A 144,179-nucleotide genomic window follows, 5' to 3' on the forward strand; every position below is an offset into this window, starting at 1 on the left:
CACACCCAGGGACTGAACCCGTGTCACTTGTGTCTCTTGTATTGGCAGGCAGATTCTTAACCACTGGCGCCGCCTGGGAAGTCCTAGGGAGGCATAGAGAAGGAGTTTCTATCTGCTAATAACCAGTTACTTCTTGAAAAATGAGAGCCATGTGTCCCTCCCCCCACACCCCACCTTATCCCCAGGCTAAGCAGAGAGCCTTACACTAGCTGGTACTACAATATTTATTATGAAATTATATTATTGAGTCCTCAAGGAATTTCTTCCTTTAGAACTTGAAAAATCAGGATGGATACTCTTATTCTGGGCTTGCTCAGACATGGTTCAGTTCCTAAGCAGGGGGATACTCACACAAGGTGACCTCTCAACGTCACCTCCCTGAGACTTATTTTGTCCTGTAAGCAGACCTGGAATCCTGAGAGTGTGTTAGCAGGCGCTCAAGTAATTACAAAACTGTCACTTTCTAGGAGTCCTCTGCTTCTGATCACAATATTATTTATCATGCACGGTATTTTAATTAATATTTTGTGTGCGTGCCAGCATTTGAACTGGACCTCCTTGTGACTGTTTGGGGCGCCGCGTTGTTTGTTGAGTGGAACTGCCTTCAGGATGCAGCTGGTTTCCCTCCCCAGCAGCCAGGAGGGCCAAGAGACCAAGCGGCAGGCATTTGCAAAAGCCTCTGTTAGCCTAGCCCGCTCGAGCTCCGTCCTAGATGCTTATCAGCTCATCAGCGAGGAGGAGCCCTTTCTTCATCCAGAGGGGAGGGATGGAGAGTCCCCCGGGAGGGCCCTGGATCCTGAATGAGGTACCACCAGGAGAGGGATGCAGAGATCAGCGGTGCTTGCGTGCTGCACGGCTGCCTCTGGAACCAGGGGTGTTCATGCGCCTTTGGAGAGTGAACTGGCACCTTTTCTGTTGTCTGTTGTCTCGTAATTGTGCAAACAGCGTGAAATCTAGGCTAGCGCAATGCTGCTGGTGCTGAGCTCCAGCTGGCCGTTCAGCTCGGCTCGCACGATAACCGAAGACGCCCCTGCTCCCCAAAACGTCCACCCGCAGGAGGTGTGGGCAGGTGGCTCTTCTTCCCGGCAGAGTTGCCCCTGAGGTTAGCACATAGCACTTTCCAGGAGGTGTCTGCTGTTCTGAAAAGAGAACTTCCCTGCTTGACCTGAGACCGTGCCAATCCTTTCCCCACCTCCGTGGGGACCCCTCCCCCGCCCAGTACTTCCTGAGTACCTCCCTCCCTTACAGGTTCACAGGTGCAGAAGGACATCCTCACCTACCAGAAGGGACAGACGGTATGGATGGTACAAGTGGACTCCTCCATTTTTCTAGAACATTTTCCCCTTTCCAGAACCTGATTTTAGAAAGAGGCTACCCACCAACATGAAGCTTCATATCTGGGTCTTGCTAGTGAGAATTAAAACCCTAAAATCGGGAGTTTCCTGGTGGTTCAGTGGTTAAGACTCCTCCTTCCAGTGCAGGGGTGGGAGGAGTTCAATTCCTGGTCAGGGAGCTAAGATCCTACATGCCTCTCTGCCAAAAAACCAAAAATATAAAAAAGAAAACCAGAAGCAAATTGTAACAAACTCAATAAAGACTTAAAAAAAAAAAAAACCCTAAAATTGGCTTGAGCCCCTTTCCCTCACTGTTATAGATTCCTAAGATCTAGTTCTATTGCTCTCACATTTTCTTATGTTTCAAATAATACTATCTAACTTTTCTTTGAGGTCAAAGTGATACCTACCAATGCGCTAAGCTCTTTATCAGCATCTTTAGTCTCACAGCAGCTCTGTCAGGTAGGTGCTGCTTTTATTTCCTTCTTGTAAATGAGGAAATGGTAGCTTTTGAAGTCCAATAACTCACCCCACCTCACAGCTAGTAAGTAGCAAAGCTGCTATTGGAATCAAGGTCCTCTTTTCAAAATCCCTCCTCTTCACCGTCCACTGCCTCGGAAATGAATCCACGAATGAGATATATTTTGTCCTTGTCCTTCCACCTTCCTTCCCAGCACAGAGCTGCCGAGAATACACAAGTGGTTCATCTGTGCCCAACTCCACAATCTTCCCCAAATCTGATTTCGCAGCCTGAAAAGCTATTTTACAGAATGAAGATTTTGGACCAACTAACAATGTTAGGAAACTTTTTTATTCTCTTACAAAGTAAACTGGCACTTGCATCTATATTGGCCCAAGGATTCTGTTACAGGAAGAAATCTCTTGAAAGGATTTGACTCTCAGACCCTTAGAAGTCTTGAACGCAGGCCCTGAAAGCCAGCCCAGTTCCTGCACGTGCCCGGTGGCTGTGGTGCTTGGTGAGGTGGACCCTGCTTCTGAGTTGACTGGCCTGTGCCAGCCGTGGGCACTGGACCAGCCTGCCCATCTCCACTACCTGCCTGGAGAGTTCTTTCTTGAGTTCCCTCTCTTTGATCTCACTTTCTCTCTCCCTCTGTTTTTTTTTTTTTCTCTTCTTATTTTTGTCTCTGAATCGACTTTGTCAACTCCCACCCCCATTTCTGTGCCAGCCCCTCACTCTCTGTCATTTTGACGGTGCCTTTGGCCCTGTTCTCCACTGTTCAAGTGGCCTTTGCCTACTTCCTAATTCTCTGCTGAAAACAAAGAATAACAGAAAATCCCAGAAGAGGAAATATTTACCAGTTCTGAAATGGCTTGAATTAATGAAATAATGTTTGAGGGCATTGAGATTGAACCAGTGTAATTGTAGGTTGCAAAGTATAATAGTTGCTCATGCAGGGTTATCATTTTGTGCTACTTTACTTTCAGGTTTTTGTTAATCCAGTGGGTTTGTTGGAATTAGAGGGTTGCTGTGGAAAAAAAAAAAAAGAAGAAGAAGAAGGCTAAGCAACCTGCTGTTGGGAGAACAGCTTTGTCAAGCTAGCAGGTAGCTGCACGCTTAGCCTTTATCCGGCACACAATGAGGACAATCTCTGGGCCTCGAGAAAGAGTATTGAACTGTCGACGCAGGACGTTTTTGTTGAAAGTCATCCTTTTGATTTCATCTTCCCAGACTAATGTAACAAAAACAGCCATTATAGGACACATTCATCTCAGTTTGATGGGGAGCGTGGAGAAGCCCCAGCGATGCCTTCGGTCATGAAGGTTATCCAGCTGCCGGAAGTGACTGAGAAGATGACTGTGGATCCTGAGGTTGTCAGCATCTCACCGGATCCAGGCGGGTGGCTGTCACTGGAGCAGGCCCACCGGACACACGGTAGAAACACATTCTGCTATTAGGAGGATATTTAACTTCTCAAACATTGCAAATTTCAGCCACAAAGCCCCTTTTCTCTAACGAGCAAAACTTTGAGGGGTTATCTCTAAGGAAGAAGAAAGGAAAACAAAGTGGAAGAAACTTGAACTTATTTTTCCTGAGCCGATGGCTGTGTTCATGGAAACAGAAGTGGAGGTAGGAACCAGCCCTGGTCAGAAGCGACCAGGTCAGCTTTGCCCACTCCCCATGTTCTCGAATTCCATACTCTGACTCTTCCAATTTCTGACCTTGATGCGGACCAACTGCAAAGAAAAAGAGCTTCATGTAACTTGAGAATTTAAGAGTTTTCTCACAAACAATAATGAAGCTCAAGGAAGTTAGGCTGTTCTGGCATTTGGGACATCCAAACTTACTAAACCTTCTGATTTCTTTAACTGGTTGTAGCTTTCCAAGTTTGCTGTGACACGGTAAACACGACTGCCAATATTTATGTGTGTGGTTGCTACGGTGCTCTTTTCCAGTCCCTTGCTGAAGTAAAAGGACCGCTCTGTTGTTGTTTAGTGGCTAAGTTGTGTCTGACTCTGCAACCTCATGGCCTGTAGCCCGCCAGGCTTCTCTGTCCATGGAATTTCCCAGGCAAGAATACTGCCGTGGGTTGCTGTGACCTTCTCCAGGGGGTCTTCCTGACCCAGGGACTGAAACTGCATCTCTTGTGTCTCTTGCATTGGCAGGCAGATTCTTTACTGCTGAGCCACGTGGGAAGCCCCGAAAGGAGCTTACTCTCCATTGATTACACTCTGCCATGAGTTTTGTGTGTGCGTGCTAAGTTGCTTCAGTCGTGTCCGACTCTTTGTGACCCCATAGGTAGCATTTTCTGGGTGTTAGAATGAGACAGGTGAGTAATTGCAGATTGAATTTGAAACACATATAAACATAATTCCTCAGACTGTACAAAGCATGACCTGAAATTTCTTTGAGACTGAAAAGGCTCATGTCTCATTCTTTTAATAATTACTGTTGAATTCATTGTATGTTATACTTTTTGTTTGATGCTGTATTCATCGAGTAAGCTGTCACTGAGCACTCACTGCAAACCAGGATTCATGTGTTGAATTCTGGGAGTTCACACACACAGGGCAGTCCCTGCCCTCAGGCCAGTTACACTCTAAGGTGTAACTAAGGTGCTTCTAAGACCAGAGGAATGGTTGCATTGTAGTATGATAAGGTGACCAGGGGACAGGAGGAGCCAGGAGGGGAGCTGTAGGTCCAGTCATGTGTGTATGTGTGTATGCATGCTCATAGCTTTTAGAAATGCATTGTTTAGAAGTAGGCTTCCTGGTGATGATGTGTAAAATAAATCTGAAAGGATAACTGGACTTGAGATAATAAAAGGGAAAAGGATTTCATTCTAGATAAGAAAGAGCAAGTGGCATTCAAGAGCTACAAATTACTTTGTTAATGAGAGCTACCCTTACTTGGGGTTATGGTGATGGATGGGAATGACTAAGTTGGCAGTGCTCTTTTGTTTCATTCCAAGGGGTTTATTTTTGGAAGGAAGGAAGAGGAGAGAAATGGGGGATGGAGGAAGGGAGGGGAAAAGGAAGGAGGAAATGGCAATAGAAGTATTAAAGAATAAGAAAGGACCTAAGGCTTATTTTCTGCTTATGCTTGGTGATTTTTTGTTAAGTCCATTATGTCTTTTGATGTTTAATCTGAAGTCGGTTTCTTCATTTATGACAAAGATCGATCCCTCGCTCACCAATGGTCCCATGAGATGCAGGTATGGGTACTGAGCACACTCCAGGCACAGCGTTGATGTTCTGTTAACAGTGGTCATTATGATGATGAGAGTGGAGGATGGGTTGCAGGGGGCGGGATCTGGAGCAGTAAAGAGGCTGGGGAAAATGATGGCAGCCTGACATGGGCTGGAGAGGCAGCCGGTGATGTGAAAGATACTTGGGGAGGCAGAATCCGGTGGGGGAGGGGGTGGCACAACTGGTGACCAAGGGTGTCCTGGGGGGAGAGAGGAGAGTCAGAAATGCTTCTAGGCTGCTTCTGGTTGAGTGCATGGGGGTCTTTCTACTGAGACGGGCACAGCGGGAGCATCAGGCCACATCCACAAAGCGAAAGACCACAAACACCCAAACCCAGACACGTCCTCGGTCTGTAGAGCTTGTCTTCAAAACTCGACTCAAATCAGGAGCATGTGAGGCAGTGTGTGGGCTGGTGGGTGGGATGCAGAGACATCTGAGTGGGGTGGGGATGCTCAGCAGTTCCTCCCAGGTGACCCCCCCTCAAGGCCGTGCAAACACCTGCACCTCCTCCTCTTGGGCCTGCATCTCTCCAGCTCCCTGGCCACCTGAAAGAATCAAGCCTTTCTCTCTCCCAGCTCCCATCAGCCCAGGTTTATCACCTGGTCATGTAACCTGTGATGCTGGTGAGCTCTGATCCTCCCTACACACCGCCCCAGCATCATTGCATATAAACCTGTTGCTGGGGGGCAAAAAAAAAAAAAGTTAGGAATCCTGCTTCTTTGTATTCTAGCCAAAGCAATAAAATATATTCCCAATACTAATACCGCAATTTAAATTTATTATCTTTGTGCTTTACAGTATCCATAGCAGTAAAATCTATGCCCAAGAGTACCATTACAATTTCCAGCTACTTAAGGAATTATTTTTGTTTACGTTTTAAAGCCACAGCAGTAAAATTTAACACCAACAATAATAATACAACTTTGTCTGCCCCTAAAATATGCCATAAATGATCATTGGGAGGAGACTGTCAGAAAACATGTAAATGTTTCCAGGAGAAGCAGACTTTTCCATGGTGAGGCCCAGATTCTTAACAGTGTAGAAAAGCACAGTCCTTTCCAATTAGCCAACAGTCTGGTTGAGCCTGGGCTTCCCTGGTGGCACTAGGGGTAGAGAATTCGCCTGCCAATTCAGGAGGCATAAGAGATGCAGGTCCAGTCCCTGGGTGGGGAAGATCCCCTGAAGGAAGACACTCCAGTATTCTTGTCTGGAGAATTCCATGGACAGAGCAGCCTGGCAGGTTGCAGTCCATGGGGTCGCAAAGAGTCGGACATAACGGAGTGACTGAGCGCAGCACACTGGTTGAATCTACCTCCTAAGTGTTTCTTGCTGCTGCTGCTGCTAAGTTGCTTCAGTCCTGTCCGACTCTGTGTGACCCCCTAGACGGCAGCCCGCCAGGCTCCCCCGTCCCTGGGATTCTCCAGGCAAGAACACTGGAGTGAGTTGCCATTTCCTTCTCCAATGCATGAAAGTGAAAAGTGAAAGTGAAGTCACGCAGTCGTGTCCGACTCTTTGCAACCCCATGGGCTGCATCCTACCAGGCTCCTCTGTCAATGGGATTTTCCAGGTGAGAGTACTGGAGTGAGGTGCCATCGCCTTCTCTGACCATCTCTGATCAGCCCATTTCTTTCTTCTCACCGCCCCTGGAGCTACGGGCAACACGGTCACGTAGGGAACCCTCTAGACTGCCTGGGGGAAACGTGAGTCTCACTGTCCATCCTCCCCGTCTCCAATCGGTTATCTGGACAACAGCTTGGATGACGTTTTCAAAGCACAAGTCTTGCCAGTTTCTAAGAAAACACGTGGGCAGAAGACAAGTTCTGTGATTCTGCAAAGATGCAATCAGTCAAATGCAAAATGTGGGTGTCTGAACGGGGCAAGGGACCTGGTTTTCCTAACAGGTCAATGGCCTGAAAGAGAGAGAGAGGATGACGAGAGGGGATTGGGATGGAAGCAAAGAGGTGTCAGAATGATCAGTACAGGACTTCCTTGGAGGTCCATGGGGTGGGATTCCGTGCTCCCAACGCAGGGGGCCCAGGTTCAAACCTTGGTCAGGGAACTAGAGCCCACATGCCACAGCTAAGAGTTCACATCCTACAACTAAAGATCCCCTGTGCCACATTTAAGACCTGATGCAGGCAGTAAAAAAAGAATGATCAACACATGACCCAGCATTATCTATGGGAGGAGTGTGACTCCTGATTCCAACAAGCCTCCTGTACGAAGACCTTCTGGAGAAAATCAGGGGTGTCAGACCACAGCACAGGTATTAAGTGAAACTAAAGAACTGTGTTCATTTTGCTGGCATGTCCTTTTGTTCCTAATGCAGAGCCTCCATTGGTTAGAGCTCCGTCCTAGGGTATTTATAGAGGAAGTGACATGATGTCTTGTGTTTGTTTTAAAATACCACAGCCGTCTCCTTCCCCAAAGTGGACGGGTGGTGTGGGTAGATGAGAATCAAAGTAATTCTTGATGCTGGGGAAAGGTGATGTGGGGTTCATTATATATTCCATCTCCCAGGTGGTGCTAGTGGTAAAGAACCTGCCTGCCAGTGCAGGAAACATAATGAGATTCGGGTTCAGTCACTGGCTTGGGAAGATCCCTTGGAGAAGGGAATGGCAACCCACTCCAGTATTCTTGCCTGGAGAAGTCCATGGACAGAGGAGCCTGGTGGGCTATAGTCCATGAGGTCACAAAGAGTCGGACACTACTGAAGCGACTTAGCATACAGCGTACACTGCCTTTGTGTTAGGGACATAGCATAAACAAAAACAAAAATTCAAGTGAAGAGGCCAGATGAAGCACTGGTTGTTTTCAAGAGTACCTGATTTATTCAACAAAGATGTTTTTCCATCACCTACTTACTTCAGTTCAACAGATTTTTTTTTTTAAACAAACACCTACTTCATACAGAATTGAATACGACACAGCTTCTGCCCCTCAGAAGCTTACCATCTGGTTGAGGAGGAGAGACTTAAATTTGCAAAAAGAAACTAATACTAATACTAATAGTCATACTCATACTAACACCAAGAGCTAAATTGACAATATGCAAAACAGTCAAAAACTATCACAAACAAAGTCAAGGTGCAGAACTCTGTGTCTGGTATGCTACTTTTTGAATATATAAAGAGAAAAATAAGAACTGCTAGTTTTATTTGCTTATGTGTAGGTATAGAAAAAGTCAGGAAGGACATATAAGCAACTATAAAAAATCAATACCTATTTAGGAGAAGACAGGGAAAAGGTTTTGCTCATGTGTGCGTGCGTGCTACATCACTTTAGTCAGGTCCGACTCTTTGCACCCCGATGGGCTGTAGCCCAACTAGGTTCCTCTGTCCATGGAGATTCTTCAGGCAAGAACACTGAAGTAAGTCGCCATACCAGGGGATCTTACTGACCCAGGAATCAGACCCGAGTCTCTTATGTCTCCTGCATTGACAGGTGGGTTCCTTACCACTAGCACCACCTGGGAAGCCCACATCGTCTCATACTTTCTGGTTTTTGAAGACATGTGAATGTATTGCATATACAAAGTTTAAAATAAAAAGTAAAAGAAGCTCTCAGCTCCTCCTCCACATCAGACCATGTCTTTCCTCCATTAAAAACACTTTGGGAATTCCATGGTGGTCCAGATAGGATTCAGCGCTTTCATTGCTGTGGCCCGCATTGGATCCCTGGTCGGGGAACCAAGATCCTGCTATCTGTGCAGAGTGGCAACAAAACAAAACAAAACAAAAAGCTGTCAGATCCTGTAGTCCTTGGTGTATGCTACGCAGTCCTTTCGGTGGCTTTTCAGATGCCCATGGTCTGGCTTCTACATCTCGTGCCTGTCACACAGATGCTGCAGGCTCCCAGCTCAGCCCAGCACGCTTGGATGTGCAAAACCAAAAAACTCTTTTCTCCGCCTGGTTCATCTTCACTTCTGTCTGGCCTGACCAAGGCCCGATCATTCAGGTTTCCCTGAGATGCTGTATTCTCAAAGCAGCTCATTCAGCAACTTGCTTTAGATCCCATACATCTCTATTCTGCTAAGAAAATGTGTGGTGTTTGGAAATAATTGTCTCCTTTCATCTTTTATGTTACATGTGAGCTCATTCGTGTCTGACTCTCTGTGATCCCATGGACTGTATCCCGCCAGGATCTCCTGTCCATATAATTTTCTGGGTAAAAATACTGGAGTGGGTTGCCATTTCCTACTCTAGGGGATCTTCCCAACCCAGGGATTGAACCCATGTCGCTTGTGTCTCCTGCATTGGCAGGTGGATTCTTTACCATTAGCTCTACCTGGAAAGTCCCATTGGTGAATAATTGACCCCTTTCATCTTTTATATTCTGTAAGCTAGTCTCATGATCTCCTGTGTTCCATCACATATTTCCAAGCCTCCTGTTTTTTTTTGTTTTGTTTGTTTTTATCTACTTATTATTTGGCTGTGTTGAGTTTTGTGTTGATTCTAGCTGTGGTGCACAGGTCCAGTTGGCCCATGGCATGTGGAATCCCAGTTCCTGGATCAGGGATCAAATCCATGCTGCCTGCATTAGAAGGTGGGCTCTCAATCACAGGACCACCAGTGAAGTCCCTCCAAGCCTCCTGTTTAGTTGGATATAGAATGTTTCAGAGAAGGGGCCACAGTTATAGAAAATAAAGACACGGCCAGCTAGCATGTTTGTATAGAAAAAGATAGAGTTTCCATGAGGAGGAAGGTGGAAACTGTTCGAATGAGCAGAGAGGAAGGGGCATAAAACACAAAGCAAGAGGCAGCTAAAGGACACTTTCTGCAGCAGAGGTCTTCCTTGAATCAAGGTAATGGAAGGCCAAGAGAGGAAACACCCAAGAGAGGAAAGTTGTTGGGGGGAAAATGCATGCAGAGAAAAGTCTTATAGTTTATTAGACAAGGAGCAGGGACCATCCAGGGCAGGGGGTGTTGATGCACGGTTTTGGAGGTCTGCGAACTTCTAGCAACTGCACAGAAACTTCCATAGAGATCTTTATGGTGCATTTTGTTGTTGTTGTTGAGTGAACTTCATAGCTTTTTTTAAAAATTTTCTGAAAACCTAGAGATTTAGTGAAGTGAAAGTCGCTCAGTCATGTCTGACTCTGTGACCCCATGGATTGTAGCCTGAAAGTGTCCTCTGTCCATGGGATTCTCCAGGCAGGAATACTGGAGTGGGTAGCCTATCCCTCCTCCAGGGGAATCTTCCCAACCCAGGGATTGAACTGAAGTCTCACGAATTGCAGGCAGATTCCTTACCATCTGAGCCACCAGGGAAGCAGAGATTTAAGATGGATTAAAAGGACATCTCCGGTGGTCCAGTGGTTAAGAATCTGCCTGCCAATTCACAGGACATGGGTTCAATCCCTAACGCTGGAAGATTCCACATGCAGAGCCTGTTCTCTAAAGCCCACAGGCCACTACTGATCCCTTGTGCTCTAGAGCTGGTGCTCTGCAACAAGAGAACCCATTGCAATAAGGCCAAGCACCATAACTAGAGAGTAGCCCCTGTTCGCCTCGACTAGAGAAAACCTGCACAAAGCAACGAAGACCCAGCACAGCAAAAAATAAATTAAAACAAAAAGAAGGACTAAAGATCTTTTTAGCCTTAGAGGAACCAGCTGAACTGAGAAGAGAAAATCATGGCACCATGAATGCAGGCTGGCCATCTGGGAGAACCAGGAGGCAGATGTGGGGAGAGGTTCACAGAAAAAGGTGCAGCCAATGGGAGGAGGGCCATGTGGTCAGTGAAGGTCATGGAAGGAGGAGCCCTATTGCCGCTGGGATTGTGAGCACATTGCTTGCCTCACTGAGCCCACTTCCACCGCTGGAAAGGTGGGTGAGTATTACTAAAACACCTTCTCGTCTCCCTCACAAGGGAGTCATGAGGGGCTAAGAAACATTCCTAACATCTGGAAAGCTGTGGGCTTTTTTCTTTATTTGTTTTTTATGCAATTTCCCTTATATTTAATGTAAAAATAACTGCATGCTAAGTCACTTCAGTCATGTCCGACTCTTTGTGACCTCATGGGCTGTAGCCCACCAAGCTCTTCTGTCTGTGGGATCCTCCAGGCAAAAATACTGGAGTGGGTTGCCATGCCCTCCTCCAGGGGATCTTCCTGACTCAGGGATCGAACCCGTGTCTCTTACGTCTTTACCAGTGCCACCTGGAACAACAGCTCCACTGAATGGTGGGGAGGGGGAGGTCCTTAGCCTCTCATGGACCTTCTGGGACTAGGAAGAAGGATTTACAGTGTCTCCCCAGACTACAGTCTTTTCCCATTTAGTTAATATATGGTCAGTTTGGAATGGCCTTTGGTTTTTTCCTGTAAAGTTCTGGGTATGGACATCAACCCGGGGGCTCCACATTCCAGAGCAGTTTTGTACAGCCTGGGCTATTGTCCTGTCTGCCTCCCACTGGCTGGGCCCTGGACCTTACTTCACCCTGCACCCTGGGCCTCTCAGCTATGAAAGGGCAGTGACAGCTGTCCTGAGCTCATGGGACGAGGTGAGGATCAGCTGGTGGGACAGACGTGGAGCCCTGGGCAAGGACCCGTCGGTGAAGCTGCTCTGAGCTAGGCTCGTCTGAGTGGCAGGAGGCGGACAAGCCTCGTCTCAGCCCCTCGTGAGGCTCTGCCTCAGCGACTTCTCTAGAGTTGCCCAGTGTGGGGGTCTCCGGGGATGCCTGCTCAGCCACGGAGGGGGGCATCTTTGTCTATTGCTTCTCCCATATTTAGCAGCTGGACACTCCACTGCCTGTTCAAGGCTCCTGAGTTCAAGCCAGAAGATGCCCTTTCAAGCCTACTCTGCCTCCCCACAACTTTGATTATGAACAAGGTACTTTCCGTCACTGAGCCTTTATGACCTCACTTCTATTCTGAGTGTTCAGGCTGTTGAGAAGGTGCAATCGTCTCCTTGGGGTGCAAAGTACCACAGACCAGTGTGTGCTAAGTTGCTTCAGTCATGTCTGACTCTGTGTGACCCTATGGTGGACCCTCTATGTGACCGCCAGGCTCCTCTGTCCCTGGGATTCTCTAGGCAAGAATACTGGAGTGGGTTGCCATGCCGTCCCTTCAGGGGATCTTCCCGACCCAGGGCTCGAACCTCAGTCTCTTGCATCTCCTGCATTGGCAGGTGGGTTCTCTACCACTAGCACCACCTGGGAGGGGCGTAAACAGCACGGAAATATTCTCTCACAGTTCTGGAGTCCGGACGCCCGAGATCAAAGTGTCTGCAGGCTTGTTTTCTCCTGAGGCCTCTTCCCCAGGCTTGTGGGGCCATCTTCTCCCTGTGTCTTCACATGGCCTTCCCTTGACCCGTGTCCTGATCTCTTCTGATAAGGATGCCAGTCAGACTGGATTAGGATCCACCCCCTACAACCTTATTTTAACTACCTCTTTAAAAACTGTGTCTCTAAATACAGTCATATTTTGAGGTACTGAGAGCTAGGACTTCAATATAGGAATTTTAGAGGGTGTGGGGGCACTCTTCGGCTCATAAGTTAAGGGAGAAACTGTGTATTGAAACTTGGCATAAAGCAGCCACTTGATTAGTGCTAGTTTGGTATGTTGATGTGTTTTCAGAGTCACTATCACCAAAAAGAACACAAATAACAAATGTTGGTGAGGACGTGGAGTAAAGGGAGAGCTTGGGCACTGCTGGTGGGAATGTAAATTGGTGCAGCCACTGAGGAAAACAGCATGGATGTTTTTCAAAAAATTAAAAATAGAACCACCTATAATAGAAAAAACAAAAACACCAATTCAAAAAGATACATGCACCCCAACATCTGTAGCAGTGTTGTTTACAATAGGCAAGATATGGAAGCAACTGAAGTGTCCATCAACAGATGAATGGATAAAGATGTGGTGTATATATATATTTATATATATATGTATGTGGTTCATGCATATATATATATTTATAATGGAATACTACTCAGCCATAAAAAGAATGAGATTTTGCCATTTGCAGCAACAAATGGATGGACTTGGAGGGTATTATGCTAAGTGAAATAAGACATAGAAAGGCAAATACTGTGTGATATCACTTATATGTAGAATCTAAAAATACAGCAAACTAGTGAATGTAACAAAAAAGAAGCAGATTCATAGATACAGAGAGCAAACTAGTGGCTACCAGTGGGGAGAGGGAAGGGCAATACAGGAGTCAGGAACTAAGAGATACAAACTATTGGGTATAAAATGAGCTACAGGGGTGTATTGTAAAATATGAAGAATATAGTCAATATTTTATAATAACTATGAAAGTGAAAGTCGCTCAGTCATGTCCGACTCTTTGCGACCCCGTGGACTATACAGTCCATGGAATTCTCCAGGCCAGTACACTGGAGTGGGTAGCCTTTCCCTTCTCCAGGGAATCTTCCCAATCCAGGGATCGAACCCAGGTCTCCTGCATTGCAGGCAGATTCTTTACCAGCTGAGCCACAAGGGAAACCCATGAAAGGGAAGCTTATAATAACTATAAATGGAGTATAGTATTTTAAAATTGTGAATCACTATATTGTATACCTGTAACATATAGTATTGTACAGCAGCTATGTGGCGCAGTGGTAAAGAACCTGCCTGCCAATGCAGGAGACAGACGTTCTATCCCTGGGTAGGGAAGATCCCCTGGAGGAGAAAATAAGAAGCTGGCGGATTACAGTCCATGAGGTTGCAAAGAGTTGGACCCAACTGAGCACACAGGCACACATACTTCAATATAAAAAGGAAAAAGAGGTTGATGTGTGTGTCTGCGCTCTATTTTGTTGAGGTGACTTACGGTTCATGAACAGGTATGACGGCGGCTCTAAGCTGAACCGGCCTTGGGCTTCATTTCCGTCTAGCTCATGCCCAGCCTGGCTGCCTGCTGCGCCACCTCTGGAGAGAGGCACCAGAGGGCAGAACTGAGAATTTTTTTTTTGGCTGTGATGCTGCTGAATCAAAAATGAACTTGGTAAGTGTCCTCAGGCCACGTAGCATTAGGGGCTTCAGGACATCGTCCATCTGCCGTCGTACTGGTCGCAAGCCCTATGTCACTGGGGCACAGGTTCACAACGGTCACGTTAAGAATGAAGAAAGGACTTCTCTGGTGGTCTGGTGGCTAAGACTCCATGCTCCCAATGCAGGGAGCCTGGATTCAATCCCTGGTCAGGGAACTGGATTCCACATGCCATAACTAAAGATCCTGGGTGCTGCCACTAAAACCTGGTGCAGCCAAAAAAACAAAAAGAATGAAGGAAAATCCATCCTGAGCCATTGAGGTTACTGGTGACATCTTTACAAAATAGCCTTTCAGTGTTTGTTCAGGTAACACAAAAACAAACAAAGACCAGTGGTAACAACAATCACAAAAATGATGAAAGAGGGAGAGGGAGCTGCCTGGTCCCAAAGACGAGAAAAGCAGAAGTCTCTGGGAAATTTCTGTCCATCCCTGCTTCTGTCCCAGGACAGGGCAGCAGCAGCTCTGGCTTTGGGCTTTACCTCTCTCTTTTCTCAAATTTCCTGTTCCTAGTTTCCCACATCCCATAAATGTCATCACCCTCCATGGATTCCTCCGTGGCTCTCTGTCACTCAGAGATGTCCTGCTGGCCAGGGTTCATGGCTCTGGGTAAGACCTGCCAGTTGGAAACCAGTCAGTCCTAAGGGATATCAACCCTGAATATTCAATTCATTGGAAAGACTGACGCTCGAGCTGAAGCTCCAATACTTTGGCCACCTGATGTGAAGAGCCAACTCATTGGAAAAGGCCCTGATGCTGGGAAAGATTGAAGGTAAAAGGGGAGTGGGGTGACAGATGGATAGATAGCATCACCAATGCAATGGACATGAGTCTGAGCAAACTCTAGGGAGGCAGTGAAGGATATAGGGAAGCCTGGTGTGCTGCAATCCGTGGGATCACAGAGATGAACATGACTTAGTGTTCTAAACAACAAGAATGCTTCCTTCCAGAGAGAAGCAGGCAGAGGCTTTCAAGCCCATGAGCCGTTTGCCTGCAACCTTTGATCCCCTCTGTGCTCTCTTGGTTAATGGCAAATATCATTGTTCAAGAGACACACCACAGAGGTGAGTGTCCTCAGCTAAATGGGCTAAATGATGAAATGGAGGTGCAGATGTTTTTCTTGTACACAGCTCTGTCTATTCTAACAGCATAAATGATGAATTTGAGCCCCCCTCAAAATGAGCCCTGAAACCTCAATGGAGGTGAGAAAGAAAGAAAATTTTAATTCTAGATTTTGGGAAAACAAAAATTTCTGGTTGTAATTTTGGATCCCCTTGATGGATGGATTTGCTTCAGGTGGGGGATGTCAAAGGCTCAGGTGTGAGTGGCAGGGGGGAGGGCGGCCACAGCTGCAGTGCAGAGAGGCCAGATGGCTTGCCAGGAAGGAGAGAAAACTCGGGGAATTCTAATGATGAGCAGCCCTCAAAGAGCTTTCAGAGAGCGGCCAGACGTGCTGGGGAGCCTGGGAGCCATTGCAATTAACATCTAGAAACAATTGTGGGACATGCTTGCCTAAAATATAGACCTGGGCACACGCAGTGTTTGGAGCATGCACTCAGGGCAAACAATCAAAGTGGTCCGTGGATGTATGCAAATATGTACACATTACACACACACACACACACACACACACACACATATACACACATATATAGTACATGTTTGTTAAATGTATGTTGATTAGAAAAAAATCAAACGGGGAGGAGACTGGCAGATACCAGGTTTTCCAAGTCTTCATATTCGGTCCACTTCCCCACATTGCCACTGGGAACACGCCCCTGGCTGCCAATCTGGGTACGGACCAACTTCTTGCTGCACCCAGCCCAGCCCAGGTGTTCTCTCTACCTTTTGTGTGAGCTGTGCCACCGAGGAAAGGTGAGGCTGTCACTTTCTCAAGCTGCTGCTAGGCTCTCTCTTCCTGAGCTGAAAAGAGCCTAAGGTTTTTTGTTTTTGTTTTCCTATTAAATAGTATAAGACCACTTTAAATAGCCAGGTGAAGTGAAAATGTTAGTCACTCAGTCACGTCCGACTCTTTGCAACCCTGTGAACTGAAGCCCTCCAGGTTCTCTGTCCATGGGATTTCCCAAACAAGATACTGGAGTGGGTTGCCATTCCCTTCTCCAGGGGATCTTCCCAAAGCAAGGATCAAACATGGGTCTCCTACCTTGCAGGCAGATTCTTTACTGTCTGAGTTACCAGGGAAACCCAAGTAGCCAAGCGGTCATGGTCAGATGTTTTAGTATTTATGCAGACTTCATGGAAAGGAGCTCACAGTAGTCTCAGGAGTCTTACTAACCCTCAGGTTAGTGAGTGTGAGTGTGTGTGTGTGTGTGTGTGTAGGATGACAGGAAGTTGGGGAATAGGTTGGAAGGACAGCAGCATCTCATTTTAAAAAAACTGAGTGGAAATTCCCCAAAGGTCCAGTGGTTAGGACCTCTGTGCTTTCACTTCTCGGGGTGTAAGTTTGATCCTGGTCAGGGAACCAATGTTCCACAGGCCACAAGGTGCAGCCAAAAAAACCCCCCAAAAAACAAACAAACAAAAAAACAAGACAAGACTCTGAGCATCTGTGCTTTTGCATGGTTTCCAGTAAGAAAGTATCTGTATAGTGGACTTCCAGTTGAGTGCTCTCCTGAGGAGACAGACCACATGAGGAGGAAGGCGGCCAGTTCCCCTCTTTTGCTGGCCATGCTGAGGCTGTTCGTTGACAAGGATTTGAGAGGACAGGTAGAGAGGTGCTCGTCGCCCTGGGAGGATCTGCCTGCCAGCCCCAACCCACCCCCTACCTGCTTTTCACCTGTGCTGGTGTCATCTTCAAGCTGGACCACCCTCATCCTTGTCTAGTGAACTTATTTGACTCTGATCCCATAGCTGCAGGGCAGTGCCAGGATCCCCAGCCAAAGCCCACGTGACGAGAGCTGGGCTGCCCCGGGGGTGCTGGCCCCTGAGTGCAGGATGGGGCTGGGGCTTCTTCTCCGAGGCTTTTCAGGGCTGCCTGGCCTGGCTGCTGTCACACTTGGTAGCGCAGGAGATGGATGAGGGGACAAAAAGAATTCCTGCCAGGCTTGGGGTGTTACCGGAATTCTATTGACTGTCCCCGCATTTGGGTCTGTTCCTGGTCCTAGAGGAGAATCAGTAAACATAACCCCCCAAAGTCTCAGTGTGAAAAGGAAAAAACCCACAACATAGCAAGCTTTTCTTGGCAGCCTTTCACTTCACCCGTAGTACAGGTTTGCTGACTGTCTCATGTGGCTGCAGTTAAGTTGGTGCAGGTAGTCACTCCCTGGTGTGGCTGGAGAATCTGCCTGCTGTTTTCTTTTTCTGTCACCCCTGCCCCTCTCCCAGAGCTATTTGCTCCCAGGGAATCCTACAACACGCAATGAGGATAAGAAAAGAACACAGCCCACGGTGGTTTGGGAACACAGGGGACAGTCTAGTTGTTAAGCAGCCATGATCCTGGGCTTTGATAGGTGTGTCAATGACAAATGGGCGCTTGGCATGGGTGCTTGCCATCTACCTCTGCAAGGATTAAAACATGAGCTGCTGCAGCTGCTGAACTTCAACACCCCCCTGAATGGAGTTCAGGGTAGAGAGCAGAAATGAGGAACTCTGCTCAGGGAAAAAGTGGCAGGACAGGTTTTCAGATGGTCAGGTATATTCAGGAGCCAATTTTATGAGCCCAATTCTTGTATCTCCTCATATCTAGATAGCACTGTAATCCTTCATGTTGAGGACTGTTCCTCACGACTGGCAAAGCTTCACAAAACCAGTAGAAACCTTTTGGAGAAATATGTGCTTGATGCCATATACTCCCCCATCACCAAAATCTCATATAGATCTCCCCACCCACTGCCTCTTTGGAGCAGCTTCTCAGAGGTATCTGAAGTATCATCTCCCAGGCTGCAGTCCTCATTTTGTCCCAAATAAAACTAAATTCTCAACTCTCAAATTGTGCATTAAAAGTCCACAGGTGTGTGAGAATGGAGGTGACAAAATAGCAGAGATGGTGGAGAGCAGGTGGGGGACAACCGATGGCAGCATTTAAGAGCAAAATCCCCCGCTAAGGAGCTTGTAGGCAGACCAGGGTGTGGGCTCTGGGACGCATAGGACTCTGGCTGGTCTGTCCCTCTTGGCTCAGTGTGCCAGGCTGTCGGCCAGCGGTTACTGGGCGAGAGGAGCCTGGGCAGAGGATGAAGAGGAGAGGAAGCCATGTGGGCGAAGCTGAGCCAAGCAGAGAACGGGTGAGGGGTGAGAGAGGCCAGAAATCAGAAATGAGAGTGCAGGAGGGCGAATATGAGGAAGTGAAACCGTGGGGTTTGCAGAGAGGCATTGTGATTTTGGGGCAGGAGACCTGGGTCTCACCTCTGCCCTTTATGAGCTGGGGAGCTTTGCAAAAGGGACTTACCCTCTCTGAGCCTCCATTTTGCTACCTTGAAAATGGAGCCAATGATCATTTGCACCCCCTCTCCTTCAGAAGGCTTGTGTAAGAATTAAACGAAGACATGCAGGCTCTGTAAGACAAAACTCACGCTAACACACTCCTCAGCCAAACAGTTGGTTGGGTCAACAAATTGGGTTGAAGGAAGAACTAAATAGAAGCGTAGAAAACAGAACATAGAGAAAAGATGATTAATCCAAGTAAGCGGGAGGGAGCCAGGTGGACAATTAAGAAAGAACCAAATGGTGCTGATGCTGGTGGAGACACCAGATTCACTCGAAAATGCAGGAGTGACAGGGTCTATTGGTTGAACAGTGGCACCCATGTTTAAGAGACTAGTGTTGGCTACTGTGCAAGTGAGTGGAGGCAGCGACAGGAGGAGGCGAGCAACAGAGAAACCCCAGGGTGGAAGTGGTGAGAGAAAGTCAAGCAAGAGTTTGCCTGAGGGAGGCTGAAGGCAGAGGCAGGAGGTCGCGCACTGATGAACAGGTAGACAGCAGAGCCATTGTGGGTGGGGTACCGTGGACAGGCAGTTTGAGGCAGGGTACCTTAGTTGAAATTTGGGCTAGATGAAATCTTTATATCCAAAATGGCAATCTAAGGAATGGATGGGATCGTTTTGTTTCAGGAAAGAAAGTCTTCATTGATTTGTTCTGAATCCAATTATTTGGTTCAAACTGGAAGCTGAGTCATGTGTAAGGGAGAGTCCCATGTCTAATTCGAGAGAAAGGTCAAGCTTCTGTGATCCAATGCCATCAGAAGCAAAGGAAGAACCTCGGCAAGGAGGTGACAGCATTGTTCAGCCTTTCAGGAGGGGAGCCAGCGAAAATGGGGTGATTGTAGTTGAGTTAAGGGGTAAAAGTTGAGAGGCGGAGGACAACCAAGGTTGAAAGGGCTTCTCTGAGAGGCCCTTTTGTTCCTGGGCAAGACGTTGCTACTGCTGGGTTCAAGGGGAGAGGGAAGGATGATGGATTGCCAATGAACCTATGAAGAATGAGGCAAAGCAGCATGAAACCATTTGTTTGGGCTTTATAGATTTTCTAATAAAAACGTCAAGGTTTTTTCACACCATTTTGAAAATGTCATCAAATGCAAAACAGTCCTCCTTGTGCCAGTGACAAAGGCTGCATTTCCAATGGTAAATTCCATCCTGAGATGCAAGCACAAAGTTTCTCAGGTTTGCCTCCAAGTCAACCCAGGGGTCAGGTTTGGTCCAGGACCCTCCAGGGTGACCCTTCACAGTAACTGACCCCTCCCCATAGAGCCCAGAACTTTCCTGACCATGAAGTATTGGGGGAGGGAGTAAGGCTTAATGTTTGGGAACATCCCTGTGAACAGGTCCACTTCTGAGCTATATTTGGGGACTGAAGTGTGTATCTCTGAGTTATTTCTGACTCAGATTATTTCTGGTGTTGTCATTAAAAAAAAAAAAAATCTTTCAACGGACTTTCTTGTCTCTAGACTCCCCTCCTTGCCTCATACTCTTCCTAGAAATTATTATTTGCATTAATTATTATTATTTTAATGCATCTTTAATCAGGTGACATCCCAGCTCAAAGACTTTCAATGGTTCCCCTTTGCCTATTTTTGGTTTTCATTTTCATAACATTTTAAGGTTAACCTAAGAAATCCAAAGATATTATCATTATGAAGTTTAATCCACATTAGAATGATGAATGAGATATTTTATATCCTTTCTTTGTATTGAGCTTCAAACCCAGTGTGTGTTGTCCCATTATAGCCCAATCTCAGGGGGCACTAGTGGTAAAGAACCCTCCTGACAATGCAGGAGATATAAGAGACCCGGGTTCTATCCCTGGGTCAGGAAGATCCCTGGAGAAGGAAATAGCAACCCACTTCAGTATTCTTGTGTGGAGAATCCCATGGACTGAGAAGCCTGGTGGGCTACAGTCCGTACGGTTGCACAAAGTCAGACACAACTGAAGCAATGTAGCACACAGCACACACGCAATTTTAAAATTCAATTTTATCAGGTATATTTCATCTGTGTTTAGATTTCCTAGGCTGGACAGTTGTAAGAGAAGATCCACAAACCCAGTTGTCTAAACATGCCTCAAACATTTCCAATAACTGAATCAAACATCCAGTTTTAGAGATGAATTTACATTAGTTAAGTTTGAATCAAAGAACAGAAATCTCACCCTTTTTGCAGAGTAGCATCCCACGGTAAGGCTGCACTCACTCCTCTTTGCCTTTTATATCAGTTGCAAACTCCTGTGACCGGCTTTCTGTCCCTAACTCCTCTGTAGCCTTATCTCCTGCAGTTGCTGGGCATGGACCTCATACTCCAGCCAAGTTCGCCCGGCCTCTGTCCCACTCCTCCACATTCTCTACTCTCCACTGCAGGGCCTCTGCCGCCCCCTTCATCCAGGGCATTTTCCCTTCACACCATCTTTCCTATTAAACTCCTGCGGTTCCTTCCAGATTTATCTCAGAAGCCACTTCTTCCATGAAATCTGTCCTGATTTTCTGAACTGTGAGTCTGTCAACTGTGATTTCTCCTTCTTTTTTTATACTTCAAAGCACACTGGAGCCAGGACTTCCCTGGCATTCCAGTGATTAAGACAGTGCTTTCCACTGCAGGGGGTCATGGGTTCAATTCCTGGTTAGGGAACTAAGATCCCACACACATACTGTGATACATGGCCAAAAGTAAAAAAAAAAAAAAAAAAAAAAAAAATCTTTTAAAAAAGAACACTGGTGCCTCTAATTAATCCACGTTCTAATCCGAGACGCTCATCTCCTCAGCCCCACACATTTTCCAGCCCCTATACCCCATCACCTGCACTAAAGCCTCCTTGAGTTGCCTCCTCCTCATGGGCCACAAGGATTAGGGAAGAGCAAAAGCTTTCCATTTAGAGTCAGCCTCCTTTTGGGGTTCATCTCTGTTAAGTTGACTTGGTAAAAGGGCCATAGATGGAAAAAAGAAAAGAAGAAAGTGGGGAGAGCAGTTGGGTTTTGACCTGGGTCTGCTCTAGCTCATCAGATGGGCCAAACCACATCTAACTTTGGGGGGTGTCTCTTTCCTGGGCCCACAGGCAGAGGCCAGGAAGGGAGCTGCAGATAGACGGTCTTCCTTCCCTGGCAGGTCCTCTGCAGCTCCGAGGGAAAAACTTAAAAGACAAAAAGGAGAGGGGGTTTCTGAAGGGACTCTGTCTCACATGTGGGGCTTCTAGTGGGGCTCATTCTAGGAGGGTCATGGTTCAAGCACTTCCTCTCAGATCCTCTGAGTGGGAGGGATGCTAAACATAGGAAGGGCTTACTTCCGTGATCCAGGCAAACACAGGAATTACACTCCTTGACTTAAAAAAAAAAAAAAAAGTGTATGGATCTGGGGCAAAGCCAGCGGAAGGCAGTCAGGGTCACCCATGTTCTGTGGGGATGCTGTGGTCAACTCAGCAGGCCTACCAGCTTCCGATCCCAGCAGCCGCCAAGGGTCTGTGGTTAGATTATCAAGTCTGGGCAAGAGCTTTCCAGGGTGCAAAATACTTGGAGAATAATAATAAGAAGAAAGCAGCTCCCGGATGGGATTCTCATGGGGGCAGGAAGTCGCTGCTAGGATAACAGGCCATACCTTAGTCTGTTAGCCCAGAATTTGATGGTTTAGTCCTAGATGGACCAGTGGTTCATGGTAGAAACCTGAATGCGTCCACCTCATGCCCAAGTTTTCCACATGTAGATGGGATTGCAGCCTGTCATTTCTGGCAACCTGGCCAAAAATGACTGATTTAGCTTCAGGCTGGAAAGAAATACAGCTCCCTTCCTTCCTCCCCTCTCCTTCTCTCCCTCCCTTCTTCCTTCCTTCCTTCAACAGACATTTACTAAATGCCTGCAATAACCAAGAGGATATAGCAGTGAGCGAAACAAACTCCCTGACCTTATACACATGCTAGCAATAGCTAGACAAGCAAAAACATTTTAATTATAAAAACAAAAAAATTTACTTAGTAACATAATAAAAATATCATATATTTGTATATAATATATAATATGTATTATATGTAAATATAAAATAACAGATGAAATTATTTTATGTAGTACTTTATATATATATATATATATACACACACTCACACACACATACACATATATGAATGCATGCTCAGTCGCTCAGTTGTGTCCAACTCTTTTGTGACCCCATGGACTGTAGCCCACCAGGCTCCTCTGTCCATGGGAATCTCCAGGCAAGAATACTGGAGTGGATTGCTATTTCCTTCTCCAGGGGATGTTCCCAATCCAGGGATCAAACCTGTGTCTCCTGCATTGGCAGGCAGGTTCATTACCACTGAGCCACCTAGGAAGCCATATATATAAAGTACTACATAAAATAATTTCATCTATTATTTTATATATATATCTATATATTTGTAACAGAGCCATCGATTTGAAGAAGCATCACCTGAGTGGGTAGCACTGCGACAGAGTCCTGGATGAGACAAGAGTGTTGTTGGGGGAAGTGTCACCTGCAGAGGAAGCTTTGAGTCAGTCCCTGTGGCAGCTGCATGACCCGGGGGCAAGGCGATAACTTCTGGGAAGCTTGTTTCCATGATTTAAAATAAAGCTTAAAGCTAAGCCCTACTGAGGGTGGTGGGGGAAGCTTCCCAGGTGGCTCAGTGGTGGGGAAAAAAAAAAAAAAAGGCCCCCTGCCAGTGCAGGAGCTTCAGGAGCTGCAGGTTTAATCCCTGGGTCCGGAAGGCCCCCTGCAAGAAGAAATACAGTATTCTTGCCTGGAGAACCCCATGGCCCCAGGAGCCGGGTGGGTTACAGTCCATGGGGTCTCAAAGAGTCGGACTCTACTGAGCGACTGGGCATGCATGCAATGACACCTACGGGAGATTAAATGGAAGAAGGCCTGGGGAGGCCTGGCCCCCTGTACAATCTGGACCAGGTGGGTGCTATCTGGCTGAGGGCTCATCGCCCCACTCTTCCTCAGGACCAGGGCACCCCTCAATCTCTCTGGGGCTCTTTGTTAATCCATACAAGGGGAAACAACCCTGCGCCCCTCCTCAAAAGAATGCAAAAGGGCAGGGGAGGCAGCAAGTGCCAAAATGCTTTGACCCAGCTCTAGGATAAAGGTCTGCACAGAATTCGAGCACAGGGGAGAGGACGGCCTCCCCCCGGGGGCGTGGGGGCGACGCCTCCAGCACCTGGAAGGGTTGAGACCCAGATGGAGGGAGCCGGATTTGCCGGCCCGGGAAAAGGCTGGGACGAGAGCCAGTCCCGGGGCGGAGGCACAGCAGAAGGGCGGCTCCGGTGACCGCCAGGAAGCAGCAAAGCGGCAACACAAACAGGAAGCAGGACCGCGGATGAGGGGATGGGGCCCTGTGAGCGCCGGGAAGAGCCAGGCGAGGTGGTGAGGGCGGCCGCCCCGCCCCCCATGCTGGGGAGCAGGAACGGGGATGGTGTGTGGGGCGGCTGTCAGCCCAGGGATCCGAGTGAGACGACATCCTTATCTAAGTACCGAGTAATGCGCCTTCTTACACTTCAAAAAAAAAAAAACAAACCGAAAAACAGAGAGCTGCTGTGTTGCAGTTCTCTTCCCCCTAACTCTGTCGGGAAAGGGTTTTTCTACTTTCTTCTTACCCACTTGGGCTCCCCCGCTGGCTCAGCGGTAAAGAACCAGCTTGCCAATTCAGGAGACTGAGGGTTCGATCCCTGGGTAGGGAAGATGTCCTGGAGAAGGAAAGGGCAACCCACTCCGGTATTCTTGCCTGGGAAATCTCACGGACAGGTGAGGCTGGCGGGCTACAGTCCATGGAGTCCACAAAGAGTGGGATACGACTTAGTGACCCAACTTACCCGCTTAGGCATCTGTCTTTCATGAGTGAAATAGCGTTGCATCCCTGCCCGCCATCACCCTCTGCTGATCCCAGAGGCGGGGCACGGGGCCTGCCTGGTTGTCAGGAACCTGCCTAGAGGGGCGTCTAGCAGATGACCAACTCCCAGTGAGAACAGGATCTGCATGGAAAAGAACAAGAGTGGGTTGCAGACTGATTCGTGGGACTGAGCACGGAGCGGCCCAAACTCCATCCTTTCTTCCGAGTTCCATCTCCGGGCTCCTGTCAGTCTCAAAATTGATAGAGCAGCCTGAAGCCATTGAACAGAGTTATGTGGGCAATCATCTTTCTAATTCTTGCACAGAGGTGCCAATATGTCAGGAGGACCCGGGCAAGGGGACAATGGGGTGGCTTTATTTCGCATGATGACAAGCAAACACTTGAATAGCAAAGAGCTCATGAGCTTTGCAGCAGCAGGGAAAAAAGAGAAGGCCCCCGCATGGCTGGCTGGCTCCACTCCAGTAGCCCTGCACAGTGCAAAAAGGGGACTGCTAACAAAACGGTCATTCAGTGGCTCTCCGATCAGCCTCAAAGGTAATAAGTATGGATGGAGCTTCCCTGGTGGCTCAGATAGCAAAGAATCTGCCTGCAATGTGGGAGACCCAGGTTTGATCCCTGGGTGAGGAAGATTCCCCTGGAGAAGGGCATGGCAACCTACTCCAGTATTCTTGCCTGGAGAATCCTATGGACAGTGAAGCCCGGTGGGCTACAGTCCGTGGGGTCTCAAAGAGTCAGACATGATTGAGTGACTAGCACATGCACACACACACACGGATGGAACAGATGTCAGAAGATGGAGCACTATTTTGGAAAACTGCCGAGATATTTAGAAACAGCACTTTCTTATGAACCTGAGCATGATGCTGAAGGCCCTTTAAAATCAAACATCCCAGGTGCCACCTGTATCTAACATGGTGATAGGATGAGTGCCCGCGTGCCCACTGATACTGGAAGTGCTCTTAAGAAACAGCGTGGATTGATTGTTCTGGCACAAACAAATCACAGACTAATTTACGTATTCCTGCAGCTGCACCCCAGCCCAGGCGAGGAGTTGGCCAATTCACAGTTGACTAGTGCTGCCTCGTTCTTTGCAGATTTTGGCATTTAACTGTAATTAAGATTTATTGTTCACTAGCTCACAGGTCAGGGCAAGCATGACAATATGGGTAACTTTTCTGTTTACTAGTAAAATGTCTGGCAGGGAGGGGAAGCCTCAAACCTTCCAAGCAGAACTTGACAGAAATAAATAGCACCTCTCCACTCCAGGACGGGCGCATGACCGATTTTAATCAGACACGAGGGTTCTCTTTAAGGGAGGGCAGGGAGAAATCGGCAAGAGCTAGTGAAGTGTGCCGTTGCTTTTGCACCAGAAGGGGATGGGCTGGAAGCCAAATCAATTATTGCTGATCTTCTGGATTTGGGGAAGGGACTGTCTGCCCAGTGTGGGAGGCTGGGATGGATGGAGACCTTGATGCCAACAAAGGTGCTGTAGAGAATGAGATCTGCCAGCCTTCACAGCCCCTCCTTGCTACCAAGAGGAGCATCCTTGCTCATCTCTCTCTGCTCTCAAGGATGCCCTTGGACCAAATCAGGTGGCTGCTGGAGGAGAGAGGCAGAGTTCAGCAGTCAGTGACTGTTCACCTGCTTCTGCAGTCTGTCTGCTGAGGTCCTGTGTGGGTGACCCGCGACACAGTGGGTGTGAATGAACCAACGGTCTGTAAGCAGACGGATGAAGAAGGGCATCACATCCCTCCTGGTTGATTAGAAGGCAGAAATGCTGACTCTAATGTCCTTCAGTTTCCTCGCATCTATAATTTATTGTCTATTATTGTTTGTCCTCCATGGGGTCTCTTTGTCAGTGCCTATGTGAAATAAGAAAACATTACTCACATGAACCAGAGATTTAGACCCTGAGCTTGCTCTGTTTCTCTTGCTTCCTGACAGAGGATGGAAAAGAAAGACAAACCCTTTGCTCTATAGTAACACCATTGACTCCAGAATATGATTTGATATGATTTTGTAAACATATCTTTGTATATCATTCTAAACTGTACACCATTCAGATGGTGGCTTATGAAAATACATACAACATTTTAGAAAAAATTAAAAGTAAATGAAGGAAAAATTGAATGATTCTTGGGATCCTCCTGTTTCATGTTGTCTATTAATATTCCAGATACCAATTCATGGAAGTTAAAGACAGTTAATTCTGGTCTCAGCTATCCAGGACTTCCCCCGTCACTTTAATTAGATGACGTTTGTTTTCCTTTTTACCAGAAAAGGATCTTGAGATTCTAAGAAGTATAAGAGAGGTTTTGTTTTGATGTTATGAGGGGGCTGTAAAAACAAGTATCTTCCCCAAAGGTAAAAGGAGGGGAGAATGGGTGTGAAATTCATGTTAATGGTGGATAGAGACAAAATCTGAAGAAAGATTTAAAAGAAAACTTTACAAATATTTTACCAACCGAAGGTGTTTTCTAGTCCTAGACACCAGATTTCTAGTCTTGTGGAATTCAGTTCAATGACAGTGATGCTAAATCACAGAAGAGGAAAATATAATTCTAAGAGGGTAGCTCCTAATATTTAGATCCGATTGTTAGTGGCGTTTTAACCACTTAAAGGAAAGTAAGACCTACCTTTCACTAAAGTCACTATCACTTGTTTGATTTTCAAATCTTGCCAGCATTTCTCTAGCCCAGGGACACTGAGAAAGGCACAGGGAGGCTCAAGGGAGTCTCAATTTGACCGTAAATGTGAGCCTAGTGTACGGAGCCAGGGGACTCTGGTCCTTGGTGATGCTCTGCAAGGTGATCTCGGGGAACACAGACATCACTCCAGAGCTTCCCGAGTTGCTGATCTAAGCAAAGCACGTTGTTAAACCTCGGCCTGGACTGCCCTGGATGCAGATGCACATAGAAAATGATGTGGAGGATGCTACAGCCATTTAACAGACAGGACATTGTGGAGCCCACTGCTCTTGGGTCCAAACAATGGGAGGAGGAGAGAGGGAGCTGCAGTGGCTCGAAACAGGGGGCCAGCTGGAGGAGGCTCACTCTACTCTCTTCCAGGGGCTTTGTGGAGGAAGTGGGGTCTCAGGAGCTAGTCGAATGATTGCAGGAGACAGCTTGATGAAATGGGATGGGGCAGGATTCCAGGCTCAGGGACTCATGCCCAGAACGAAGGGAACTTGAAGGAGGGAAGATGCTTAGCTGAAGGGGCAGTGGGAAGAACTCCAGGGAAGGAAGTGGAGGAATGGGCTGTAATGTAGCTGAGTTGCTTAGGTTCTTGATGCGTACTTAGTCACTCAGTCATGTCAGACTCTTTGTACCCCATGAACTGTAACCCACCAGGGTTGTCTGTCCATGGGATTATCCCAGCAAGAATACTAGAGCGGGTTGCCATTTCCTTCTCCAGGGGATCCTCCCAAACCAGGGATGGAACCTGCATCTCTTGTGTCTCCTGCATTGGCAGGCAGATTCTTTCCCACAGGGCCAGAAGACCCTCTTGATGCGTATAGGAGACCCTTACCCTCTCAACACAATCGCAGCTTCTCCATCTGCGCTGAAAATGTAACTACTTGTTATATACTTGTTTATAACAATGTATACTAGGTTATAACAATGTATCTTTGTTATAACCTCTGCATTTACGCTTTGTTTCTTAAGAATAATATTAGTCATCACATTCTTAATGCAATAGTCAAGAATGAGAGAGGATTCATCAAAGAATGCCCAGATTAGGGAGAAAATGGATCAGAACCCAGGGAAAATAACTCTATTGTTTGAAAATTTTAAAAATGTGTTTAAAGAAGAGGAGCATGGAGTAATTATTATTTTCTGAGACACTAACCATTGGGAATTTCCTTTTACAAGGAGAAAGGTAAACAGTAGTTTTCTATCTCCAAGGAAGAAGCACAGAACTGTCAGAGATTTGGGGGGTGCTTTAAGCAGATACTGTGGCAGTGGCGGTGGTTTGGGCTCTTCTGGTGGCTCAGTTGGTAAAGAATCCACCTACAATGCAGTTGACCTGGGTTCAATCCCTTGATGGGGAAGATCCCCTGGAGAAGGAAAGGGCAACCCACTCCAGTATTCTTGCCTGGGAAATCCCATGGACAGAGGGGCCTGGCAGGCTACCCCCTCCCTGCCAACGGGGGTCACCAGAGTCAGAATTAGCCCTTAAAAATACCGTAGGAATGTCAACGCCCATTGATAGTGTGTGAGAGACTGGCTGCTATCTTCCAGTGCCCTTCCCAGGAATAGAAGTTATCAGTACTTATGACATCACAGGCGGAGAGCTGGTGTCCTGTTTTTATTCTGGTCTTCTCCGCCTGTGAGGATAAGCCCTACCCAAAATCAAAATCAAAATTGAACTCTCTAATCTATTTGACCACTGGCAACTCTTCTGTGAATTGCCTGTTCAACCCTCTTGCCCATTTTTCTACTAGGTGCTGTATCATTTATTATTTTGCAGAAGTCCTTTGTGTATTAGGGACACACAGTTCATGCAAAAGAGCTCTCAGGCCGTTATACCCTGGCCTGCATTCAGTAGAACTGATTTTCTTTTTCTTTCTCTAATTTTATTTTATATTGGGGTGCAGTTGATTAGCAATGTTGTGTCAGCTTCAGATGTACAGCAAAGTGATTCAGTTATAATATATCCATATATCTATTCTTTTTCAAAATCTTTTCCCACTTAGGTTATTACAGAATATTGAGCATATTTCCCTGTGCTATACAGTAGGCCCTTGTTGGTTATCTGTTATCTTCATAGGAGTGTCTCCGTGTCAACCCCAAACTCTCAATCTATCCCTTCCCCTCAGCCCTTCTCCTTGGTAACTATAAGTTTTGTCTCTAAGTCTGTGAGTCTAGAACAGCTTTACTTAATTTGCCAATGTTACAGTTTAAAAAGGCCATTTCAGAGTTTTTGTTTATATTTGTCTGCTTATTAATGAGATTGAACATTTAATTAGGAATTTATATTTCTTTTGCAAATATCCCTTTCCGCATTCTGGTGGGGAGATGCTGACAGTGTTTTTCTTACTGGTTTGTAGGATATGAGCCCAGGGTCTAGGATTTGTGGTAAATAATTTGTTGCTCAAATTTTAGGTACTCAGGTATCTGTGAGCTTTTTTGCTCTGCTTGCAGGGGGACTTCTAGCTTTGTGGACAGAGTGGGGAGAAGGTATATGTTTCCACACTGACTTGTTTTCTCCTTAAATTTAGAAATCACACAGAACTCTGCTAATGGGCCTTTCTGCCAGCTCTCGCCCCTGACTCTGCCTGCTGGCACCCCATCCTTGCTAGCACAGTGCCCTGACATCTGCTGTCACTGTTCATTCTCCCCATCTCTGGTCCCCACGAGATGAGATAAGCCACATGAAGTGCAGGGTCTGCGTGGGGGAGGGGCTTTCTGAGCGCATCCTGACATTTCATTAAGGTGCCAGCTCACACCTGGTTGGAATGAGTTCAGCCCGAGGCCCCTGAATCTGTGACATCAGTTTCCAGCCACACCTGTCCCGGGATGTCAGTCTTACAGGAGACCCAGGACTACTCTCTGGAGGCTGCATCTCAGCCCCGACAGCCGGCTCACGAGGTCGCATGTGTGCTTGCCCCTTCCACTTCTCCGACAGCCTGTGGAAATGCAGGCTTAGATTTGGCACCTCCCATCCCAGCCAGGTCACCACCAAGCTTCATGCATATGCAAGGCTCAGCCCTGGGTGTGGGTGCCCAGTGTGTCAAAGCAACCCCACTGGCAAGGATAGACTGTGTCAGGACCCCTGGAGACAGGCATGAGCCCTTACTGTATACTCGGCACTTTGCGTATTTTTCATTTCCACGACCCAGCAGAGTAGCCATTTGTGTTTAAAAGTGAAGCCATGAGACTTCCCTGGTGGTCCAGTGGTTGAGAATACACCTCCAGTGCAGGGGGTTTGGGTTTGATCCCTGCTCTGGGAACTAAGGGACCGTGTGCCTCAGGGCAACTAAGTCTGAGTGCCACAACTTCTGAGAAGTCCACAAGCTGCAACTGAGACTCTAGGCAGCCAAAAATAAACAAATAAAATATTTTTAAAAATTAAAGTGAAGCCATTAGGAAATGAGCAACATTAAGAAAATCCAGCGAGGGTGCCAGCGATGGGTTTTGAACTCAGGTCTTCCGGCTGCAAAGTGTGCACATGGAAGTGCCCTGTGGTACCAGCCCTCTGCTGCTGACGGGCTATCAGCCTGCAGGGCAGGTTCGGGGGCAGGTGGGGAGGGCAGAGATTCGGAATCGGTGTCCTGGGGGGCACTCCATGACCACAGTTGGAACTGCCCACCCCCATGCTGCCTGCTCCCCACATCAGCACCTGTCTTCACTCTGTCCTTTGTTTATCATTCATTACACTGTCTGTTCACTGCCGTGTCCCCAACATCCAGGAAGGCATCTTGACTTTGCAAACGAAACATGTCCTGCTTGCCCTGGAAGACGGTCATCTGGAGAGATTTCCTGCAGACAGCTGTGCTCATCACTGCTCGGGGTTCTTAAAAACTGCAGTCACAGAGGGTGGCACTTCCTGCCGGGGAGGAACCTCGGCCTCTCCCTGACCTCTCTCATTTTCCCTTGCTGTCCACCTTGGAATTCCTCTCTCATTTGCATTGAGGGCCTCGTTTTTGCCTACCTCAGTACACCCGCCCACCCTCTCCTCTTGTCCTGGGCAGGGAAAAGACAGCATGGTTTGGAGGAGGAGGCAGGGGACAGATAGACAGTAGAAGGCGGGCTCCACCTCCCAGTCCTCACTGGGCCCTTTGGCTGCCCTCAGGCTGATCCTCCCCAGAACCACTCAGGGCCTCAGGCTGGCAACATTCCTCAGCTCCACTGGTCAATTACATCATCGAATAAATACAGGTGGAAGAAGCAGGGGTTCCTTCCTGGCCCCTTCCTAGAACCTTCCTTGAACGACATGATTCCCGTCTGCAGCTGCAGCTGACTGTGCGTGTGTGTGAGGGCGCCACTTGAGACCACAGCCCCTCCTTCCCCAGCTCCAGGCTGCATTTTGCCTCTCCCTCTCCCTCTCTTTCTCTCTCTGAGGCCCTCAGTCATCTCCTGACCAGGTTTTTAAAAGGGGGAAGGATTGGGAAGCAAACCCAAACTCTGGTTTTTGAGTGGGGCGAAGCCTTTCACATGACGAAATAAAAGAACGTGCATCAATAGCTCAGAAAACAATGGTAATACTTAATTAACCTTTTGGAATGGCTTCTCTGCAAATGTGCACGTGCCAGCTCATCCTCAGAACACAGGGACTGTGTGTGCCGCTGCTGAGATCAACAGGCTGGTCTGTGCCTTTCTTCCGTGGGGACCTCACGGGGGTGGTGTGGGTGGGGTGGGGGGGAGTAAGGCCCACTCCCCTCCCCCGCCCCCAAATCCCTTGTTTTACTTCAAAAATGCATGCAATCCAGCTGTCAGGGCTGGATGTGGCCTGTGGGGCTACACAATTGAGGAGCCCAAGTTGCAGCCTGCTCCCCTCCCCTGTCATTGCAACAGACAGGCCGTGGGCTCCGGGGTGGGGAAGTTAGGTCTGCTGCCAGCAGAGATCAGCCCACCCTTGGAGCTCTCCCCAGGCCATGCATATCCACAGGACAAAGGGATTTGGCTCCTCCGCAAGTGTCCACTCTCTGGCTTTCCTAGTGATCTTTTTTCTTTAAAAGGAGGAGTGGCTCTCTTGTGGTGTGACAGGAGGCATCCTGTCATGCAGAGAGCACTGGGGTTGGCTCATTAAAACATCACCTGGTTGAGGTAAATCAGTGTTGATGGGGTTATTTAAGGTATTCCGATCGTGGAGCTGGTGTGTCAGGCTGAGCAACTTGTTACTTCCATCATGGGCCAGATGGAAACCCCTCCTTTTTTTGCTCTGCACCCCACACCTGCTTTAATGAGCAAGTCTCACAAAGTGATCAGAAGCCTGAGTTGATAGGTGGTGACCGATAGTTTTCATTTTCTTTTATCAATAGCAGTAGCAGAATGAGTTGGGGAGGGTGGTATTTTGCTCTTTGGGACTTTCAGAAAATAGAGTTCTAACATCAAGAAAATGGATACGGAACACTTGATTTGTACTTTTAAACTGTATGTATCCATCAGTCTAGCACAAAGATGCGTCTTGAAATCTTTAAAAAATTTCTCTAACTTGTAAAAAAAGACTTGTTTCCTTTATGTCCTTTGAAACATCGAGGAAAAAAAGTTTGGGGATTTTTAAGAAACGTGGCCAATCTGTTCAGCTTTGGGGAGAAATATTAAGGCTTATGAAGGCCTGGCTTCCCAGGTGGCTCAGTGGTAAAGAATCTGCCTGCCAATGCAGGAGGCACAAGAGACACGGGTTCAATCCCTGGGTCAGGAAGATCCCCTGGAGAAAGGGATGGCAACCCCCTCCAGTATTCTTGCCTGGAAAATCCCATGGACAGAAGAGCCTGGTGGACTACAGTCTATAGGGTCACAAAGAGTCGGACACTACTGAAGTGACAGAGTACGTGCATGCGTGCACACACACACGATACTATGGGTCAATGGGCTACAAACACAAAGAGGCTTCATTCATCTCTTAAGAGGTTGATTTGGGGCCAGGGAGTAGCCTCTTCACCAAAGCCATCTTCATGATGCTGAAAACCAGAGGCCAACAAAAGGCACTGAATAGCAAAGTCATCAGTGACTGATGATGGTGGAATCACCGCCACGTGAAGGGACTTCTCTGCTGTCCTGGTATTCCAGCCCATCTAATTCCCTCAGCTGCTGAACTATCACATTCAGCGATTAGTACTCTCCGAAAATCTAAGCTGACTCCCAGGAGGTGGAAGAAGAAAACTGTGTATGTGCATACAGAAGACTGGAGCCTCTGTGTGTGTGTGTGTGTGTGTGTGTGTGTGTGCATGCACACATTTGTGCCTGCAAGTGCTGAGGGTCTGAGCAGTTTTCTGAGATTCCCCAGAATACAGAAGGCGTGCGGTGCATATGGCAGAGCTGACAAGTACACCAGAAGGTGAGGAAGTGGCTGGAAGCAACGCTAATGCCACTCCATCTGGAAAGAGGGGGACTGTTGAGTACGTCTGGAAAGCATTATTTCTGCAAATAGCTCAACCTCTATCAACTTTCAGGCAGGGATCCCAATCCGCTGCCAAAATGAGATCTCCCTGACGGCTCTGCGGTGGAAAGAGGCCGAGCGAGCAAACGAGCGGCAGAAAGCAGGAAATCTGCGGGGATGGCAGCCGGCGAAGGTACCACACCGCAAGCACCTGCCACGCTCCAAAAAGACAGCCGGGGTTTCACATCGCATTAGGCCGGGGCTGTGCTCGGGGAGGGCTGAACCTGGTGGGCTCTCGGCCTCGGCAGCCATTTCTGACAATTTCTCACCCTTTTTGGGCTCAGAAAAGCCCCCGATATAGTTAGCCAAATGGCTTTCCTGCATCGATTTTTATCCCCTTGGGTATTTTGGAGGAAATTAAATCCATGTGTTTCTGATTCCGTTGCCATTAGCACGTGAAAATGCTGTTTTGTGAGAGTTATGGGATGCCGTGGGTGCCTTCTCGCGGTGCCGCTAAATGCCATAAAACCGTCGAGCCAGACACGAAGGTGCGAGAAGCCGGGTGCGTTCTGCCGCCGCCATTTCTCTGCCTCTCCCAGAAGGCGATGTGTTTTTGTCATTTGCATCCTTTCTGAATGTAGCACAACACGTCTTCTCGTGCCTGCTAATCATCCATCATTTCCAGTTTGAATGAAGCCTTATTCGTGTGGATGATGAAAAACTGCCCTTAGCCATGAAGAGCTGGACAGGATTCCTACTGAAGCAGCCACCAAGACTGGGTTTGGTCTCCAAGTCTATGGGCTTTGAAAAACGCCAGCTGAAATGCATCCCCAGAAAGGCCCTCGCAGGCTCTGGTCTGCAACGCCGAGGAGCAGTAAGCGTGTCGGTGGGAAGAGTGGGAGAGTCCTGGGCTATGAGCACAGGGAGGGGCTTATCTAAACCCTGCTACCTCTTTCTGTGGTCTCTGAACTTCCACCAGAGTAGTCATCTGGTCAAATGCCATTGGTCTAGGGCCATCTCTACGCCTGACATTCTATGATTAAAAACTGGCCCTGGACACTTCCCTGGTGGTCCAGTGGTTAAGAATCTGCCCTGCAATGCAGGGGACAGGGGTTCGATCCCTGGTCAGGGAACTAAGATGCCACAAGCCTCCGAGGGACTTAATGCTCCCTGTAACTGCTGAGTCCCTGTGCTCTAGAGCCTGAATCACAATTAGAGAATCCATGTTCCACAATGAAGATCCTGCCTGACACAAGGGAGAGCCCGTGGGCCACGACTAAGACTCAACGCAACCAAATAAATAAATGAATATTTTATAAAAGCCCCCCAAACTGCTCCCTGTTTGCCCTTAGTTATCACATTCATGGTACGATTCCATGTATTCAGTCCTTAGTGTGTTCAGTGTTGAGGAGACAATGATGAAAAGCATGTTTCTGTCTGGAGGGAGGAGACTAATTTATGGACCACTGGCTGTGAGTCAGACCCAGGACTGGGGGCTTTATTTGCCAATCTCTTGTCATCTTCACAAGAATACTCTAGGCATTATCACCCCCGCCCCATTTTATAGGTAGAATTGCAAGATCAGGAAGAGTAGACAATTCATTCAAAGACACAGTTTGTAAACGGAGGAGCTGGGATATACGGTCTCTTATCTCTGACACCAAAGCTTTGGTTGTTTTCTCTCCTCCTTACTGTTTCTTGCAGTTTAATGTGATCAATGTTAAGTGTCTGATCAGATGTATAAAATGTAATATTTTATGCCTGGAATCACAGAGGAGGGAGTCCTTAATTCTGTTGGGGAAGTAAAGGAGATTTCATGTGAGAAGATATTTGTGTTGGATTTTGTAGGGTGAGCAGGGTTGGCCAAACGGAGATGGAAGATGGGTTGGGAAATGACAGAAGGAATGGTGTGTGCAAAGTTTATAGGGTGAAAATGAGAGCGAGGTGTTTCGGGAACTGAAAGTACATCACTCACCTTATTTCTGCAGAACTGATTAATGTTTAAACTGCTGAAACTGTTCTGGTCACATCTCTCCTGTGGATACATTTAAATCTCGAGTGTGCATTTTCTTATCAGAATGATAAGACCTCCAGTCTTCTTTGACCTCCAGTCCAGGCTCATTACTGCACCTGTTGGGCCAGGCAGGATGACTTCTCTGGAAGGGCTGGGGTGGATTTTGACTTTGACCTTGGTCAACCTTGATGAGCTCTTGGTGGAGAAAGAGTTCCCTAAATTTTTCTCCACTCATGTTATCTTCAAAGATGCTTCGTAATTCACTTGCAGTGGAGAAAGTTGAAAGCACAGCTGGTGGCAATTTTGCTTTGAATTTGGAGGTTGTGGAGCAAACAGGAAATTTCATGCTGCAACCGTGGGGGAGGCCTACCGAGCTTTAGTAACTTACACGGTGTGTCCACAACCTGCTTCCCATGAAATTGCCTATAAGCGCAGACAACTGGGGGGTGGCCAGTGAGCGGCATGTCTAGAAGTCTCTCTGGATTTTATAATGAGGCCAGTTTCAGCACTTCATAAAACTGCATTGTCCTGTGCTTGGACAAGTCAACCTTGCCCTCTACCTGCTCCCTACAGTCACTTTGCTTTCTGAAGCTGTGTAATCGGCAGTCCACGAAGAGCTGTCTGATCCCATCATAAGGACTTCAGGAGGGCCTAGCTGAACAAACTTTCTGACCTTGGTCTAGAATTTAACCTGTGGCTGGAGTGCCTTTGGTGACATGTCTATGCTTCTAATAATGTCTAAACTGATCCTTTGGGAGCTGGTATCAGCCCATGGTGAGAATCTAGCACTCCATTTAGACCTAGGGGAACTACTTCTGGTCCAGAATCTTCCCCTAAAAAATAAACTTCATCATCCGTCAAGTGAAGAGGTCAGACCAGATAGTTGTAAGGACCTGCCTGCCTGCTCAGTCGCTCAGTCATGTCTGACTCTTTGCGACATCGTGGACTATAGCCCTCCAGGACCCTCTGTCCATGGGAGTCTCCAGGCAAGAATATTGGAGTGGGTTGCCATTTCCTTCTCCAGGAGATCTTTCAAGACCCAGGGATTGAACCCACACCTCCTGCATTGGCAGGTGGATTCTTTACCACTGAGCCACCTGAGAAGCCCTGCTAGGGACCTATCCAGCTCTAAAATGTTCCAGTTTCTCTTGTTCCAGTTGTTCGATACGTTGAGAACCATTGTTTACTCTCAAAGACAAGCTTACTTACCCAGGATCATTCTGAAGACCGTTACAGGTCCCACACCCATTCCAGCTTTCCGTCTTTGCTCCATTAAAGCAAATTCCAATGTCCTTGGCCATGTCTCAGGACAGTTTTCCCAGACATATCTTCAGCCACATGGACATGAATCGCAGTAGGAGCCTCGCCACCGTCCTCACATATCACTCCAGTTGTACCTCCCAAAGAGAATGCCAGTATGGTCTGGACTGCACTGGGGCTGTGTGACTGGGTGTGGACATGGTCAGGTTCTGCCCTTCCAACCTTCCTTCTATGAGAGTTGAGCCATTTTGGGGAGCTTGCAGCCCACTCTCTTCTCCAGTTGGCATCTTTGGGAGTGTAGGCAGCGGTAAATATGTCACGTACGTGGCGGCCAATGGTGAGTGTCCTGGATCCCTTTCCCCTCCTGGCTTGGGCAGAGAGAGACCTGTCAGGTGGCATGGAAACGTTGCTGGCAGGAACCATCGCTCCCTCTATTTGGGAATGAAGGACCATAAATGGTGGCTGCCTTCCAAACTGCCAATAAATAAATATAGGGAGTGTTGACATTGGTCTTCCTGCCAAAAGCCGGGCCGCTTCTGTCCTCCTCTGCGGGGTTATTGAATAGGCTGTTGAGAGGTAGCCTCTGATCTGTTTAGAAGCTCTCCTCCTCTTGGAGACTTTTCAGTCGGCTTTCTGGTCCTTCTTGGAGAGTGAGACATTCTGTCCAGCATGAGCTTATTCATAATAATGGTCAGTAGTGGGTTGAAATGGAGCCATTTCTAAGGATGGACTCTTGTCAATGGATGTGTGCACACGATCAGTTGCTTTACTCATGTCTGACTCTTTGCGACTCAGTGGATCCTCTGCCCATTGGCTTCTCCAGGCAAGAATACTGAAGTGGGTTGCCATGCCCTCCTCCGGGGGATCTTCCCCACCCAAGAATCAAATCTATGTCTCCTGCACTGTAGGTGAATTCTTTACTCACTGAGCCACCAGGGAATCCCGTTGTCAACAGATACTTAAGCTTTAGTTTGGAATGACCGCTGAACTCCTGAGAGGGTGTCCTTTCAACATTCAGTGATCAGGAGAGATGGACTTAATTTCTTCTTGACCCGCAGACTAGGAAGGATTTGGGTTTTCACCTCTGTCTCCTGCGTTAGAGGATTTTGTACTTTGACAGAGTCTGAGGTCAGACAAGATGGTGGCCATGTTCTCCGTAAGAAAGTCACTGAGAGGGAGTAGCTTGCTCACTTTCGCTTGCCTAGGGTTTAATGGGTGCCTGTCACATCATGCCCATTTTCTCAATCCATCAGTCATGTCTGACTCTCTGCAATCCAGTGGTCTATAGCCCCACCAGGCTCCTCTGTTCATGGGATTTTCTAGGCAAGAATACCGGAGTGGGTTACTGGGTGTGGCCTTCTCCAGGGGATCTTCCTGACCCAGGGATTGAACCCACATCTCCTGCATTGTAGGCAGATGCTTTACCGCTGAACCATGGGGGAAAGCTGGCTGTCACATCAGGGGCACTTCATAAACCTGTGTGAAATGAATGAATTAACTTCGAGTTTCCTCTCTGCCGTGATCTACCCTCTCAGGCTGTTCCTGATTCTGAGTTACTCCAGAACTGTTCTCCCAGCATGTCTTAGAGCTTAAGAGTGGGTTCTTTCAGAGGCTTCTCTTGCCACCTACTCACATCTGCCTTCCTTCTCCTCTGGACTCTCACCACCAGCATCCTGCAGGGTTCGAGCCTACCCCATACTCATCCTTGGCCTCTTCTGAAGCAAGGAAGGTCTCAAAAATTTTCAAGGAAAAGGGAGAAAGCAGTGAAACATTTTAGACGAAGGGAGACAGTGCGTGCCTACAAATCCCGGGTACTTTCTCCTCCTTTTCTTTTTTTACATTGGCGCCACTGCTGTATTGTTCCTCTTTCCCTTCTCCTTGAAAAATCTCAAGACTCTCCAACTACAAACAACTCACAAAATCTGAGAAACTGAGGAAAGAGAAGGCAAAGGATTAATAGAGAGATGAATAGCACAATGGCTTCATAGCTTTTCTTTGCTCAAGACCCAGTGGGGTTTTCTCTCTTGCTGGCTGGTGTCCTGGGCACAGCCTCTGGCTTTAAAGGGCCGTGCACACTTCAATTTTCCACCATTGTTTTGACAGCTGATGAGCAAAGGAATTAACCCTTTGTTCGTTTGTTTACTAGTTTCCTTCAATGTATGATTTATCATCTACCTATTTAGGTATGATGGAAGGACATATCCATGTACACACACACACACTGTTACTGGATTTTTAACTAGTTTAGAAATTACTGCCTTCTTTACATAATCTTGTGGCAGCTGAATGACCCAAAAGTTCCTGTTAATGGTTTTGAGGCAAGACTTTTAGGTAATTAGGGAGATTCTAGTTTCCAAGAAAGGCTCATCTTTTCAGAATCCTGGTTCCAAAGAACTGTGGATTGTTGGTACGAAAGGTTCAAAGGACAGCATTCAATTTGGGGACTGATATAGTTTACTTTATCAGTTTACTGATAAAGCAGATTATGCCTCACCATAACAGTAAAGTTACATAAATGTGCCCCTTATATGTTTTCACACATTTTAAAGAATATAATAAGCATGTTTGTGTCTATAAACAGACATAGACCACATGACTGTTGGCTTTTTTTCCCTTTAGCTCAGTTCAGTTCAGTTTTTTTCCTTAGGATACTTAATATACTTTCGTTATTTATATTTTCTAATGGTGTGAAAGTACCCAGAGGGTGAATGGCAAAGGAAGAGAGCTGTAAAAATGGAATAAATAAATACACTTAATTTTAAAAAAAATCTGAGTTCATGATGTCTGACTTCTATTCATGTTATCGCTACTCTTGTTGCTTTTTGGTTTTTGTTTTGCTTCTTGACTGTTGTTGTTTTCCACCAAAGCTGTCATTTATCGTGAGAACAAGAGCAGCCATGTGTTGATTTTTCTGGATTCTTCTTGGACACTGTCCCAGTGCTAATGAAGGCCCTTCCACAGTGCTAAAGAGCTGGTGCCAAAATCAGTTATGCTGAAAACAATAGAGGAGAGGGGTACACAGACAGTGTGTGCATCCCTGCACAGACGTGTACACACCCGAAGAGCTCTGAACCAATACGTGTGCCTGTGCACGCAGACACACACTCACATCTGTGCAAACACAGAACGTGTGCGCTGGAGCTACACGGAGGGGAAGGTGGGGGCTGCGTTTTTATAAAAGGACTTTTTGCATCTGCTTGTAGACAATTTTTGTGGATCAGAAGATGAACAGAATTTCTAAGTTTTGCAGTGTCTTCATTTGTATTAGAGACGTATGTTCACCACCTTGGGCTTCCCTGGTGGCGCTAGTGGTAAAGAACTCGCCTGCTAATGCAGGAGACATAAGGGACTTGGGTTCGATCCCTTCGTCAGGAAGATCCTCCTAGAGGAGGGCATGGCAACCCACTCCAATATTCTTGCCTGGAGAATCCTATGGATAGAGGAGCCTGGCGGGCTACAGTTCATAGGGTCGCAGAGTTAGACATGACTTAGCACACACACATTCACCAACTTAAAAAATTTAGATGTGAAAGCAGCAGAGGCTAAGCTAAGTGCTTTCCAGGTACTTCTCGAAGTAGAATCCTTATCTCTTAATAAAACAAATAAGATCTTTAATAAAGATGATTAGAGATTATTCAAGATTTTTAGAGATCTTATTTGTTTTTTTAAGAGATAAGGATTCTACTTCAAGAAGCAGCTGGAAAACACTTCGCTTAGGCTCCGCTGCTGTGCTTATATTAAGAAGGTCCTTAGCACTGAACTTCCAGTACTTTTGAGGTGGTGCGTTGCCCCTAAACGGGAAATTTTGTAACTGGGCTCCCTCTCCCCCGCCCCGCACACCCGTCTGCCTTTCACCCAACGTGCAATTATTCTCTCAATTTGTTTACAGGGTTTGGAGATAGGGACAGAGTTCTCTGGCGATCAAGCAAGCGAGCAATCGCCCTAAAGAGGAGCATTTAGAAGCCATAAAGCCTAAATGCCCTGCCATGCGTCATTACACTACAGTTATTCAAATTTAGTAAATTAAATTAAATAATCTCAAATAACTGGAGTTCGGGGCTTTAAAAATTCATCTCCATGGTGCCCAGTAGTCAATTTCCTTTATTATTATTGTTCATCATGTAGAATTTATGTTTTTGAGGAATCAAAATCCTTGCCTGCCTCACCAGCCCAAGCGGCTCGGCCGGCTGAGGCGGAGGCCTGGTGCGCCATCTACCGGCCGATTCGGGCACAGCCGCGGGTTCCGGCGTTGAAAGCCGCGTGGCCGCGTCGCGCTTGTCACTGTAAACATCACAGGCAGGACTGAGCTCTCAGCTCCTGTGCTAACTGCTCCCTGGGGCTTTGCCGATGTGGGTCAACTTGAAGTCGCGGGGACAACCCAGGGAGATTTGCTGTGGAGGTTGGAGGAGGGTTTTCTGTTTTGGTCTGGTCCCTGATCCGCTGCTCCCATTCTTCTTTATTAAAGGCCAGATGATCTAATCAAACTGCTGTTTACCAGGCAGATCTGGAAAGCCATTCCTTCATTACCAAACACCAGTCTCTGCCCTCGCATAGTATTGCTTTGAGAGGATACGGAAGCACAAACGCTCTGCTGATGTCATGAACATGATTTCCCAGATAAAGACAATGCCCAGTCATGACATGGGTTAAGTTTTAAAAAGTATTTTATTTCCAGATAATTTTTTTTTTCCCTTTTAACATCTCTGAAACAGAGTTGAATTCTGGCATGGTCAGGGCAACTGCAAACCAGCCCTTGGTTTAGAGGCAGGTTTAAACTACGTTCAATGCAGTGATCTTGTTTAGCAAGTCAAAAACCATCAAGGGATGATTGTGTGTTTTAGAAGGGAAATCCCTTCAAAGCAGCATCAAAATATTCCTCACTTCAGAAGTCAGACAGAGAAGGAGAAATATCACGTGACACTCCTTATATATATGTATATATATAAATGGAATCTAAAAAATGTTACAAATGAACTTACGCGACAGAAAGAGACTCACAGACTGAGAAAATAAACTAGTGGTTGCCAGGGCTGGGAGGGTGGGGGAATATGGGAGGAAGGGATAGTTAGGCAGTTTGAGATGGTCATGGACACATTGCTATATTTAAAATGAATAACCAACAAGGACCTTACTGTAGAGCACAAGGAACTCTGCTCAGGGTTATATGGCAGCCTGGATGGGAGGGGAGTTTGGGGGAGAATGGATACATGTATACGTATGGCTGAGTCCCTTCCCTGTTCACCTGAAACTATGACAACATTGTTAATGCGCTATACTCCAATATTCAATTAAAAAATGAAAAGAAAAATATTCCTTACTTCAAACTTCTTTGACACCTTTGCTTAATCTCAGTTGCTTCTCCAAAGCTACATAAATGTGTCACGTACATGCTTTCACACTTTTTTTTAAAGAACATAGTAATCTGAGCATCCCAGCAAGGGTCCCAGGCAGAGGACACAGAGTGGATATTTATGTGCGGACTTCTATTTGTCAGCCACCTCCTCTCCCAGTCAAAAGGTTCATTGCAGCAACAGATGGTGTTTGGGGTTTTTTGCTGAGTTTGAGATGGCCTATTTTTGTGTTTTCCTGGGAAGATTTTCACTATTATTAATAAATTCAAATGGTGGCTCATTGGCAAAGAATCTGCCTGCCAATGCAGGAGACAAAGGTTTGATCCCCGAGTCAGGAAGATCCCCTAGAGAAGGAAATGGCAACCCACTCCAGCATTTCTGCCTGGAGTGTCCACGGACAGAAGAGCCTGGCAAGCTATATTCCATGGGGTCGCAAAGAGTTGGATACAATTTAGCAACTAAACAGCAACAACAGTAAATTCAGATGAGACGCCAAAACCACCTCTTAAAAGTTAAGCTCACTTCACCAAGCCCCATGGTTCAGAGTGTTTTTCTCATAAAGTGTTTCTTCCTCCCTCTCCTTAAAAGGAAGCCTCTCTCCCTACAGCACTGTTACCCACAGTTTCTGAGTACTTTCTTCAGATGTTTGTACAGGAAAAAAGTGTGAGGAAGAAGTTGCCAGGTTGGGAACAAAAGCACATAATTTATAGTCCTTCTGCACGTGTGAGGTTACAAATCTCTGGAGACCGTGAGACCACTTCATCTTGCAAGCAAGAGTCAAAACTAAATAACAGCTTTCATTTGGTTCAAGAAAGGCAGACAGAATGGTGCTACAAGGGTTTGTTACTGAGCTTGCGTTTAGTGCTGAAAATCTAGTTTTAAAGAACCCAGGGCCAGAGAGCCTTCCTTCTTGCTACTCAGAGGAAAAACTCAGACTGTTTGGTCAGGTCATTAACCTTCAAAGTGGAATCATCTTTGCTTCATCTGCTGACTGAAGGAAAACTCTTCTATCAGTAAATATCCTGACTATGCATTTCATGTGATGTTGATAATCTTGCCAGTAGGATCGATTTTGTCGAAGTTGGGTCACTGCGGCAACGGTCCTGTTTTCGGGCGAGTTCCCCAGGGCTTTACCAACCAACCAGCACAGTGTGTGGGTGCGTGGCCTGGAGTCACCTTCTTGTATGTTGGTCTCTCCCCCTTAGCACTGTGGCTTTATTGCTGTTGGTTGGTTTCTAAGTCATGCCGACTCTGCAACCCCGTGGGCTGCAGCACACCAGACTCCTCTGCCCATGGAATTTGCCAGGCCAGAATACTGGAGTGGGTTGCTATGCCCTCCTCCAAGGGATCTTCCCGACCAGAGACTGAACTCGCATCTTCTGCATTGGCAGGCGGTTTCTTTACCACTGAGCCACCGGGGAAGCCCGTGGCTTTCTGGTTCCTATCTAATACCATCATTTGTTTCCTGGGTTTTTTCCTCTACTGAATTTAAAGGAGGTGGCAAAGAAACACCGGAGTGAACTAGCTCCTTCAAACTCAGTCTTTCATCTGCCTGGCTTATTCTTTTATGGAGAAAACCAGAAGCAAAGTGTCTAAAGGTTGTACCGCATGCAAGTGTGCTAAGCCGCTTCGGTCGTGTCCAGCTCTTTGTGGCCCCATGGACTGTAGCCCACCAGGCTCCTCCGTCCGTGGAGTTCTCCAGGCAAGAATGCTGGAGTGGTTGCCATTTCCTTCTCCAGGGGATCTTCCTGACCCAAGGATCAGACCCAGGGATCAAACCCAGGTCTCCTGCCTTGCAGGTGGATTCTGTACCCAGTGAGTCACCTAGCAAACTGTCTTCTATTTCTACTTCACGTATCTGGACACCAAAAAAAAAAACTTTCATGCTGACAAATCAAACACTTCAAAACACAGTGCTTTATACATCTTTTCTGCAGACTCTTAAAATAATTTTGAACAGAGTTAAGCTCTACTGGGGCTTTCCAGGTGGCGCTAGTGGTAAAGAACCCACCTGCCAATGCGGGAGACATAAGAGACGTGGTTCAATCCCTGGGTCAGGAAGAGTCCCTGGAGGAGGGCATGGCAGCCCGCTCCAGTATTCTTTCCTGGAGAATCTCATGGACAGAGGAGCCTGGTGTGCTGCAGTCCAGAAGATCAAAAAGAGCTGAACATGACTGAAGAGACTCAGCGTGCACACATAAGCTCTGTGGACCTGCAAACTGCGTCCTTAGGTACTGCGGTCCCTCAGTGTCTGAGGGGGATTGATTCCAGGACCCCTCATGGATGCCAGAATCCGAGGATGCTCAAGCTCCCTTATTATAAAATAACATGGTATTCAAATATAACCTATGCATACGGACAGAAGGAACCTTGTGGGCTACAGTCCATGAGGGTTGCAAAGGAGTCAGACATGACTTAGTGACTGAAAAAGCAAAAACAATCACAACCCTCCTGTACACGTTAAATCAACAATACTTAATACAATGTAAATGCTATGTAAATAGTTGACCCCACTGCAAATTCAAGTTGGGTTTTGGAACTTTCTGGAATTTTCTTTTGACTACTTTGCACCTGTGGTTCATTGACTCTACAGATGGGGAATAGGTAGATATGGAGGGCTGACTATCCTGGTGTACCTGTGTATACCTCCAGATAGAAGGCTCAGGTAAGAGATTTTGCTAGTACTCTACAAGGTGAGGCCTCATCAACAAATGTTCTATAAAGACTTGCCTAGTTCATCTTCTCATTTTCCCCCTGATACAGCTGTTTTTCCCAGAGGGCACTTGGTCAGATGCTTAATTCCTTGCTGGACACCATGGGCATGGGGTTTCTCCCATCTGGGGTTTGCAGTGATCTTGCAGAAGCTAAACTGGCTTGGTATCAGCAGAACACAATGAGAATAGCCACCACTCCAGTACTCTGGTTGGATCTGGGTTAGTGGACATGAGGAAATGTCTACAACTTTTGGCTGGACTTGGTTTTTCTTTTCTTGTTAGTAGATAAATGTTTCAAAACCATGTCAGGTTATGAGAATTCCATTTCACTCAAGAGTGTTGTATGTATGTAAAAGTGTATACAACTCAAAGTGATTCTTAAAAGGGATGGGAAGGCAGGGGAGAAGTGGAGCAAATAAACACCTTTTATGTGGGCTTGTACTCAGTATACTGAGTTTTGACAAAGTCAGGTACTATTACTAGTGTCCCTTTAAGAACCTGTGAGGTTACTAATGGATATAGGTCATGGTGACGGCCTTAAATAAACCTCCAGTAATAAACAAATCATGCTGAGTTTTCATCAGATTACCATCATCTCATGCCTGTTCCAATAGGGCAAGGAACACAGCAAGGAAATGAGCATGATGGATCATATCCATCACGCTGTCATGACCGAGAGTGGGACAAACACTGTCTCAAGGAGACTCACAGCAGCTCCTGATAGAAGCCAGCAAGGATGTGAGTTACATGGACCTTGTACTTTACAGTAAACTACTGACTCACCTGCATCACGCTGTGCTTTTCACACACACACACACACACACACACACACAACTATGGAATAAAAAACAATTCAGTAGACACTAGGCATTTGCTCTAGGGGTTTGGAATTAAGTACTAAGAGGGCTAATCAAATGTCAGAAGTTGGAGTGGAATTAATAAAATGAGTCAAATGAGTTGTCTAACTCAAAATTATATATGTACATCACCTCTGCTCTGGGTCCGTATTTGCAAGACCCCACATAAATTAAATTTATAGTTTGACCCCTTAAAAACAACTCTCTTTTGCTGTTAAGATCTTTAAGGTCAAGGTCATGAAGTGTCAGCACCATGATGATTTAATGTTTTGTGTTTCTTTGCTGAATATTTTCTCTACCGTTGATGTCTGTTTCTGCTCATTCCCATTTGCACCAGAGCGAATGGATGGGCTGTGTATTTAGAACATTCAGTGTCTGGTTAGAATATGACAACATCCACATGGTTTTTCATTTTTCAGTTGGCATCAGCATGTTTGAGGTGATATACTAAATATGTTCATATGAAGTCATCTGAGTTACAATAACACTCCCCTTGAAGTAATCTGATTCTAATGTTCACATTCTAAAATATGGTCTTGTTTTGTGGTGAATTGACCCCTCTGTGATAAGGAATGGTAGGCAATCAAGAGAACATTTTCATGGCATAATAGAAAAGATCCTGATGTCTTTCCTAGCTGGATGGTCCTTGAGATGAATGTGGTGTAAAAATATGATTCATTTCACAGCTATAGAAGCTGCTCAGAAATCTTTACATGTATTGATGGACTAACAGCTGCAAACACAAGGTGACATCTTTAAAGACAATGACATGGAGGTATTGATTGGACAAATCTGTTTGGTAAGGCAGCAGTGATGTATAGATAGGGGAGTGGGGTGCTGGGAGAAATCTCTGAATGCATACATTTGAAAATACCATGCGCAATTCACAAATAATAATAGTTACAACAAAGGCTCTGCCAGTGGCTTAAGGACCCAAGAAGTATGACTTGATGGTTAACATTTCACTTCATTTTATTTTGTAATTTTGCTTACTTATTTTTGGCTGTGCTTGGTCTTTGTTATTGTGCGGGCTTCTCTCTAGTTGTAGTTCGAGGGCTTCTCAATGTGGTGACTTCTCTTGTTGCAGAGCACTGACTGGCTCTAGGGTACTCAGGGCTTTGTTGCAGCTCCTGGGATCTAGAGCCCAGGCTCAATAGTTGTGGTTCAAGGGCTTCGTTGGTCCATGGCAGGTGGGATCTTCCTGGACCAGGGATTGAACTCATGTCCCCTGCATTGGCAGGCTTCTTCTTTACCACTGAACCACCAGGGAAGCCCAGCACTTTACATTAAAGAGAGATTAATTAATGCGGATCATACAGTAATTCTTATGAAAGTCCTATATATATGACATTAAGATATATACCAAATGAATTTATTCCCAATGGGATAACCGTGAATAACAGTCAGTAAGTTAATAACAACAAGACATTTAGGATCCCAGGCATTAAAGTAGTGAAGGTAGCAAATTCCTGGCCACTCTGAGGTGTCAGCTGGTGTCAAGATCAATTCTGGAAGTTCCCTAGCCTTTTTTACAAATTTCTTTCTTTTTAATTGGAGGATAATTGCTTTACAATATTGTGTTGGTTTCTGCCTCCCTGACCTTCCAATGTGAGTTACCCAGGTTCCAGACTTCTCTGCTGGCCACTTTGCCTCAGTTGGGCCAAAAACGCTGAGAGTGCCGTCTTGGTTCTTTAGCTCTTCTAAGAGTGCTGGCTGCTAAGGAATCTCCTAAATATCACTTAGGAGATCAGCATCAAAGAAATGCTGATGAACTGAAGCCAATCACTGTGTCCTAGTTAACAAACAATTGGTGAAGTTTCGGGAACCCAGAGTTCTGTTCTTTGGTTGGTCTTTCTAACCCTTGCTGTCTGCTGCGCAAGCTGATTGCATCCTGGAGCTTGCCCTGGTCTTCAGCGGTGTCTAGTAGCAACCTCTCCCCCTGCTCGGGCTCACGATGAGGCTCAGAGACCTTAAATTCCCAGCCCAGGTTCTTCTTTCTGGCCTCCGGCAGGGCACCTTGACCAACAGTGAACCGGTGTCAAATGGGGAAAATGAGAAAGTGTCTATTATACCAGAGGCCCCATTTGAGAAACCATGAGATCAGATAGTAGCCAAGAAATCAGAGATTTCACGGAAGGCATTAATTTTCTGCCCCAGAAGAAGGGCTCTTGATTAGAGCTCTGGATTTTCGAGGTCTGCAAATAATTCAGAATCATTCCTGCTTTGCAAAAAGCAAAGACCTGAGGCTGCTTGCAGCTGGTTCTTTATAAATTCACTTGATAATGCACGAGTTCATGAGAAGAACAAAAATGAAATCTAAATATCAAATATTAATAGGTTCACCTTTCCTGTGGCATCTAAGCAGGACACTTTCTGAGAAGCCAAGAGAGTTTAAATTTCTTTGCATGAGAAAGGACCAGGAAGGGAGAAAACCTCCCCAGACAGGCAGGGGAGAAGGAAAAGAATTCGGAGCAGCTGCAATGGTGGCCCTAGTAGTAAAGAACCCTCCTTCCAATGTAGGAGGCATGAGAGACCCGAGTTCAGTCTCTGCGTTAAGATCCCCTGAGAAGGGAATGGCAACCCACTCCAGTATTCTTGCCTGGAGAAATCAGGCAGAGAAGCCTGGCAGGCTACAGTCCACGGGGTTGCAAACAGTCGGCCACGACTGAAGTGACTGAGCATGCACGCACTGTGCTAGCATCTAGTGTAGGGATAAAAAAATGACTAAGACCCCCGGACTTCCATAATTAACTTTTAAATTAATGCCAGTTCCTCCCAGCAGACTGTAGTTTTATGGAGGCAGGGCCCAAATCTGTTCTGTTTAATACTCAGAGGGTAATAGTTGTTGTTTAGTTGCTGAGTCGTGTCTGACTCTTTCCAACCCCATGGATTGTATGTGGCCCCCCAGGCTCCTCTGTCCATGGGATTCTCCAGGCAAGTATACTGGAGTGGGTTGCCATTTCCTTCTCCAGGGGATCTTCCCAGCCCAAGGATCAAACCTACATCTCCTGCACTGCAGGTGGATTCCTTACTGCAGAGCCACCAGGGAAGCCCAATCCGTGCTCAATAATATTTGTCAAATGCAGGAGGGTTGTACTAGTAACAAGGGCTGCTGTAACAAACCCCCACAAACTAGGTGGTTTAAAACAACAGCTCTGGAGGCTGTGTCTGTGGGCTTGTTCCTGCTGGGGGGCTGGAGGGAGAATCTCCTAATCGCTCCACCCCTAGTGGATGGCTGTGTCCATCAGTGTTTTGCAGCCTGAGGTTGCAGGGTAACACTGTAATCTCTGCGGCTGTGGTCACATGACTGTCCTCCTTCATCTTTCCTCGGCATTTCCCGCTCTGTGGGTGCCTGTCCCTATGTCTCTTCCTATAAGAACATCAGTCACATTGGATTAAGGGCCCGCCTGACTCCAGTGTGACCTCAACTTACATGTGGAAGGATGCGATTTTCTGTGAAGGTCACCTTTAAATGTGCCAGGGGTTAGGATGTCAACATATCCATTTTGGGGAGTGGGTCACGGTTTAACCTGCAACATTTGGGGAATAGCAGCAGTTTTCTGAGATGAGCGCTTGGGAGAATCATGACCCAGAACCCGGTGTGGACAAGGACAGTTTCCAAGACCGGCTGTCCGTCCTCTGAGAAGTGGACGTGGGTCGGGCTGGGGGATGTCTAGGGCCTGTGTTAACACTCTCAGGTCCTCCCTGCTTCCTCAGCTCCTTGATCGGGCCCCCGCCAGCCTCCACCTGCTGCCTATGGCTCTCACTCCCTCCACTCACCGCCTCCCTGACCAGTTATCCCCTACCTCCTCCCCTGCTGTGCCCTTCCTTTCCTGTGTCTGTTTCTGCTTCAACTCTTCCTGCAGCTGCGTGGACCCTGAGGAGGCTGAAGAAGGGACAAGGTGCCCACCTCTCTCTCCAACTCTTTTTTTTTTTCAAATTTATTTATCTATTTTTGTCTGCGATGGGTCTTCACTGCTGTGTGTGGGCTTTCTCTAGTTGTGGCAAGCGGGGGCTTCTCTCCAGTTGCAGTGTGTGAGCCTCTCACTGCTACGGCTTCTCTTGTTGAGGAGCACAGGCTCTAAGTGTGCGGGCGTCGGTAGATGTGGCACATGAGCTTAGCTGCTCCACGGCACGTGGGATCTTCCTGGGCCAGGGATCGAACCCGTGTCCCCCGCATTGGCAGGTGGATTCTTAACCACTGGGCCACCAGGGAAGCTCCTGCTCCTGATTCTAATGCGTGCCACGCAAAGGGCTCCAGTGGCCGTGAGCAAATGTCACCGGCTCTGGGGACTTCATTTTGGCCTCTGCAGTTTGACTAGGAGACCATAGCCAACATAGTGGCTCACACTTAAGCACTTGACATGACCCAGAGGGAGTGCTGAATGCTTATGTGTATCCAGAGTCCCAAGCTAAGTAACTGGCTCCAGCTTAACTTGTATGTGAGAGGGGAGTTGGGATTTAACCCGGGTTTATCTGTCACCATCGGTTGACTCCTCAACCCAGACTTTCTGACTTTGAGGCTCCACCTGGCTCTGGTGAGGGTGTGGTCTCCCTGTGAGTGTCTGCCTCCCTGCAAGGCCCCTGCAGCCGCCCCAGGAAACTGGGTCAGTGGTGGGGAGAGGATGGAGGGGAGGGAGGTGGGGCCGGGAGAGCAGCCACTGGAACGTGAGTGGAAGTGAAACTTGTCACTTCTGGGCTGAGGTTTTTAAGAATCAGTGATGACTTTACCGCTGTCATTCCCCCGTCCGTCAGGAGACAGTAGCATCTTGAGATGAACCAGTCCAACCTACAGGGAGCCTTTGTGTTGGACTCTTACTGGGTGAGAAATACATTTTGATCATGTTAAGTCACAAAAATGCTGGTACTTATGTTTTTCCTTAACTAACATAGGCTGTAAAGCAGGGCAGAAGGTCAAGGTGGTTTCAGTTCCCACACGGCTCAGTCTGACTGTCCAGCTCCTAAAAGTCATGCCAGGGTCTGTGACAGAGGGCCCTCTGACACCTCTCCCCTGTGTTGGAAAATATGTTTGCATCTAAGATCTCCTTAGTAATCACAGAAACCCTTGGAAAGCTCAGTGAATCTCTGACTCAGCCTGGTCTCTGGGGGCCCCATGGACTGCCAATTTGATGACAGGTGAACCCTGCCTTGGGCAGCCCTCGGCCAACCACATAAGACGCACGCATCTGCCTCCACCTGGGACTAGCTACCATGGTCTCTAAACCCTTCATTCAGAAATAAAATGTTGGTCTTAGAGAAGAAACGCTCTCCTCCTCGAAACTTAGATTGTCTTGAGGAAGCAGGAGATGAGAAGGCATGAGGAACAAAGGATGAACTGACCAAGTATTTACCTAAAATGGGCTGAAAAAAATCTCAAATTGACTAAATTATCATCAATTAGCAAGGGTAAGTTTTCCAACATCAGTGGAATGGGGTAGCTCCAGAGATAGCAGGTTTGGTTTTAGAGAAATGAAGCTACTATATCTTTGCACAGATAAGGGCTCTTTATTGTTTTTAAAAAAGATATTTTTATTTATTTGGCCATGCCAGGTCTTTGTTGTGACATGTAGGATTTTTAGTAGCTGCACTTGGGATCTAGTTCCCTGACCAGGAATTGAACCCACGCTCACTGCACTGGGAGCAAGGGGTCTTAGTCACTGGACTTCCAGGGAAGTCCTGATAGGGGATCTTCACACACTTCATACTCATCTTCTCACAGATGTAGCCGCTGGGAATGCTGGGCCAAGGTCTGCTCTCCTCCCAGGCTCTCAGAATACCCTGACAAAGCAACCCTGGGGGAGGATTCTGCCCAGAGATAGAGAAGGTGGCTGCCAATAAGACACTCCCTTGTGGGTCCAGTAATCACTGAACACAAACTCTGTGCTGGGCTGCAGTTTCTCCAACGTGCTGGGGAAGTCTCTGCCTGGTAGGGTGGCTCCTTTTCTCTCTAAAGTCCCCACATCCCTGAGCTGCACTGGCCTGGAGACTTGGCTGCCATGAAGGCAGGGTGATGAACAGTAGAAAGATGTCAAGTTGGGGGCCAGGCTTCTGGGTCCAGACCTCAGCTGGGTTTGTAACTTTGGGCAAGCTAAGAACCCTTAGGGTTTCTGTCTCTTTCCCTGTAAAAGGAAGATGCTAATAATGCCTACTTCATTGCAGGGCCTCTCTGAGGATTAAGTGAGATCATTTCTGTAAGCTCCAGTATATGTTTGCTCCAAGTCTGCCAAGTTCTGAGCAACCCAGTAAACTGTAGCTATTTGGGTGGATAGAAAGGACAGAAAAGTTTTTCCAGAAGAGCAGAGCTGGATGGAATGGCAGCTCTCTGGGGGTGGGTGGGGGGACAGAGAACTGGGGTGGGTGGGTTGTGGGCAGGAGGGTTACAGGAAGGGAAAGAAGGTGCACGTTTGCTTTGGCTCTCCAGACCTGCTGCCCGGTGGCCACTGGGACAAACATTGGTGTTTGCTTGGCTCTTAGCCATGGCTTCTGTGACCATCTTCCCAGGGATGAACTCTTCCTCACCAGGTGCAACCCACCTCCTGCATCCCCCCTCCTCCTCCATCCATCTCCACGCTAGGTTCAACTGGAGCCAAATGCTAAAAGGGCAACATCTGTGGTTCTTTCGGAGCAAAAGGCACTAAAATAATTGCGTCCCAGTTATTCTAGAAATGTTCCCATTTCTCTCTGTGCCTTTTAAGAAAAGTCATCATTTTCTGCCTTTGGGTTTCACATTGTTACTCCCTCGTTAGTCTGCGTTTGGGGTACTAAATGAGCACAGAAATGCGCAGCAGACGAAATACACCAAACAAATCGCAAAGTTCACGGCTATTGTCTGCTTCCTGCTAAGTCGCTTCATTCGTATCCGACTCTTTGTGACCCTGTGGACTGTAGCCCACCAGGCTCCCCTGTCCATGGAATTCTACAGGCAAGAATACTGGAGTGCGTTGCCGTTTCCTTCTCCGGGGCTCTGCCCGACCCGGGGCTAGAACTTGTGTCTCTGGCATCTCCTGCACTGACAGGCAGTTTCTTTACAATTAGCACCATCTGGGCAGCGTTCCTCACGGCTCTTGAGGAACTTGAAATCTCGCAGTGTGAGTGGCATCAATAATTCAATGCAGAACGGGGACAAGGTGCTGACTTTTCTTGATGTAGGACAGGTAGGGTTTCAGGAGGAGCTGAAGCAGGAAAACATGAATTGGCGTCTGTTCTAAATTAAACAAGAAAATGAAGGGAAAGATACAAAATTAAGATTTTATGACCCAGAAGAAGACTGAAGCTCTTCTGGACTTGCGTGGAAGGGTTCAAGGAAACCAAATAAGATAAAATCAGGGGGCAGTGCAGTGGGTTAATTTCAGACAAGGATACCTGATCTTCACAGATATTCAGAGGCATTGTGTGTTCAGATTAGGGTGAGGGCAGCAGGTGTGCAACTAGCCAGCAAGAGGCGGCCTGGAAGGAAGGAAGGAAGGAAGTCTGGACCTAGGGAGTGTGTGCAGCGTTGAGGATGACAAAACTGTGCTGTGGGTAAGACCTGCTTCCATGCTGAGAGACGAGACTATGACCTGGGGGTGGGAAGGATGTCACGGGGCTGAGTCGTGTGTTGAAACATACCTGCCTCGTGTTCTTCATCATTTGAGCCCCCACTGGTGCTCTGTTTTCTTAGACCAAGTGGAAGCCAGGATTCGGTAACGGGCTGCCGCTTCTCCAGGGTTCGGTTATCTTGCCTTCACCACCTCCGCGTGTCAGGGTCTCTTTTTGAACCAGCTTTCTGTCACCCTCTGTGAGTAACGCCTGTGATGCAAGCCTGGCCATAAATGGTGGCTGGCCAAGGCTCTGAAAACCATCAACCGGAGATGTCAGTGACCAGTTAGCTCTTGAGGGGTCCAGCCCCCTCCCCCAAGATCGCAGGCCTTTCAGTTGTAAAAAAAAAAAAAAAAAAAACCAGGACACTGAATGAAGGAGTCAGGGAATTGCTCCCCATGGCAGAAGCACTTTCTCCACTGGCGGGCCTGGGCGTGTGAGACTTGGGGAAGGGGCCCACAGGAAAGGCTGAGAATAGGGAAAAGCTACATTTCCTTCTTCCCCGGGCTTTCTGGCTCTAAGGGCTCTTCTGTCCTTAAGCAGAAGAGTTGCAGTGCAGAAGTCAATGCTGACCCCGGTGGGGAAAACTAACAGAGTGTATTCACAGCCATGTAGCTGTGGCTTCAAAATATTGAGTTGGCCAAAAAGTTTGCTTGGGTTTTCCCTCTCTTACAGGAAAATCCAAATGAACTTTTTGGCCAACCCAATATTATGGAACAAAATTTCCCCCAACTCAGTGCTGAAAGCCACAGGCTTTCTTTAGCTCTTCCAAATCCGAGGGCTGGGGCTCCAGTTGGAGAGGGCTCTGACCGTGGGGTCTTCACCAGGTCCTCCGCTGGGCCAGCTCCCCCAAACCTCTTGGTCATCCCCAAGTTCAAGGGCAGCGGTCAAAGCCAGGATTGCATCAGGCTTTATACCCTAGGCCCGCAGCTCAAGGGTCAGAAACCAACAGTTCTTGACTCAGAGCTGAGGAACCAGGAATGACCCTCCCACATGTGGGACACCCAGGAGTCATTGATTAAGAAGTTTTACCAATTTTATGACCAGTGCTCTCTGTTTTGCCATTTTGGGAGCTTCTTTGTCCAGGCTATTGCCAGTCAGATATGAAAGTGAAAGTGTTAGTTGCTTAGTTGTGTCCAAATTTTTGCCACCCCATGGACTGTAGCTTGCCAGGCTCCTCTGTCCATGGAATTCTCCAGGCAAAGAATACTGGAGTGGGTTGCCATTTCCTACTCCAGGGAATCTTCCAGACCCAGGGGTCAGACTCAGGTCTCCCGATTGCAGGCAGATTCTTCATCATCTGAGCCACTCAGATGTACAACTGAGTTACATATTCAGGTATAACTTTGAGTAAAACTTTTTCAGTGCAACTGAATTTTTTTACCTACAATTGTTCTCTGGGGAAGTTGTGTTTAGTGGTTCCTGAAATAACTCAATCCAGTGGTTGCAAAAAAGCAGCAGAGGTCTTAGAAAAGGAGAGCTAAACATAGGAGGCCCCCAAACTCAAGATATATCCAATAAATGTATAATAAATACACAATTTGTCTTGAATTTCCAGATGTTTTAGGTAATAGAGTCTACTTTTTTCAGGCTAATAATGGGACCTAATGCTTTAAATTTAAAGCTACTTTATCAGAAAAGGAGTCTGGAAGCTGAAAATAATATTGAGCATATTATTTGAAAATGTATCTATGTATTTTTTTCATTTAAATGATATTTATTTTCCTTTTTCATTAAAGTATAATTGACACACAGCATTATATATGTTTCAGGTATACTACATAATGTTTAGTCTAGTTAACATCTGTTACAGTACATAGTTATAGGGTATTTTTTTCTTGTGATGGAACTTTTAAGGTCTTCTCTCTTAACAACTTTCAAATGTACAATACAATATTATTAACTATGACCAGAGGCTGTATGTTATATCCCCATGCCTTACTTATTTTACAACTGGAAGTTTGTACTTTTTGGCTGCTTTTACCCATTTCAACCAGCCCCCATCACCCGCCTCTGACAACCACTATCTATTCTCTGTATCTACGAGCTCGTGTGTTTGTCTGTTTGTTTGACAATTAGTGGGATCGGATAGCATTTGTTTTTCTCTGTCTGACTTATTCTACTTAGCATAATGCCCACAAGGTTCATCCATGTTGTCCAAAATGGCCAGATTTCATTTTTTTTAATGGCTGAATCATATTCAATTGTGTAAATATAGCACATCCCCTCTATCCATTCATCTATGGGTGAATACTGAAGTTGCTTCTATATCTTGGCTATTGTAAATAATGGTACAATGAACATGGGGATACATGTAGATTTTTATGAAAATGTATATTTAAAAAAAATTAGTTTCTGATTTTTTTTGAATACCCAGAAATTTATTTTTAAGGTTAAAATCTTAAGGATGCAAATTGCATCAAGAAAAAAAAAACCCTGAAACTCTTGGTCTTTAGCCTTTTCTTTTGAGGAGAGCTTCAGATTTCCTATCCTGACCTCACACTAGGATGATGAAGTGGGTGGGGGAGGGGAGAGCCTGAAATTCCTCCTTCACCAAAACTGGCCTGTTTTTGCGAGTTCGAAAATCAGTGTCATTTCCTACTATTGTTTGCATTTTCCAGTCTGAAGTTCTGTTTTTTGTTTTATTCTTTACAAAGTAGACTGATAAAATAAGGGCAAGACATCTAAGAGTAGTTTTGTGTTTTCTCAGGCTCACCACCAGGAGAGAAATTGCCAACCCTTTGAATATGATCCTAAAGAATAGTTGTTCAGTGGCTGGGGCTCCTGTAACTGGCCCCGGGAATCTGACCTGTCTTACTGAGAGTAGGACTGCACCTTCAAGGGGTGGCCAGGATTCTGAGAGGGGAATAAGGAAGGTCTGCTCAGAGTAATCTCTAATATGAGCTCGGAGATGCAGGTGTCTGCCCAGAGTAACACAGGGACCAGTTCTCTAAGGCACAGGAGGCCTTCCACAGACTCGTTTAGAGAATAAAGACCAGGCAGACACCCCAGCATTGATGACAAGTGCCTTCTCAAGAACGGAGTGCTAGGAAACACAGACCAGGGCTTCCCTGGTGGCTCAGACAGTAAAGAATCTGCCTGCAATGTAAGAGACCCGGGTTCGATCCCTGGGTTGGGAAGATCCCCTAGGGGCAGGCATGGTAACCTGTTCCAGTATCCTGGCCTGGAGAATCCCATGGACAGAGGAGCCTGGTGGGCTACTGTTTGTGGGGTCACACAGAGTTGGACACAACTGAAGTGATTTAGTGTGCACACATGCACAAAGGCAGACCACAAATTCTTTTCCCTCAAATTATTTTCTTTTTTAAAGAAATTACTGCTTATAAATACTATCTTATGTGTGTGCCAAGTCGCTTCAGTCATGTCCGACTCTTTGTGACCCTATGTACTGTCTAGCCCACTAGGATCCTCTGCCCATGGGATTCTCTAGGCAACGATACTGGAGAGAGGTGCCATTTCCTTCTCCAGGGGATCTTCCTGACTCAGAGATCAAACCCGAGTCTCTTATCTCTGCTGTATTGGCAGGCAGGTTCTTTACTTCTAGCACCACCTGGGAAACCCCATCTTATACATAAACTGGTTTAACTTGGCAACGATAGTAAAAACATGTGTTAGAATAAATTTTAATTCAATGACCCTTTTGGGTGCACCTGATGAATTTTTTTGAGTAGATTGATCTCTTTAGACCCAGTGTCATGGACTTCGTTGGACTTTCCTGGTCAGGCTCCTCCCTCTGTGATTTCCCGCTCATTCCCGTCCTGCTCCTGTCCCTTCCCCAGCATCCCCACCCTCCTCACCATCCCCACCCTCCACACCACGCCATCAAGGTCGTGGGTCTTCACAGAGGATGTTGATGTCTTATCACTTTAAGTACACTTTGGAAGGTCCCTTAGGAGATGTAGACCCAGAACAAAGGGGGCTGGTAGGGTTGACTTTGTTCCCTCAAGGCCTGAGGAGGGGAAAGAATGATCAGAGGAAATGAGGTCTTTGAAACTCCAAGATGGGGGTTTGAGAACAATGCAGCCTCCTGGAAACCTGGAGTGTTTTAAGGGAAGTTACCCTCTGTTACAGGAAGAGTGAGCAAGGCGCTGGGTGTTGTGGGACCTCTGGCCCGGGCTCGTGGGGCAGCTGCAAGGGGTCAGCTTCCTGGGAATCAAGAGACTTCGTTTGGTGAGACTCAAACTGGAGGACACACAGAAGCCCCACTCTGCGTTGTTCATATTAGAATGTAGCATTAAATTGGACCACAGAGTTGATTATGACTTGGCTTTTAAATTTTAAAAAGCTGAACTAGAAGGTTCTTTCCTTTCCCATCCCTCCCCCGTCTCTCCCTGCCCCCGCTTCCTTCCTATCTTTCTTTCTTTAAGAGGAAGAACCAGTAAAACTTTTGGTCCATAGACGGGCTCTCACTTGCCCCCAGCTCCTGCTCTCTCATTTTCTCATCACGTGCTCTTGGGCAAGGTACTTCTCTCTCTTTGCTCCAGTAATCTTTCCGGCAAAATGTGACTGATAAAAATGGCCAATTTGTGAATGTTAAAATGAGGATTGTGAATTCTTCTGAATCTTTGGAAATAAAATACTTCTTTCAGAAATAAATAACACCATACAATTTTGAATTCTGCCTTTCTGATTCAAGATTACCCTCAAACTTGATTAAAGATATCCATCACTGGGGACTCTCCTGGTGGTCCAGTGGTTAAGACTGAACTTTGAAAGGGGCACAGGTTCAACTCCTGGTCAGAACCAAGATTCCACTTTCTGCTTGGCTTGCCTCCTGACTGCCCCCTCCCTCCAGCCCTGAATTCTATCATTTATATACCTTTCTTTAGAAAAGAGAATGAGGTGTCATAACTACCAAAGTGTAGGATATGAATTCTAGTTTCCGTAACATGCTTTTGAATCCCCTTTTATCATGGACATCCTTTTTTAATCTCTCCACTCATCTGTCTACCCATGCATCCCATCAGACCTCTAGCCGGCCATACGATGAGTATTTCCAAACTCCTGTCACATGTCTGACATGGAACTAGACTCTGGGCCTCTCCAACAAGAAAGGGGAGAGAGGAAGCCTCCACTGAAATCACAGCCAGAATACACAACTTGCATTCAATCAGAGACTGACATTTTCAGTGTTTCTTCTCCCATAGCTCGTGCCTGCAGTGCAGGAGACCTGGGTTTGATTCCTGGGTTGGGAAGATCCCCTGGAGAAGGAAATACAACCCCCTCCAGTATTCTTGCCTGGAAAATCCCACGGACAGAAGCCTGGTGGGCTACAGCCCATGGGGTCATGAGTCAGACATGACTTAGTGAAACCACCACTAACATTCGTATAAAATATGCCCTATATTGCCATGATACCAAACTCATGCATTTGAGTAGTAATTAGCTACAATACAAATAGCTGTGAAAAGAAGAGAAGCGAAAAGTAAGGGAGAAAAGGGAAGATATAAGCATCTGAATGCAGAGTTCCAAAGAATAGCAAGAAGAGAGAAGAAAGCCTTCCTCAGTGATCAATGCAAAGAAATACAGGAAAACAACAGAATGGGAAAGACTAGAGATCTCTTCAAGAAAATAAGAGATACCAACGGAACATTTCATGCAAAGATGGGCTTGATAAAGGACAGAAATTGTATGGACCTAACAGAAGCAGAAGATATTAAGAAGTGGCAAGAATACACAGAAAAACTGTACAAAAAAGATATTCATGACCAAGATAATCATGATGGTGTGATCACTATAGAGCCAGACATCCTGGAATGTGAAGTCAAGTGGGCCTTAGAAAGCATCACTATGAACAAAGCTAGTGGAGGTGATGGAATTCCAGTTGAGCTATTTCAAATCCTAAAAGATGATGCTGTGAAAGTGCTGCACTCAATATGCCAGCAAATTTGGAAAACTCAGCAGTGGCCACAGGACTGGAAAAGGTCAGTTTTCATTCCAATCCCAAAGAAAGGCAATGTCAAAGAATGCTCAAACTACCGCACAATTGCACTCATCTCACACGCTTGTAAAGTAATGCTCGAAATTCTCCAAGCCAGGCTTCAGCAATACATGAACCATGAACTCCCTGATGTTCAAGCTGGTTTTAGGAAAGGCAGAGGAACCAGAGATCAAATTGCCAACATCCGCTGGATCATCGAAAAAGCAAGAGAGTTCCAAAACACATCTATTTCTGCTTTATTGACTATGCCAAAGCCTTTGACTGTGTGGATCACAAGAAACTGTGGAAAATTCTGAAAGAGATGGGAATACCAGACCACCTGACCTGCCTCTTGAGAAACCTGTATGCAGGTCAGGAAGCAACAGTTAGAACTGGACATGGAACAACAGACTGGTTCCAAATAGGAAAAGGAGTACATCAAGGCTGTATATTTTCACCCTGCTTATTTAACTTATATGCAGAATGTATCATGAGAAACACTGGGCTGGAAGAAACACAAGCTGGAATCAAGATTGCTGGGAGAAATATCAATAACCTCAGATATGCAGATGACACCACCATTATGGCAGAAAGTGAACAGGAACTAAAATGCCTCTTGATGAAAGTGAAAGAGGAGAGTGAAGAAGTTGGCTTAAAGCTCAACGTTCAGAAAACAAAGATCATGGCATCTGGTCCCATCACTTATGGGAAATAGATGAGGAAACAGTGGAAACAGTGGCAGACTTTATTTTTCTGGGCTCCATCTCCAAAATCACTGCAGATGGTGACTGCAGCCATGAAATTAAAAGATGCTTACTCCTTGGAAGGAAAGTTATGACCAACCTAGATAGCATATTGAAAAGCAGAGACATTACTATGCCAACAAAGGTCCATCTAGTCAAGACTATGGTTTTTCCAGTAGTCATATATGGATGTGAGAGTTGGACTGTGAAGAAAGGTGAGCGCCAAAGACTTGGTGCTTTTGAATTGTGGTGTTGGAGAAGACTTGAGAGTCCATCCCTTGGACTGCAAGGAGATCCAACAAGTTCATTCTAAAGGAGATCAGCCCTGGATGTTCTTTGGAAGGAATGATGCTAAAGCTGAAACTCCAGTACTTTGGCCACCTCACGTGAAGAGTTGACTCATTGGAAAAGACTCTGATGGTGGGAGGGATTGGGGGCAGGAGGAAAAGGGGACGACTGAGGATGAGATGGCTGGATGGCATCACCGACTCGATGGTCATGAGTTTGAGTGAACTCCGGAAGTTGGTGATGGACAGGGAGGCCTGGCGTGCTGCCATTCATGGGGTTGCAAAGAGTCGGACATGACTGAGCAACTGAACTGACTGAAGCTCCAATACATTGGCCACCTGATGCAAAGAGCTGACTCACTGGAAAAGAACCTGATGCTGGGAAAGATTGAAGGCAAAAGGAGAAGGGAGCAGCAGAGGATGAGATGGTTAGATAGCATCACTGACTCAATAGACATGAATCGGAGCAAACTCAAAAGTGAAGGACAGGGAAGCCTGGTGTGCTGTAACCCATGGTATCACAAAGAGTCTGACACAAATGACAGCAACTGAAAAACAACAAAAGCCCTTAATATTTTAAAATATTTTCTAATTTTTATTTTGCATAATATAAACCTTACCATTGTCACCATTTTTAAGTATGCAGTTCCATGGCATTAAGTATATTCACGTTTTTGTGCAACTGTGATCATCCATCTCCAGAAATTTTTCATCTTTCCCAGGCTGAAAAAGTGAAAGTGAAAGTCGCTTAGTCGTGTACGACTCCTTGTGACCCCATGGACTATACAGTCCATGGAATTCTCCAGGCCAGAATACTAGAGTGGGTAGCCTATCCCTTCTCCAGCAGATCTTCCCGACCCAGGAATCGAACTGGGGCCTCCTGTATTTCAGGTGGAGAAGCTCTGTACCAATTAAACATTAGATCCCATTTCTTCCTCCCCCTAGCCCCTGGTAATAACCATTTTCCTTTCTGTCTATGAAGGTGGTGCGTGTGGTAAAGAATCCTCTTGCCAACACAGGAGATAGGAGAGATGAAGGCTTGATTCCTAGGTCCGGAAAATCCCCTGGAGGAGGGCATGTCAAGCCACTCCAGTATTCTTGCCTGGAGAATTCCATGGGCTGCGGAGTCTGGTGGATGGACTGCAGCCTATTGGGACACAAGGAGTCAGACAGAATTCAAGTGACTTAGCCTGCATAGAATAGCATGCCCTATGGATTTGGCTACTCTAGGTACTTCATATCAAGTAGAATTCTAGTCTTTTTCCTTTCATGATTGGCTTATTTCACTTAACATGATGTCTTTAAGGTGTCTTCTTCCCCTGGTGGTCCAGTGGTTAAGACTCTTGACTCCCAGTGCAGGGCGCCCTGGTTCAATCCCTGTTCAGGGAACTAGATCCCACATGACGCAACTAAGATCCTGAGCACCTCACCTGAAGAACTGGTGCAGCTAAAATTCCTTCATGTCACAGCCTGTGCCAGAATGTCAGAATTTTAAACACCTTGGTTCCCGAAAGTGATTGTTTCTCAAATAGACTGGAGGAAACTGGGACAGCCCTCCAGGTTGGGGGGCCCGTAGGCAATGACTGACTGTAAAAGGGTTTGAAAGGCAGGATCTTTTGCATCAAGGTTAGGGGATGACTCTGCAGTTCTGTCTGTGTCCTGGGGCTCCCTCTATCACAGTGTGGATCAGGCAGTACTGGACTTCTCTCAAGACAACAGCCTCCCTCAGCTCTTCTCTCCCTTCCACGCTTCACTCCCTTGCTTCCTCACCAGTTTTCCTTGTAAGGTGCCCCCTCAACAAATCCTTTTGCATCTGAACCTTTGACCAAAACTTTTATCTTCTCCCTCCGTAAGTCCTTTTACCTGGGGAGAAGACACTCTGTTCATTACCCCGTGAACAAAAATAAGAACCCTGGGGAGCGAAGCTTCTAATGGCAGAATTTTAGAACTGAAAGGTGCCATAGAGGGCAAAATGTATTAAAGACCACCTCTTACATTTTAAATTTTATCTTATTTATTTATTTTTAAATTTTATTTTTACTTTATTTTACTTTACAATACTGTATTGGTTTTGCCATACATTGACATGAATCCACCATGGGTGTATACAAAAATTGAAGTATAATTAATTTGCAATGTTGTATTAGCTTCAAGTATACAGCAAAGTGATTCTATATATGTAATTTTTTCAGATTCTTTTCCATTATAGGTTATTATAAGATATTGAGTATAAATCTCTATTGTTCACAGTAGGTCCTTGTTGTTTACCTGTTTTGTATAGACTATCCAAATTTCTAATTTAGCTCTCCTCCCCACCCCGGCTATCCCCTTTGTCAGCTATAACTTTGTTTTCTATGTCTGTGAGTCTCTTTCTGTTTTATAAATGAGTTCATTTGTATCATTGTTTTAGATTCCACAGATAAATGATTTAATATATTTGTCTTTGTCTAATTTACTTCACTTACTATGATAATCTCTAGGTCCATCTATGTTCCTGCAAATGGCATTATTACTTCTTTCATGGTCGAGTAATATTCCATTGTAAGGGCTTCCCAAGTGGCTCAAAGGTAAAGGATACAGCTGCCAGTGCTGAAGACATGGGAGATGTGGGTTTGATCCCTGGGTCAGGAAGATTCCCTGGAGAAGGAAATGGCAACCCACTCCAGTATTCTTGCCTGAGCAATCCCATGGACGGAGGAGCCTGGAGAGCTATAGTTCATGAGGTTGCAAAGAGTCAGACAGTTGGTGACTAAACAACAAGAGCAATATTCCATTGTATGTGTATAATTTTTATGTTCTTTAATGGCAGCATAATGCATGTACAGAAAAGCACACTGAAATATACACCTTGCTGAACTTTCCCAAGAACACCGCAGAAAGAAGAGGAAGGGTACAAGGTGTCGCAGACTCTTTTGTAACTCAGCCTAGAAACTGCCATCACTTCCAATATCAAGTCTGGGCTGAAACTTGGGACACGACCCATCTGTAAGTGAAGGGGAGAGCTGGATATGGGTAAGAATAGGAATTCTATAACAACGAGCACAAATCTGGCAGTCGTTTTGTTCCCCACTGAGTTTTCTTGGGTGTATCAGTTTCTCTTCTCCTTCAGTTTTGGTGTCTAGCTCAAACCATCCCAACCCAACACAGACAAGTTGAGAGATTTTGCCTTTATGATATTCTTTCCAACTGTGAAATCCAAAGCACTTGATTGATTTATGTTAAATATCACTAAATGATAGAAAAATCGCCTTGACTACAATTTGAGGTTCAATGTGAAACAAAATGGTAGCTAATAAACATTCTACTCGGCATATCTTCTGTAATTTTTAACGGCTCGCGGTGAAATTTTGCATATGGTTAGAGACTTGAAGGACCCGTGATGATACCAGAAGACGTGCATCATTTACAGGCTCACTGATGGTACCAGGAAAAAAGGAAAAATAATTACAGATGCTTTGATATTAATGCACACGGTCATAATGACTGCCTTTACTAGATCCAGGGCCACATTCCATAACGAGCCTTCGTGGGGGACTGAGTGTTGCATAGAGGCGCCAGAAACACTGTTCCTATTAATGAATTCTAAGCTGTGACAATGGCAATACTGTATTATTCTGTGAGCAAATGCTGCTGAATTCACAGACAGGTGACATTGTGTGGGCACTAATGTATATGGAGCGCTCTCTTGTAATAAGTCTGCTATTATCTTTAGCACAATAACGCTGAATGTGCCCGGACGCATAAGTAGGCGCTGTTAGTTAAGACTGGACTTAACTCTTTGTGGTCTGATTTCAGCTGCTTCTCACAGCCCTATTGGTAATTTCCACCCTCAGAAATTCCCATTCTTGTTTTCATTTTATTTTTTGCTGCATTCACTCTCTCCTACTTCCCTAGTCTCAATCCTTTCTTTTTTTTTTTTTTTTAAAGTCATTATGCTGAGTAATATTCTATTGTCAATCTAGAGGGGCGGGTTAGGGTAGGAGATGGGAGGGAGGTTCAAGAGGGAGGGGACATATCTATAATTATGGTTGATTCATGTTGATGTATGGCAGAAACCAACACCATATTGTAAAGCAAATTATCCTCCAATGAAAAAAAGAGAGCTTTTATTGAATTTGTTAACAATATTGCTTTTGTTTTATGCTTTGGTTTTTTGGCCCTGAGGCATGTAGGATCTTAGATCCCCCACCAGGATTGGAACCTGCAACCCCTGCATTGGAAGGCGAAGTCTTAACCTTAACCAGGAGGGAAGTCCCCTTATGTGTATTTCTATAACAACCGTCTTTCGCATCCAAATTCTTCTCTGTTTGGAAATAGGTATTTGCCCATTGGAGGAGAGTGTTGGATTCTGTTTGCATCCGGGGAATCCATGAGAGATGCCTTCTTGTGCTTTGTCTGCACCTCCCATTCCATCCCCCAGCCTCCGAGGGGCTCCATAGGGCAGGATCATTTCTCCCAAAATAACGCATCCTCTAAGCCACGGTGACACCCTGGGCAGCAAAGGGACAGTAAACATCACTGCTGATTAGAGTGGTGCTCAGTTTGCTAGCCCCACAGAGGGGCCTGGGAGGCAGGAGAAACATGCTGGTTCTCGTTGGCCTGATCACACATGGTGCCCAAGGGCAGGTGGACACACAGTGAGACACTGCCAGGAGGGGACACAGGGCCAGCCGGGGTGGACGCAGGGTCCTCAGAGCAAGTGCCTTCTCCTCCACGTCTGCTTGAGGATGTCCACTTTGGGGATCAGTCGTGGAGCACAGCAGCCTTCGGTCCCTTTGGCCTTGCACCACGACTGGCTGCCTCCCTTGCCCAGAGCCTGCAGCTTTGGCATTGTACGGAGGAAAGTGGGAAGCAGAGCCTACTGCATCCCTGGGCAGCATTTCTGTCAACTGAAGAGGCCATTTAAGCAAAACAGTTAATTACCTTTCTGCCTCCCTGCAACCCCTGGGAAGGTCTGAGCCAGTCAGATAATAAGCTTAGAGGGCAAGCAGCTGAGACTTCCATCAGGCTGGGGAGTGACCCCTATCCCATTCCATCACCAAGTGGGGAGCAGAGAGTAGGGAGCAGAGAGGGGAGGAAGGAGCAGAATGAACAGGCGCCGCTGCAGTGCAGCTTCATCATTTCATCCATCACGTGGCAAATTCCTAGGATATTAGAGAGCTGCTAATTCATAGGTGGGGCTTCCCTTGTGGCTCAGTGGTAAAGAACCCGCCTGCCATGCAGGAAACACAGGAAATGTGGGTCAATCCCTGGGTCAGGAAGGTCCCCTGTAAAAGGAAATGGCTACCCACTCCAGGATTCTTGGGGCTTCCCTGGTGGCTCAGATAGTAAAGAGTCTGCCTGCTGTGCAAGGTCCTAGGTTCTATCCCTAGGTAGGGAAGACCCCCTGGGGGAGGGCAGGGCAACCCACTCCAGTATTCTTGCCTGGAGAATCACAATCTCATGGACAGAGGGGCCTGGTGGGCTGCAGTCGCAAAGAGTCGGACATGACTTAGTGACTAAACAATAGCAACAATTCACAGGAAAGGCAGCCAGGCCTGGCCTTGGAAATGCAGGCAACTTTCAATAGGACGGTTTTGGGAGAGCCCGCAGCTGAGCACTAACACTGTGCGGCCACTGCCACTAACCCAACCCTCCGGGCTCAGATTTCTGGCTGATAAAATGAGGACTGGACAGTGGACCCTTGCTCCACAAGGCACCTTTAGATTCTGTAATGCTAAGGGAAATTGCTCCAGGTGCAGTGGGGTTGGGAAGACAGGGCCTCCTCCAGGCTGGCAGCCGGCCTGCCTGCCACCAGGTCTGGGGGACAGTGTGGCTGTTTTCCTGAGTGTGTGGGCCCAGCCAGGGAAGCAGCCCTCTAGGGCTCACCAGAAGCAGGCCACTGGGATCCTTCCTGAAGAAGCACAGTCAAGTGAGAAAGAGAAAGAGCTGAGCCTTTAAGATAAGGGCAGGCACTGGCCTTGGGGAAGCGAGGCGTCTTCAGGCATCCATCAGTCCTGGCTGGGAGAGGACTCTGGATGGCTTGCCTTTGGTTAAGCTCACTGGCTGTGTGGGCTCCCAGCCACTTGGACCTCAGGGTGTCTCCGGAGTTCTGTCCCCTGTTTCCCCTGCCTGGCCCTGGCCTCTGCCTAGTGCCAGTTCCACAAAAGACTGATGCCACACACAGACTCTGCCCACTGCCTGGCCCTCCCCAGCCACTGTCCACTGGGGCCATCCCACGACCGGAAGGTCAGCCCACCGACGTTTTCCCTGCTGGTCTGGGGTCTGGCCTCACCTCTCCTGGTCGGATATTACCACCGTGTTTCGGCCTAGGTTGTGACTCTGTGTTGTCCCCTGGTCTCTGCAGTGAGAGACCTAGAGGCTGAGACAGGTGAGTGGTGTGAAAGGGCCTCCCAGCCAGTGGGAGTCAGACTAGGGGACTGAGCCAGTCACTCTATTTCATTCATTCCCCACATCTTTGAGGGCTGGCAGACCAGCACTAGACACACTAGAACACAGAGAGAAAAAACATCTCTCCCTGCATAGTCCAGTGCTGGGGAAACAGACAGGGACAAAATCAGTATGCAAAAAAATTAAACCAATCAATAAGTAAAAAAAAAAAATATTAAAAATAAAAAGACTGATGCTGAAACTGAAGCTCCAATACTTTGACCACCTGATGTGAAGACCTGATTCACTGGAAAAGACCCTGATGCTGGGAAAGACTGAAGACAGGAGGAGAAGGGGACGACAGAGGATGAGATAACTGGATGGCATCACTAACTCAATGGACACGAGTTTGAGCAAACTCTGGGAGATAGTGAAGTACATGACTTAGCAACTGAACAACAACTACAAGTGAGTTAGAACATAACAACTCCTGTAGGGAAAACAACATCAGTGAAGGAAGACAAAAAGTACCAGCAACAGGAAGGGTTCTGCACTTTTAAAGACGTGGTCAGAGAAGGCCTCATCGAGGAGGAATATTTGATTCAAAATCTGATGCACGTAAGGAAGGAAAGAGGACTCTGGGCAGAGGGGAAAGCAGGTGCAAAGGCCCTGAGGCACGACTGTGCTCTGTGAGAGGAACGTCGAGGAACCGGTGTGAATGGAGATGTTAGTGTGGGGGTGGTGGCAGAGCTTATCAAGGGGCGATGGGCAGGGGAAGGGTGAGGGCGGGGGCTCGGAGGGGCTGTGCTGACGGCTGGACAAGGTTTACTCTGAGTGATTGGAGAGTCCCTTCGGGAGCTGACCCGTGTAAGTCATTGTCTGACTGTGTTGTGGGTTCATTCTGACAGCTGAGATGAGAGCCCTCTCATCTTGGTCCAAAGAGGACCAAGGAGAAGACGGCATCCAGGTTGGGGGTGTTGTGATCATGCTGGTGAGGCATGACATGACTTGACCCAGACTGGCCAAGCTGGAGGAGGTAAGAACTGGAGTCCAGACAGCCTTAGAACAGCCCGATTCACTGACCGCATACACGTAGAGTGCGAGAGAAAGTGTGGAAGCAAAGATGTAGGGGGTGGATTTTTGGCCTGAACCACAGCGAACCTGGAGCTCTCCATCCTCATGACAAGGAGAGGGCTGGAGGGGCAGTGTAAGTGAGGGGCTGAGGGCTGCATAGACCCCAGAGGATGGTCCATCACCACAGCCAAGGAGTGGAGTCTGAAGCCCATGAGAGGAGAGTCCTCCAGGGATAGACTTGGTGCCTGAGGCACAGATTTGGCATTCAAGTTAACAAGGCAGGTTGAGGTTAGCAGAGAGGGGGTGCAGCAGTGCAGAGAGAAGAGAGTGGTCAAGGCCTGAGCTTGCGGCCTCCAGTGAGAGCAGGTCAGGGAGCCGAGGAAGACCAGAGAGACTGGAAAAGAAAGGCCCAGTTAAGAGGGAGACAGGACAAGGGGCTGAGCAGGTCGATATCTTGGGTGGTTGTCCATCACAGCAAAGATAAGGCCTAAGGATGATAGCTGGTTCCAGCAACGTGGAGGCCATTGTTGAGCTCAATTTTGTGTAAAGAAAACCCTTCAATACTCTAGCTGTAGCTCCAGCCCCAACCTTAGCCTCTTGGAGAAGGGATGGGTCCAGGCCCGGCTGACCACAGGGATCTCTTCTCTTGGCTTTGGTGCTTATTCAGGTCCAGCCTGGCCGGTGAGACCACACTCTGGCCTTTTCCTCCTGGAGTTGTTAGGGCAGGCAGGCCCATCCCCTGAAGTTGCTAAGCTGTTGGGGTGAACATCCTTGCCTCTGGCAGAGGCTTGCCTGTCGGGTGGACCCACTCCTTCTGAGATGAAGAGCCAGATCCCTGATAGGAGCATCTGGACTGGGCCTGGATCCAGTCCTGCCTGAAGCCTGATCCCTCCTTGGAATCCATGTCCCTTCCCAGCCGGTAAGCTCTACTTTAAGCTCCTTGGAATAATCCTCTGTCCCTCGCCTCCACAGGGATTTCTCTGATGCCCGCTCCTGGAGAGAGAGCGTGAGGAAGGGCATGTTGCCAACTCGCTGACTGACCGGCTGGGTCTCTGAGCTGCTGGGCTAAGACTCTGGCCATCCTTGAGGGGGGTGACCCTCTCAGTGAAGCCTCACTAAGTAACCCCCGGATTCAGGACTTTTCTCTGCTGCTTGGAATTGCGTGGCAGAGGCTGACCTGGGCAAGACCAGACAGGGTCACCTCCCCTCTGCCTGTGGCAGCTTGTGACGCAGGTCTGCAATTGGGAGCAGGTAGGGTTACAACCAGAGATACTAGGGGAGGGTATCAGGTTCCACCTGTGACCCAGGAGGTGATGTCCTGGGGTCACGGGATTTGTCCAGGTACTGGGAGTTCCCTGGGAGATTATGAAAACCATGACGGGGACTGCCACAGGCCGTGGGCCCAGCATCTGGGGAATGCAGATGAAGTAATGGGAGACCAGGGCACGGGAAGCTGTTGCTAAAACAAACTGACTAATTCTGCTGGCTGACATTTCTCTGGCTTGGTGCTTTTTTTAAAGGGCCAGCCACACACTCATTGCAGTGTCTTAAAGACACTAGGAACAGAGCGTAATCCACTGGTGCTGGCTTTCAGTGCTGAAGATCCAGTGTGCCACCTGGGGCATCTTCTCCATGTGTTTTTACCCTTAACAGGTCTGAGTGCAGAGGGGTTGTTTGGCTCATCTCATGGCTGTCTCCTATGTGGCCAGATGTGTAAGTCAGCCGTGAGAGAGCCCTGATCTCTGCACCCTGACCAGGTAAACGATGCTCCAGTGATAATTCCTGGTTACCTAGGCTGAAACTAGAACTTCAGAGAGCCCTGGGTGTCAAGACCCCAAGGTCTTGATATAAATCCCATTCATCTAAAATCATTGCCTCATTGCATGTGTGTGTGTGTTAGTTGCTCAGTCATGTCCAACTCTGTGACCCTGTGGACTGTAGCCCACCAGGCTCCTCTGTCCATGGGATTCTCCGGGCAAGAATACTGGAGTGGGTTGCCATTCCCTTCTCCAGGGGATCTTCCTGACCCAGGGATTGAACCCTAGTCTCCTGCATTGCAGGCAGATTCTTTACCATCTGAGCTATCAGGAAAGCCCTATTGCCCCTTTGCTTGCTCCTATTTCAGGATTCCTTGTTTCCTTTGAGAAGACTTCTCTTTCACACCAACCCTTTCATCATCTAGTGACACTGAGCCTTCCATCCAATCGTATACTTTCCTGCCATCATGGAAATGAAGGAGACCAGCTCAGCTAACCTCACTAGCCATAGAGCCATCCACTTGGAATCTGTAGCGACAGCAGAGAAGGCAATGGCACCCCACTCCAGTACTCTTGCCTGGAAAACCCCATGGATAGAGCAGCCTGGTGGGCTGCAGGCCATGGGGTCACGAAGAGTCAGACACGACTGAGCGACTTCACTTTCATGCATTGGAGAAAGAAATGGCAACCCATTCCAATGTTCTTGCCTGGAGAATCCCAGGGACGGGGGAGCCTGGTGGGCTGCTGTCTATGGGGTCGCATAGGGTCTGACATGACTGAATCGACTTAGCCTTGACAGATACGGAAACAAAATCTACTTATTGCTCAGATAATTAGGCTTCCCTGGTGGCTAAGCAGTAAGGCATCCACCTGCAATGCAGGAGTGCAGGAGACACGGGTTCAATCCCTGGGTCAGGAAGATCCCCTGGAGAAGGAAATGGCAACCCACTCCAGTATTTTCTTGCCTGGAGAATCCCATGGACAGAGGAGCTCAGGAGGCTCAATCCATGGGGTCGCAAAGAGTCAGATACAACTGAAGTGACTTAGCACACAGCACGCTCAGATAATTGGAAATAGCGCACATTACCAGACTAAACACGCTTGCAGGAAGGGCGGATTTAAAGTGTTTAAGGGAAAAAATGTTTTAGACACCCTCAAGCACTTTAGACCGACACACTGCACCCAAACGATGGGTGCCAGGTCCACAAAAATCGTCTGGATTCCCAAAAGCAGGGTTTTGAGGATTTGTGGAGGCAGCTGGTGTTCACTCTACTTTTTATTTACGGCAATAAAACTACCTAAAAACCCTATCATTCGCTCTTTAAGCTAATTTCCTTCGGCCTTCTCCCACCATCATCTAAAAAAGATCATTTTAATTTATGACTTTACCCTCCAATGAGATATAAATCTTCTGGGTACCACAATTTGATGCTGCTTTCTAAATCAGATAAAGAAAATGTTTTTGAAATTCTTTCCACACTCCCTGTAGTTGGGACATAAACACAAGAGAAGAAAGTCCTGAGGCTTAGAAGTCCGTAGGTCTTTCTGTTTTCTGGAACAGTGGGTTTTATTCTCCCAGGTCTCAAGCTTTTTGGTCCCATCCTGATGCCAGGAAGGTGAGCAGAAGCTGGCTTTGATTGTGTTTGTTAAGAAAGTGTCAGCTGCTATAGCAGAAAAATCACCCCATGGTAGCTGCCTTACATGCCACAAGTTTGTGTCCTGGTTTCCAGACAGTCCAAGGCTGACTCTCCCAGCCGAGCAGCTCTCCACCTTATTTGTGGCTTCACCAGGTTCAGCATGCGGCTCTTGATACAGTTCCTGGGGTCCACTCATTCCTGTGGCTGGAAGAGAAGAGGGCGTGGAAGGTCACAAGTGATTTGTGATCCAGACCTGGGATTGGTGTGGACCAATTGTGCTCATTATCCACTGACCATTCAAACTGTGGTGCTGGAGAAGACTCTTGAGAGTTCCTTGGACTGCAAAGAGATCAAACCAGTTAATCCTAAAGGAAATCAACCCTGAATATTCACTGGAAGGACTGATGCTGGAGCTGAAGCTCCAATACTTTGCCCACCTGATGTGAAGAGCCGACTCATTGGAAAAGACTCAGATGCTGGGAAAGATTGAAGGCAGGAAGAGAAGGGGATGATAGAGGATGAGATGGTTGGATGGCATCACTGACTCAATGCACCTGAGTTTGAGCAAACTCTGGGAGATAGTGAAGGACAGGAAAGGCTGGTGTGCTGCAGTCCACGGGGTCACAAAGAGTTGGACACGACTGACTGAACAACAATAACGATCCTCTGTCCAGAGCAGGATGGATGCTGGACCACAGACAACCACATCTCCCTGCGAAGGATGCAGCTTAACTGCATGCCAGCCTGAACTTGTAACAATAGTGTCTGCTTTCTGTGACCACAGTCAAGAAGCTTTTGGCTCTGCCAGTGGCCAGAGTCTTATTCCAAAGGATGTGGGAATACTTGCCAGGGCCTCAAGAGAGGGTATTAAATTAATTTCCTTGGTTTGCCACTGGGTTTTGCTTACCTCATTAGCTTCTAGATTGGAATTCGACATCTTAAAATCTCAGTCTATAATGACATAGAAAAAGACAGCAACCAAAAAGTAAGGAGCCTGTAGCAAAAGAAGTCTGCCTTTCCCTGTTTTATATATATATATATATATACATACATACATACACATATATAAATCATCTGAAAATGAAAGTAGTAAAATAAAATAGTTTAGTGGTGTGGGGCAGGCCAGATCAGTCTCTCTTCCTGTCTCTACCTCTGTCTGTGAGACCAGGGTATCATTTATCACTGAGCACCTGGCCCTAGTGGTAAAGAACCCGCCTGCCAAGGAGGAGACTCAAGTTTGGTCCCTGGGTCAGAAAGATTCCCTGGAGAAGGAAATGGCAACCTGCTCCAGTATTCTTGCCTGGAAAATCCCGTGGACAGAGGAGCCTGGGGGTATGCAGTCCGTGGGGCCGTAAAGAGTCAGGCATGACTGAGCAACCAAGCACACACACACACACACACACACACACACACACACACACACACCCTGACTCTCATGTTTCAGGATGTCAAGCCTTGTCCGGATCCCCAGTCCCTTACCCCCATGGCTGAGTCATCTCCTGCCCTTGGGCTGATGTAGGAAAAATTCTCCAGCCCACCACATGGTAGCTGGGGAGTTTTGGCAACTTATTTCACCTTATTTGTTCTGAGAAGATGGGGTCAATAATTCCCACGTCACGGCACGTTGTAAAGGTGAGGGCAGATAGTGAAGGAGCAATCACCTCCACCAGTGTCACTACCAGCCTCCCTCCTGCCTGTCTCCACGTGGGGAGAGGAGACCTCCAGGGCCTTTGTCCCGATGGTGGAGCTCCTCTCCTCCCCACCCCCCACTGCCCAGGCTTCCCGCTTCCCCCAGATTCAACTGCTGTGAGTTCTTTCCATTCAGGCAGAAATCAGAGGGTGTGAGGGTGAGAGAGAATCTGAGCCAGACAAAGAGGCGATTACCCCCACACGACTGCCCACTAAGAATTCTGGCTGGAGAAAGGGCTCTTCTGCAACTTGTTTTTTTGCTAATTCTGCCCAAAGAACCCAAGAGGGAAGGCCTTTGGTCCACAGACTGCCCTGGTCTCATTGTCCTGGTGTAATTCAATGAAGCCAACCCCGGTGTTTTCTATGCTTTATCTCTTCTCTCCTGTATTTCCCTGATTTATCAGCAGCTGTTAACCCCAGTTAGCACCAGTTCCATTGACCAAGTCCTGCTAACGCTAGCATGTTTTACACACACACACACACACACCCCTCCAAGAAAAACCTCACCTTTAAATGGAGGGTGGGTGGTACACTGTGTTTCTCAGGTGAGGCCTGAGTATGTGATGGAGAAAGATGAAAATTGCTCCCCATTACCCCCACCTTGCTCTTCTAAACTAAGTTTAGGAGAATCAATTATAATCCTTAAATCTTCTCATTCTTACATGGGCTTATTTCTTACTTAGCTCTGGTATCCCACTTTGAGCCAGTCAGAGGAAAAAAAAAAGCCCTTTGCACTGGCAATACCACACTGTATGCACCCACAAGGATGAGATTCTGGGATCCATCAACAAAAGCCCTGGCTGCTTCCCTAGTAATCCTAAAGATCAACAGAAGAAATTGCTTGAAGTGGGTGGATAAATTCCTTAGAATAATCCTGCCCAAACCCTTCAGAATTCTTTTATGATGCCTTTATATCTCTCAGCTTTCACCTAGGAAGAATCCAAAGTGCCACCAAAAAGAATGTGCCAGGCTGTTGAGAAGGAGCGTGGCAGCTTCCAAAGGACTTGTATTTGAAGACATCTATTTGAAGAGTACTTGGAGAACAAGTCCCGTTGATGCTAACTGTAATGCTGAGGGAAAGTTTTAGCCAGGTTTCAATGGGATGGAGAGATAGTCGCTTTTTTCACCCTGTTGAAAATGTCAAGGGAGGCAAAATCACCCGGTTGGGCAGGTTAGCATCAACCCTACTAGAAGCTTGTCTGGTGGGCTGAATTGGAATGAGGCCTGGGGCCAGCAGGCTGCAGTGAAAGGTGTGGTCTGGCAGGCAGAGCTGAGGCAAGTGGGCCAAGTCCCTGGCAGTGGGCACTGTAGACTGCACGCTATGGGTGGGAAATTTTCATGGCATCATGTAGGGTGGGATGTATTCACTGCAAAGAATAAGACCAGAGATGGAAGCTCAGTTGGTGCTTGAGAAGCACATGAGTTCGAGGCAAGGCCAAGGGCTAGATCCTTCTCCAAGTCTTATTTCTAAGCAGAAATCTTCCTACCATAGTCTCCCTTCCTCTGGTGAATATCCCAGACTTCATAGTAACACAGCAAAAGAAGCTAGCTGGAGGAGATACTTCTGACTGACCACCAAGTTCTGTTATTCTCATTATCAGTGGAAAAAAGGGCACATCCTTTTAAAACTGAAATAGAATTGACATATAGTAAAGAGCAAATTCCATGGGCTTCCCTGGTAGTGCAGTGGTAAAGAATCTGCCTGTGATGCAGGAGATGTTGGTTCACTCTCTGACTTGGGAAGATCCCCTGGAGAAAGGGATGGCAAACCACTCCAGTATTCTTGCCTGGGAAATCCCATGGACAGAGGAGCCTGGCAGGCTACAGTCTATAGGGTTGCAAAAGAGCTGGACCCGACTAAGTGACTAACACTTTCCTTTTCATACTCAAGAAATCAACGGTCCAATGGAAGTCTTTAGATTTTGGTTTGTCTCTAGCCAGTCTGGAATTAGAGAGTTGTCAGTAGCATAGGGACAAGATTTTGCTTTCAAAATATCTTGTCTTTTGAAAGACAAGATCTTTCTTTCAAAGAAGCTGGACATGTGCAGAGATATGGCGGCAAATCAGTGATTTTCTCTTGATATTTAAAAAAAAAATCACATTAAGGTGAAACTGAACTTTGCCCCCTCTGTCTGCCATATGAGAAGAAGGTACCCATGTATTGGTACATACAAACCTATATTTGATCTAAATCTTCCCAGAGTAAGTGAAAATGTGTCATTACCATTTATTTAGGTTCTATTTAGGTTCTTACAATGGGCCATAAACTCTCGATGCATAAACACATGATGTGAAGAGCCGACTCATTGGAAAAGACTGATGCTGGGAAAGATTGAGGGAAGAAGGAGAAGGGGGTGATAGAGGATGAGATGATTGGATGGCATCACTGACTCAACAGACTTGCATTTGAGCAAACTCTTGGAGACAGGAGGATAGGGAAGCCTAGCTTGCTGCTGTCCATGGGGTCACAAAGAGTTGGACATGACTTTGCGACTGAACCACAACAAAACTCTTGGTATAATCCAACCTATTTAACTGATGCTTAAAGATGAAGAAACAGATTCAAAGAAGATAATTAATTTCTCATCACCATGGAGACAGTGAGGGACAGAAGCAAGTTTGAAACCCATCCTGGTACCCAAAGGCCAAGTCCCCTCCTGAAAGCTCTGCTGCTTTGTATTTTGATTGTTCAATGTGTTGTTTCGGGCTTTTGATTTTTACATGAGAAATAACCTCCCAGACTCTGGTTCTGCTCTCACCACCTCCTCACCCCCAGGCTGGAGACTAGCCTCTATTACTCAGAAGAACTTATGAAACTCTGTACTTCTTCATATTCAAGCATCAGCACGTCTGACTTTTGTTTTCAGTCCAGAACCTGCTCTATTTTCACAGAACAAAATTCCAGCTCCATTCTGAAAATGAAACAACAGCTGGTCCCCAGAAAACAAGCCAGATCCCGGGTCCCTACTTTAGCACAATCCAAAGTCATGGTTTTCTGGTTAGGTGCTTCCAAGGCCTGTCCCCTTGATAAGGGCTTTCAGACAGACCAAAGCAGGGGAAAATGAAAGAGACCCTTTCTTTTTCTTGTTGTTCCAGATCAGATAACGTTGCCTGATTAGTTCCTCCACTGTGAATTCACACCGCATGTACCCACATGCCAGCCCTCTGCTAAAGGCCATCAGCTGTATTGCTTCCTGCACAATCATTCATATTTGCCTCACGCCTTCCCTCCTCCACCTCTGTTTCCTGCTCCTCCCCATGAAGCAGCAAAATGCCTGCAAAGAAAATGTGTCAACAGGTAAAATTTATAGGAGTTTCCTGGCCCACACAGAAACATGAACCACAGGCCTCCCCAAAGGAGATATTTTCTTACCCAAGACACTTATCCTCCTGAATACGCTGTGATTCATTCACATCTGAGTTCTCCAGAGACACCAGGTATCTTTTTGATAGAATCAGAGTGTGGAGCTCCTGTTTGGGAAGAGTGACTTTGATGAGGGCCAGTTGGGATTATTTAGCTGTGGTTATAGAAAAACCCAACCCAAACTGTCTTAGTCAAAAAGGGAATTTATTGACTCAGACACTGGAAAGAGAGTGCTAGCTACAAACAAGACTCAATTCAGGGCTCAGACTTCTCAGTGGCACCTGCCTAATTTTAAAAACTTTATCCCTTGCTCTGCCTTCCTTTGTGTTGACTTCAGCCTTGGATTTTATGGCAGAAAGGTCCCTGCTAACCCACTTATTCTCTTATATTTTATGCCAAGGGTTTTATGTGACAGTCTCTTCCCCAGAAGATGCAGTGAAAATGTCATTGCATTTCATTGGCTCTGACTAGGTCACATATGGTCCACGAAGATTGAAGGATAGGGAAATGAGACGCCTGATGGCTTAGACCTGGATCACAAGATCCACTCTGAGACTGGGTGTGAAGTCCACTTTAATTGGATGGCATGGAAATCAGGTACCGTCACCAAGAAGACTCCAGTAATGTTCACTGCGTTGTGTGTTGCCTTATAACAAATGATGCATGTATATTATATAATGTTTAATGTCCACTGTTGAAGTCAGCTGCGTACCTTGAAAGTAGATAGAACCTGCTCATGTAAAATAAGAATTTATGCCCAAAGCCAGGCTAGTTGGAGAAAAGGTTATTTGCTATTTAACTTTCAGGAGTGAGCCTAGAAAACACGCAAAAGTTCCTCAAAGTCTACAGCAGGACTGGCTTGCATTGTTAAAGCACAATGAGCCTTTGCCGGCTTCGTAGTGAAAACTATGGCAGTGAGTCTTTCTTACTGGTTTCACTGAGTTTTTGTTTTCTAAGAAGACTGTGATGTTTTAAAAATCTCTGTAGCCTGGTTAGGCTGGTTTTACAGGACTGAAAGGGTTTATGGCAGAAACTTGAGAGGTCTTTGGAGGTATTTTGACCATACAGACACCAAAAGATATTCCCTAAAATATTCTTTCTTCCATTCAGCTTTCTCATTTGTCTTTCTAAATAAACATCTGGGATTAGGTTATTCATTGTTCTTATCAACTCTCAATGATAAATATTCACCCTTTTAACCACTGAACAGTTGTTATTGATTATGTACTTCCTTAGATCAAACACTTGGTTGACTATATCAGATCTTCTCTAAGCACTCCACATGCATTATTTCATTTATGCTTCATAACTATTCTATGGCATAGAGACTATGATTACCATTCGAATTGTATGGAAGACGGAACAGATATAGAAGAGGTTACATATCTTGCCCAAGGTCACATAGTTTGAGCCAAAGATTTTAAAACCATACTATATAAACAGATTTTGCCCCTGCCCCCCAGGATATGGCATAGGAAGACACTGTGCGTGCTAAGTCACTTTAGTCGTTTCTGACTCTTTGTGACGCACTGGACTGTAGCCTGCCAGGCTCCTCTGTCCATGGGATTCTCCAGGCAAGAATACTGGAATGGGTAACCATTCCCTTCTCCAGGGGATCTTCCCCATTCAGGAATTGAATCTGAGTCTCCTGTGTTGCAGGCAGATTTTTTTTTTTACCATCTGAGCCACTAGGGAAACCCATATGGATTATATGCATATGTGTATACATACATAATACATTTATAATACCCATATGTCTGCATACCTACAAACATATACACACATATAATAGTGCTATGACACATGCACATGTATACTGTCATTGAATACACAAAGTATATATTCACTCATTGTATGTATATGTATGTACAAGCCATTTATTTTGAGGACACAAAAATTCCCAACAATAATCCAAACCATTTTTTAAAAGCTCCCACTTTGGAATCAGTAGCTTCCTCCAGGCCTCGTGCTATTTTTTTTTTCTTCTGGTAAACAAAGTTTTCACTTTTATTTATTTCCTATTTTTCCCATTCAGTTTGAAACAAGACAAGGGTGACTCACTCAGCACAAAAATGACTGAGTCGCTACCACGCATGTGTCCGTGCTCAGTTGTTCAGTTGTGTCTCTTTGCGACCCCGTGGACCGTAGCCCGCCAGGCTCCTCTGTCCATGGGATTTCGCAGGAAAGAATACTGGGGTGATTTGCCATTTCCTTCTCCACGCGGGGCACTACATATATGAAAGCAGACAGAGTTGTATAATACACCACAAGGAATCTTTGCAAATAACTCATTGTCTGATGTCAGCAAATCCTCTATAACCTTTTTCTTTTTTTAAAAGCAAAACATTCACAGGCAACTATGCTCCATATTATGTAACAACCTAATTGGGAAAAAAAATTGAAAAAAAAATAGATACATGTATATGTATAGCTGAAAGAAGTTTAATCTGTATGGAGGATAGGGAAATAACATTGCTTATTGTAGATTTGGAGCAAAACTCAGAAACACTTAATTAGAATATTGTAAGCAGAAATCACTTTTTGTTTCAATTCTCATTAATGATATTTTGTGAAGGACAGGGAAGCCTGATGTGCTGCAGTTCATGGGGTTGCAAAGCCCGACACAACTTATCAACTGTACAATAACAACAACAACAAAAATATTTTGTAAATTTTTAGGCTGCTTTGCTCAGCAATGACAGTCTATATAGTACAATTTAGTTTTAAGTTTTATTTGAAATCCCAGTGTGTCTTAGCTATTCAGGACACGAATGCTCACAGAGGCAGCAGAAGTGTGAGTGACCCTCATGCTATTTAAATATGGCGGTGACCCCGGGGCTGCAGAGCATGGGGGAGATGGGAATGCTAACTGTCCATCCCACACACACAGCAGCGGGTGCAGACCTGGGACCGTGGTCCCCAGTAAGAGGTCGCTTTCACGCCTATGATGCCCAAAGACAGACCCGCAGTCCCCCTCAGCAGTTGATTAGTTAGAAGACTATTTATAGACCTCAGCGCTTTTCTCAAGACTCCTTCTCAATTCCTGCCCGCCCCTGCTCTCAGCAGACAAACTCACCTTGTGAGTCATTGAGAAAACTGAGGTCATGCATGTGCTTTCTGGTAACTTCCCACCCTTTACCTACAATTTACCTACACCCACTTCTGTCCTCCCAGCCTGACCTCCAAAGGTAAGGTGGCCCCCTCCCGGGCACACAAGCCTCTCAGGGGGATCTGTGTTCTCTGGGCTCCTGGGTTCATCTCCCACTGCTTTCCCTTCCAGGAGGCTCTCCAATTTCCAGGTCCATTTCCACCACGGATGCCCCTCTGCCTGTGGAGAGGCTGTGCTCTCATCCCTTTCCTGGACTCTGCAGTAGCCTTCTGACCTGCTTCGCATTTCCATATGCCCTCTTGCACAGCAGCAGCCACACGGCATCTTTTAAAATGCAGGATCATGGACAATTCCCAGCACACCAGCGCCAACTCTCCTACATTGCATTATTTCCAGAAATCATATCAGAATATAGGTAACTACTGGTGATATTGTGTGGATGCGTGCTCAGTGGCTCAGTCCTCTCTCACTCTTTGTGACCCCATGAACTGTAGCCAGCCAGGCTCCTCTGTCCATGGGATTTTACAGGTGAGAATACTGGAGTGGGTTGCCATTCCCTTCTCAAGGGGATCTTCCCATCCCAGGGATCCAAACCACATCTCTTGCATCTCCTGCATGGGCAGGTGGATTCTTTACCACTAGTGCCACCTGGGTAGCCCAAGGGTTGTATTAAATCTTCTCTACTTTCCCCTTCCCTCCCTTCCTTTCTTCCCTCCCTTTGAAAGTAAGCTGTTTGCATTTGTGAGTAGCTGTTAATAAGTAACACAGTTCTCAGGGTCCACCTTAGAGCAGATGTCTTGAGCCAGTCACCAGGCTTCCTTCCACGTGCCTTGTCAGGCACCTCCCCATCCTCCCCATCCTTCCCTGGCTCTGCTCTCAGCACCTCTTGAAAATTAGGGACACTAGCACCTCCTTGGTTGCTACCTATCTTTGTTCAGTCTTAACATCCTTGGTCCCTGACTGTTTTCAGACATCACAGCACGAGTCCCTTCCCCTCACAGCACTAGAAAGGTTTCTTTTCCCCTCCCTGGATGTCTCTTGTTCTGACTTCATCTTGAATGCCTGTGTTTGTGGGGTTCTGAGCAGAACCCCTCTCTCCGAGCTCTCCTGGTTTTCTGTGGGTGACTTTATCCCCTGACATGTTTTGTGTATAGTCCTTATATCATGCTCATTATCCTCATCATTTTAGTTTCATCTGGTGAGTCTTGGAGAGCTGAAGTTTGTCAGCAATGAGGTTTGCTTACTGGGCTGTAGGTATTAATCCAAGAGGAATTATAGCTTGGTTTTCTAAAACCTTTCTTCTTGTTTTATTGTCAATACTATTAATATATTCCTGAGGACAATGAAGGTTTAATGACATGTTGAGATAAAGCAGCACATTTTCTCAAGTCTTCAAGAATATCTGGTTGCAAAAAAGGCCTTTTGTGCCTCCCGGAGCCTATGGCAGTTCTGGCGCTGGGATTCAAATGGGCATGGGTGCTGAGGTGGAGAACCAGGCTCTTCTATGGATCTGATCTCAGGCTTTAGCGGGAAGCTGTGCTCTCTGGCCAACCCCCTGGATGGGGAGATGGCCAGGTTGCAGCTAGCGCTGCACAGAGAGGACAGCGACTTTGAAGATTGTCCAACGAGAGTTTTACATGACCTTCACTCGGAAGTACAAACTCTAAAGGATGAAGTCAATATTATTCTTGATAAAGCAAGCTTGGAAAGTCAACAACGTGTTGGTTTCATAAAGGCAACAAAAATATCGATGAAAAAGAATTCAGTGGATATCATGAAAATAAAAGAGTTTTTCCAGAAGTATGAATATAATCTACATGCCAAGAAAAATTCAGTGGTTGAACAAAGAGTCACTGACTCTAAACCAGAGTCCAGTTCAGTTCAGTTCAGTCGCTCAGTCATGTCTGACTCTTTGTGACCCCATGAATTGCAGCACGCCAGGCCTCCCTGTCCATCATCAACTCCCGGAGTTCACTCAGACTCGCGTCCATTGACTTGGTGATGCCATCCAGCCATCTCATCCTCTGTTGTCGCCTTCTCCTCCTGCCCCCAACCCCTCCCAGCATCAGGGTCTTTTCCAATGAGTCAACTCTTTGCATGAGGTGGCCAAAGTATTGGAGTTTCAGCCTCAGCATCAGTCCTTCCAATGAACACCCAAGACTGATCTCCTTTAGGATGGATTGGTTGGATCTCCTTGCAGTCCAAGGGACTCTCAAGAGTCTTCTCCAACAGCACAGTTCAAAAGCATCAATTCTTTGGTGCTCAGCCTTCTTAGCAGTCCAACTCTCACATCCATACATGACCACTGGAAAAACTATAGCCTGACTAGACGGACCTTTGTTGGCAAAGTAATGTCTCTGCTTTTCAATATGCTATCTAGGTTGGTCATAACTTTTCTTCCAAGGAGTAAGCGTCTTTTAATTTCATGGCTGCAGTCACCATCTGCAGTGATTTTGGAGCCCCCCAAAATAAAGTCTGACTCTGTTACCACTGTTTCCCCATCTATTTCCCATAAAGTGATGGGACCAGATGCCATGATCTTCGTTTTCTGAATATTGAGCTTTAAGCCAACATTTTTACTCTCCACTTTCACTTTCATCAAGAGGCTTTTTAGTTCCTCTTCACTTTCTGCCATAATGGTGGTGTCATCTGCATATCTGAGGTTATTGATAGTTCTCCTGGCAATCTTGATTCCAGCTTGTGTTTCTTCCAGCCCAGCCTTTCTCATGATGTACTCTGCATAGAAGTTAAATAAGCAGGGTGACAATATACAGCCTTGACACACTCCTTTTCCTATTTGGAACCAGTGTGTTGTTCCATGGCCAGTTCTAACTGTTCCTTCCTGACCTGCATACAGGTTTCTCAAGAGGCAGGTCAGGTGGTCTGGTATTCCCATCTCTTTCAGAATTTTCCACAGTTTATTGTGATCCACACAGTCAAAGGCTTTGGCATAGTCGATAAAGCAGAAATAGATGTTTTTCTGGAACTCTCTTGCTTTTTTGATGATCCAGAGGATGTTGGCAATTTGATCTCTGGTTCCTCTGCCTTTTCTAAAATCAGCTTGAACATCAGGAAGTTCATGGTTCATGTATTGCTGAAGCCTGGCTTGGAGAATTTTGAGCGTTACTTTACTAGCATGTGAATTGAGTGCAATTGTGCGGTAGTTTGAGCATTCTTTGGCATTGCCTTTCTTTGGGATTGGAATGAAAACAGACCTTTTCCAGTCCTGTGGCCACTGCTGAGTTTTCCAAATTTGTTGGCACATTGAGTGCGGCACTTTCAAAGCATCATCTTCCAGGATTTGAAACAGCTCTACTGGAATTCCATCACCTCTACTAGCTTTGTCCGTAGTGATGCTTTCCAAGGCCAACTGGACTTCACATTCCAGGATGTCTGGCTCTAGGTGAGTGATCACACCATCATGATTATATGGGTCATGAAGATCTTTTTTGGCTCTTCCTTCTGGTTGTTTACTGCTTGGGGTGAGTTTGGCAGAACTTGGGATACAATGTACTGCTCAAGACCAAAATCAGAAAGTTGTGAACTATGCGGTGACTTCTCAGAAACAGAAGTGCTTAGAGCACTAAATACTACTTGAGTAGTACAGTATCTCAAGTTCTGCCAAACTCACCCCAAGCAGTAAACAACCAGAAGGAAGAGCCAAAAATTTTAACTCCATTTTCCAAATTGTCACAAGTAAAAACTCCAAAACGTGCACTAAAGATGGATGATTTTGAGTGTGTAACTCCTAAATTAGAACACTTTGGTGTCTCTGAATATACTATGTGCTTAAATGACGATTACACAATCGTACTTAAAAATGTGAGGACTAACAGTGAGGAGACCATAGAAATAGAAGAAGGGCCCAGTGATAATGTCTTTGTCACTCCTGGCCTCAAGACCCAGCCGTTGGAAAAAAATGATGCTGAACACACCCATTCTCCCTCCTGCACTGGTTTGAAAGTCCCTTCTGCAAAGAGCAACACGGCTTTGGTATCCACAAATTATCCATTATTGAAAGCAAACAGTTCATCAAATAATTTGGAAATGAAAAAAAGTTCATCGTTAGTTTCAAGTTCAGGCAAGTGTTTTGAGAATTTTGCAGGTCCCTCTTCTCCTACGATTTTTTCTTACGAGAATCTTCTCAAAACACCTACACCTCCTGAAGTTACTACAGAAGATTCCAAAAGATATTTGCCAGATTTTGTCAAAAGAAAGCTGAGCGCCGAAGAATTGATACTTTTGAACTGTGGTGTTGGAGAAGACTCTTGAGAGTCCCTTGGACTGCAGGGAGATCCAACTAGTCCATTCTAGAGGATATCAGTCTGGATGTTCTTTGAAAGGAATGATGCTAAAACTGAAACTCCAGTACTTTGGCCACTTCATGAGAAGAGTTGACTAATTAGAAAAAACTCTGATGCTGGGAGGGATTGGGAGCAGGAGAAGGGGACGGCAGAGGATGAGATGGCTGGATGGCATCACGGACTCGATGGACGTGAGTCTGAGTGAACTCAGGGAGTTGGTGATGGACAGGGAAGCGTGGCATGCTGCAATTCATGGGGTCGCAGAGTCGCACACGACTGAGCGACTGAACTGAACTGAACTGAACTGAACTGAACTCAAACCTAGCGACTCTGGTAGCAGTTAGAGTGGTGTCACCCAGCAAACTGTTCCTTCCTCGGCATGGAGGACAGCACGTGTGAGATACTGGCAACAAAGAAAACTGGTGAAGAAATGATGTGGGTCCATCCTTCCATTATAGAAACTGAGCAGAGATGAGAGCAAATCTGGTCTCACTTTGTTTTTGACATTCCCCTACATCTTCCCCCTTTTGAAAAACTGACTCATATTAAAGATGAGTATGGTCACTGATGTCATAAAATGCTTTTTGTTAAATATGATTTAATCTAACCTGTCTTATTGATGTGTAGATCAGCTACTCACTTTTGAAAGATCATTATTATTTCATTGATTTCAAGTTTACCCTGCCTCATGAAACTGTGTGGTTTAAGTAATATTAGGAAGCAGGATAAATAATTTTTGAAATATAAAAGTTACTGTTTGCCACTCAAATGAGACCACCTTCAGTCTTCTCAGGGCTGGACAGTTGTTGCTAGAGCTGGGCTTCTTCCTTGGGACTGGCTCTGCCCACTGTCTCCTCTGATGACTGTCCCAAGTCTTCTACACCTTTTATTTCAACAGTGCTCTTTAAGACACTGCTGTTTACAAAAGACAGCCTAAACTGATTCAGAAAAAGAGGAATTTACAGGCCTCGGTAGCTAAAATGAAGTGGTGTCCCAAACATTTGGACTTAGACATTCGCCTGCTGTCATGTCAGGATGGATGTTTTCCTCTAACTTGTCAATTTCATCCTCTCAAATCAGCTCTTCCCAGCACATGACTGTGACCTCCTCAGACTCCCATGTAGCTCAGCACCCAACAGAGCCCGAGCCTCACCCTCTGGAAGATCCTGGGTGCCCTCCTGAGTGGGTGCTCCTCTCTGGATGGTCAGCTGTGCCTGCGGACCTATCTCTGAGAGCGTCAGGCTGCCCTGTCCATGGAGCCCAAGAGCCTTATGATCTACATCAAGCTGATTCAGCAAAGATTATCCTCTTTTTTGGTTGTGCTTTGAGAGTCATATGGGAAGACCCATCACGTTGTGTCTCTTCATTTTGTCAGAAAATTGTCACTAAAAAAAACTTATTCTCTGTCCTAGGAACTACTGTGTAGTTATAATTTAAGTTCTACTAAGTATAATGTTCCCTTGTTTTTCAAGGTAAGCTCTGGTCAACCTTATAGTATATGATGCTAACTCCTGAACTGTATCAACCTTTTGTACACTGTTTACTGTGGCTTGGTATATATAAGTCCATAGAGTGGACAGGATTGCTTAAGGAGGAGTGAGTGTATTCACAGTGTACTAAGGACTGAATCCTGGAGTTCTCATTTTAGAAGATGGAAATAGGCAGAAAAATCTAGCAAAGGAGATTGAGAAGCAGCTAGGGAAATAAGAAGAAAATAGTTCAAGAAGAGTGATCAATTCTATCAGTATTATTGAGAATTCAAGTAAAAAAAAGACAGAATTACCAGACTTGGCAAAATTACTGTTACTGACAGCACTGATGAATTCTGACCGAGTGCTCAGGACTAGTGTCTAGAGTTGAGTGGTGAGGTCAGAGGTGAAGAAGCAAAGACAATGAACTGAGATGGCTCTTTTCATGAATTTTGCTCAAGGAGGGAAAGAGGAAATGGTGTGACAACCAGATGGGGTATGAGTGAAACAGGAGTGTTAGAGATGGGAAATAAAGAACATTATATGAAAAAAAAAAAAAGAATTTCTTGTTGTTTCCCATCCTCCACTCCTTGCTGACCTTAAAATTTGCTCCTCAAGTTCAGAGGCCCGAGTCCCTAACAAAAATGTTTTCATGCCTGAGCCCTCTACTTTGATCTGCACTGAGTGGTGTCACCAATCCCCGCTTCTCTCTTATCATCATCAAGCCTCCTTCAAGCCTTCCTTCCCATCCCCCTGAAACAATTATGACAGATCAGTCTGGCACCTCTATGTTTATCTGGATAAAAACGTATAAGCACCCTCCAGTGCTGACAAGGTGCAACCTCTGCAGAGGCTGCCAGAGGGGTATCAGAATTGAGCCAATAGGACCATTTCTCAGATGCATGAAATAGATCCAAATTAAAATGACGTGACTTTTACATTCATCACATCTTCCTAACTTTTCGCTATGATTGAAGCTACTCTAAATATGATGTAAACAAAAGTATTTCCCAAATTATAAGCTAATTTATTTATTTATTATTTATTTATGTATCTTTTCTATAAGAAAATCACTCTATTTTTTCTCTTTCTTTTTATGTTTTAAATTATAAAAGTATAATAACATATTTACAGGAGACTTGGAAAACACAGAATGAGGGTACATATAGTGCCACTATTATATTAAAATCATTTTTATAAGTAGATAAACTAAGATTTTTAGTTGGAGTTTCAATATCAAACTCTCAAAAATGAATAGAACAAATAAACAGAGAAGTAAAAGGATATAGTAGACCTGAAAAGCACTATGAATCAATTCAACATAACTGAGAGTTACACAATTTTCATACAATAGTAGGATACAAATTCTATTCAAGTTTCCATAGATTATAAGCTAGGAGACACTGGAACATATCCAGGGACATGAAACAAGGTGCAGAAATTTCATGGTCTAAAAGTATTGAACCCATACTGAGTCTGTTCTCTTAACACTGTGGAATTATGTTAGAAATCACTATCAAAAGATACTTGAAAATAATGCACATAGTACAATGTGCTTAGTCGCTCAGTTGTGTTTGACTCTTTGTGACCACATGGACTGTAGCCCACCAGGCTCCTCTGTCTATGGGGATTCTCTAGGCAAGAACACTGGAATGGGTTGCCATGCCCTCTTCCAGACATAGTACAGTGAAAACACCCAATTTGTGATTGCTCATGAATGTGAATGATTGGTTGAGTACTGGTTTCCCTCATTTATCCTTGCTCCCCTTTCGCACATGCTCTTCTCAGAAAATACCCAGGGTGTCCTGGGCCATATTGACTAAGCATTGCTGCTTTGGTTACCAATGGAATATGGTGGGCTCCATGGCTTGGACCACAATGCCTCCTTCCCTGCTTCTTTTTATAGTTCAATCAATTCAAGTTCGGAGTACTCTGTTTTCACATATCCTATTTAACTTCCTTCTTCCCCTACATCTTTCAAATCTTTCCAAATTAGATGAGAAAAAAATGTAATATTAGATTTTCTACCAAGAGTTTGAGGCTATGGAATTAAACGAGGACTAGTACCATACATGGTTCTCACCGAGTTTAAAATCTAAAGTAGAGAATTATTTATTTTGGATTTCCCTGGAAGTCCAGTGGTTAAGAATTCATCTGCCAGTGCAGGAGACCTGGGTTCGATCCCTTGTCCAGGAGGGATTCCGTATGCCACACCACAACTAGAGAGTAACTCCCACTCACTGCAACTAGAGAAAGCCCCGTGCAGCAACAAAGACTCAGTGCAGTGAAAAATAAATGAATAAATTAAAAAAATTATTTATCTCTATGGATGTCTATGTATCTATGTACTCAATGTGAAATAAAACAAGGAGGGTACACTGATCTGATTCAAAAGAAAGTTCTCTTAAGGAAAAATCAGTTTTACACATTTCTTTCTTCTTTCATTTATTTGTTCTCTCTTGCTTTCTCTCTTTCTCTCTCTCTCTTTTTTTTTTTTTTTTGGCACCATTTTACAGCATGTGGTCTGTTGATACGCTTTTGCCTTATTTACATGACCCTGTCCTATTTTTTAGTTTCACACAGGGATGGAAAGTGTGTGCATGCCTGGTGGCAGCCTCTTTGTCTCCCACTTGCCTTTTCCTCCTCCCTGTGAAATCAGATCTCTGCAAGAAAGGGCCAAGATCACAGCACGTGTTAGGGAACGCACAGAGTGACCTGTAATCTCTCCCTCCTTCTGTCCTTCCATTTCCTGTCTATGGAACAGATCAGCCTGAATTTTTCTGCAGCACTGGCAGGATCAAAAGTCAGGCAAAGTTGAGCTGTGTTCCACTTCTATTATGAAATAATCGTCATATCTGCATCTGTGTGATAATACAGACACATATGCCCGTGAAATTATCTACCTCCTAAGCATCCATTCACGCTGGGAGAGGATGATGAATGTACCAGATGCTCCCATGTCGTGGTGAGCTCATGGAGATGGGTGGAGCAGGGCAGCTTGCCAGCTGTTTGGGTGGCTTCATCAGGACAGCACGTCAGCTCAGTAGCTCCTGCTGTATCACCCTGATACCCGTTCTAATATGTCCCATTGGAAGAAGGCCAGAGCCCTGACACTAAGATTTAGGCCTATTTTTCATCTTCTGGCAATCACGCTTTTCCTCTCTTGTCCTCCCCCCTTGCAAACCTCCAGCTATGCCATTACTGTGTCTCCCCAAGTGCTACTAAGCCTTACTCTCAGGCTAGGGCTCCTGTTTCATATGGTTGTATTTGGTCCTTGAAATATTTACCAAAACGTATTATTGGGTTTGGGCCAGACCTTGGCCTAGAAACCAGATAATCTCCTTTTCCCAGAATCAATAGCTTTCATCTATTCCTGAGCTCCTAAAAGCCAGCAAGTCCTCCAAAATGAAACACTCGCCAAACTTTTGCCAGCAGACCGAGGCCTGAAGTCAGAGCTGGAAGGGGAGGATTATGAGAGCAAGCTCCTTGGATCAAGCAAAGTGCTTGTCCAGGCTCCCCTCCTGCAGCAGGCAGAGCATCGGCAGCCTCAGTGGACCCTGGACTATGCTGGAGCCACGTAACAACGCCCAGGGGCCTACGAGTCTGGGCCGTTGGTGTGGCCTGGCGGTTGCCAGCTCCCGGACTCCGTCCTCCTCCCACAGCCTTTGTGTCCTTGAGCTAGACTGAGCTGGCTTGACTTGAGATCAGACCGGCCCTGCAGTCCTATTGTTTTAACAAGTAGTGCTGGTGGCAGGGGAAGCTGAGGGGCGTGCTCATCTGAAGTTTTAAATAGAACCCCATCCGGACTCAGGACTAGCTCCTAAATAGTATCCGTGTCCACATGGTCTGCCCAGTAGGGGTGCTTGTCTAAAGGGCGCACCAGGCAGCTGATAAAAGCTGGGTGTTACAGGCTGTGGGAAGGAGATGGATTTATTTGTTTGACATTCTGCAGTGTGGTTATTTTAAATATCTGGGGGACCAAGACATACACACACACACAGGAATTGCTCCCCTGTGCTGTATCATGAGGCAGCAGTGATGACTTTCTTCCTTAATTTGGAGTAGGATATTTGGGTGCTGTGTTTGTGTATTTGTTTATCTGCCATCTCTGGCCATAGGGCCATGGCAGGGACCAGGGTGTGGCAAGAGGAAGTATCTTGGTTAGAAAGTATGAAAATTTCTAGTTGTAGCTTATACCTATTTTTTATGGCCATTTTGATTTGTGTTACCTGCTGGGTTTTCTATAGAGTCTGAAAGGCATACAAACTGTCAAAATTCAGAATGAAACCTCAGAAAATTTAATTTAATTCATTCTAAAACTGGTTGTATTTTTCACTTTAACAATAAATCTAATAAGTTCAAAGACAGTTGTTGAACTCAAGAATTTTTCTTCCCTCATTTTTGATGCTGGTCTGTGAAATCCACCAGTGTAGACCTCGGGCATTTTTGTGTATATCGGGCCATTCTTTTTATCTTAGTTTAGTAACTACCCCGAATGATGTTTCCTCTGAAATTTTCTAAGAATTAGATACTGTTAGGTCAAAAGAGTTCTCTGCAGGCACAGCTCACCTTATTGCACTTCACAGATTATTGCTTTTTTACAAGTTGAAGGTTTGTGGCAACCTTGAGTAAACTAGTCTACTGGTGCCAGTTTCCAGCGGTGTTTGCTCAGTATCTGTCTTTGTATCCATTTTGATTGCTGATGTTGTTTAGCCGCTCAGTTCTGTCTGACTCTTTGCCATCCCAAGGACTGCAGCATGCCAGGCTTCCCTGTCCTTTACCATCTCCCAGAGTTTGCTCAAACTCATGTCCATTGAGTCAGTGATGCCATCCAAACATCTCATCCTCTGTCGCCCCCTTCTCCTCTTGCCTTCAATCTTTCCCGGCATCACGGTTTTTTCCATCAGCTCTTCACATCAGCTGGCCAAAGTATTGCAATTTCAGCTTCAGCATCAGTCTTTCCAATGAATATTCAGGGTTGATTTCCGTTAGGACTGACTGGTTTGACTTCCTTCCTGTCCAAGGGACTCTCAAGAGTCTTCTCCAGCACCACAATGTAAAAGCATCAATTTTGATAATTCTTGAAATACTTCAGATCTTTTCATTACCATGTTTGTGATGATGATCATGATCTTGGATGTTACCTACTACAAATTTCTGAAGGCTCAGATGATGGTTAGCATTTTTTAGCAATAAAGTGCTTTTTAACTAACATGTGTACACTAGTTTTTTTTAGAAATAACACTATTACACACTTAATAGACCATAGTTTTGTGTAAACATAACTGTTACATGCACTCGCACTAGAAACCAGCAGATTTGTGAGATTCACTTTCTTGCAGTATTAGCTTTACTGTCTGAGAAGGCAATGGTAACCCACTCCAGTGTTCTTGCCTGGAGAATCCCAGGGACGGGGAAGCCTGGTGGGCTGCTGTCTCTGGGGTCACACAGAGTCGGACACGACTGAAGCAACTCAGCAGCAGCAGCAGCTTTACTGTGGTGGTCTGGAATCAAATCTGCCGTGTCTCTGGATATGCCTATGCGTTTTTCTCATTAAGTTCAAATTTTTCAAAACCAATATCCTTTTATATGATAAATATTCAATGTTAAGATGAACAGCTGCAAATTCAAATTAGCCCAGTTAGGGGCTATTTATATTTGAATTTTCTGAAAACATTTGTGAAGGTTGAAGAAAAAAAAGTATGTAGGAATAATTGACCTAAGATCAAAAGCATGCCAAAGACTAAGGCATTATTTCTCTGAAAGAGGTTATTTGGAAAACTCAAAACATCTGGTTTATATTATAAAATATAAGCGTAGAAAGAGTAGCAGTCTTTGAGACATCAGCTTTTATATTTCTGGAATTTTACAATCTCTCTGTTCCCTGTTTCTTTAAAAACAAAATGAAACGTCTGTTTTACTGTTTACATTGGTTTCAGTTGGGGAGGGGCAGTGGTGTGAGGCTGGGAGAGTCATGTCACCGATGATATTAAAGGAGACCTGTGCGATTTCTTTCTTTACTTTTCATATCTCAATTCCCTGGCTGTTCAATTGAGTTCCTGAGGTGCTGACAGCTGGTAATACGCTAAACTGCAATCCACTTTCCCCAAGTTATTGATATTTCCTAACTGAGGTTTAATGGTGTGACTTGGCTTAGGTGAAAATGTGCCAAGGTCTTGGGTCTCCTGTGTTTCATCCAGGTTTGTTATAGTTCCAGGAACGTACTTGCCAGAGGCTAGAAAAACCATGTCACCTGCCGGTCCTCCCAAGGCAGATGGCTGTCAATTGCCTATGCTCTCAAAATGCCTCTACACAGACCAAAAAAGGGATTTAGCAGTAATTCTTTCTTTTGGGCTATTTGTCCTATTGACAAAAGCTGGTGCATCTCAGAGACTGAAAATTTCAATTCGGCAAAATTAATAGCTATTTACATTATAGAAAATCGTCTTTATTTATTTTAGAAAAAGCATTAAGAAAATAAAAGTTAAAATATCTGGTGGGCTTCCCTGGTGGCTCAATGGTAAAGATTCTGCCTGCCGTTATAGGAGATGTGGGCTTGATCTTTGGTCTGAGAAGTTCCCCTGGAGAAGCAAATGTCTATCCACTCCACTACTCTTGCCTGGAGAACCCCACGTACAGAGGATCCTGGCATGCTACAGTCCAAGGATCATTAAGAGTTGGACATGACTTAGCAACTGAACAACAAATATATAGTGCTAGTTAACACTGATGGCTGCATGGCACTATGAACTCATTAAATGTCAGTCATCATGAATCTTACATGCATTTTATCACAATAAAAAAGTCAGTAGAGAAAATTTATCTTGCTCTAGCGGCTGAGAATGTTGATGTTGACTATCATTGTAGCTGTGTGCTTTCTAGTGAGGTGAAGGTTAAGCTAGTGGGGCTAAGGAGGAATATTCCACACCTAGACTTATATATTGCTGGCACTAAAGCTTATCGATGGCAGGTGGTAGATAATTTGTATATATATATATATATATATATATATGGTATATCTTAGTAAAGCAATTTCTTCACAATAAGGATTTAACAATTGAAAAACAGTGTGGAGTCCATAGTTTATAGTAATTTGTTATTTTGGGGAAATTTTAAAACCTAACAACACGTGTTGAGAGGCTCACTGACTGCCAGTATCTTTCCTGGTTTGTTGTTGTTGTTTAGTCACTAAGTCATGTCTGACTTTTCTGTGACCTCATGGACTGTAACCTGCCAGGCTCCTCTGTCACCTACACCAAGCACATGTACAGTAATATTCATGAAGTGATTAAAAACTTTGTTCCTTTGAATAAAATGGCCATTAAGTAAGAGAGAAAATGGAGTTACCTTGTGGAGAGTTGGTCAACACATAGCTTTTGACAGAGATGTAACGAAGGAGGAAGTAAGAGGCAGGTGGGGCTTCCTTGGTGGCTCAGCAGTAAAGAATCCATCTGCGAGCGGGAGATGTGGGTTTGATCCCTGGGTTGGGAAGATCCCCTGGAGGAGGGCATGGCAACCCACTCCAGTATTCTTGCCTGGAAAACCCCATGGACTGAGGAGCCTGGTGGGCTGCAGTCCATGGGGCTGCAAAGAGTCAGACACGACTGAAGCAGCTGAGCATGCGTGCATGCAATAGGTAGATGAGCAGTTCTGAGGTCTACTATTTGGGATTCATCTGATCCCCATTCTTTCTTTCCCTTGTGAATGTCAGGGGTAGTGTATCATCTATTTTATCCAATACATCAGAACCATAATGACTGTGCTGAAACCCATGAGTTGCCTTCTTAAAATAACACAATTTCAATTAAAGATATGTTTGCTGAGCATGTACTATTTGCAGAGCATAGTGTTAGATGTTATGGAAGGAAATGGAGATTGATATGGCACAGATTATCTCAAGGAACTAGAAGTATTATAGAAAAGACAGGTGTCTGAAGGACAATCACACTCTAAGGAAAGAGGGTGTTAAATGCTGAAAGTGAAAGTGACCTGGAGGTTCACAGAGGAGAGAGAAAGAGCCACAAGAACTAGCTTTTAGTTGTGAGGTCATGGTGTATGTGGTGGGTCCTTTCAGAAAGGAGATGGTGTTGGAACAGTGGCTAAGAATTTGGCAAACTGAGAAAGAATTTTAAAACGGCAGAATTGAAAAGATAAGGCAAAGGCAAGGAATAGAAAATGCCCAGGTGTTGGGAAAATGCTGTAATTTTAATTTGGCTGGCAGAAGGTTGTTTGTAGGGAATCAGTAAGAGTTAAGATTAGGAATGTAGGTTGGCTCTACACGTCAGGATGAGGCATGTTGTGTTTAATCCAGAAAGCAATGGAAGACACTGACAGTTTCTGAGAAGGCAGTGACATGATCCAAGTCATGCTTCACTGATAGTGAGGACTGAACTAGGATGGTTTGGGAAGAGACCTGCCGAGCGGAAGCTGGTAGAATGCCCTGTGAGGAAGAGAGAGCAGAAGGAGTCGGGACCTGGGCCAGGCTGGAGGCAGTGGGGGGGGTGGGGGTGGGGGAGAAAAAGAGAAAGGCAGAATCTACATTTGGTTTGGCAACTAATCGGGTCCAGGTGGATTAAAAAGAGTTCTGGAAAGATGGCAACTTGAATGTGTCCAGGCTTCGTCTCCTGAGCCAATGCTTGCTGAAGCCAGCAGGCATGCCAGGCTGGAGGGTATGAGGCTGGATGGCCTCGTCTCCGGCGGATTCCAAGGTTGAGGCAGGATTTCTGCTCCGTTTGTTTGACAAGAGCCTGGAGTTAATGGGGAGAGCCTGGGTGAGGCAAGTAAATTGTATCTTGGTCTGCAAAGATAAGAGTATTCTTTTTAATTTTTAAAACTTTTTATTTTATATTGGAATCTAGCTGATTAACAATGTTGTGATAGTTTCAGGTGAACAGCAAAGCAACTCAACCATACACATATATGTGTCCATCCTCCCCCAAACTACCCCCTCATCCAGGCTGCCACAGAGCAGAGTTCCCCTGCGCTAGATAGTAGTGTTCTTATTGTTGGTAGAAACAGAAGGGAGGATCCTTGCCTTTCAGTATGGCTTATAAAAAGCTTAGAAGTCATTATTCCAGTCCTCACAGCAAGAAAAAAAATTAACAAGCTGAAAATCAACACCACTTATTAGACCCATCAGAGACCAAAGTCAAAGGGCAAACTGCCCCGCCCCCAAATTAGAGTGCTATAGGCAGACTCAGAGGATCACAGTTTATTGGAGCAGAGGTGCTGAAGCAGAAACCTCCACGGGAATCAGAACCAGGTTCCTTTTACCTAGTGCATCATACCCAGCTTTCAGCAAAAAATTACAAGACATACTAAAAGACGCAACACACAATTTGAAGAGACAAAGCAAGTATCAGAACCAGACTCAGATATGGCAGATGTTGGAATTATCAGACTGGGAATTTAAAACGGCTATGATTAATAGGCTAAAAATCCTAATTCAAAAAGTGGACAACATGCAAGAAGAAATGGGTAGTATAAACAGGGAGATGGAAACTCTAAGAACCAAAAGGAAGGCTTGGGAAAAAAAAATGAAGGGAAAAACCAGAAATGAAAAATGCCTTTGATGGACTCTCCAATAGTCTGGACACAGCTGAGGAAAGAATCAATGATCTTGAAATGTCAGTAGGCACTTATGAAACAATGCAAAGAGACAGAATGAAAAAGTTCAAACAAGATATGCAGGAACCATGGGACAATTACAAAAGGTGTTAATATGCAAAATAGGCAAGAAGAAAGAGAGAGGAATGGAAAAACCATTGAAACAATGATGATTGGGAATTTCCGAAAATTAATGATAGACATGGAACCACAGAGCCAGGAACTTCAGAAAACACCAGGCAGGATAAATACAAAAAGGGGAAAAAAACCACTTAGACATAGCACATTTAAACTTTAGAAAATCAAAGATACCAAATTTTTAAAGAAGCCCCAGGGTGGGATGGGGGCTGCAGCAGCAGCAGCAGCAGCAGCAGGGTGGGATGGGGGAGTATATTATTTATTTATAGAAGAGCAGGAATAAGAAGGGCTTCCCATGTGGCTCTAGTGGTAAAGAACCCACCTGCCAGTGCAGGAGAGATAAGAAACATGGATATCATCCCTGGGTTGGAAAGAACCCTTGGAGAAGGAAATGGCAACCCACTCCAGTATTCCTGCCTGGAGAATCCCAGGGACTGGCGGGTTGCAGTCCATGGAGTAACAAAGAGTCAGACATGACTGAAACAACTTAGCAGGGATGTGGGGATAAGAAGTACAGATACATCAAACTTTTATTCAGAAACCAGACTAGACTTGGATTGTTTACATGTCACTCTAGTGCTGGAAAATAGGCAATAATGTGCTTCGGCTACTGTGAATACAGAACTAAGACCAGGAATTCAATGCTTAGCCAAGATTATGATTAACTGACAGAATGAAAGGAAGATATTGGTGGATTTGTAAGGATTTAAAACTCTTATCACCCAGTGGGATGACTAATTTGTATTGGTATGTCCAGAACTTTGTCCATCTCAGCACTGAAAAGTCTGTCTCCTGGAAAACCCCTAATCTTAGGCAAATGAGACAACTGGTTACTGTAAAATATTACACAAGAAGAAAACCAGTATCAAGTGAAAAAAAAAAAACTACTTTGAGGTGGGTAGTTGTTATCAGTCAGGAAAGATTTTGTGCCCCCTCTTTTACTGGAACCCCTCTTTTCCTTTCCTAGAATTTGATAATATCTGGAACTATTTTTGGTTGGGGAAGGTGAGAATTCAGGTACTGGCATTTAGGGATAGAGACCAGAGATACTGCTAAATATCCTATCCTACAATGCACAGGACAGCACCCCTACCCCCCAAATGAAGAACTGTCTTGCTCAAGATGTCAGTAGTGCCAAGGTTGGGAAACCCTGGATTCAGGGAAGGTAATTAGAAATGGAGAGAGTTGTGAGTCCAAACCTCACTGCATTTACATATAGAAAACTTAAATGTAAGTGGAGAATCAAAGATTGTCTTGGGAAGTACACTGTAAGAGCTAACAAAAGGTACTTGAAATGAAAAAGGTGAAGTGGGCTTCCCTGATGGTCCAGTGGTGAAGAATCTGCCTGCCAATGCAGGGGACATGGGTTTGATCCCTGGTCAGGGAAGATCCCACATGCTGCGGAACAACTAATGCCACGAGCCACAACTACTGGGCTGTGCTCTAGAGCACGTGGAACCTCCACTGCTGAAGCCCGAGTGCTCTGGAGCCTGTGCTCCCAACAAGAGAAAGAAGCCCACTGCAGAAAGAAGCCCTGGCACCACAACTAGAGAGTAGCCCCTACTTGCCACAACTAGAGAAAACCCACGAGCAGCAATGAAGACCCAGCATAGCCACAAAAATAAATTGTTTTTTTTTTTTTTTTTTTTTTAAAGAGGTGAACTGCAGAGAAATCCTCATGGTACAAAGCTACCTCTGCAAAACCTAGTCACTGAGGTCAGGACAGGAAGCTGGTAGGTGAGGCATTATAGTGTTTTAAAAGGGATGACCAGTGACCACTGGGATGGGAATGGAACCCATCAGGGTCTAAAATACCTTAGAGAAGAAAATCGTAGGTATCTTGTTTTCATACAATAGTGAACAAACAGGTGTGTCATCAGTAGGTCCCAGGAAAGGGACTCTGTGGGATGGAAAAGTACTTTGGAATTTCCATATTAACAATGAGTCTAAAAGAATAGAGCAGCAATCTGATCAGATCTTTGGAAAGAAGAGACATGGTGTAGAAGGTCAAGGGATAGCAAACTCCTGCTTGCTTTAGTTTTGCCAACTGAGGTTCTAAGATGTCACCGTTTTATTTCTGTAGAATATAATTCAGAAATCCATGACCTTTTAATAAATACATGAGATTTAGTTCAAGGTCCTTAATGAAATAGCACAATAATAATTATTGCTTCCTCCTCATCTCAAAACTCATTCACTGTATCTGAAATTTGGATAATTTTTTGCACAAGTATGCTCCAAATATTTCCTGGAGGAGGGATGGCAACCCACTCCAGTATTCTTGCCTGAGAAAACCCATGGGCAGAGGAGCCTGGAGGGCTATAGTCCATAGGGTCACAAAGTGTCAGATACAACTAAAGTGACTTAGCACAGCACAGCACCCCAAATATTGGAGAAGGAAATGGCAACCCACTCCAGTATTCTTGTCTGGGGAAATCCCATGGACAGAAGGACCCCGGCAGGCTACAGTTCTTGGGGTCACAAAGAGTAGGACATGACTTAGCAACTAAACAATAACAATATCCCAAATATTGCAAAACTATCATACACCATAAGCCAAAGCAATATTCAATATTTTTTGAACAGCTAGATATGATCATTCAGGAAAATGGCTATACTTTTCAAGTTAGTAATTAAAAATATTATTCAAATATAACACTAATGTTTTTAAGCAGCAAACATCTTCTAGAACTTTTAATTCCTGTGCGCTTTTAATTATATTTTATTTTCCCCCAATTTAATATTTTCTAAGAGACCTTGATCTTGACTTCCATGGCTATTTTCTAGACTATAATCTCCAAGATTGTCAAGGAAGTGCTAAATAGTCAAAGCAGTAAAAACAAATTGGATTTGCATGGTGCTTTACTTCTGTATCCATCTAACACTCACCATAGTGAAGCAGGTAATATTATGCGCATTTCATAAATGAGGTCCAATAATCATAAGCTTATGATGGTTGCTGTGTTTCGTGTGTGCTCAGTAATGTCCGACTCTTTGCAACCCCCTGGGCTGTAGCCTGCCAGTCGATGAGATTCTCCAGGTAAGAATACTGGAGTGGGTTGCCGTGCCCTCTCCCAGGGGATCTTCCCAACCCAGAGATTGAACCCAGGTCTCTTATGTCTCCTGCACTGGCAGGCAGGTTCTTTACCACTAGCACCACCTGGGAAGCCCATAACAATGTCTTTATCAATTTTCCTGTCAATGGACAGCTGGATTATTGACATTTTTGGCCATTATATGCCACATTGTCTTAAGCATGTTTAAAGGGACCTATTTGCAAGAGTTCAGTTGGGGCATATACCTAGGATTGGGATTCCTGGGTTGTATGGTATCACTCTTTAATTTTTACCAAATTGCTTTCCCAAGTAGTTGATTGCCACTTTTTCAGTGTCCACCTTACCAGCAGTGGGCCCCTGACTCAGGAAAGACAGTTCTTGATGCCATTAATTTCCAAAGCAGTGATTAAGAATTTTCTAGGAAGCAGGTTCCATGGCTTCATGAACCATCCTGCTGTTCGTTTGGGATCCTAGGAGGAAGCTCTTCCTAATGCCTCCTGTGTCATTTGAGCCTCCCTCCTTTTAAGAATTATTCTCTGTTTATTAATCATAAAAGCATCCTCCAGGCAGTCCAGCTTTTACTTTCTAGCATTCATTCTGACTTTTCCTGTAAGGATATATATCACAGTTGAAAGGTCTTTCAGATAATATCGTGTTCTTGTGTATAACTTGAGATTTAAAGGTCTGACATGCCTTGAATCCACAGTTAAGAACGTGGAATGATTGCATTCTGTGTGTATAGTGCTTTATAATAACGTAGATAGCCAAGTCCACCCTCCAGAAGTCATGTTTCCCTCTCTTTATTAATTATCCTGTCCGTGCGATCTGTGGCAGGCTGAATAATGGCCCATAGGCTTTGAGAATGTTATTCCAGCAGGCACACTGCCACTTGGATGGAAAGGGACATAAAGAGGATGAAATAAAGTAAGGCTGGTGGGCTCCCCAAACTCTACAGGTTGGAGACAGGCTGGTAAAAGTACTCAGCTGCAAACATGTGGTATCCCTCAGGAAAAAGGGTGGAGTTGTGGACTGAGAGCCACAGAGAGTCATTCCCAGGACCTAAAATGTCATGGAGTTTGCCTGGTTGCATGTGGATATTCACTGACTGAGACCCATGTACTCCTTTTCTTCTTTGGTTTTTACCCTTTTTGAATGGCACACCTGTAACTGCTATCCTATGTATGTCCCATTGTTGTTATTGTGGTGTTCAAGAAGACTCTTGAGAGTCCCTTGGACAGCAAGGAGATCAAACCAGTAAATCCTAAAGGAAATCAACCCTGAATACTCATTGGAAGGACTGATGCTGAAGTTCCCATACTTTGGCCACCTGATGCAAAGACCTGACTCTTTGGAAAAGACCCTGATGCTGGGAAAAATTGAGGGCAGGAAGAGAAGGGAGTGACAGAGGATGAGATGATTAGATAGGATCATCAACTCAATGGACATGAATTTGAGCAAACTCTGGGAGTAAAGGGCAGGGAAACCTGGCGTGCTACAGTCTATGGGGTTGCAAAGAGTTGGACACAACTTAGCAACTGAACAAAAACAACAACAACAATAAAGGAGGAGTCAGAGAGAGAGGAAAAGGCCGTGAGAAGCAGGGATTGGATTGGTGTGGCCATTAGCCAAGGAATGTCAGCAACCTCTAGGAGGTAAAAAAGAGAAGAACAAATTCTTCTCTTGAGCCTCTAGAAATGACCAGATTCTGTTGACACTTTGATTTAGACCCCATGAGGCTCATTTTGCTCTTCTGATCTCCAGATCTGTAAATGATACTTCTGTGTTGTTTTAAGGTATTAATTTGTGGGAATTTGTTACACAGAGCAGCAATAGGAAACTGATACACTGGCTCTTGCACTAGAGTCCTTAACTGGTCTTGTAAATTCAAGAACATGAGCTAGAACAGTTGTATGAAAAGACATGAGAGAGGAGACCTTTTCCTTAAGCAAGCCATTTCACTATAAGTGGTCAATTTTCTTTTTCTGAAACAAGACATCTTTAAAGGTACTAGAAAGAAGTAACTAAATTACAAAACCTTTTATAAAACAAATTTTCTATAATCTCGCAGATCCTACCTGGGATAAAATACTTCAGCTTTTACTAAAGGTCTAAACTGACTCCATTTAAAAAATCCTCTCTCTAGAAAACCTATGGCCTCTTGGGAAAGAAACTAAGGATGATGTATGACATTATTTTTGCCAAAATGACAGCAAGATCACATTCTTGATATTCTTGTGAAATCCTAACAGGGAAAAATGCCATGGTTAAAGCTTGAGAGGTGTTTTTGATGGCACTGGTTATTTAGGACAGGTTTGGGCAGATCTGGCAAAACACTGAAGTATGTGCTTTTGATTTTAGGAAGAACATTCTGTAAGCTGAGGTCTTCATTCCCATGTTTACTTTCTTGTTTTAATTGATGAGCGATGCAAGCATACAACATTTAATTCATTTACATTTAGTATACGAATGCAGATTCTTTCACGCTAGAAATTCTTCAGAGGGAGAAATTTGAAGATTCTATTTAGACAACTAGCTTATTAGCTAGCATTTCGTCTGTTAGTGTCTGACCTTTTTGACTAAATACCAGTTTGCTCTGATGGTTCTTACGTCGTCACAGACCAGTCAGGAAACCAGACATGTGGGTTACACAGGGGATGAGAGGTCTGAGAACCGGTCAAAGGCAGCAGGGAGACCCACTGGGCAGCAGGAGGTTGCCTGCTCCCTTAGCACTAGAGACCACGAGGGTGGCATGGTGAATAGTTTCTACGGCTGCCGTAACAAACTGCTGTAAACTAAATGGCTTATGATAACACAGATTTATTATTTTTTGCTTTTAATTTGTTTTTGGCCAAGAGGCATGTGGGATCTTAGTTCTCAGACTGGGAATCAAACCTGTGCTCCCTGCATTGGAAGCACAGAGTCTTAACCACTGGATTGTCAGGGAAGTCCCAACACAGATATATTGATTCTTGTAGTTCTGTAATTCAGAATTCTGCAGTGGGTCTCCATGAGCTAAAATCAGGGTGTCATCAAGGCCATGTATCTTCCTGGAGGCCCCAGGGAGAATGGTGTGTCCATCATCTGGGAGGCCACTTGCATATGTTGGCTACTGACTCCCTCTCTCCATCTTCAGGGCCAGCAATGGCTGGGTTAGTCTTTTTCACATCACATCACTCTGACACCATGTTTCTGCCACTTTTTCTGCATTTAAGGCCCTGTGTTTACATTGTGAGTGTGTGTGTGTGTGGGTGTGTGTGTTCAGTCATGTCCAACTCTTTTTGACCACACGATGGGCTGTAGCCCACCATGGGATCCATGGAAATCCATGGGATTTCCCAGGTAAAAGTACCAAAGCAGGTTGCCATTTCCTCCTCCAAGAGATCTTCCTGGCTCAGGGTTATAACCCTTGTCTCTTGTTTCTTCTGCGTTGGCTAGTGGATTCTTTACCACCTGTGCCACCTAGGAAGCCCTTGGAATTACATTAGGTCTCATCTGGAAAATCCAGGCTAATCTCCCTGTTTTGAACTCAGCTGACTAACAACCTCCGTTCACCTTGACTTTCTGTTGTAACCAGTCACACTTTGGGGGAAATTAGAACATGAGCATCTTTGGAAGCCATTATTTTTCTTGGTGTTCTTGGGGCTGGCAGTGAGGGCGATACAGTGGAAGCTGGGCCGAGGCAGGAATTATGATCATGGATGGTGAGGTGTAGACAGAGGGAGAAAGAAATTCCTTGGCCCCACCTTGCAAAATGGGAAGTTTTCACTAAGTAAGCATCTAGTGCTAAAGATCTGACATCTTGCTTTTCCTTTAAATTTGACTGTGCAACACCTCAGCTGTGGCAAACCCGGGCCCCCTGCATTCACACAGAATCTAGTTCCCTGACCAGGGATAGAACCTAGGCCCCCTGCATTGGGAACATGGAGTTTTCACCACCGGACTACCAGATAAGTCCCTCCTTTTCTTTTTTGTTTTTTTTTTTTTTAAATGTGGAATTTCAAAATTTTTTATTAGCAGCAACAGAGTGTATTGTTCTTTTGTTTTTACTTTGCTGTATATGGGACAACTATACACAATTTTATATGGTGTACCAACGTTATGGAGAAAGAAAGTGAAAGTGAAGTTGTGTCCGACTTTTTGTGATCCCATGGATGGTACCAGGCTCCTCCATCTATGGGATTTTCCAGGCAAGAATATTGGAGTAGGTTGCCATTTCCTTCTCCACAGGAGAAAAGACAAGCCCTATTGAAATTGCCATACTGACCACACACAAATCCTTTCCTTAAGTCAGGTGAGAGTCTGAGTTGCTTGTGTGGGAAAATCATGTGATTAGAGCCATTGTCCATTGGAGTTTTTTGTGACAACAGACAGCATCACAGTTTGTAATCCAACGTCTGTCTCTTTAGCATTCTTCCTGGATGCGGGCTGAAAGAGGTCAGTTTGGGTGTGTTAGCTTGTTCAACTCCCCCGCCTCCACCGGCCCCCACACACAATACTGGGAAAAGATAGCTCAATGTAATGTGCCTATTTAAAAAAAAGTCTTTTATATCACTCTGTAGAAATTATAGCAAGTGGAATTCCAAGGATTACTGCATGAAGGGAATGTCAATGTTAAATCTATAGATAGTCTCTTTGGTACCGAGTATCATAAATTAAAAGCAAGCCCCAGGGAGCCTGGAAGAGGAAATGGCAACCCATTCCAGTATTCTTGCATGGAAGTTTCCATGGACAGAGGAGCCTGGTGGGCTACAGTCCATAGGGTGGACTGACACGACTGAAATGACTTAGCACACACATACACACCAGAGAGAGGGTGAAGACGGAAATAGTGAGGCGCCAAGTTGATCTGTTTGTCTTTCTTTCTGGAACACATTTGCTTGGTCGTTTTTTCTTGAGGCCCTTTTCCCCTTTAGCAAGAAATCACCATCCTTTCCCGCCATGGTTTCATGGGCTGTCTAAGCAATGTTGTCTCAGCAGCTGGCTGCTGGGCCAGTGTCAGGGATCTCAGCCACTGGGTGGCTGGGTGAACGGCCATGCACTTTCCCTGGAGAAACAGGGACGGAAGGCCTGCCTTTGTCATCGCCAGGAGAGCTCCGAATGTGAAACTCCATCCCAGCAGTGTGCCTGGGAGAGTGGGGTGCCAGTCACCTGGCCACTGCTTCTTCTCTGCATGACCAGCTCTGTGCACGACTAGGTCTTCTTTGAGGGAAGGAAAATTCATCTCTCTTTTCTTGTTGTCATCCTGGATCCACATTTGGCTTGAAGTCTAGAAGTCAGAATTTTTTTTTTTTTTGGCTGTGTAACATGTGGGATCTTAGTTCCCTGATCAGGGATCAAATCTGTGCCCCCTGCATTGGAAGCGTAGAGTCTTAACCACTGAACCACCAAGGAAGTCCATAGATGTCAGATCTTTAAATGGACCCTCCTCTGCTGGAATTTCCTGTGGATACAGAGATTTTCTGCTCTGAGATGATTTGTGTCAGAAATGGGACAGGGGTGTGGAAATTGTGTTTTCATCTCTCTTTTTCCTTTGTCCATCTCTCCCAGTGCCGTCTTTCCCACTCAGCAATGCAGGGCACGGATGCTGAGTGTGTCCATAGGTGTTATCTCCTTCTTGTGCCTTTGTTGATAGTGGCAGAGACCACAGCTAGCATTCCCCAAGCTCTACACTCCCTGCTAAGTGCTTTACTGCCTGATGGCAGTTTATCATCAGAACAACTCATAGGCTGTTACTATCACCATTGTTTTAAATGTGAGTAAACTGAGACTCAAAAGGCTGGGTAACTGTTACCTGAATTATGTCTCCCCAACCTGGCTCAGAGGTTAAAGCATCTGCCTGCAATGCAGGAGACCTGGGTTCGATCCCTGGGTCAGGAAGATCCCCTGGGAGAAGGAAATGGCAACCCACTCCAGTATTCTTGCTTGGAGAATCCCATGGACAGAGGATCCCATGGAGGAGCCTGGTGGGCCCCAGTTCATGGGGTCACAAAGAGTCGAACATGGCTGAGTGACTTAACTTTAACTTTTCACCCCAGGTGGTGCTAGTGGTAAAGAACCCATCTACCAATGCAGGAAGGGATGTGAGTTCGATCCCTGGTTTGGGAAGGTCCCTTGGAGGAGGAAATGGCAACTCACTCCAGTATTCTTGCTTGGAGAATTCCATGGGCAGAGGGGCCTGACGGGCTACAGTCCATGGGGTTGTAAAGAGTTGGACACGACTGAGGTGACTTAGCATGCAGGCATGCACACCCCAGGTCATAGGCTGAATCCCCAGGGCCTCAGAATATGGCTGGGCTTGCAGATAGGGTCTTCAAAGAAGTAATTACATTGGAATGAGGCCATGAAGGTGGACCCTAATTCAACATGACTGATGTCTTTATAAGAGGGGATTAGACACAGACACCAAGGAAGACCACTTGAAGGCAAGGAGAGGGCTGCCATTTGCAAGCAGAGGAGAGAGGCCTCAGACAACAACCCTCCTGACCCCTTGATCTCAGACTTCCAGCCTCCAGAACTGGGAGAAAGTAGTTTTCTGTCATTTAGGGGTCCCCTCACCTGTGGTATATCATCATGGGAGCTTTAGCAAAAAATCCAGTAACTTTCCCATGCCTATACACCTTGAAGGTGTATGCACTGAAGCTCCGATACTTTGGCCATCTGATAAGAACAACCAACTCACTGGAAAGGACCCTGATGCTGGGAAAGATTGAAGGCAGGAGGAGAAGAGGGACGACAGAGAATGAAATGGTTGGATGGCATCACTGACTCAATGGACATGAGTTTGAGCAAACTCCAGGAGATGGTGAAGGACAGGGAAGCCTGGGGTGCTACAGCTCATGGGGTCACAAGGAGTTAGACACGACTTAACGAATGAACAACAGCAAATACCAGGCAAGCCAGACTGCAGAACCCATATTTTCAATGTAAGTTTCTGAACTTTTCTATAATAAGTTCCAAGTAATACATTTAAGCTTTATTTTATATTCTGAAAGGACATGTTTTAAAATACTAGATATGGTCTCTCCTTTCCTATTAATAATATAGTTACCACAATTTGAAAGTAATCACTCCCAAATCTGACACTGCTACCCTGGTGTCCAGGTTTGTCTAAGTGAGCTGTGAACATTTCAAAACAACACTTACTCAATTTTTCTTTAATTAAAGGGACAGAAACAACTATGCAAAACAGCTTTTGGTTTTTAGGGGCAGAAGGCAGGTTTCAGGAAATTAAACAAACAATAAGGTTTGGAAATCCCCCCAAGAGTGGGGCTTTCTGACCCCAAAACAGGGGCGGGCAACTCTCAAGAAGTGGAGCACTTCTTATTTTCCCAAAGGATTGAGAGCCTGGGCAAGGATGGGTGAGGGCTGGGGTGGAAAGTCCACCCAGAGGAGGCCCCGGAGGACTGGACACCCGCTGGTGTCTTTTCCCAACCGGAAGCCTTGGATAGAAATGGGATGAGTGGGTGGGTCGTGGACAGCGCTGCCAAGGCCACGCCCCAGGGCAGGCAGGTGACACTACTGGTTGATCCTGATCTACTTACTGGTTGGAAGTGTTTGCCGTAGAGGATCTTAGGCAACAGAGCTTTCCAAAAGACTGACCATAATGGCAGTTGGAGACTTGCTCTCACCGCATTCTCTGGCTTACTATGGGTCTTCACAGTAATTAATCATCACAGAGACCCCAAGCATAGAGAGTGGAATGTTCGGTGTTTCAAGGCACATCTGGCATTTTATTTTTAATACTTTAAGAAATTTATTCCATTCCATATATGTATATATATATATATATACATACATCATATGTATATTTAAATATAACTTTAATATATAATTGCATACTTTATTATAATTATTTTTTATTGTTAATAAAAAGAACATTAGCCCAGTTTCCTGGTTTCAGCTGTAGACCATTCATGGGTTTTCTGAATTTTCACTGTGTTAGTTAGCATGGGTTCTTTCTTCATTGCTTTCTTTCTAAAATCTACCTGGGAAGGACAAGAGAATAGTAAACAACAGTTTGTGTTGCATTCATATAGATTTCAGCAGAAGGAAAATAAAGGATTCAATGTGTGGTCCAGGTTAAAAAAAAAATGTGACAGTGGGGGCTTGAGCTGTGACCTTGCATGTAATCAATAGGCTGCTTCTCCTTCCGTCAGGCAGAACCGATTTCTGCGTTTCTTTTTTTTTTCCTTCAGCAAACGCAGTTACCTAATGATATTAAAATTTTAATTGATTATGCTAGATGTTCTGGAAATGAAAGCAGCAGCCAGGCTTAAACTCACTCAACCCAGTCGCCCTCCAGCCGCCATTGAAGGGAAATTTGACAGCTGTAAACAAATGCTGCCACCTACAGGAAAGAGTCGGGACGTGCAAGCCAGAGTCATCCGTCCTCCGCCATCAGGCTCACTGGACTTTTTCTTCTACCCACTTCCCAGTGCGATTCGAAAGAACAGAATCTGTACTTATTTGAATTTTTAAAGTTTGCTTCAGAATGCAAAGTGAAACCTTGTATTCTGTAGGAAAAAAATTCTTCTTTATAGTAAATCTTCAAATTCTCTAACACTTCCTTTTCCAACTCTTGTGACCCCATAGACTGCAGCCCGCCAGGCTCCTCCGTCCATGGGGTTCTTCAGGCAAGAATACTGGAGTGGGTTGCCATTTCCTTCTCCAGGGGATTTTCCTGACCCAGGGATAGAGCCTGCGTCTCGTCTCCTGCTTCGTAGGTGGATTCTTTACCACTGAGCCACCTGGGAAGCCACTTATAAAAAACAGGATATAAATACTGAAAGAGGAGCCTTGAGAGAAGGACTTAATCAACAGTGTCTGAACTGGTAAGCAACCACTTCAAATTTTTCTTTATTTTTTTCCCCCTTCTTCTGTCAGCATGAGACTCAAGAATGCTTTTCACTGTAAAATGTCATTTAAAACAATTTAAATCATTCATAGTAGCCTCTGCTCGAGTTCAGAAAGTGGCCAGTGGCTAGGTAACTCCAGCTTGGGTCAGTGTGTTTAGGAAGCGTGTCCTTCTATTGGATTAAGCTGTGTTAGCCTGCAGGGCGTTGGGCCTGTTTCTGTGTTATGGATCCGCACAAAGAAAGCAGATTTCCTCTCTTCACATTTATGAAGAAGTCATTCCAGCTCCCAGGGCTCCATCCTTCAGGCTGCAGAGCCTGGTTTCTGAGATTTGATCCCTACATCCTCCACCCCGTGGCCACCTGCATGCACCTGGTTGTGCTCACTCATGGCCAGTCCTGCCTGGACTGCTGTCCGCGAGTGTCCATGGCAGACTCCCCTGAGGCTGATGGACAGCATCATCTCCATTCTGAAAACGCTGCTCTTTCTAGCTTGTCCAACTGAGACATCAACTTGACCAGCAAAAAGGCCACTTTGCACAGCTGGAGTGATTCGAGGCTGCTGAAAAAGAGTGTAGGTAGTCATTTGAGAAAAGGGTTGTGAGCGTGGTTATGTGTGATTAGCTCTCACAGTACGCTGCCTTTTCACCCACAGAAACTATGATGGCGGTGCTGGTCACTGTCGTCCCTCCCCAGATTTCTAGAGCGTGTGGCTTGTGCGTTTTCCTGGGGGGTGTGAGCAGAGGCTCTGGAGGAAGAGGAGAGTGTTCTCCGTTGTGCAGACTGTGCTCCGTGTGAAGCTGGGAAGCCAGCTGTGAGTTCTCTGTGTCTCTCCTTTCTCAGGCAGCCTCTGTATGGTGGAGGAGCTCACCTTCATGCCTGAGCTTGAGGTCATGTGTTCTCTCCTCTCTACTGAAACCTGTGCTGAGCGGAGGGTAGGGTCTGCAATCAGTTACATCATTGTGCTGTGTGCTCAGTCGTGTCTGACTTTCTGTGACCCCATTGACTGTAGCCTGTCAGGCTCCTCTGTCCATAAAATTCTCCAGGCAAGAGTACTGGAGTGGGTTGCCATGCCCTCCTCCAGGGGATCTTCCTGACCCAGGGATCGACCCAGGTCTCTTGCATCTCGGTGGACTTCATTCCCAGGCTGGGTGCTCTGCTCTACTACACTGGGCTTTAATTGTATTTTAAGTCTTCTCTCTAATTTGAAAAGGGTTTTGTTGTATTATTAAAGGAATATCAAGAATCCATGACCATGTGGGGAAATGGTTTGGAAGCAGTGGATCTTGATGCCCCAAGAGTTCTCAAAAAAAGCTCATCTTAAAGGAGCTCACAGGGCTTTCCTGATGGTCCAATGGTTAAGAATCTGCCTGCCAATTTAGGGGACATGGGTTCAATCCCTGGTCCGGGAAGATCCCACTTGCCGAGGGACAACTAAATCCAAGCACCAGAGCTACTGGAGCCTGTGCGCTTAGAGCCCATGCTCTGCAACAAGAGAAGCCAACAATGAGAAACTCGTGCACCACAGCATTCGCTGCAACTAGAGAAAGCCCACACACAGCTAGGAAGGCCCAGTGCAGCCAATATGTATGTGAATTCGGGGGTGAGAGACTCATGGTAGTCCTGGGTCAGGATCTGGGCAATAACTGCTAACTGCCTTGGGGCATGAATGGGATCATGCATTTACCCGTGGTGATTATGAAGCCTCTGCTCACAAGATGAGTTAGTTTGGTGTAATCATGCAATCAGATTTAAACCTCCTTTTAAGTTTAAAATTTAGAAATGGTATCTATTTGAAGATTAGTCCTATGTTATGTTTGAGCTCTGGTTGTGGTATTGGTGGTTAACTCTGACCAACGTTCCTGCTGGAGCTTTTAATTATGCATAATAACCCTCATACTTTGTTCTTCTGTATCTTTCATCCAGAGGTCCCAGTGCTCTCCAAGTATTATTAACTCATTAATCCTTGCAACACTCCAGGGAGGCGTATCGGAGACAAGGTGATTAACCCATTTTCCAGACAGGGCCATAGAGGCACAGAAGATTTCAGCAGTTCCCCAGGGTTGCATGAGTCAGGGCTGGGTAGAGAACAGAGCCTTTCTGTGTTGCATTCCCAGTCTGCCTCCTCCTGGGAGTGATCACCAAGGATCTTGGGAATTGTCTCTACCTGCTTTCTTACTATTGGTGTGGAGCAACACAATGAACATCTTGTGGAAAACAAGGCCAAAATATATTTTTTTCTTGAAATGTAAAACGTGTGCACTTTAAGGGAAAAGAGATGTACATATTAATCACCCAAGTAAAATGGGGTAACACTTAGATAGAGGCCCAAAGTCCTCAAAGTCTTCTAACATAGACCATTCAACTTTTCTTACATAGAATCAGGAAATTCCATCTGGCCCAGCAGAAATGAAACTTGAACTTCACAAGAGCTAGGATTCAGTTTGAAACTGAGAAGTACTAACATCTGTCTTTTGAGTTTGACAACCTTTTCTCCTTGGTTTCACTTGAATGCAGGCTGGTTTCACATGGACTTTATTGTCACTTCAGTGTAGCCAGAGGAGGGGGCCTCTGTGTGATCTGGCTGGGCGTCCAAAGGGCTTATGTCCATAGAGCCACTGAAAGGCTGTGACCTGAGGTCAAAGGGCTCCAGAGACTGAGTTGAAAAGCAGAGTAGCAAGTTCAGTGGGAAGCACTGAGCCTTCTTTGGCCATTGTCTTTATTTATGATTCATTTATTTATTCAGTAAACATGCATCGAGTATCTTTTATATGCCAGTCGTTAACAGGGTGCAAGCAGTTCTAACATCTTGAGTAAGGCATAATGCTCATCTTTCAGGGCTTTGCAATCAAGGAGCAAAGATAAACAAACAGACAAATAATTATTACATAAAATAAAGAGTAATTGTAGAGATTTTTACAAAGTCTAATTAAGGCAAATTAGCTTGAGTGGCTCAGAAAAATCTTCCAAGAGGCATTTCTTGAAGACCACATGGAGGTTGAGTCTGAAGGATGAAGAGTTTGCTGAGGGCAGTGATGAAGTTAAACGTTCAAGGTTATCTATTTGCCGAAGGTCAGCAATTAGGACCGACAGCATCATTTACAGCAGCAGCAAGTGGTCCCTGAATTCCTACTCTGAGTGAGATGGGAATACCAGACCACCTTACCTGCCTCCGGAGAAACCAGTATGCAGGTCAAGAAGCAATAGTCAGAACTGGATATGAAACAAAGGACTGATTTAAAATTGGGAAAGGAGTACATCAAGGCTGTATATTGTCACTTTGCTTATTTAACTTATATGCAGAGTACATCATGCAAAATGCTGGGCTGGATGAAGCACCAGCTGGAATCAAGATTGCTGGGAGAAATATCAATAACCTCAGATATGCAGATGACACCACCCTTATGGCAGAATGTGAAGAGGAACTAAAGAGCCTCTTGATGAAAGTGAAAGAGGAGAGTGAAAAAGGTGGCTTAAAACTCAACATTCGAAAATTGAAGATCCTGGCATCTGGTCCCATCACTTCATGGCAAATAAGATGGGGAAACAATGGAAACAGTGAGAGATTTTATTTTCTTGGGCTCCAAAATCACTGCAGATGGTGACTGCAGCCATGAAATTAAAAGATGCTCGCCCCTTGGAGGAAAAGCTATGACAAACCTAGACAGTGTATTAAAAACCAGAGACATTACTTTGCTGACAAAGTTATGTCTTTGTCGTATAGTCAAAGCTATGGATTTTCCAGTAGTTATATATGGATGTGAGAGTTGTGATAGATTATGGTGAATGATGTAGGATTCGTGATCTCTGAAGAAGTTTTAGCTTCAGGACCAGGGACTGGCTTGATCACTCAGAGCTTTTGTGTGGCAGAAGTTTTATTACAGTGAAAAAGGACAGAGGAAGCTTCTGACATAGACATCAGAAGGGGGATGGAGGGGGCCCCACTCACTAGTCTTATCAAGGCCTTATATACTTTTACCAGACCCACTCCCACAACATACATTTTAAATTAACAAGATTAGAACTGACAATACAAAGGTCTTACCAGACCCACTCCCACAACAAATGTCATAACAAGATTAGTCAGAAGGTTCTTGTTAAGGAGAAACATGTCTTCCAGCAAGATACATTGTTGTTACATAATCATTAGTACAGAGCTTAAGGAAAAACATACCCTTGATCAAGATAGTTGTTTTGTTGTGTCATTAGCTCTGGGCTTAAAGAAAGTTAGTCTTAAAGACTGCATAACAACTTAGAGTTTAAGAAAAAACATCTTACATGACTAAGACAAAGCAATGTAGAAAAAAACGTTTGTCCCTTTCTCCTCCTTGAGAGCCCCAAATCCCTTTCTCCTCTTTGAGGGCCCCAGACTCCTTATCAACCTACCTAAGAATTAACGCTCTCAGTTGGACCATAAAGAAGGCTGTGCACCAAAGAATTGATACTTTTGAACTGTGGTGTTGGAGAAGATTCTTGAGAGTCCCCTGGACTGCAAGGAGATCAAATCAGTCAGTCTTTAAGGAACTCAATCTTGAGTATTCATTGGAAGGACTGATGCTGAAGCTCCAATAGTTTGGCCACCTAATGCAAAGAGTCCACTCATTAGAAAAGACCCTGATGCTGGGAAAGATTGAAGGCAGGAGGAGAAGGGGACAACTGAGGATGAGATGGTTGGATGGCATCAGTGACTCAATGGTCATGAGTTTGAGCAAGCTTTGGAAGATGGTGAAGGATGGGGAAACCTGGTGAGCTGCAGTTCATGGGGTTGTAAAGAGGTGGACACAACTGAGAGACTGAACAACAACAATACTTCTGGACTCCTGAGAAAATGAAGACACTAGAAATGATTCTGGTCCTCAGGCAGATTATAATCTGTTTGAGAAAATAAGGTATTTGTTAATGGATGAGTAGGAATAAAATGTGATGTGTAGTTAGTGCCACTGAGGACTCAGATGATAAGCCCAATAGACATCCAGAGAAGTGAGGGTGGATCCTGAAATGCTAGAAATAGGGATACTTATGGAAGAGATGGGGGCTTCCCAGGTGGCAATAATGGTAAAGAACCTGCCTGTTAATGCAGGAGATATAAGAGACACAGGTTTAATCCCTGAGTTGGGAAGATGCCCTGGAAGAGGGCACAGGAACCTCCTCCCATATCCTTGCCTGGAGAATCCCATGAACAGAGGAGCCTGGTAAGCCACAGTCCATAGGGTCCCAAAGAGTTGGACATGACTGAAGCAACTTAACACAGCACAATATTTTCTTATAATCACTTCAACTGTATTTGGCTCCAGTTTTCTTGTTTTATGGATTAGGCTAGGCTAGCTGTTTCAAATCCTAAAAGATGATGCTGTGAAAGTGCCACACTCAATATGCCAGCAAATTTGGAAAACTCAGCAGTGGCCACAGGACTGGAAAAGTTCAGTTTTCATTCCAATCCCAAAGAAAGGCAATGCCAAAGAATGCTCAAACTACTGCACAATTGCACTCATCTCACACGCTAGCAAAATAAGGCTCAAAATCCTTCAAGCCAGGCTTCAGCAATACATGAACCGTGAACTTCCTGATGTTCAAGCTGGTTTTAGAAAAGGCAGAGGAACCAGAGATCAAATTGCCAACATCTGCTGGATCATCGAAAAAGCAAGAGAGTTCCAGAAAAACATCTATTTCTGCTTTATTGACTATGCCAAAGCCTTTGACTGTGGATCACAATAAACTGTGGAAAATTCTGAAAGAGATGGGAATACCAGACCACCTGACCTGCCTCTTGAGAAATCTGTATGCAGGCCAGGAAGCAACAGTTAGAACTGGACATGGAACAACAGACTGTTTCCAAATAGGAAAAGGAGTACATCAAGGCTGTATATTGTCACTCTGCTTATTAAACTTCTATACAGAGCACATCATGAGAAACGCTGGACTGGAAGAAACACAAACTGGAATCAAGATTGTCAGGAGAAATATCAATAACCTCAGATATGCAGATGACACCACCCTTATGGCAGAATGTGAAGAGGAACTAAAAAGCCTCTTGATCAAAGTGAAAGTGGAGAGTGAAAAAGTTGGCTTAAAGCTCAACATTCAGAAAACGAAGATCATGGCATCTGGTCCCATCACTTCATGGGAAATAGATGGGGAAACAGTAGAAACAGTGTCAGACTTTATTTTTGGGGGGCTCCAAATCACTGCAGATGGTGACTGCAGCCATGAAATTAAAAGATGCTTACTCCTTGGGAGAAAAGTTATGACCAACCTAGATAGCATATTGAAAAGCAGAGACATTACTTTGCCGACTAAGGTCTGTATAGTCAAGGCTATGGTTTTTCCTGTGGTCATGTATGAATGTGAGAGTTGGACTGTGAAGAAAGCTGAGCACCAAAGAATTGATGCTTTTGAACTGTGGTGTTGGAGAAGACTCTTGAGAGTCCCTTGGGCTGCAAGGAGATCCAACCAGTCCATTCTGAAAGAGATCAACCCTGGGATTTCCTTGGAAGGAATGATGCTAAAGCTGAAACTCCAGTACTTTGACCACCTCAGGCAAAGAGTTGACTCATTAGAAAAGACTCTGATGCTGGGAGGGATTGGGGGCAGGAGAAGAAGGGACTACCAAGGATGAGATGGCTGGATGGCATCACAGACTCGATGGACGTGAGTCTGAGTGAACTCTGGGAGATGGTGATGGACAGGGAGGCCTGGAGTGCTGTGATTCATGGGGTCGCAAAGAGTCGGACATGACTGAGTGACTGAACTGAACTGAACTGAGGCTAGGCTATGCTGTAATAATAAATTACATCATTTTAAACAAATAGCGTTATTTTCATGTTGCACCTACATATCAGAATGGGTTTACTTGATTACAATGACCGGCAGATCATGCTGGAGACTTGGACAGACAATTAACTGTTTTAAACTCAAAAATGATAAATATCCATTCTGGTGACATTTCATGGCCAAAGCAAATCACATGGCCAAGCCAAACATCCTGGAGTGAGGAATACAACCCTCCACAGCATTTGGAAGGAGAGAACAAGCTATCACTGGTATCCATGTTTTCAGTTCAGTTCAGTTCAGTTCAGTTGCTCAGTTGTGTCCGACTCTGCGACCCCATGGTTCTAGCACACCAGGCCTCCCTGTCCATCACCAACTCCCGGAGTTCACTCAGACTCACGTCCATTGAGTCCATGATGCCATCCAGCCATCTCATCCTCTGTCATCCCCTTCTCCTCCTGGCCCCAATCCCTCCCAGCATCAGAGTCTTTTCCAGTGAGTCAACTCTTTGCCTGAGGTGGCCAAAGTACTGGAGTTTCAGCTTTAGCATCATTCCTTCCAAAGAACACCCAGGGCTGATTTCCTTTAGAATGGACTGGTTGGATCTCCTTGCAGTCCAGGGGACTCTCAAGAGTCTTCTCCAGCACCACAGTTCAAAAGCATCAATTCTTTGGTACTCAGCTTTCTTCACAGTCCAACTCTCATGTCCATACATGACCACAGGAAAAACCATAGCCTTGACTAGACAGACCTTTGTTTTGGATATCCACAAATCCATGTTTTGACCAAGACCTTCCTTTTTTTTTTGTTAATTTAGTAAAAAGAATTTTGTTTTTCTTGGTTGCACTGCAAGTTATGTGGGATCTTAGCTCTCTGACCAGGGATTGAACCTGTGATCCTTGTACTGGAAGCATGGAGTCTTAGGCTCTGCACTGCCAGGGAAGTCCCAAGACCAAGTCTTAAGTGGTTTAAGTGGGTGCTGGAGGAGAAGCCATATGTCTACACCCCTGCCAGCAGGGAGCAAGCAGCTAGGAAAAAGGTGAAGTGTCTCTGCAGGAAAGGGTTTGCAAACTGCATTCTCCATTCTCGCTTCTTACCCAGAACTTGGTCATGTGGCCACACCTAGCTTCAGGTGATGGGGGAAGTGTACTGTTTAGCAGGCAGCCACCTCCACAGCTTCCTAAGGAACAATAGAAAAGTGAGTATTAAGGGAGACATAGCAGTCTCTGTCACCATGAGTTAAAGGACTTTTTAAAAGATACAATAAATGCTGGTTTTTCAAAAACACAATATTTGGTGGATTGAATGCTATTAGTTACTCACAAGCCTCCAGTTTTTCTCAGAGCAATGGGAAGGGTAAGCCTGAGATACTGGAGACACCCTCTTCCACCTGCTTTTTTTTTTTTTTCCCACCTGCTTTTCACTCTCAATCTCATTGAATCCTGCTGCAGATTCCTGGATGAAAAAGCACAAATCTCTTTGAGTCCTGACCAAAGAATCTCTTCTAAAGTGTTTCCTCAGCACCAGAATTTAACTGAAAGGATAGACTTTTGACTATTTTCATTAGGTAGGATAAGAACCTAAGGTGGAGAAGGAAATGGCAACCCACTCCAGTACTCTTGCTTGGAAAATCTCATGGACGGAGAAGCCTGGTAGGCTACAGTCCACGGGATCTCGAAGAGGCGGACACGACAGAGCCACTTTTTACTCTCAGGAGTTAGAGAAGGAAATGGCAACCCACTCCACTACTCTTACCTGGAGAATCCCAGGGACAGAGGAGCCTGGTGGGCTGCTGTCTATGCGGTCGCACAGGGTCGGACGTGACTGAAGCAGCTCAGCAGCAGCAGCGCCTAAGGACCATGACAACGCCTGCCACTGACAATGATGAGGGCTCTCACGATGACCCGCTGACGTGTAGAATTTGATTACTTGCTATTTTGGCTTCCCTGAGAGCTCAGTTGGTAAAGAATCCACCTGCTATGCAGGAGACCTGGGTTTGATCCCTGGGTTGGAAAGATCCCCTGGAGAAGGGAAAGGCTACCCACGCCAGTATTCGGCCTGGAGAATTCCCTGGACTATAGTCCAGGGGCTGGCAAAGAGTTGGACACGACTGACTGATTTTCACTTAACTTAATCACTATTTTAGGACATAAACAAAAATGATACAAGTAAAGCAAATGACTGGTAACTTGGGAATAAATGCCAGCATTAGAAATTATACCAGAACTTAAAATGAGTGTCCTAAAATTTTTAGAGTATTCTGGAGAATTTGCTTTGTCTTTTCCACAAAGCTTTGCTTTTCAAGCTATGACTTACTTCTTTTAAATAGTTTCTTTTTTATTCTTTTTTTTTTCTCAAAATCCGCTTGAGATATAGTTCATATAGTAGAGAATTCACCCATTTAAGTGTATAATCAATGAGGTTTTAGTGCGTTTACAGAGTTGTACATCCATTACCACAATCAATTTCAGAACATTTTCATCACTCCCAGGAGAAACCTTGTGTTCCTTAGCCATCAATCCCAAACTCCCATAAGCTACCAGCCCTGAGGAACTAGCAAACTAAACTCTATGGATTTGCCAGTTGTGAACATTTGATATAGACATATGGACCTTTTGAGTGTGTTCTTTGACTTAGGGTAATGTTTTCAAGGATAATCCGATGTTGTAGCTTATATCTGTACTTCATTTTTTGTGTGTGTGCATGTAATAATATTTTTTGCTTGTATAAGCCACATTTTATTTATCCATTCATCAGTTGATAAACATGTAGGTTGTTTATATGTTTTGGCTATTATGAACGATGCCTCTATGAACATCTGCAAACAAACATTTGTGTGCACGTGTGTTTATCTTTCTCTTCAATGTGTACTGAAGGGATGCCGTTGCTGGGTCTTATGGTAATGTGATCATAGGTTTAAACATTTGAGGAATGGCCAGATTGCCTTCCAATGTGGTTGTACCATTTTCCATTCCACCCAGTAAAGTATGAGGTTTCCAACTTCTACACATCTTCACTAACACTTCACCAACACATCTTCCTAGTGGTACCTCGTTGTATTTCCCTGCTACTGATGTTGAGCATCTCTTCATGAGCTTATCATTCATTTGTATATCTTCTTTGGAAAAATGTCTATGTGGCTCCTTTGTCCTCTTTTTAAAAAGTGGGTTTCCTTTTCATTAATGAGTTGTAATAATTCTTTATATATATATATTTCAATATATATTCTTTACCAAATATGTTATTTACAAAAAATTTTATCCCATTCTGTGGGTTCTATTTTTTCACCCCATTCTTGTCAATTTCTGTAAAGAAACCATCTGGGGTTTTGATAGTGATCACATCACATCTATGGATCAATTTGGGGAGTATTATCAACCTAACAACCGCCTTAACTCTTCCAATCCATAAACGTGAGATGCCTTTCCATTTATTTAGTTCTTAACTTCTGTCAACAATGTCTTATAGATTTCAGGGTATACATTTTACACTATTTTGTTATATTTATTTCTAAGTATTTATTTTTATTTTTGTTGATGCTATTGTAAACAGAACTGTTTTCTTAATTTCTTTTGTATTTTTCTCATTGCCACTGTATAGAAATACAATGGGCTTTTGTATATTTTTCTCGCATACTACAACCTCACTGAGCTTGTTTACTAGTTCTAATAATTGTTTAGTGTATTCCTTAGGATATTCTATACATTAGGTTGTGTCACCTGCAAATAGAAGTGTTTTCCTTCCACCTTTCCAATCGGATGCCTGTTATTTGAGATTCTTGCCTAACTGACTTGGTTATACATTATAACCTCTTCAGAGGATATCATGGATCATAGTGACAAGCTCCATGCCTCTCCCAAGCTCTTTATTCCCAAATGCCATTACTGGAGTAAGTGGTCATCTGTGGTTTACTACTAGGTTCCTTGGGGAGAAATATCTTAGGAAAAATGGGGAAAAGGGGAAATTGAGAGGGAAAAGAAAAAGGAGTAAAGGGAGAGAAATAGGAAGAAGGTAGGTGAAGGAGGAGAAGAAGGGAAAGCACAGAAAAACTAAGAGTTGGTTCTGGAACTAAAGCCTCTCTGAGCACTGTGTATCCAGTCATGCCAGCAGTGAAATTGTTGTTTTTAAATTTTTTTAGTCGATTTACAACACTGTATTTATTTAGGTATTTATTTACATTTTGGCCATACTCTGCAGCATGTAGGATCTTAGGATCAAACTGGCACTGCATTGGAAGGCAAAGTCTTAACCACTGGACTGCCAGGGAAGTCCCTGAAGCTGTTGGTTTTTGTGCATGGCCTGAGCACCACCAGGAAAGGCAAGTGATGGTGCTCTAGCATAGTAAAGATTTTCATTTTATTCTTGTAAAGCAGAAAAGCATCATGTCCTTATGCAGGATGGGCAACTTTAGAGAAAATAGTATCAAGATGGTAAGCAATGCAAAGCAGGTTTCCATGTAGAAAGCAGTGAGGCGGTCCTTGTCAGTGACTTTGGGCCAGGATCAGAAGGGGAAGCCTGGTTTGTGTTGCTGCTCTTCCTTGGCCACTGACGACCATCTATCTGGTTGCAGGAGAGCAGTAGCAATGAAGAAGTGACCGCGGGGAGTGTGTTTCAATGCAAATGCCCCACCCCAAATGCGGCTCTTTGCTGAGGGCCAAAGATAGCCTGAGGATTATTGACTTGTGATTAATTCATTCAATCTAATTATTGACTTGTTTGAACTTGGGAAATCTGAGGGCAGCTGCATCCAGAAAAAGATTGGTATCTGAAAGAAGTATGATTTTTCAGAGGCTTTGGGGTTATAAGTAAAACGCTTAGAGTACGTGACTTTTTTAAAGAGAATTAATCAGAATGTGCACATCCGAATGTGGGTAGCACAAGGCAGTGAACTGTGCCACTTCTGGAATAACAAAAGGCAAAAGGAATCCTTGAGGAAATGGGCTGGCTTAGAATTATGAATCACTGAGCCCATTTCTTATAGTGATTAATGATGAATCAGTGTTTTAACTTTGGATGAAATAATAGGCTGCATCCGAGGAGCTCCATTAATCATCATAAGAATTAGGCTTGTGCCAATTCATTACTGCAGGGTCGACAAGTGCTGAACAGTTGAGTCGAATTTCAGGAAGGGGTGAACTTTAGGCAAGGGCTGGCTTAAAAGAATGCAAATGCTAGGATTTTATTCTCTCCTGGATGGGTGGGGATTTATGAGTGGAGAATAGATCCTATTATCCCTCCACTGGACCCCTCCTCTAGAAGCATAACAAAACACCACTACAAAGTCTTTTCCCTTTTGGTATTCAGGGGCACAATACAATAGATAAACAACATTGATCATAAAATCTGTGTGTTGTTTTTTTTTTTTTGCGTGTTTCATGGATTCAGAAAGCGATTAACAATCTACTAGACACTGGGATTTCAGCAGGCATGAAAGTAAGCAAATTTAAGCCCACTGCTCTTTGAAGAACAAATCAACCTTGCAAAATTTCTGCTTTTCTTAAAACTTCTTAATATGGGTAATGAAAACTTGAGCTACAGGCAGCAGAAGGAAGAAACTTGGTCCATATAAGCCAGTAGTCAGGCTGGATTCATCATTTGGTCAACTTCAAAGCTCTTGAGCTGAATGGGAGGTAAAACAGTGGTTTCAACAGATTAAAATTAATGTGCTTGAAAGATATATAGACTGTGTGGATGTCTCTTGTCGTGGTTGGCAGTGACGGAAAATCCAAGATAAAGTCATGCAGTCCTGGATGCCAGTGATTTTGATGGAGTAGAAAAAAACTCACCCAGGTTACAAGAGAGATCTATTGTTATGTCTTAATGTTATTGGCTGTAGGGATCTTTAAGAATCCTGAAACACATTTGAGTCATCATTTGGAAACTTGGCTTATCCTATACAGTACAGTTTTTTTTGGTCAAATCAAATGCATATGAGTTTTTTTTTTTTTTTTTGGAAGAAAACCTAAGATTGGATCAGAGTTTGAAAGTTTATTTTAAGAGATATTTTTAAAATACAGATTTTCTTAAGATAGCTTTCATCAATATTTATAGGAAGAAGAAAAAGAACAAAAGGAATTAGAAAACTTGAATCAATGAGCTGTACATACAAGGTTTTTGTGCATAGTTTAGACACACACACACACACACACACACGCACACACACACAGTTTTGCATAAAGCTTCTGTCATTGAAATCTAATCGCTTCTCAACTGATTTCTCTGACCCCAGGTTCTTCCTCACTCAGTGCATTTTTCATACCTACCAGACAGAACTTCTTACAACAGAGAATGTCTGATGCCTGCCTGACCTAAAACTCCAGTGAGGGGAATAGGCTCCCCACTCCCAAGACCTGGGCACCTATCTGAAGGCATGTGAGTGGAGGATAGGTACAGGGTGGCAGGGCATGGCCTGGGGCTCTGGAGCCCAATTCTCACACCAAGCACCATCTGTGCTCTGAATAAGGCCTCACAGATGTTTGGAGATTGTAATTTGTAAAATAAGTAAGTTAATTTCAAAGCATGTGTTATTGTATTTTTTTACATGCATTTTCTTAGTCATAGGTTATTAAAAATATAGCTATTTTCATGCAGGAGATCCCTGAATTGTGTCTGTGTGTGTGTGCTTTAAAAAGGGAACTTTGAAAAAATAAATAAATAAAAAGGGAACTTCATACTCAAAAAGGCTTTCTAGGTGGCATTAGTGGTAAAGAACTTACCAGTCAATGCAGGAGATGTAAGAGACTTGGGTTTGATCCCTGGGTTGGGAAGATCCCCTGGAGGAGGAAATTGCAACCTTCTCCAGTATAAAATTCTTTGGATAGAGGAGTCTGGTGGGCTACATACAGTTCATAGGATCACAAAGAGTCAGACATGACTGGAGCAATTTAGCACACGTACCCCAAATACATAGGAGTCAGCAGCTAAAGGACAAAGTAAGAATGTGTTGGCTGCACGGGAACCAGAGGGCCTAGAGGAGCTATTCCACTTTCAAGGTCAGGAGGGGCGGCAGTGAGGAGATACCCCTTGTCCAAGGTAAGGAGCAGAGGATGCACTTTGCTGGAGCAACCGTGAAGAGATACCCCACATCCAAGGTAAGAGAAACCCAAGTAAGACGGTAGGTGTTGCAAGAGGGCAGACACACTAAAACCATAATCACAGAAAACTAATCAATCTAATCACACTAGGACCACAGCCTTGTCTAACTCAATGAAACTAAGCCACGCCCTGTGGGGCCACCCAAGATGGGCGGGCATGGTGGAGAGGTCTGACACAATGTGGTCCACTGGAGAAGGGAATGGCAAACCACTTCAGTATTCTTGCCTTGATAACCCCTTGAACAGTATGAAAAGGCAAAATGATAGGATACTGAAAGAGGAACTCCCCAGGTCAGTAGGTGCCCAATATGCTACTGGGGATCAGTGGAGAAATAACTCCAGAAAGAATGAAGGGATGGAGCCAAAGCAAAAACAATACCCAGTTGTGGATGTGACTGGTGATAGAAACAAGGTCTGATGCTGTAAAGAGCAATATTGCCTAGGAACCGGGAATGTCAAGGCAAATTGGAAGTGGTCAAACGGGAGATGGCAAGAGTGAACGTCAACATTTTAGGAATCAGCGAACTAAAATGGACTGGAATAGGTGAATTTAACTCAGATGACCATTATATCTACTACTGCAAGCAGGAATCCCTTGAAGAAATGAAGTGGCCATCATGGTCAACAAAAGAGTCCAAAATGCAGTACTTGGATGCAACCTCAAAAATGACATGATGATCTCTGTTCGTTTCCAAGGCAAACCATTCAATATCATGGTAATCCAAGCCTATGCCCCAACCAGTAATGCTGAAGAAACTGAAGTTGAATGGTTCTATGAAGACCTACAAGACCTTTTAGAACTAATACCCAAAAAAGATGTCCTTTTCATTATAGAGGACTGGAATGCAAAAGTAGGAAGTCAAGAAACACCTGGAGTAATAGGCAAATTTGGCCATGGAATGCGGAATGAAGCAGGGCAAAGACTAATAGAGTTTTGCCAAGAAAATGCACTGGTCATAGGAAACACCCTCCTCCAACAACACAAGAGAAGACTCTACACATGGACATCACCAGACGGTCAACACTGAAATCAGATTGATTATATTCTTTGCAGCCAAAGATGGAGAAGCTCTATACAGTCAACAAAAACAAGATCAGGAGCTGACTGTGGCTCAGATCATGAACTCCTTATTACCAAATTCAGACTCAAATTGAAGAAAGTAGGGAAAACCACTAGACCATTCAGGTATGACCTAAATCAAATCCCTTATGATTATACAGTGGAAGTGAGAAATAGATTGAAGGGCCTAGATCTGATAGAGTGCCTGATGAACTATGGAATGAGGTTCGTAACATTGTACAGGAGACAGGGATCAAGACCATCCCCATGGAAAAGAAATGCAAAAAAGCAAAATGGCTGTCTGGGGAGGCCTTACAAATAGCTGTGAAAAGAAGAGTAGTGAAAAGCAAAGGAGAAAAGGAAAGATACAAGCATCTGAATGCAGAATTCCAAAGAATAGCAAGAAGAGATAAGAAAGCCTTCCTCAGCGATCAATGCAAAGAAATAGAGGAAAAGAACAGAATGGGAAAGACTAGAGATCTCTTCAAGAAAATTAGAGACAGCAAGGGAACATTTCATGCAAAGATGGGCTCGATAAAGGACAGAAATGGTCTGGACCTAACAGAAGCAGAAGATATTAAGAAGAGGTGGCAAGAATACACAGAAGAACTATACAAAAAAGATCTTCATGACCAAGATAATCACAATGGTGTGATCACTCACCTAGAGCCAGACATCCTGGAATGTGAAGTCAAGTGGGCCTTAGAAAGCATCACTACGAACAAAGCTAGTGGAGGTGATGGAATTCCAGTTGAGCTGTTTCAAATCCTGAAAGATGATGCTGTGAAAGTGCCACACTCAATATGCCAGCAAATTTGGAAAACTCAGCAGTGGCCACAGGACTGGAAAAGGTCTGTTTTCATTCCAATCCCAAAGAAAGACAATGCAAAAGAATGCTCAAACGACTGCACAATTGCACTCATCTCACATGCTAGTAAAGTAATGCTCAAAATCCTCCAAGCCAGGCTTCAGCAATACATGAACCTTGAACTTCCTGATGTTCAAGCTGGTTTTAGAAAAGGCAGAGGAACCAGAGGTCAAATTGCCAACATCTGCTGGATCATCGAAAAAGCAAGAGAGTTCCAGAAAAACATCTATTTCTGCTTTATTGACTATGCCAAAGCCTTTGACTGTGTGGATCACAATAATCTGTGGAAAATTCTGAAAGAGAGGGAAATACCAGACCACCTGACCTGCCTCTTGAGAAACTTATATGCAGGTCAGGAAGCAACAGTTAGAACTGGCCATGGAATAACAGACTGGTTCCAAATAGGAAAAGGAGTACGTCAAGGCTGTATATTGTCACCCTGCTTATTTAACTTCTATGCAGAGTACATCATGAGAAAGGCTGGGCTGGAAGAAGCACAAGCTGGAATCAAGATTGCCGGGAGAAATATCAATCACCTCAGATATGCAGATGACACCACCCTGATGGCAGAAAGTGAGAAGGAACTAAAAAGCCTCTTGATGAAAGTGAAAGAGAAGAGTGAAAAAGTTGGCTTAAAGCTCAACATTCAGAAAATGAAGATCATGGCATCTGGTCCCATCACTCCATGGGGAATAGATGGGGAAACAGTGGAAACAGTGTCAGACTTTATTTTTGGGGCTCCAAAATCACTGCAGATGGTGACTGCAGCCATGAAATTAAAAGATGCTTACTTCTTGGAAGGAAAGTTATGACCAACCTAGACAGCATATTCAAAAGCAGAGACATTACTTTGCCAACAAAGATCCATCTAGTCAAGGCTATGGTTTTTCCTGTGGTCATGTATGGATGTGAGAGTTGAACTGTGAAGAAGGCTGAGCGCCGAAGAATTGATGCTTTTGAACTGTGGTGTTGGAAAAGACTCTTGAGAGTCCCTTGGACTGCAAGGAGATCCAACCAGTCCATTCTGAAGGAGATCAGCCCTGGGATTTCTTTGCAGGGAATGATGCTGAAGCTGAAACTCCAATACTTTGGCCACCTCATGTGAAGAGTTGACTCATTGGAAAAGACTCTGATGCTGGGAGGGACTGGGGGCAGGAGGAGAAGAGGACGACAGAGGATGAGATGGCTGGATGGCCTCACTGTCTCGATGGACGTGAGTCTGAGTGAACTCCGGGAGCTGGTGATGGACAGGGAGGCCTGGCGTGCTGCGATTCATGGGTCGCAAAGAGTCGGACACGACTGAGCGACGGAACTGAACTGAAGAATGTTGCCGCTGGCACACGTGACACGCCTCAGCAGTTGGAGCCACAGCCTTGAGGAGCCTCTTTCTGTTTCTCAGCCCCACCTTGATATTCTCTGTTTACCCCCAGGGCTGTTCTGGAGGCTTGTTATAATTCCCCCAGCAGAGTTTTTCGTCACTCCACGTGACATGCTGAATCTTAGATCCCCCACCAGGAATCGAACACATGTCCCCTGCAGTGGAAGCTCGGAGTCTTAACCCACTGGGCCACCAGGGAAGTCCTCTCACAGAGGAGTTTTTGCCTTCCTTTGCTGCTCCATTCCAGCACTAACTTAACCCTGTATGCTGGGGTATTTTTCATATCCTACCACCATTGTGCCTGCCTATCTACCCCTGCCCATCCACTCTGTCGCACCTGCCTTGATGAATCCCTCCTTCACCCCTTCCCCAGCAGAGCGGGGCTCTTTTGTAGGGTCTTGGTTAAGGTTTGTTTAATTGAACGAAATTAAATCGAAAGTCACTGTGCAGATTCAAACATGGCAGGAATGCTGTCAATGGAACTCTCCAAAAACAAACAAAAAGCAAAACCAGGCACAGACACGCACCCGCTATAGGTGGGTGGCCAGCTGTCAGTTTAACAGCCAGATAGAAGATCTTCCCAGGGGTTGAAGAGATGGCACACAGGAAAGCAAGCTTGACATTCAAAAAGGATTTAGAGTGAAGGCTAAAGAGGTTTTGGGAGCCAAACAGCAAAACAATCCTGGAAACAGGTTCTGAGAGCCAAGCTGGGCACGGGGGAGGCACATAGTGACGGTGAGGATTAGAGATTTGGAAAGGAGTGCCCAGGCTGCTCCAGACCCCGAGGAAGGAGCTCCTGGCATTTCTTGGTGCACGGTGGATGGTGCAGGGCTGCCACAGACCTGGGGAAGTTGAAAAGCAGCCCAGGTGCAGGCTGCCAGCCCGGGTAGGCTGCACCGAGGCACTTGGCAATATGGAGACAACTGATTTTGCTCCCTTCACGTAGAGGAGACACAGCTATCGAAATCTTCCTGGGTAAATTCTCAGGTCCTATGAAGTTTATAGGTAAGAATCAGCCTGACTCAGCTTCAAGGGACTTACCAGTGAAGTTGAGAAGAAAAATCCAGGCTCCGTATCTCAGGATGCCTAGAGGCAAGCAGAGGACCAGATATTCGGTGTTGATGGAATGAATGAATGCATGAGAAAATGAGTAGTACAGTGGCCTGGTTTCGTGTGATGGCGCGCCTGGCAGAGGACCCAGGCAACGACAGTCCTGAATCTTTGAGAAAGCCATCTCAGAGGATGCATGGAAACTGGCTGAACACTACAGTCCCTCTCTCCTCCCATATGATTGTCCTAAGGGATTTTAGACACTTTGATCAGCTAATCCCTGTTAGCCAGACTGAAGAAGCAGAACAGATACAAGCTAGGAGACAATCGGAAACCATAAGGGTTGGTCTGCAGGCTTCCAGGTGGCTCAGTGGTAAAGAATCCGACTGCCAATGCAGGAGACATGCCTTCGACCCCCGAGTTGGGAAGATCCCCTGGAGGTGGAAATGGCAACCCACTCCAGTTTTCTTGCCTGGAAAATTCCATGGACACAGAAGCCTGATGGACTACAGTTCCTTGGGTTGCAAAGAGTCCACCACAAGTGAGTGTGCACACGTGCACATGCGCATGTGCACACACACACACACACACTCAGGGGTTGGTCTTCACATCGAAGAGAGTGAGAAATTATCTAAAAATCAGGCAGAATTCAGGACAGAAGCCCTCCTCTGCGCTGCAGAACCCAACGTACCGAGATTCTGGGTCTGTGCTGACTGACCTGGATCCGTGGAGAGTCCCCTGTGAAGACAAGCATGAGCATCGCAGCATCTTCGGCATCTCCGGTGGCACAGTGTGGCATCAATTAGCACAAACACGTTTGCTGGATTGAACTGAAATGTCATAGGAGCTGCTTGGAAATAATTCCTCCACTCTTTGAGGTTTCCAGAGCTCAAGTGACTGCTTTTTCCTTCAAGTCGGGGTGGAATTGTGAACCGATTATCTCTATGATCTCTGGTTGATTGTACATTGAAAAGTGATTCATTCAATGAATGTTTACTGAGTGCTTGCTCCCTACCAGGTTCTGCTCCACACACTTGGGATTCATTAGGGGACAAATGGGTCTTCTATTTTGGGTCTTCTATTCTGGGTAATGACAATCTACACTATTAGTTGCAAATGTACAGTAATGGCTACATTTCTCCTTTGTATCAAAAGGAGTGACTCTTGCTTGGTACTTTTGTGTGCCATTCATTTCTTTGTTGTTGACTACTTAGTAAACCTGTGATTGTGGCATTCAAAGCTCTGAATGGCTCCATGGATCTTTGTTTCAATCTATTCCAATTTCTCACTCTTTCTGTCTCTGTGTGTGTGTCTGTGTGTGTGTGTGTGTGCGTGCACGTTTATCTTTCTCTGTATATACTCACACTCAGATGATACATGTATCTCTAACAACATTTGGAAGAAACGATGAAAGGGGCATCTATTATTATACTTAACATGTGTGAACCTAGCTAAGATCTTTAGAACGTCCAAGAAATTTTCTGAGACCCAGCCAAACTAAATACGAGTCCTAATCTAGGGGGTGTATTTTCTCCTGACTTTGTTGTTCCTTTCTACTTACAACCCTCTTGGGTGGCTGTGTCCTGTTTCTCTGTTGTTACAAAGCTCAGCTCAGAGTCTGGGGCTCGCTGTTTAGAAGGCTCTTTCTTCAAGGGGTCAGGCAGCTCTGCTGAGTCAGGGGCCCCTGGGTGTTTCCAGTTCAGCCCTGTATTCCAGCTTGCTCATTTCTCTTGGTTCTGAGCCACGTTGCCTGGAGCAGGAAGACAGCCTTTCCTGCAAGATCAGGGAGAATTTTCCTCAGCAAGATGCCTGATTGGAGGGGAAAGGGTGAGCAGGCATTCTCTCACCCTTTTGGGACTTTAAGCAGTTTTCTCTTCGGGGATTTCTCACCTGCCCTGGCAAAGCCCTGGCCTGTCCTGGTGTGATGGGGGAGAGTGACTAGAGGGGTCCCACTGAGTCATTGGTGATGCTGTTTGTCCTCAGGCTAGGGGGATTGTATTGGGTCCACTTTCTGCTTCCAGTGATTTTTGCAACTTTCCTCATTCGTAATTTAAAGAAAATACTATTACCCTTAAAGTCTAAGGGCTTCCCAGGTAGCACAGTGGTAAAATACAAGAGACACAAAAGACACGAATTCGATCCCTGAGTTGGAAAGATCCCCTGGAGAAGGGCATGGCAACCCACTGCAGTATTCTTGCCTGGAGAACCCCGTGGACAGAGGAAGCTAGTGGGTTACCGTCCATAGTGTTGCAAAGAGTTGAATAGACGGGGCACACACACAGCTAAGTTTAAAAGAAGTAATTTCCATAGAAGAGGCTGGTTCCTGTCGGCTACTGGGGAGGGTGAGTGTGTTGTAGTGACCCCACCTGCTGCTGCTGCTGCTGCTGCTGAGTCGCTTCAGTCGTGTCCGACTCTGTGCGACCCCATAGACGGCAGCCCACCAGGCTCCCCCGTCCCTGGGATTCTCCAGGCAAGAACACTGGAGTGGGTTGCCATTTCCTCCAATGCATGAAAGTGAAAAGTGAAAGTGAAGTCACTCAGTCATGTCTGATTCTTAGCAACCCCATGGACTGCAGCCCACCAGGCTCCTCTGTCCATGGGATTTTCCAGGCAAGAGTACTGGAGTGGGGTGCCATTGCCTTCTCTAGTGACTCCACCTAGGGTTGCCAAATTAAGCAACTACAAGCAGGAAGCCCAGTTTGGGTGGAATTTCTGATTGGCAGCTGAAGGACCCCAGTTGCCCCTGAACACAGCCTCCTTACCTGGGAAATTAAGGTTCCTCTGCTCCTCTCCCTCTCTCCCAAACAGGGGCAGCCTGCAGCTCTGACTGACTGGTGGAGTGGTGCACAAGAGACAGCCCCCCTTTCTCAGGGAGGGACCCCTCAGTGCAGGCCCTGCAGGAATGTTGCTCCAAGGGGCCAGGCAGCAGTCAGGCTCCAGGGAGGAGACCCGTCCTGAAAATCTGCTCCTTCCAGCATCCCTCCCTCCCCTTCAGAGGCCGGTTTCTCAATGTCACAAGAATCCCTGTCTTAGATGGGAGACACATCTAAAACAGCGACCCATGAATGTGATCTTATTTTCTCCTTCCCTAATTAAAAAAATTGTGAAGATTTGTAAAAATAAGCAGGATTTTTTTTTCCTGAAGAAAATGCAATGATGTTTAAGAGAACCTTGTCAGATATATTCAGCTTTTGCTGTGCGAAAAACTAGAAAATTTGTGAACATAAAGATCATAATATTTGTTAGATTATTAAAATTCTCTATGTAATGACGGCTCATCACAGAAGCCAGATGCTCCTCTCCTTCCAAAATGCATTGTCATTTTCCCCAAGAGAAAATGACTCAGCATTTTTTTTGCTGTTTTGGAATTTACTTTTGGTAAAGATAGATGTGTCAGATATGTGTTATCCTATGAATTTAGCATGAAAAGACTGCGAGTGGGAAAGAAATACAGGTGGGGTCCATTTGTGGCTTTATCTTTCACATTTTAACTTTAATTCAATTAATTTTTAGTTATCAAATTCTAGCTATATTTGTTGATTATTTCCATGTTGATTTGAATGCTGCTATTATAATCTATTTGTTTATATATGGTTCCATGGTATATGGTCTTCTACTTTGTTCTGCAAACCTTTCTGCCTCGTTCTTTGCTGTTATTAGACTTTTTATTTTTAATTACGGTGGCTTTAGAACATGTTGTAGTATATGGAAAAATGAGTCTTTCTTCTTTTCTGGTGTCTTTTAAAAAACTATTGGCTGTTCAATATTCATTCTATCAAAGAAGTCTATAAATGATTCTTATAATTTTCAAAGAGTTCCAGAGAATAGCAAGAAGAGACAGGAAGGCCTTCTTCATAATTAATGCAAAGAAATAGAGGAAAACAACAGAAGGGGAAAGACTAGAGATCTCTTTAAGAGAATTGGAGATATCAAAAGAATATTTCATCCAAAGATGGACATAATAAAGCAGAGAAATGGTAAAGACCTAATAGAAGCAGAAGAGATGAAAAACAGATGGAAAGAATACACAGAACTGTACAAAAAAGATCTTAATGAGCTGGATAATCATGATGGTATGGTCACTACCCAGAGCTAGGGAACTCTTATCCAAAGAGAAAGCTAAACCATCCCAAACTCTACATTTCAAAAACTGCCAAGTAAGGAAAAATAAAAAGAAACCAACCGAAACATGAAAGGGCTCCAGTGTCTAAAAGAAGCTTCAATGACTGCATTTACTTTATGCTAACTTTTTCTATAAAAGGCCAGTTAGTAAATATTTGGGGCTTTAGGGGCCTGCAGCCACTACTCAACTCTGTCCTTGTGTTTTGTTTTTATTTGAACTTTTTATTTTGTAGTGGGGTACAGTGATTAACAATGTAGTGATAGTTTCAGGTGAACAGCAAGGGGATTCAGCCATACGTATACATGTGTCCATTTTCCCCCAGAGTAATTGTGTGTTGAAAGCAGTCATAGATGACAAATAAATGGATGACCATGACGTGCTCCAGTAAAACTTTATTTATGGATAATAAAACTTGGATTTCATGTAATTTTCACACGTCATGAAATGTTCTTCTTCTTATGTTTCTTTTCAATTGTTTGAAAATAACAAAGCATTTTTAGGTTGCAAGCCCTAGATACCAGGTGGCAGACCCTGCCTTTACCCACAGGAAAGACTCAGTTGCCTTATGAACCAGAGTACAGTCCTTTGATAGGGCCAACACCACCCAGAGAAATAAAATTAAATAGCAGGAAGAGCTTGATGTGGATTCAGTAAACTATCATCCATAGCAAATTGCCCAGAAAACTCTCTGAATTTTGAATCAACTGGGCCTTCTTCACAAACACTCTGAGGGAATGTCTTTCACAGAAATGATATTTAAAACAAAACAAAACAAAAGAGACCAAATTCCTAAATAAAACCATTCTGGTACTTAATGGATCAAAAGAAAAAAAAAATGCAATGACCAAGTTATTTTCTGCCCTGATAAACTTAGCAAGCTACAGCACAACAAATTTCTTCCACTTTGAGCAAGATGTTGAAACTAACACCTAATACATTATTCTGAGGTTTAAAAAAATGGTTGCACATGAGGCACGTATTCACCAGAGTTCTAGACTGGCCGAAATAATTTTGGCTATAGGAAATATCTTGCATATATTAAAAGACAGTGAATGAAATTATCTATATTCCAGCCTTCTCAAAGCTCTACATTCATCTTTTGTTTCCCACTTTCTAAGTGACATTCTCAAGTCACTCTATTGAAAAGCAACAAATAAAAATAAAAACAGAAAGTTGCCAGTGCCCTCATGTGAGTGTGAAAAATAGCCTCAGAAGGTACCAAAAATCTCTGTGCTCTTCAAAATTCCACGCCGTTTTCTGGCTTGTCATTTTTAGCCATTGACGTTACTTGAAAGCTGGACTCTGTAACAACTGAAATGATTGTAGGATGTTTTCTGCAGACATTTTTGGAAGCAGCCTTTTGTAGAGAAGACATTAAAACACAGGGTTTCAAGGCACAGGCTTTGGCAGGATGGAGCCCTGGGCTCACAATGCATCTGATACTTAACCGTGTATGACTTGGGACAAATTACTCTGAACCATTAGGAAAATGGGGCTGATAATAGTGATCTTTCACCATCATTGTGAAGCAAAATGAGATATTGGGCACAAAGCATTTAGTACTCCGGTTGGCACATGGTAAGGGTTAGAAAAATGGCAGCTTGTGTTGTTACAACTACGAGATTCACCCTGTTTGGTTGTGTGTGTGTGTGTGTGTTGGAATATATTCCAAGAAGAATCACTGACACGTGTGTCTTGTGGCCCTTACAGACTGATCAGACACGTTCTGGGAAATAAAACCATCGAACGGATTTTGAAAGGATGTCTCAGTCCACTGGGCCTTTGCAGAAGAATCAAACCTTGAGTGACTAGATCCTGTGAAATCATAGAGATGCTGAGCATTTCAAGTACATTTCTCAGCTGACTGTCAAAGCACAACTTCCTCAACAACAGCAGGGCCGCTCAGAACGGAAACGTGCCCACCCACATGCAGGCGTTAGAGCAGTTGGATGTATGTTCTAAGGTTTACACTTGCTTAAAGCAGCACAAAACAGAAACGCCTGAAAGAGACTAGAGGGGAAAAAAAAAGGATGCATGAATACGTGCAATCTGTCCATATGGAAGTGCTGCCTTCCCAAAGAAAAGCGTGCCAGGGAAATAAAGACACTGAGACACAATACAGTAAGTCTTCTGTGTATGAACTTTCAAGTTGAGAGCTTTCAAAGATGTGAACAGGCGTGCTGGCCCCTGTATGTCAGCTGTTGTGCTGTCCCACTCTACTTTTCAAGGTGCGCATGCTGCCATATCAGTCATGTCCGACTCTGTGCAACCCTGTGGACGACAGCCTGTGAGGCTCCTCTGTCCATGGGGTTCTCCAGGCAAGAATACTGCAGTGGGTTGCCATGACCTCCTCCAGGGGATCACTGTACTGTATTGTAAAATTAAAAGGTTTTTTTTAAAATTTTTTTATGTGGTTATTATTTATGTGAAAAGTATTGCAAAACTATCACAGTATAGTATCATATAGCCCCCTGTGTTAGTTGGATACCTAGGCTAACTTTGTTGGACTTAGGAACAATATTGGACTATGAATGCACTCTGGGAATAGAACTTATTTGTATATAGGGGACTTACTGTAGTAAGATTTGGCATGGTGGAAGGTAAGAATCAGAATGAATTGAGGCATGATATTCTCATAAATTAAAAAAAGAAAAACAACCCACTGAACTTGGTGAAAATCTCTTCTGAGTTTAACTATAAAACTTCCTAAAGAAGCTAAAGCCTCTGTCTTCAACAATACCTGTGTCTGTTTCAGTCTGTGGCTGGTAGGCCTGACTTAGAGAAAGAACTCGGGTAAAATGAGCTGATCTGTTTCCTCTAAAGCTCTTTCTGTTTTCAGTTCAGTTCAGTCACTTAGTCACGTCTGATTCTTTGCAACCCCATGGACTGCAGCACACCAGGCTTCCCTGTCCATCGCCTACTCCCAGAGCTTGCTCAAACTCATGTCCATCACCAGCTGGTGATGCCATCCAACCATTTGATCTTCTGTTGTCCCCTTTTCCTTCTGCCTTTAATCTTTCCCAACACCTGGGTCTGTTCCAATGAGTCAGTTCTTCGCATCAGGTGGCCAAAATATTGGAGCTTCTCAGCAAAGTAAAGTGTTAGTCACTCAGTCATGTCTCACTCTGTGCAACCCCATGTACTGTAGCTTGCCAGACTCCCCTGTCCATGGGATTCTCCAGGCGAGAATACTGGAGTTGCCATTTCCTCCTCCAGGGGATCTTCCTGACCCAGGGATTGAACCCGTGTCTCCTGCATTGCAGGCAGATTCTTTACTGTCTGAGCCACCAGAGAAGTCCACAGCAAAGTAAGGAGAAGACTAATGGTGCTAAAGATATGGGTAGGGTTTTGTTGAGAGCTTTCTCACTACAAACGTCTTAGACGATGTAGTGGATGACACCATCACCACCTTGTCATTGCGCGGGAGCAGGGGAAGAACCACACACAAGATGCTCACAACTGATGCAAAATCCAGAGTTTTCCCAGGTTCTCAGGCCACAGATATGATTGTTGCTGCTGCTACTGCTGCTAAGTCGCTTCAGTCGTGTCCGACTCTGTGTGACGCCATAGACGCCAGCCCACTAGGCTCCCCCGTCCCTGGGATTCTCCAGGCAAGAATACTGGAGTGGGTTTTCATTTCCTTCTCCAATGCATGAAAGTGAAAAGTGAAAGTGAAGTCACTCAGTTGTGTCCGACTCTTAGCGACCCCATGGACTGCAGCCCACCAGGCTCCTCCATCCATGGGATTTTCCAGGCAAGAGTACTGGAGTGCCACTGCCTTCTCCAATATGATTGTTAGGGAGTGTCAAACACATTTTTCTGGCAACCTAGTGGCTGGCCTTTGCAAACTTTGGCTTTTGGCTTTCTGTACTTCTTACAGAATCCTACGATCCATTTCCTCTAACACACAAAAGCCAATGGCCTATATTAAGAAAACCCAAAAAACAATAAGCCAAGAAGTGAAAGGAGATGTAAAAGTGTGAGGCTGGTCTCTTGAAGGTTCAGAAGGCAGTGAAAGGGATAAAGACTGAAACACACTTCCCAAGACTCAAGATGCTTTGGACCAGCCTCAGTTCCTGGCTCCTTTGCTGAAAAAGGATGCTTGACTCTGTAGTGACTTTAAGCATGGAAAAGGTCACTTTCTGGGACTTCCTTGGTAGTCCAGTGGCTAAGACTGCACTTCAATACAGGGGGCTCGGTTTCCATCCCTGGTCAGTTCAGTTCAGTTCAGTCACTCAGTTGTGTCTGACTCTTTGCGACCCCATGAATTGCAGCACACCAGGCCTCCCTATCCATCACCAACTCCCGGAGTTCACTCAGACTCGCGTCCATTGAGTCAGTGATGCCATCCAGTCATCTCATCCTCTGTCGTCCCCTTCTCCTCCTGGCCCCAATCCCTCCCAGCATCAGAGTCTTTTCCAATGAGTCAACTCTTCGCATGAGGTGGCCAAAGTACTGGAGTTTCAGCTTCAGCATCATTCCTTCCAGATTCCGCATGTGGCAACTAAGACCTGGTGCAGCCAAGTAAATAAATAATTGTTTTTTAAGTCACTTTCTATGTTCAACACTAATGTTTCTGGTTTCCTTGGTTTTTGCTTGCTTTTCATAAATGGCTCAAAAGAGATACCAAGTGCTTTAAAGAGTTTCATAGTTTGTAATCACCCTTTCCTGAAAACATTAAAATCTTTGAAAATAAATTCAACTGGTACCTTTAGAATTACTAGGAGGAGGAGGTTTAGTTGCTAAGTTGTGTCCGACTCTTGCAACCCCATTGACAGTAGCCTGCCAGGCTCCTCTGTCTATGGGATTCTCCAGGCAAGAATACTGGAGGGGGTTGCCATTTCCTTCTCCAGGGGATCTTCCTGACCCAGGAATTGAACCCAGGTCTCCTGCATTGCAGGCAGATTGTTTACCAACTGAGCTACAAGGAAAGCCCCTTAGAAGCTGCCTTCTTTCCTGATGCAGAGTAAAAATCATGAATTTTTTATGGCCAAAATAAAAAGTTACAACAAATGCCCTTTTGTGTTATTAAGCTAAAAAGTATATGTAGTAAATAGATTACAAATTGTTCCCCCAAATTTCCATTTTTCACCAGGAATGATTTAGAGAAAAAAACTAATATTAAATATTTTAAAATATTAACTTTTAAATATTAAAAATTTCTAATGATTTCAAAATCACTGGAAATATATATTCTTTTCTTCATTAATAGTTTAACAGTAAACTTGGTTTTCCAAAGTTTGGGAAGAGCAGGCTGTGCTGATATGGGTCATTCGTTTGGAGTTTTATAAATTTCAGGCCCGCCAGTGTCCATGGACTAAACCCCATGAAGGCAGGACCTCAGTGGGGGTGAGTGACCACAGCTGGTCCCCTGCAGACTTCAAGAGGCCCTTGATTTACATTCAAGTGGGCCTTGTTTACACTGCGGCTCTGGATTCACTCTGAAACAGACTGATCATCAACCTAGACAAAAAGAGAGCTAGCACAGGCATACCAGAGGAAGAGGTGGCCACTTCTCCTTTCTTTAGCTCGAAGCACATTAAAAAAGAAAAGAAAAGAAAACCCTAAAACCCCCCCAAAAATAAACAAACAAAACAATGGACTTTGGCTTGAGTCTTAAAGAGGGGTTTAAAAATGTTTTGTTTCTGCACAACGAAGGCTCAGAGACAGAACATCTCTTACTTTCAAAACACAAACTTCTCCTTGCTAAAAAAAAAAAAGAAATGGATGAGAATCAGTTGTTCAAAAAGTCAATTTAGTAAAATAACCACGTGTTTTGGAGGATCGTTGTTCATCGGTAGTTATGCTTTTCAGGTTCAAATCTTTGCACAGGAACAGCCCTCCAAAATTTACCAGCACTGAGTGCATTTTAAAACGACGTGAATGAGAGCAGCAAACGAAAACACCCAAATGACAAGATTTAGGAGGTCTTAAAACAAAACAAAACAGGCAAAGCACTTCGTAGGAGATTCCATGGCTAGTAACTGATCCCTGGAAAGAGATGAATTGCTCCCAAAGTCGTTGCTTGTTTAACGGGACCAGAGTGAGTCACTTTGTTTTAAAGCTGGTATGTGCGTGTCTGGACAAGGCCTTCCTTTCTTATAAAGGCGGCATGCTCTTGTATGTTTGACCCAAATTCATTATTTGTAACAGCCCCTTTATCTCACTCCCTTTCTAGTCAGGCTTGTCTGTTTTTCTAGGACTTGAAACCTCAGCATGTCACTGTGGTTCCTTGCAGACCCTTTCACGAAAACCCCAGCCTGGCACTCACTGGCCTGCGATCGTGAGGCAGGCGCATAGGGTGGCTGGGCCTCAAATTCTTCACATTAGAATTCCTCTAGTCATTCCTTGAAAATGTAGGGAGCGGCCACTAGAAGCTGGGCGTAAGGACAAATAAGACACAGCCTTACTAGTATTAACCCTCGTGAGTTAGGCTGCGGTGGAGAGCCGCACATTTTCATGTCGCGTGTGCCCTAAGCTTTTTGGAAGTGTCTCCTACACCAGGAGAGGGTTGGAGGTGGATGACAGGTTCTCCTTGGGGACAAGAGGAGCAGAGGATGTCAGAGAACAGAGGAGAGGGACTGTTTGGAAAGTTCTTGGCTAATAGCAACAGCAAAGGATCACATAGCACTTCCTATGTGCCAGTCCTGGGCTGGGCGTTGGAGGCAGTTTTCATCTCTCTCCACACACCTCTGCAGTGGTTACTATTATTATCTGTAAAGAGGAAATGACGGACCACAGAGATTAGCAACCTGCCCAAGGTCATGCACGAAGAAGGACAAAGTGAAGATTCTCCCCAGCAATGAACCGGAGACTTTGCTTTTACTAACCCTGGAGCTCTTTCCTACTCCACATGGGTGTGCCTCCACTCCCCCCGCCCCCCATGCTGGCAGCTATGCCCACAGGTGCGACAGTGCCCAGAGAAGGGGTAAGGGCTGGGTGGCAGACAGTTTACACCACAGCACAGCCAGCCTATACAAGAGTCAGGTTTTACCCATAAGGGGTTACTCAAAACTAAAACTAAAAAAAAAAAATGATGTATATTCAGTTCCTCCTTTTGGTTTGTCTTTTCCAGATCATATTTCTTTTCTCACTTAGTTCAAACTGACTGAAAAAGACGTGAGTGATTTTTTTTTTTCCCCTTTAAAACACATGATTAAAAGAATACTGGTCACTTGACCGAGGCACAAGGACTTATTCTTGGGAGAGTTAAAACAAACAGGCAACAAACTTTCAGCTATTGTTTAAATTCTGTCTGAAGGGATTTTTGAATCTAAAGAGTTCTTTTTTTTTTCAGGGTCAGGACAATGTCCTACTTAGTACACAGGAAGGTTTTCTATGAGAGAATTTAAAACAGAGATATGCAAATACACTGGGGAGATTAATAGGAAGACACACCTCAGAGACACAGGCAGTGAAATACTATGACAGATAATATATTTTAGTTTGATTTTTCAAAGTTATATAAATGTTCTTAATTAATATTAAAACAACAATTAATGAGAAATAGCCTTGCTGGTTTGATAAATGGAGCAGAGTCTTTTTCAAGGACATTTTTTCCCCCCCGGTCTGATTCCAAAGTTAATATAGTTTATGGAGAGAGGTTTGGAAATGAATGATAAGTGTACAAAGACGCAGAGATCACTAAGTTCTCGAGGCTTCTGCAGAGCCCCACCGTGAACTTTGTGGAGGTCTGCCCCGCCAGGCTAGTGTCTGACCAGCTCTGTGTCACGGTCTCGCTTCTCTCTTTTGCTTTATATCAGGGGTCCCCAACCTCCAGGATCCGATGCCTGATGATGTGAGGTAGAGCTGATGCAGTAATAATAGAAATAAAATGCACAATAAATGTAATGTGCTTGAATCATCCCGGAACCATCGCGCCCACCCCTGATCCAAGGAGAAGTTGTCTTCCACAAAACCTGTCCCTGGTGCCCAAATGGCTGGGTTTATACACACACACATTTAAATACACACGGAAGATCTAGGATGCAACAAAAGTAGGAAAAAAATTAGTTATTTTGAAAGCTCATTAACCAGCTGCTGTGGGGTGTTGATTAATTTTATTCTATTTTTTCAAGAAGATTTTTGGGGTCAGTATAACCAAATATGGGGTTTCCTTGGTGGCTCAGCGGTAAAGAATCCACCTGCCAATTCAGGAGACACAGAAGACATGGGTTCGACTCCTGGGTTGGAATGATCCCCTGAAGAAGGAAGTGGCAACCCACTCCAGTATTCATGCCTGGAAAATCCCAAGGACAGAGAAACCTGGTGGACTACAGTCCATGGGGTTGCAAAAGAGTTGGACATGACTCAGTGACTAAACAACAACAACATAATCAAACATCCGATTTTTTTGAGTTTGTGCTGAATATGATCACCTAGGTCCAAAGCTATTTCCTAGAAGTGATACCTGGTTTGTGCATAGATACATGCAGTCCTGAAAGAATTACTGTGACTTAACTTCTTCTTGGATGTCATTTAGTCATTGAGGGGTAAGCTTGAATTACTCCACAGGCATGTGTGTTCGATTTTACACTTTGTGATCTTTTAGATGCTTTTCCCCCTTTACCCACAGACTTTATTGTTTGAATACCTGCAGCTATTATTCTATACACAGATTTTACTTTCTTATGAAATTCTATATTCCGTGTTGCTAGATCACTTCACTCTCCATTTTATGCCACATTTCCATCAAGAAGTATTTCAGGGAACTCCTTCATAGTCCTGTACAGTCGGAACTAGCCACAGAGTTGGGTTTGTTTCATTGCCTTTACCATCTATGCCTTTTTTCTGGAATCTTTTCCTCCCTATGTAGGGCTCCTTTCTCCATATTCTTTCTCTCTAACAATTGCTCTATCTTCTTAACTATCGCAGGCTCCTGCAATACAAAGTTCTGATTTAGTGAGTTATGTAACATGGTATGAAATCCAGGATCCAGAGGAGAAAGAGGTAGAGGGTCCGTGCCAGGGCACCAAGCCACCAAGCGTGGTCTCCATCTGTGCTCTTCCATCTATACGGAGCTTCTCAACCTGTCCCGGTGTTTCCATCAGCCTTGACTTTCAATAGCTTCAGTGATACATGAATAGAATTTGCTTTTTTTTTTTTCTTTGCTGTCTGTGCCTTCCTTCTTACCCTCCAGCCCAAACTCCTGAAGAGAATGTTGCTGAATGTTATCTGCCACATTAACCCACTTAGGAAAACTGTTTTCTTATCATCAAGGGTTGACCTGGTCCCAGTTTGCTGGAGGAATAGATAATAAGCTCAGCATCCTACAGTTTCTTTGATGATTTATTTAAAAAAAAATAAGCAAAAGGGATTCTGATGTTTACACGTTGGCTAAACCTGTGGTTACTGCTTCTTCCTTTAACTCTCCTTTTATTTTATTTTATTATTATTTTTTTTGAAAATTATGCATCCTTGAAAAGACCCATTAAATTATCCTTTCAGATCTTTTTTAAAAATATAAATTTATTTATTTTAATTGGAGGCTAATTACTTTACAATATTGTATTGGTTTTGCCATACATTGACATGAATCCGCCACGGGTGTACATGTGTTCCCCAGCCTGAACCCCCCTCCCACCTCCCTCCCCATCCCATCCCTCTGGGTCATCCCAGTGCACCAGCCCCGAGCACCCTGTATCATGCATCGAACCTGGACTGGAGATTTGTTTCACATACGATAATATACATATTTCAATGCCATTCTCCCAGATCATCCCACCCTCGCCCTCTCCCACAGTCTTTTACATCTGTGTCTCTTTTGCTGTCTCGCATACAGGGTTATCGTTACCATCTTTCTAAATTCCATATATATGCATTAGTATACTGTATTGGTGTTTTTCTTTCTGGCTTACTTCACTCTGTATAATAGGCTCCAGTTTCATCCATCTCATTAGAACTGATTCAAATGTATTCTTTTTAAATGTAAGCAAGTTGGAGTCTCTACTTATGAATAATCCTCTGAGAGTCAAGCATGATAGAGAAGCCCTATATTACTTAAGGGCACACAAAACATTAACTATTCAGAGAAATAATTGGTCAAATGTAAGAGGAAAAAGGTGGTTTGTTATGTTGCAGTTAATAAATACCTTCTGGAGCATTTTTTTAATTAAAAAATTTTTATTCATTTTTTGGCTACACTGGGTCTTTGTTGTCGCACACGGGCTATCTCTTGGTTGCTGCAAGCAGGGGCTACTCTACTTGTGGCGCACAGGCTTCCCATTGCAATGGCTTCTCTTACTGTGGAGTAAGACTCCAGTGCACAGGCTCAGTAGTCGTGGCAAACAGGCTTAGTTGTTCTTCAGCATGTGGAATCTTCCAGAACCAGAAATCAAACCCCTTGTCATCTTCTGCTTTGTCAACTAGATTCTTTACCACTGAGCCACCAGGGAAGTCAGCTGGACTATCCCTCATGAGAGCAGTAGAAGTGAATATTGAAAATCTTGCATTTCCTTCCATATCACTGGTCTATTGCTGTGTAATAAGCCAGTCCCAAACTTAATGGTGTCTGTGAACAATAATCATTTTATAATCAATCACTGTTTCTGAGGGTCAGGAAGACTTCTCAGGGTTGACATGCCATAGAGTCTGCTGAATGGTTTCGTTAGCCAGTAACTGGAGCTGGAGCAGTGTGGGGCTGGAGGATGGGGCTGTGCAGGCTTGTATGCACACCCACCCCTTCTCTCTCTGTCCTTGTTGTCTCAGGGCCTCTGATGTGGTCTTCCTACGCAGGCTAACTTGGGCTTCCTCACAGAATGGCAGCCTCTCGGTGGTAGAACCTCTCTTCCTATGCAGAGACTACGCAGAGACTTGGGGCTTCACTTTGACTGTTTCATCTATTGTTGTTTAGTTGCTAAGTCATGTCCGACTCTTTGGGACCCCATGGGCTATAGCCCGCCAGGCTCCTCTGTCCATGGGATTTCCTAGGCAAGAATACTGGAGTGGGTTGCCATTCCCTTCTCCAGGGGATTTTCCCAACCCAGGGATTGAATCCACGTCTCCTGCATTACAGGTGGCTTCTTTACCACTGAGCCACCTGGGAGGTCCTGACTGTTCCAGAGAACCAGGTAAAAACCACCCCGCTTTTTGGGCACAGTCTCAGAAGTCTTGTAGTACCATTTCTGCTGAATTCAGTGGGTCAGCTACTCACTGAGGTTGGCCCGGTTCAAAGGCAAGGTATACACACTGCTACCTCTCCATGGAAGGACTTAACAATTTGCAGACATATTTTCAAAGCACCACACCTCTCTAACACAATGTTAATATATCCTTTGGTTTGAATCTAAATACAGGCTTTTTCCTTTTTAAATGATCCTGACTGAACAATTAATTTAAAGAGTTAAAAAGCACATATGTATTGCAAAGTTCCCCTGTAGAACAGTATATTCCATAAAATAACAGGAACAACATGGAGACTTTGTGTGCATCAAATCGCCCCAATTCATGATGAGAATTCTGTGGACAGTGGATAAAGACTGCCAGAGTGAATGGATGACTAGATAATGAATTAGTTCACATATCTGTCATCAATCAGAAAAGCTCTTAAGCCAAATAGATTAGAAGCCAACAGAATGAATAATAATTCAGCATCTCGGGTGAGGAAGTAAGTTTCTAAAATATAATTAATATAGCACTAGTTTTGATTTTCTTTGTCTGTACCTGTAATTTTGTTAAAAGACAGTTACATATATTCACAGAACTGTCTGATGGGGTGAAGGGAGGGGAAGGAGAGAACATTTTCGGCAGAACTTTTTTTCATATTTTATTTAATTTAAAATTTGCCTGCATCAGGTCTTAGTTGCAGCATGTGGGATCTAGTTCCCCCACCAGGGATTGAACCTGGGCCCGCTGCATTAGGAACATGGAATCTTAGCCACTGGACCACCAGGGAAGTCCCTGAAGAGCTTCAAGAGGCTCCAGGTCAAGTGTTTGAAATGTCCAGACCACAGGCTCCCCAACATCCATCACTGCTGTTGGAAGAATCATTGGAATTCTCTCAGAATTCTGGAAGGTGGTTACCGTGGGGCTCCTTGGTGGTCACCCTTGGCCTCTTCTTTTGTCTGCAAATTGCTGCCAGGGCAGGGGTCTAAGGCATCTCCAAAATTCCAGATAAATCAAATCATAATAATTGCACTATTCATCAGGTTAGATGGAGTTTTGGCTCAGGGCCTATTTCAGGCCTGAATGTCCTAAGCAAACCCTTTTGACTTCCAGATTATCAAGTGGGCTTTCCCAGGGATCATTCTACACAAGGGTCTGTGCTTGAATCTCAGGCCGGAGACCCCACAACGACCACCCTCAACCCCACATCCCCCTCCGATGGGCCAGTGTTGTTTCCTGGGGAGGTTACTTCCATCTGTGACCCTGGGCTGAGATATTGTCATAACCGTGCATAACACCATTACACACCAGAGCTTTTTGACCTGAGCATGTTTAAGACATTCCCTCTGGTAGCAGAAGGGAGAGTGATGCAAGACAAGAAGACGAGTGACAGCAACCCCCGCAAGGAGGTGGCTGCAATAATCCAGGAGTCAAGTGGGTCGGGCATGGCTTAGGGCACTGGTTCATAATGCCGCTGAGACACAGTGATCAGAGATGAGTCTGCAGACGCAGGGGTGATGCACGATCCTCTTGCTGCCCTTTACCTAGGACTGAGAGGCAGCTTTTGTGGGGTGGGCCTCACTCAGGACAGGCTTCCCTTATGGAAAGCTATGAGCAGCATTGCTCTTTTCATGAAAATCTGTGAGACTCTGAATTAGAAGAGTAATAACTGCCAATATCTGAGTCCTGCAAGAACCGGCATCCTTCAACTGCACTGTGAAGTTCTCATGTCAGCTTAGTGGTTAGCATTTTTAAGCATATAAAGCCTCTACCAGGGGCCAGAAACTGTGCTTAGGACCTCCGCAGTGGTCCTGTGGTTAAGAATCCACCTGCCCCTGGTTTGGGAAGATTCCACCTTCTGCAGAGCAACTAAGCCCTAAGTGCCCACAACTGCTGAAGCCCACATGCCTGGAGCCTGTGCTCTGCAACAGGAGAAGCTACTACAATGAGAAACCCATGCAGTGTGACGCAAAGTAGCCCCTGCGCTCTGCAACCAGAGAAAGCCTGCATGCAGGAACGAGGACCTAGCATGGCCAAAAATAAATAAATTTAAGAAAAGAAGAAGAAGATGTGCTTGGTCCCAGGGACACCAGGAGAGGTCACCCTCAAGGACGTCGCTGCCTATAGGGAAGGCAGACAGGAAAGCAAACAATTTTGATGGAGTGAAATACATGCCAAGAGAGACAGACGTAGAAAGATGCAGAGGTGGAATAAAGGAGGACTCATCAGCTCTGCCCAGGAGGCGGCACCAAGGAAGTCTCCCCCGTAGATGTGAGAGCTGAGTAGGGACTTAAAGACAGTCTAGATCAGCCACGTGGGCCCAGGGCAGGACACAGGGGCGCAAGTTTCAGGAAAAACCTGGTGCGTGCAAAGGTGTGACTGCACAGAACCGCATGCTTTTTGACGTTGCAAGTAGTTTCTGGTGAGAGGTAATGAGGACGAGGTGGGATCAGCACGTGGACAGGCAGGCAGGGGCCAGGTCTCGGGGACTTTCCTGCAACCTCAGGAGACTGGATGTCACCCCACCATGAAACAACATGTCGTAGGGCTTTGGGTCCAGGAGTCATGGAGTGACCCTACCAAAGAGTTTGGAGGTTACTCTGCTGAAATATGTTGGAAGGATTGGAAGGGGCAAGATTAGAGTTTGCTAGGTCAGTTTTAGGGAACCTTTGCAACGAGGAGTCCTAGGGATGAAGGATAGTCCTACTAGCTAGGTGGATAGTTTAAGGGCACAGCTGTAGTGTACTCAAGTGGTGGACACCACAGGGTCTCACAGCCGGTTGCAGAATATGAGGGAGAGAAGGGGAGAATGATGCTCTGGAGGTCTGAATTGGGTGACTAGGTGCATTGTGGTGCTAACAAGCAGGGAAAGCTGTCTAGAAGTTGTCTATTTCTGGTTCAGGTGGGTGAGTGTTGGGGGATGGGGAGAAAAAAGGGCAGAGATAATGAGTTCAGTGGAGCTTGTATACATGCTCAGTTGCTTAGTCGAGTCCGATTCTTCACGACCCCATGGACTGTAGCCCAGCAGGCTCCTCTGTCCATGGGATTCTCCAGGCAAGAATGTTGGAGTGGGTTGTCATTTCCTCTTCCAGGGGATCTTCCTGACCAAGGGATTGAACCCACATCTCCTGCACTGGCAGGCAGATTCTTTTCCACTGAACCACCTGGGAAGCTCTCAGTGGGTCCTAGCTTGTGCTAAGAATGCATTTAGCAACAGGAAAGAAACTCTAGTAGACATGCCTTGGTGACCACTGTGAGTTAAGGATGAAGCCACTGGGGATGCTCAAGGAGCACTCCAAGTCTGTGCTCCCTCTCCTGGGCTCTTCCCCCCACTCTGGCTACAACTGATCTGGGGCTGCAGTGCTCCAAGAATGAGCCCTAGACCAATAGCATCAGTATCACTGGGGAATCACTGTTATTGTTCTGTCACTAAGTTGTGTCTGACTCTGCAACCCCATGGACTGCAGGATGCCAGGCTACCCTGTCCCTCTTTATCTCCCAGAGTTTGCTCAAACTCATGTCTGTTGAGTCGGGGATGCCATCCAACCATCTCATCCCCTGCCGCCCTCTTCTCCTTTTGCCTTTAATCTTTCCCAGCATCAGAGTTTTTTTTCCAAAGGGTCAGCTGTTTGCATCAGGTGGCCAAAGTATTGGAGCTTCAGCTTCAGCATCAGTCCTTCCAATGAATATTCAGGGTTGATTTACTTTAGGACTGACAGGTGTGATCTCCTTGTTGTCCAAGGGACTCTCAAGAGACTTCTCTAGCAACACAGTTCAAAAGCATCAATTCATTGGCTCTCAGCCTTCTTTACGGTCCAACTCTCACATCCATACATGACTACTGGAAAACCCATAGCTTTGACTATAAGGACCTTTGTCAGCAAAGTGATGTATCTTCTTTTTAAAATGCTGTCTAGGTTTGTCATAGCTTTTCTTCCAAGAAGCAAGCGTCTTCTAGTTTCATGACTGCAGTCACTGTCCGCAGTGATTTTGGAGCCGAAGAAAATAAAATCAGCCACTGCTTCCACTTTTTAGGAAACCAAAATTCTTGAATTTCCCCAGACTCACTGAATCAGAAACTGTAGGAACTGTGAGGCGCTGATACCTGTATTTTCATAACTCTCCCGGTGATGGTGATGGACACCAAAGAGCTGTTCTCAGGCTGCTGTTTCTGGCTGTTGCCCAGA

At 45.1% G+C, this 144,179-nt stretch overlaps 1 pseudogene; it reads left to right on the plus strand.

Moving 5' to 3' along the window:
* The first annotated feature begins 966 nt into the window (after positions 1 to 966).
* On the plus strand, positions 967 to 83,853 carry LOC120878805 (annotated as a pseudogene).
* The last annotated feature ends 60,326 nt before the right edge of the window (positions 83,854 to 144,179 follow it).

Source organism: Oryx dammah, unplaced genomic scaffold, assembly GCF_014754425.2.
Source record: "Oryx dammah isolate SB20612 unplaced genomic scaffold, SCBI_Odam_1.1 HiC_scaffold_19, whole genome shotgun sequence".
Lineage (NCBI taxonomy): Eukaryota > Metazoa > Chordata > Mammalia > Artiodactyla > Bovidae > Oryx > Oryx dammah.